Here is a 144,179-nt window from a genome sequence, read left to right on the forward strand (position 1 = left end):
CCAAGAATTACTATCCCATTTTCACGTTTCCAGAAACAAACAAGGCCCTCCATAACAACATCATAAAATCCAAATTTAAAGGAGAAACCTTACCTTACCCAAATGTGGCCAAAACTGCCAAATTGCAACTTAGAACTTCTCCAACCGTGCTGAAATTGAGCGGGCTGTTGGTGTTACTTCTCCGCTGCCCCAAAGTGAGATTTTATGTTATAAAACACCATTATATAGGCATGGTACACCTCAAGTAATTAATTCACGGAATGAAACTCGGAGGCTTACCTTAGCAGCCCCCAAACTCGTAGCTCCTCTTCTTGCCCTCCAACGTTTTTCTCCTCTTCTTTCTTACTTTTCTAGGCGTAAAGATGAAGGAATAACTCCATATATATCGTAAGATACATATATACATCTCCATGTGGTTTAGGAACACCATAGACAATTAATTCACAGAGGAAAATTGAAGAACTTACCTTTAATTTCTCAAAACCATGGCTGCCTTTCTTTTTTCTCTTTCACATTTTTCCTTTTCTTTGGCTGCTGAAGTTTTGGCTAAGAACTGAAGTTCTTAGTCACAATACATACATATGTAGGGTGTTTTAGGAGGTTACACGTGTCATCCTCTAAGGGTGACACATGTCCAACCCTTATTGGACCACCGTAACTATGCAACCACTTAGGGGCTACCACGTGGAAGTGGGGTCCACCCCCACCCCCACCCCCAAGTAGGTAGTTGGGTCACCTCCTTGCTTGAGATGATTCCACATGTCACTCTCTTATTGGCTGCCTCGTGTCATCTGGTTCCCTTTACCATGGGTTCGTAATCTCGTCATATTTTAAGAACCTATGTAATCCATGCTACGTAAGCTTAGTATGTCCTTAAGTAGCTCAATTTTATACAAATTCTAAATTAGTAGCTTACGTAGGTAAATCAAGTCCTACGACTCATTTCTTGGCCTCCAACCCATTCCAGATTCTCACGACTCTATTTCCAACCTTCCCTCTCATGGGGTATCACATTCTTCTTTCCTTAGAGTTGTTTGAGGTGTGTGGACAGTGGAGGTCTTACGGCCACTTTCATGAAGACTAAGAACACGTTTTAAGGTTCAAAAGTGTGGGGTGTAACAACAATAGTACCAAAAATCTTTTCCCAAATGACTTAACCAAAATGCTGCCAAAACTGGAACCGAAACCAAAGTCAACGATCACAAAATCTAATATTGCCGACACATCACGAAAGTTAAAATTATACCAATTTATGGATGAGGATATTTTTAAGAGCAAGGGTAACACCTAACTAAGTCCAAACTACCAGGCACTAGCCCGCTACACCATTCTACAAGGATCTAAGTCCATCGGAGCGACGTCGGGGCATCTAAAGTAAATTTACATCCCATACTAAGGCTAACATACTCCATAGTATCAACAACATGCTCATTCAAATCTCCTTATAATACTAACAAATAACGACAAGATACACATGCTTCGAAATATCCAAAAAAAATTGATAACAAGCCTAAAACATGATTTCTAACAGCTAAAATATACAATCAAACTACCAACCCAAATTCCAACTATTTCTACATGCTTTCACACATTCCGTCTCAATCTAAAGAAAGATAAAACCCTAGCCTACCTGTAGGCTAAACACGCGAGCTTTAAATCACTGTGTTGTAGCTTTTCCCTTTCGAACGACCTAGAAACGCTACCATGCTGTCAAAAATAGAACCACAACGTTGATACAGTTATTAAGATACTAATTTCATAATTTTTGGAGACAGACCAATTTTGGGGTCTAAAATGGGAATTGTGGGATCCACATACAGAATTGCGGATTTGACCCCCCAAAACAGGTTCCAAACGTCACCCTGAGCTCACAAAAAGAGTTATAACACAATTTGGGGTGGGAAATTAGACAGAAAGAGCATGCAACCAAAACTCATAAATTCCAACTAAAAGACCTAAAAATGGCAGCATCAAGATCATCTAATTCCGAAGAAAAAAGACCCTTCCAACCAAAAAAAATTAACTATGATGATCCTTGCGAAAAACTTTACAATCTAGCCTCAAGAATCACTCAAAACAGAGTTATATTGACCAAGATACACTCTTCCAAAATTCAACAAAAGTTTATTCCGAAAAAGACTAAATCAGTAACTAAACAAACATTTTTACCGCAAACAAAGCTTCCCTTTGCATATCTTAGCTCACCACGAGATTCCTCATGAAATTCTCTTGAATTTAGACCCTTGAATCACCAAAATCGGGTTTATATAGGTCAAGAAATAATTTCTCAAAGTTCTTCAAAAACTCAATCTAAAAATGGAAACTGCTGCAAATAAAATCACGATTGTACCTGAATCGAATGCTCCAAATCAGTTTTCAAGCTCTCCAATGCGTTTTCCACAAAAAATATCACAAGTTTGCCTTTTGAATCACCCAATTTGGAGCTATATAACTCAAGATAAAGGGTTTTAAATTTGGAGAAAAACCCCAAAATGGGCTGCAGTAGCTGCTGCCAGAATCAATCTCCGATGGGTTGCTCAGGATTCGTTCGGAATCCGATAAAAATAAAACATATATGCTACCCCACTAAATTCAATGTTCCAGACTCAATGGAGCATTCAGAATTCCCATACGAGATCATTTTAATAGAAAGTGAGTCCCACATCCAAGAGCCATTTTAAGGCACATTCCACAATGTGCCTCAATATTAGTTCGAAAGCCCTGAAAAACAAACGAAGGGTCGTTTTAGACCAAAATAGACATTCCAGAATTAACTGCGCTGTCATAATTTTCATTCGGGCGCGTTTTCCAAGAATGGTGACCAAAGTCAATAATAGGCTAACTTTCAAAGTCAAAAGCGCCAAATGGCCCCAAACTCGTATAGATTGTCTCGATAGTCATTCCAACAGTTCTACTAGCCTAATTTTGTCATTCTGGAGATGATAGAACTATCAGAATTTGAATTCGAGATCTCGTTGATCCAAAACTCAAAAAGTCACAATTAAACCAACTTAGGCCTTCAAAATACCAAAACGGACTCGGGATCTCTAAAATTTCAACCAACACTTGTGCTAGACAAAAACCATCTATCAAATCCAACGAAGTCGTCGAAATTTCATTCCGAGCATCAAAACTCCAAAAGTTGACAAAAGTCAAACCTTGCTTAAAATTCCTCAATTTCTCAACTCAAGGTGTCAAAACTTCGTTACAACTCCAAAACTGATTTTGTAAAGTCTCCTAAGTCAATTTCGACATTTCGGAGCTGCTGGAATTGACGGAATTCCTTTCCGGGACCTGTAGCTATAATTGACCCCAAATACCACTTTTTAATACTTAAAACTTGTGAAAACTCAAAATTTCCAAAGACTTAACTTTTCATAGGATTTTCTAAAAATCAACACCCGCTACCAATCAGAAATGACTCAGGGCATCTAAAGGGAGGGGTATAATGGTCATTTTACAAAAATTTCAAAAATGACCTTGAGGGTCATTACAATCAACAATGGGAATGTAGAGAGAATTTCGAACATAATGAACTTTGGGGTAAAAATCCTAGTTTGATCTTGCTAAATGAAATCATAAATGTAGGGCATGAGGAAAAACTTAATCCCTCACGATGATAGCCTTACATACCTAGGAGAACAATTGTTCTTGAAGAACTCTTGATTGAGAAACTTGAAACTCTAGGTTCATTCTTTTTGATTCTTGCTCTAAGCTTGGGAAGAAGTATATAAGAGTATTCTAAGGTAATACTACAATATAATCTCCAATTAGGTACTAAAATAATCAGGTTTAGAATTAGAAAGAATGAGAAAAGACTAAAATAACCCCAATAAAAATCTGTTAGAATATTCCACGAGGATAATCTATGGACCTTAGTTTGACTAATGACTCGTGGATTTTGTCCATAAAATTCAGGTAAAAAATTTGACACTCAAAAATTCATTCCACGAGTCCTAATTTATGGCCCGTGGTTTGATTTACGGACCGTAGTTGAATTCGTGAAAATCAGACAAGAAAATAAGTTTCAGGACTTTATACTACGGTCCTAATTCACGGTCTGTAGTTGGTTAGTTAATTAATGGAAATAATTTTGATGAAGAATTTGGAAAGAAATTATTTAATAAATTACCAGGAGCTTTACAAAAAGAAATAGAAGATCGATGGTACAAAAGAGACAGAGTAGTTGAGAAACCAATATCTCTATGGTCTATTGGACTAAAAATATAATATGTAATGAAAATATTACAAGAAACATGTACAAATATACAAATATAAAAACAATTAAATCAAAATAAAATAAATTTCTGTAAAATCATGATATATACAACACAAAGTTATGATAGAGAACAATGTAAACTAAAAAGATATAAAAGACGATCTACTTATAACCAGCGACCATATAATCATAAAAATTACTACTTACATAAATCTTCACCTAAAAAGCATATTTAAATAAAGATAGACATATTAAAAAATTTAGAAATGATAGAAATTATAAAAATAAATTAGAATGCTTTACTTGTGGAAGTATAGAACACTTAGCAAATATATTTCCAAAGAAAAATAATAGTAGAACTAGAAATTCTCAATTGATAGAAGATTTTCAAGAAATTTTATTAAATGTAGACGAATATATGTCTGATAATGAAAGTATATATTCTATTATGAGTATAGAGGTAGAAGACAGAAGTCAATCAGATTCATCTGATTCAGAAAAAAGATGATTTAATAAACGAAATAGGATTAAAAATAAATGAGTTAAACTTAGACAATTTACAAGTTAGTACTATGATGAATATTACCCAGGAATGTAATCATGACTTTGAAAGAGAAAAAGGAATGGATAATAATCAATTTAGTATATGTAAATGGTACCCCATCAAAACAAATAGAGTTAAATGTCAAAAGTGTTATATGGAGGCTTGTATTAGTTGCATAGAGGATAAACTAAAAATAAAAGTTAATAAAAAAACAAGAAAATACACAAATAGGTAATCAAACTACTAATATGAGATTACTAACATTAGAAACAAGGTTAAATGAATTAGAACAAAGATTAGCTTTATTAGAAAAAGGAAAAGACAAGATAGAAATAGACAATATATCTACACAAGGAACTATACATTTAGAACAATTAGAAACAAAACTTATGAATATCGAAGAAAATAACACTAGCTTGATATGTAAAGAAGATAAAAAGTTTGGAACAATTAAAGTACTAGATCGAATCAGAATAAAGGATATAGAAATAGAAACTTTGGCTTTGCTAGATACAGGATACACAAGCTACCTTATAAACAAGAGAATAGTACCATAGAATTTATTAAGAGTTTTAAACAAACTAATTTTGGCAATACAAATGGATGAAACTTATAATATTTATGACCATTAAATATAAAAAGCACAATTAAGTTTTATAAATACATGTAATGAGTTTTACAAACCAACATACAATATGTATAAAATACTAGCAAGAGACTTAGATATAAAGACTGATTTAGTAATAGGACTCCAATTTCTTCTACAAAATAATATAACTTGCTTATTTTCCAGAGATAGGATAATGTTATTTAAGTAAACCAATCATACTCCAGTACAAACTATACAATTTCAAAAGAAAGGAAGATATCAGAAAATGACATAGATACTCCAATATCAGTCCAAAGTTCGCAACCATGTTGTGACAACTGCGGCAATAATAGTAAATATTCTTTAAAAAACCCGTATGATGAAAAAGAAAGCCTAAGAGACTTACAAAAACATGTTTACTTAAAAGATTTAACATACCTAGAAGACATAGAAAAGGATTATACCTTAATAAATATTAAAACAGAATTTTATAATTTTCAAACAGGAATAAATAGAATAGGTATGATAAGAAGTCCAAAAGACTTAGAAAATGGTAATAAATTATAAAAGGTTAAATGATAATACTAGAACAGATGCATATAAGTTACCTGACAAAAATGAATTAATTAATATGATACAGGGAAAAAAGTTATTCAGTAAATTTGATTGTAAATCAGGATATTGGCAAGTAAAAATGCATCTAGAAAGTATAGAATGGCCAACATTAACATGTCCTGAAGGACATTTTGAATGGTTAGCTATTTTGTTTGGTTTAAAAACAACACCTCCTATATTTCAAAGAAAATAGATGATATGTTCGGAGACTATAAAAACTTTGTATTAGTTTACGTAGATGATATTTTAGTATTTAGTCAAGATATTCAAGAACATTTAGGACATTTACAAATAGTTTTTAGATTATTTGTTAAATATGGAATAATAATCAGTAAAAAATTGAGCTACGTAAAACACATATAAACTTCTTAGGAGTAACTTTAGGAGATGGAAAGATAAAATTTCAACCACACATAGAAAAAAAGATATTAGATATGCCAAATAAGTTAGATAATACAAAAGATTTACAAAAATTCTAAGGCCTTGTCAATTATGCAAGAAAATCGATTCAAGATCTACGAAAGATAGCAGGACCCTTGAATGTGAAAACAGGAAGTAAAGGGCAGAAGCATTTCAATATGGAAGATATTAAATTAGTCCAACAAATTAAAAAAAAGTAAAAAATATACCAGATCTAATATATGGACTAAATAGTTTTGAATTATAAATTTTAAATAAAAATTAAATATTAGTTAGAACAAACTGCAAAGCCATAGTTAAGTTTCACTAAAAATAAATGATAAAGCTAGTAGTAAGAGACGATGTCTTAATTTCATGGATATCATATCTATATATAATAATATTCTGTTTGAATAGGTAAAAGGAAAAGATAATGATATAGCAGATCAATTAAGTAGATTATCAAATTAAAACTAATTAATATAACATCTATTTCAGCATGAGACCAACTGGCCAACTGCCAACAGACAAAAGCAAGGGCATAGCCCCAGTTGGAGACTCATACACTTAGAAATTATAAGGTAATATAAATTTTAGACCACAGAGTTCAATAGAAATGATGGAATAAATTTATTTTGGTAAGTACAATTTAATCTCTTATCCTCAATGTAACTTGTCATTTAGAATATTACTAGAATGTAACTTAGATAAATCTCAAAAATGCTTAGTAGACAATTTAGGGATAACATATAATAAAAAAGACACGAAATATTTCATTGCTACAACAAATGCACTATGCCAATATTTTTCAGATAAAAGTAGAGAAAATAAGTTTAAATATTATGTGGTCATACATGGAAAAACTAATGGTGTTTTTCAGACATGAATTGAAGTAGTAGACTCTATAAATGGGGTAAAACCCCCACTTTTTAAAGGTTTTAATAATTTTAATGAAACTTTAGATTATGCTAGAGGAATTCTTGGGCCAAATTATTATATCTCACCAGCCCTCATACAAAGCCCAAACTAAATTCCCTAATATAATATCCAAAAGGACACAGATAAAATAATTTTTTGTGATCACTGTTCATCTATGACCGAGGCTTTCAAAAGACTTAATGCTAGAAATGAAATGAAGTTCTCCTTCAAGAGAATGCCAAACTAATAGAACAAGTAAAGACACTCAAGAACAAGTTTGCCTCTTAGACTGATGCTAGTACTCAGACTCCAGAATTGAGTTTTCCATCTCAGGACAAAATGGATGAGAAGGGTGTGCATTCCCTACTGAATGCTAAGAAATCCACTGTATCGGATGTAGATACAACTAGTCCAACTCAAACGGTAGCCGATAAAAACTTATCAAAGCCGTTAATTGCTATCACTTTGCCAAAAAGTGAAGGTGAAGGGTGTTCTTCATCAAGAAGAAGGTTACCCAAATCTTTATTTCAAAAAGACATTTCTAGGAAAAGTATAGTTTCAAAAAAGAAAAAAAATAAAAAATAGAATCCATAATAAAAATAAATTTAAAACAATTTTTTTAGAACCAAGGACAAGACAAGCATGTTGTTAGTAAAGACAGTGCAAATCCTAGAGCAGACAGATTGGTGCCAAACACAAACAAGGTTAATAGTCCAAATCCAAGTTCAGGAGAAGATGAGCCCTGTGGAGACCATTCCTATTATCAAGACACTCATGATCCATATGAAGATGATGATTTAGGAATGAGTTTTGATTCCATTATATTACATAACTTGGATACCTAAAACTGATGAAATAATGAATGATGGAGAACTAGAGAACAAGATAAGAAGATAAGAGAGAATACGTGGCAGAATTACTACCAAGTATTATGTAAATAATGGTGTGCCATGTGGGTATGCCCATATTTGTCGTGTAAGTGTCTTAATTTATCACTACCCTCTAAAAAGGAAAAACTATTTAAGCATGCATTTGTGAGTCAACAGAAAGATGTTAATATTGCATGTGATGATGGGGTTCATTGCGCACCTGACTAGCATTATTAAAGAATCTTATCTTAGTTTGTCTGCCATTTGTCTTTTGGCCACATTACTTGGTTAAGACCATTAGTTCCTTTCTCTTATGCCTATATAAGAGATAGTTGTGTGTAAAAGAAACTAACCTGTTGTTTTCAACCCTCAACATATTCCCTTTCCCTTAATGTTAAATACTCCTACTCAAAAACCAACTACCCTTGGTGTGTAATCAAGCTTATTTAATAACAAGTGTTTTTAAATAAATCTCAAGTTTTTGCAAGTTCTTCGGGGGTCCCCATAAGGGAAACCTCTATCTGTTAAATCATGTAAGTCTATATGCTATTTTATACCTAAATTCCCCCCCAAAAATATTTTATTACTTTCATATATGTAAACTATTATTTTCATATGTAAATTTCTGTTTTGTTTCTTAATGCTTTACCCTTAGTACATGGTTAACCTCTTAACTTCTTAATAACAACGATTGATTAACCTGTAAATTCCTACGAATCTTAGCCTTGACAGTCCGCCTAATTAACAAAGGATATCTATTTTGAATCGATTGCTCTTTCATATGTGCACTCTAACAGGTAGATAGATAGATAGATAGAGCACTTCTTTGAGCCTTAAGACTTTTTTCTTTAAACAACTACATATTTAGCCTATACCATTTCTAAGTGCTTGTACGCACTATCACTCTCTTGGACTGACCTTTTTGAGTACACTGAAGATGTGTGATTTATAAAAGAAGATTCAAAGTTTGAAGTTTTCAAAGACAAAAATTGAAAATTCCTTCACAGTTTAGGATGTAAGGATGACTTTAAAAGAAAAGAAAGTTGAAAATTTTCTACAAGTTCAAGCAAGCAAAATTGCAACAAAATAAGAACTATAATGACCCTCCAGGTCATTTTCCTCATACTACTTTCGTTTCATCATTTAGAGTATTCTTATAGAGACCCCAGGTCATTTATGACCTGCTGGCTCTGGTAGCATGGTCGCTTGATCGTTCGTTTGGGTTTTAGACCCATTTCCCTATTTTAGAGCTTTTATAACTTAAAAAGTTGACTTCGGTCATAACTTCAGGAAAACTAACTCAGAGCAGAATTCTGATGGTTCCATTAGCTTTAAAATGGCGAAATTAGGCTAGTAGCATGGTCGGTATGAGTACCGAGGCAATTTGTACGAGTTTGGAGCTATTTGACACTTTTGACTTTAAAAATTATCCTATGGTCGACTTTGGTCAACATTATTGGAAAACACACTCATTGGGAATTTTGACAGAGCAGTTAGCTTTGGAACATCGATTTTGACATTTTGTTTGGTTCTCAAGACTTCCGTGTTCATTTTGACCCCTCGGAGTTTGGGGTTATTTGACTCTTCTGACTTTGAAATTTAGCCTATGGTTGACTTTGGTCAATATTCTTGAAAAACACACTCGTATGGGAATTTTGATAGTGTGGTTAGCTTTGGAACATCCAGTTTAGTCTAGAAAGACCTTTTGTTCGATTCTCGAGACTTCCATGTTCATTATGATCCCCTCTATGGATTTCAATATTTGGAGGTGGGATCCATATTTGATTGTAATGATCTCTTATGGGAATTTTGACTACACCAGCGAGTCTAAAATATCATTTCCAATCAGATTTCATATACTATTTGTGTTTTTTTTGACTCTAGATGAGTCCGAAGCATCGGAACCAAGGATTTGGTAATTGATGAAATCTGGTGGTACGTTGGTGCACCGTATCTGGTGCACGCTCATCTCTATTAAAACAACCAATTTCAGCTTTTACTTGGAAATTAGTTTTACTTCATACCTTGATTTCTCCTTCATTTCAAGCTCAAATTTGTTGATCTAAAGGTCCAAATTCAAGAGATTTTCGTAGGGAATATAGTGGTGAGCTTGGAAATGCAAGGCGAAGCTTCGTGTGAGGTAAGAAATCAAATTTATCTATTCTGTAGTGATTTTTAGAGTTGTATTTTATTGAAATGGGGGAGGTTGTAAATTGATCAATTTAAACCTGATTTGAGTGATTTTTGAGTCTAGATTATGGGTATTTTTTTGCACAGATCATCATTGTGTAATTTGTTGGGGTTGAAAGGGTCTCATTGTTTTAGAATTAGATGATCAAGAAGCTGCCATTTATGACCTTTTATTTGAATTTTGTGAATTATGGTTGCATGCTCGTCTTGCGTAGTTTTCCACCCCGAATCATGTTATATTGTTAAATCCGAAATTCTTGACGCGGGTTCCACATTTCTCATTTTAGACCCCAAAATTGATCTATCTTTAAAAATCATGAAATTAGTGTCTAAATGATCATAATGGCATTATAATTCTATTTTTGGCAGCAGGGTAGTGTTCTAAGACCGTTCGAAAGGGAAAAGCTCCAGCATAGTGATTTGGAACTCGCGTGTTCGGCCTACAGGTAGTCTACGACGTTTCTTTCTTTAGATTGAGCCGCAATGAGTAAAATCATGTTGATATTAATGGAATTTGGGTTGGGTAGTTTATCTATATATCTTAGGTGTTAGAAATCATGTTTAGGCTTTTTATCAGGTTTTTAAGTATCTGGAAGCATGTGTATCTTGCCATTATTCATCGGTATGGTGAAGAAAGTTAAATGAGCATGTTGTTGATATTGTGGAGTATGTTGGCCTTAGTATAGGTTGGAAACCTGATTTAGTTGCCTCGGCATCGCTCCGACAGACCTAGATACTTGTAGAATGGTGTAGCGGGCAAGTTCCTGGAAGTTGGCCTAAGCTAGGAGATACCCTTGTTCTTAATAACACCCTCATCCTTAACTCGGTGTAATCATGACTTCGAGATGCATTGGCAATACTAGATTTCATGACCATTTGGTTTTGGCTCCGGTTCAAGTTTTGGGGGTATATCTATTGGCACATTGGGGAGGAGATTCCCAATACTATTGTTGTCTAGGTGGAAAAAAGAATATTCGGCACTATGGGATAAATTATCAAGGAACATTTGGGTACCTAGTCCCAGGCTCCATTCTTAATTATCAAGGAACATTTGTGTACCTAGTCCTAGTCTGTACTGGTTTGCTTGTATGACGAGCATTCAGGTACCCAGTCCTGGCCTCGATCATATTAATGTGTTAGGCAAGCATCCGGGTATCCAGTCTCGGCCTCGATTGCACTGATGTATCATGGAAAGCATTCAAGTACCCAGTTTTATTCTTGGCCACGTTGGATGTTTGGGCGAGCATCTGGGTCCCAGTCTTGGGCTCAACCCCTAAGGCACCCTCGTATTCATTGACTCTTGGAGATTCTGGGTTTGGAAATGATACAGTACTTTGGTTCCTAACATCGCAGATTTTTGGTTCCCAGCCTTGGTAGTTGTAGCTATTTTATGCACTCAGCGGGCTTATGGAGGTTCATTCGGGTTTTTATTTAACTTGTGCATAAGTGTCCCTGCTGGTATTATAGGCCCCAGGTGGGTATAGTTAGCTGTAGTTCTCGTAGATAGTACTCTTTTCACTTTAGATGCTTATCTAAATTCATATTTAGGCTTATACCTCTTTTTCATATTATTTTTACCATTTTTGCTCAGTCTTTCTATGATGCCTACTGTGTACCTATTATGTTGGTACTCATACTGCACTCTGTATCTACTTTTATGATGCAGGACCAGCACCAACTACAGTCGTGGATAGTTTGAGCCTGTTGTAGTTTGCTTCAGAGACCAGGGTGAGCACTTGGTATTTTGGATTGCTTCTGTCTCCTTTAGTATAAATGGCCCAACTTTTGCCTTTTTGAGACTAGCCATTATTGTAAATATTTCTAGTCCACTTTCGGGACTTATACTCATCTTTTAATTTATAGCAACTCTGTACTTGTGACTTTCAAGTTCTCGAAGGGACCTTTTGTTATTTATATTATGTTTTGGGTTACTTCCACTTATTCATTCTGTTTTTATAATTCACCACTCTTATTTAGTTTTTTCCCTCAAACCCATTACTTGGAGTTATGAGTTGTCTTACCTACTGGTGGGTTATAGTAGGTACAATTATGACCTGAGGAATCGAGTTGTGATAAGTTAGTATCAGAGCCCTAGGTTCGTTGGTCTCATTTGTAAAGAGCTAACATCTAGTAGAGTGTCACAGATGGGTGCGGAGATGTCCGTAACTTATCTTTAAGAGGCTACAAGATATCATTAGGAACTATCTTTATGTTGTTTCATTTTGTGCCTTCTTGGGTCTTATTGGGTTCCTAAAATCTCATATTTTTCGCTCTTTTATAGGGATGGTTCGTATGCAGGGTACTATTAGAGATGATGACTTACTAGCGCTGGCCAGGCCTAGAGGCCAGCCCCCTGGAGTAGGTAGAGGAGCAGGACCAGCTCCCAACCCGGAGATAAAGCCTGAGTTGGTAGAAGAGCATCAAGATCATACCATTCCTCCTCAGCTAAAGGGGACACCACTAGCAACACAGCCTCTAGCTGAACCAGTTACGACCCCAGCACTACAGATGGTAATTGTGCTGTTGTTTACAGCTATTAGGGTTGTACTATAGGCCCTGGCCCTAGTAGCGGGCATACTAACGCCGTGGGATCCACCCGTCCAACCCGTACTTGAGGTTCAACCAGCTCCACCAGTTGTTGCACCCCCGCCAACAGTTCCAGAGGGTGTTATATCATTACAAGAGTAGAATCTGTTAGGGGTATTTCAGAGGCTGTCACCCTTGATATTTTCTGGATCTATTAGCGAGGATGCCATGGAGTTCTTGACTACCTGTCAGGAGAAGCTCCATTCGTTGGGTCTTGTAGAGTCAAGAGGAGACGACTTCACCACTCACTAGTTTAGAGGGGCAGCCAGGCAGTGGTGGCGCTCTTATTTACAGTCCAGTCCAGCTGGATCACCATTATTGACATGGGTCTAGTTCTCAGAGGTATTCCTGGCTCAATACATCCCTAGGAGTGTTAGGGACCTACTCCGAGATCAGTTTACTCTATTGGAGTAGGGCCATATGACGATTGCCGAGTATGAGGCCAGATTTCATCAGTTATCCTGGCATGCCACTAAGATTCTACCCACTAAGGAGGAGTGGGCATGATGGTTTTTACATGGATTAAGACCTTACCTGAGGTTGGAGATTGAGTACTTGGTTTTTGCGGGCTGCTCTTCTCTAGATGTGGTGGATTATGCCCGTACGATCGAGATTATTCATTGCCAAGACCAAGGGGGCAGCGATAAAAGGCCTAACAATCAGGGCAGCCACAGTAGGTCCCAGTCTAGGGGCCATAATAGTGATGACATGCCCCGTTAGAGAGTCTAGCCGGATAGGTACCAGCAGAGTCACTCGAATCATCCATTTCAGGCCACCCTACTAGGAGTTAAGGGTAGTCAACCCTATTTGGGGTTCCACCGCAGGGCAGAGCTTGAGGGGATCTGGTCCGCTTCCTTCCTATCATAAATGAGTTATCACAGGACGCTCAACTTCAGGATGCTTTGATTGTGGCTCATTGGAGCACTGTCTTAGAGAGTGTCCCGACCGAGCTAGACCATTTGCAGTAGCGCCACTTCCACTAGGAGGTATAACTCAGAGTCAAGGCTACGGTGATGGTCAGTAGGGTATTTAGGGAGGTCCCTTGGAAGGAAGATGGTCATGGGGCAAGATGACATGGCCATTTCAATGCTGCTCCGGTGAAGGTAGAGGTTGAAGAATCAGATGGCGTTATCACAGGTACTATCCTTATTTATCAATAGATTGCTTCAGCTTTATTTGATCCAGGTAATTCCTATATGTCTATATATATTGCTCCCCATCTAGTTATTTCTAATGATTCAATTGAGGTATCATTGTACGTTTAGACCCCGATTAGGGATTTTTTAGTAGTAGATTAGATTTGTAAATCTTATGTGGTGACTACTATGGGTTATGAGACTCGAGCAGATCTTATTTTACTAGATATGTTGTACTTTGATGTTATTCTTAGAATGGATTGGCTATCCCCTCATCATGCAATTTTGGACTATTATGCCAAGACCGTTACATTATCCATGCCTAGCATTCCTCTAGTCTTATAGCAGGGTGTTTATAGTCACTCATTTACTGGGATCATATGTTTTATACTTTCTCGATTGCTAGTTGTATCCGGGTGCTTGGCGTACTTAGCATATGTCCGTGATATTTCCAGCGAGGCCCCTACTGTTGATTCAGTCCCTATGGTTAGGGAGTTTACTGATGTCTTCCCTACTTACCTATCTGACCTACCCCAGAGAAAGATATTGACTTTGCCATAGATTTGGAGTTGGGCACTAAGCCCATTTCTATACCACCTTACCATATGGCCCCCGCAGAGCTCAAGGAGCTCATTGTGTAGCTTGAGGATCTTCTAGGTAAGGGTTTTATTCACCCGAGTATGTCGTCATGGGGTACACCCATCCTGTTTATTAAGAAGAAGGATGGGACTGTGTGGATGTGTGTTGATTACAAGCAGCTGAACAAGGTGATGGTGAAAAACCGTTACCCCATGTCTTGTATTGATGATTTGTTCGACCAACTTTAGATTGAGGCCGTGTTTTCTAAGATTGATTAAGGTCCGGCTACCACCAGTTGTGGATTAGAGCAGCCAACATTCCTAAGACTACTTTTCGTACTTGCTATGGCCACTATGAGTTCCTTGTGATGTCTTTTAGGATTACTAATGCCTCTGAAGCTTTTATGGACCGTATGACTTGACTTTTCAGTCCTTATCTTAAATCCTTCATGATTGTATTCATCGATGATATACTAGTATACTCACAAAGTAGGGAGGAGCACGCACAACACTTGAGGGTTGTGCTCCAGACTTTGAGAGGTCAGCAACTTTATGCTAAATTCTCAAAGTGTGAGTTTTTCTTGTACTCTGTGGTATTTCTGGGACATGTGGTATCTAGAGAGGGTATCAAGAGCTGGCGGCATTAGTTTTCATGCTCAAGATGTAGAGGCACTATTTATGAAGTCCATTGCAAGATATATATAGATCACCATAGGTTATAGTACATTATGAGTTAGAGGGATCTTAATTATAGACAGCGGCACTGGATTGAGCTTCTGGCCGATTATGAAATCTCTATCCTCTACCACCCGGGCAAGGAAAATGCAGTAGCGGACGCCTTGAGCTGAAAGACGAGGAGTATAGGTAGCTTAGCCTACTTGTCTGCTGTGGAGCAACCACTAGCCTTCGACATTCAGTCTTTGGCTAATAGGATAATCAGATTGGACATCTCATATTCTAGATCAATTTTGGCTTTTATGGGAGCTCGGTTATTTTTGTTGAATCAGATTTGTGGCCGATAGTTTGAAGCTGGGGCATTAGTAGAGCTTCGAGAGTTAGTGTTATGAGATGAGGGTGGCTAAGCTTCTATAGATTTGGATGGGATACTATGATTTGATGGTTGCCTTTGCATCCCTAGAGTTGGAGACTTCATTCTGTTGATCCTTTATGAGGCCTACGATTCCAGGTACTATATGCATCCAAGCACTGTGAAGATGTATCGAGATTTTAGACAATATTACTAGTGGGGTGTCATGAGGAGAGATATAGCTGAGTATGTATCCCATTATTTGAGTTTCTAGCAGGTTAAAGCCGAGCATCAGCGGACTGGTGGAGTCTTTCATAGATTACCCATTCCCCGAGTGGAAATGGGAATGGATTACGATAGACTTCGTGATGGGATTTCCTTGAACACCTAGAGGTAATGATGGTATTTTGGTCATCGTTGATCGATTGACCAAGTCAACATATTTCTTGCGAGTACGGTCTATTTTTACTGTAGATCGTCTAGCTTATATCTATATTCAAAAGGTGGTCTGTCTGCATGGAGTATCAGTGTCCATTATATTAGATATGGGATCTCAGTTTACTTCTAGTTTCTAGAGGGCCTTTTTAAGAGAGTTGGGAACTTGGGTTGATCTTAGTATGGCATTTCATCCACAGACTGATGGTAAGTTAGAGCGTACTATTCAAGTTTTGGATAATATACTGTGAGCTTGTGTATTAGAGTTTGAGGGTCATTGGCAGAATACTTGCCATTGGCAGAGTTTGCATATAACAATAGTTTCCACTCTAGTATTCAGATGGCCCTGTTCGAGGCCTTATATGGTAAGCATTATCGCACTCCGGTTGGTTGGTTTGAGTCTTCAGAGCTTGGGCTGCACAAAACCAATTTACTTTAGGATTCCCTAGATAGAGTTCGGGTTATTCAAGATAGGCTAAGGACAACTCAGAGTAGGAACCAGAGTTATTCTAATTGCAAGCATCGGCCCTTGCGCTTCGAGGTTGGAGATCGTATGTTCTTTTAGGTGTCTCCCTTGAAGGGAGTGATCAGATTTGGTAGGTCGTATAAGCTTAGCCCCAGATATATCAAGCCCATTGAGATTCTGAGGAGAGTTAGAGAGGTTGCTTATGAGTTGGCTTTACCACCAGCATTTTCAGATATACACCCTGTTTTTCATATTTCTATGCTGCGCTGGTACATTCCAGATGAGGCTCACGTGCTTCAGTGTGATTCTGTTGAGTTTGATGATCGCTTGATTTTTGTTGAGGAGCCAGTTGCTATTCTAGCCAGAGATGTTCGCCAGCTTCATTCTAAGTCCATCCCTGTGGTTAAGGTCTAGTGGTGCCATTGTTCGATCGAGGAGGCTACCTGGGAGACTGAGAAAGAGATGCAGGTGCAGTTCCCCAGCTTATTTGTCCCTCCACGTATACCCTTGTCTTTACTTTCATGAAAAAAAGTTCTTTTAGTAGTGGATGTTGTAATGACCCTCCAGGTCATTTTCCTAATACTACCTCTATTTCGTCATTTAGAGAATTCTTATAGCGACCAAGGTCATTTATGACCTACTGGTGCCAGTAGCACGACCGTCTGGTCGTTCATTTGAGTTTTAGACTCATTTCCTAATATCAGAGCATTTATAACTTAAAAAGTTGACTTTAGTCATAACTTCAAGAAAACAACCTCAGAACAGAATTCTAACAGTTTTGTTAGCTCCGAAATGGCCAAATTAGGCTAGTAGCATGGTCAGTATGACTGCCGAGGTAATCAGTACAAGTTTGGGGCTATTTGGCTCTTTTGACTTTGAAAGTTAGCCTATGGTTGACTTTGGTTACCATTCTTGAAAAACGCACTCGCATGGGAGTTCTGACAGTGTGGTTAACTTTGGAAAATCGAGTTTAGTCTGGAACGACCTATTTTTAGGTTCTCAGGTGTAACACCTCCTAAAAACGTTGTATATGGTATTCCAATTCTCGACGAAAATGATACAACTTTTGTATTTTGGGCATAACGTTTCATAGTTTGGTCCAAATTAGGTGATTCAAATTTTTGAATAACCCAACATCATTACCTACAACTTTTGTGAAGACCATATCTTAAGATTCAGAGGCTAAGTAGGTTAAATAAATTTAATTTTTCCAAGATATGGTGCTGTGATGAAATTGAGTATTTGTAGAAGAAAATTCATATCTCACTGTATAATACCTTAAATCAGTTGATTCTTGAACGACATGAATGTAGACTTCTAGAGCAACAATTAACATGAGACACCAAATCCTAATAAAGAAGTTATCTTATTCAAACACAACTCCGAAAAAGGGAATTCCATTAAAAGAAGGTTCATCTCACCAACCATGAAAAGATCTAGATTCATTTGACATCACCCATGACATCAATAGTCCTCCATTTGACATCACCCATAACATCACAATCTTTCATTAAATTTTCAGATTTGTTTTATAATTATTTTAATTATTGTTAGGTCCCTCCTTCACACCTATAAATACCCATCTTATTTCATCATTTTCTTCATCAACCTTTCTCAAGCAACTCTTCTCTTTATACACTCCTTTACTCATTCTCAAAATTTATTCTTTAGTTCTTAGTAGTGTAGAAATACAATTCTGATGATTCATATACTCCGGGTAGTACACAAAACTCTCCGGCGAGGAGAAAATGCTAGGATTCAAAAGTTTTTATTAAGTCCTTCGATTCTGAGTAACGCTTTGGATTCCAGGTATGTAAGACTTCAATGGGAGTATTCTTTCCATTCTCATTCCTAAGGTATTTTAGTTATATGTTAATTTTTTTTAAAGTTATACTCTAAGGTATGTGTGTATTGATTCATGGATACTTTTATCCATGAAGCACAAATGAATTATCAAAGTCTCTATTTAATTCAAGTATGAAACTTTATGGATTTTCATATCATGATTCCAAATGTATAGATTATTAAGTATTTGATGTTTAATTACCTATCTTATATTAGCGTATGTAAGGCTTCAATGAGAGTATTCCTTCCACTCTCATGCCTAAATTATTTTCATTATATGTTAAATTATGTTTATTTACTCAATTCTCTTCAAGCTTACTCTAAGATATGTAAGGCTTCAATGAGGGTATTCCTTCCACTCTCATGCCTAAAGTATTTTGCTTATATAATAAGTTATATTTATTCTCTTCAAGATTTACTCTAAGGTATGTGGTTATTGATTCATGAATCCTTTCATCCATGAAGCCCAAATGAATTATCAAAGTCTTCTATTTAATTCAAATATGAAACTTTATGGGTTTTCATATCATGATTCCAAAATGCATAGATTATTAAGTATTTGAAGTTTAATTACCTATTTTGTATTAGCATATGTAAGGCTTCAGTGAGAGTATTCCTTCCACTCTCATGCGTAAATTATTTTCATTATATGTTAAATTATGTTTATTTACTCAATTCTCTTCAAGCTTACTCTACGATATGTAAGGCTTCAATGAGGGTATTCCTTCCACTCTCATGCCTAAAGTATTTTGCTTATATAATAAATTATATTTATTCTCTTCAAGATTTACTCTAAGGTATATGGATATCGATTTATGGATCCTTTCATCCATGAAGCCCAAATGAATTATCAAAGTCTTCTATTTAATTCAAACATGAAACTATATGGGTTTTCATATCATGATTTCAAAATGCATAGATTATTAAGTATTTGGAGTTTAATTACTTATCTTATATTAGCGTATGTAAGGCTTCAATTAGAGTATTCCTTCCACTCTCATGCGAAAGTATTTTGATTATATAATAAATTATATTTATTTTCTTTAAGCTTTACTCTAAGTTATGTGGGTATTTATCTGTGAGTTCTTCCACCCATGTAGTAAAAAAATCTTTCAACTAAATCTCTTGATTTCAAATAAGATTTTCTTATGAGTAATTCTTATTTCTACTTATTAGCATGAATCATGATTAAACTAATGATTATTGACCTATTTTGATGTAAAATAATTTTATTTGTATGAATTAAAGGTTTGCAAGTAATTTCTCTATTTATCTCTTTAAAGGTTCTTGAAATTCATGGTGGGTTGTTTAAAGAATGATTTTTAATTAGTGGATTTCAAAGTATTTATGCATAATTTCAGTTACATACATGTTTGAAAGTTGAAGTGATTTGACCCACCTAGTTTTACTATATTTTTCAATGAAGTTTGACTTGAAAACTTTGACTCCAAATGAATATTTATGAAAACAATGTCTATAATCAAAAGGGAGTCTTATGAAATAAAAAAAATGATGAAATGATATGAATGATGGATTCTTTATGTCATAAGGACAATTCTTGCATATTTAAATAACGAAATATTTTAATGAGCTATTGCACCGAATGTGATATTTTGAATTCTTAAGCTATATGCTATGAATTCTTTAAAGTATTACACTATTCTGTGGGATTGACTTAGCACCGAATGAGGCATTGAGGTGGAATTTGGTAAGAGAATCCTAGTAGCAATCCCTTGTCTCATTAACTATGTGCCAACATAGGATCCTTTGTAGACTTAGGCTAATGGATTCATGAAATCCCTTAAAGTTAAAGTTAAAGAAATTAATAAAGTTGACGGAATTCTACCTGACAAGTAGTCTCCCCGGCCAATGTAGGGGGTTATATTAGATTCCATATAATAGCTCACATGGTCTTAAATATCGATTTTGGTCATTTTCCCATAAAATGAATAGTGTAAAGGATATATATATATATATATACATATATGATTGATTATGCATGCATTGCATTATGTTTCATATTACATAAATGTTTTAATGTTTCCTCAATGTTCATGCATGCTTACATACTTAGTACATTCAAAGTACTAACGCATACTCTTTTGCCTACATGATATCACCATGTAGGGACCGGGAATAATACTTCTTTATCATTCTAGCTTATGATATGTTGAGATCTTTAGACACTTACTATGATATTTCTTTCTATTATGATTGAGGTGAGCTAGGGACTTGTCTTAGCCTTGTTAAATCTAAAAGTTAGAGGTATTGTTGGACATATGTAAGTTGAATATTTACTATTATGATTTCTGCTTGTTTATCTATTGTCATTACCTATGAAAGGCTAAAAGAATGCTAAGAGGCTTGTTTGAGGTACTTTCGGATTCCTCATTCGCCATTTCACATCTAGGTCCTAGGCTTGGGTCGTGAAATCAAGACTTTCGAGTTCATTTTGACCCCCTCAGAGGATTTTGGTATTCGGAGGTGGGATCCACATTTGATTATAACGATCTTAGATGGGAATTTTGACTGCACCATCGAGTTTGGAATATCATTTCCAATCAGATTTCATATAAAATATGTGTTTTTATGACTCCAAATGAGTCAGGAGTGTCAGAACTAAGGATTTGGTAATTGCTGAAATATAGTGGTGCGCTGGTACACCTCGCCTCTATTAAAGCAACCAATTTTAGCATTTACTTGGTAATTAGCTTTACCTCATACCTTAATTTATCCTTCATTTCAAGCTCAAATTTGATGATCTAAAGGTCCAAATTCAAGAGATTTTCATGGGGAATATAGTGGTGAGCTTGGAAACGTGAGGAGAAGCTTCATATGAGGTAAGAAATCAAATTTATCTACTGCTCTAGTGATTTAGAGCTCACATGTTCGATCTATAGGTAGGATACAACTTTCCTTTCTTTATATTGAGCATGAATGTGTGAAATCATATTGAGATTGATGGAATTTGGGTTGGTAGTTTATCTGTATATATTAGGTGTTAGAAATCATGTTTAGGCTCTTTATCGGGTTTTCACGTATCTGGAAACATGTGTATCTTGCCATTATTTATCGATATTATTAGCAGAGTTGAATGATCATGTTGTTGATATTATGGAGTATGTTGGCCTTAATATAGGTTATAAACGTGCTTTAGTTGTCCTAACGTCGCTCCGACAGACTTAGACCCTTGTATAATAGTGTAGCAGGCTAGTGTCTAGTAGTTAGCCTTAGCGATGCAATACCCTTGCTCTTAATAACACCCTCATCCCTAACTCAGTGTAATCATGACTTCGAGATGCGTTGGCAATACTAGATTTTGTAACCATTTGGCTTGGGCTACGGTTTAAGTTTTGGCGGTATATCAATTGGCACATTAGGGAGGAGATTCTCGTTACTGTTGTTGTCTAGGTGGAAAGAAGAATATTCGGCACCATGGGATAAATTAACTTCGCGCATCTGGGTAAGTAGTCTCGGCCTCCGTTCTGAATTATCGGGGTGCATTTAAGTACCCAACCCTGGCCTCTGCTGGTTTGCCTGTATGATGAGCATTCGGGTACCCAATCCTAGCCTCGATCCTATTGAAGTGTTACGATGAGCATCCGGGTGCCCAATTCTAGCCTCGACTGCACTAATATATTAAGGAAAGCATCCGAGTACCCAGTCTTGTCCTTGGCCACATCGGACATTCAGGAAAGCATCTGGGTCCCAGCCCTAGTCTCGACCCCTAAGACACCCCCTTGTTCATTGACTCTTGGAGATTCTGGGTTTGGAAATGATATAGTACTTTGGTTCCTGACATCGTAGATTCTTGGTTACCAGCCTTGGTAGTTATAGCTATTCTATGCACTCGGCGGGCTTATGGGGGTTTATTCGGGTTTTTATTTAACTTGTGTACGAATGTACCTACTGGGATTATGGAGCCCAGATAGGTATAGTTAGCTGTAGTTCTCATAGATAGTACTCTTTTCATTTTAGATGCTTATGTTGATTCCTATTTAGGCTTATTCCTCTTTTTCATATTGTTTTTACCTTTTCTGCTCAGTCGGCCTATGATGCCTACTGAGTACCTATTATCTTGGCACTCATACTGCACTCTGCATCTACTTTCGTGATAAATGACCAAGCACCATCTTTCGCCGTGGATAGATCGAGCATGTTGTAGTCAACTTTAGAGTCCAGGGTAAGCATTTGGCTTTTGGATCACTTTTGTCTCCTTCAGTATAAATGGCCCATCTTATGCCTTTTTGAGACTAGCCAGTTGTTGTAAAAATTTCCGGTTCACTTTCGGGACTTGTACTCGTCTTTTACTTTGTAGAAGCTCAGTACTTGTGACTTCAAGGTTCTCAGAGGGATCTTTTGTTATTTAGATCATGTTTTGGGTTACTTCCACTTATTTATTCTGCTTACTTTTATAATTTGCCACTCTTGTTTAGTTTCTTCTGTCAAACCCAATACCTGGAGTTACGAGTTTATGGGTTGGTTTACCTACTGGTGGGTTATAGTAGGTGCTATCATGACCTGAGGAATCAGGTTATGATAAGTTGGTATCAGAGCCTCAAGTTCCTTGGTCTCACTTGTACAAAACTAACATCTAGTAGAGTCTCGCGAATGGGTGCAAAGACGTCCATAACTTATCTTCGGGAGGCTACGGGATGTCATTAGGAACGATCTCTATGTTGTTTCATGTCGTGCATTCTTGTGTCTTATTGGGTTCTTTAAATCTCATTTTTTCCCTCTTTTGCATGGATGGTTCATACGCACAGTACTACCAAATATGATGACCTACCAGAGCCAGCCAAACCTAGAGGCTGGCCTCGTAGAGTAGGAAGTAAATTAGTACTAGCTCCCGACCAAGAGTTTGAGCTGGAGCTGGTATAGGAGCATCAGAACTCTCCCATTCCTTCTTAGCCAGTGGGGCCACTAGTAGTAGCACAGCCCCAGCCAAACCAGTTATGACCATAGCACTACAGATAACAATTGTGTAGGTCCTCACGGCTATTGGGTTGTACCACAGGCCCTAGCCCCAGTAGCAGGCATACCAATCCCGTGAGATTCCCCCGCCCAACCAGCATGTGAGGTGCATTTTCCTCCACTAGTTGTTGTACGCCCTCCAGTAGTTTCGGAGGATGTGATATCATTACAGGAGCAGAAGATGTTAGGAGTATTTGAGAAGCTTTCACCCTCGATATTTTCTTGAGCCATCGGCAAGGATGCCATAGAGTTCTTGGGTACTATTCAGGAGCAGCTCCATTCGTTGGGTCTTATGGAGTTCGGAGGAGCCGACTTCACCGCTCACTAGTTAAGAGGGACAACCAGGCAGTGGTGGCGCTCTTATTTACAGTCCAGGCTAGATGGGTCACCACCATTGACATGGGTCCAGTTCTTAGAGGCTTTCCTAACTCGATAATCCCTAAGATTGTTAGAGACCTTCTCCGAGATTAGTTTACTCTGTTGGAGCAGGACCATATGACAATTGAAGAGTATAAGGCCAGATTTCATTAGTTATCCCAGCAAGACAATATGATTCTACCCACTATGAACAGGTAGGTACGATGTTTTGTACATAGATTGAGACCTTACCTGAGGTTGGAGATCGAACACTTGGTTTCTACGGGATACTCTTTTCTAAATGTGCTGGATCATGTCTGCAGGATCAAGATTATTCATCGATAGGCCCAAGGGCGCAATAATAAGAGGCCCAGACATCAGGGCAACTACAGTGGGTCCCAGTCTAGAGGCCATGACAGTTATGACAGGCCCTGCCAGCGGTTCCAGCAGGATAGGTGCCAAGAGGGTCAGTCCAACCGTCTGGTTCAGGGTGCCCTACCAGTAGTTGAGGGTAATCAGTCCCATTTAGGGGGTGTACCACAGAGAAGATCTCGAAGGGATTAGGTCTGCTTCCTTCCTACTGTGGATGAGTTATCATGGGTCACTCATCTTCATGATGCTTTGATTGTGGCTTACTGGAGCACTGGGCTAAAGAGTGTCCCGGCCGAGCTAGCTGGGTGCTAGCTCTAAATCCAAAAATGGGATCTAATAGTAATTTACAAGCCTAACTGGGTGAAAATCGCTACACCAGGGCTCCAACATAAGTTTGTTACTATAGTGAGGAACACTAAGTCTCATAAACTCTCGCCAACAACGACTACAACAACTAATGATCAAACCACATCTCAGTCTAAGGCACAAATCTGCCAATCATCATAAACATCAATCAGGCCACCTAAAATGGGTTATTCAAGGAAAAACTAAGGTATCATCAACAATCTTACCAACTAGACTGGAAATCTCATAAAGGCATCCTAGCCTATGGCTCTTATCGGGACAAGGAAGCAAGACACTAGGAATTGAGCCTAACCCATCACATACAATCTAAACTACAAGATTTTTATACTAAAGAATACCTTATGAAGCTCTATCTAAAGAAAGGAGACCGTAGCCTACCTTGAAGCCCAACATCCGCATTCTAAGTCAACTTTTCGGTAGCTTTTCGCTCTAAAAATGACTTCAAATCCCTCGACGCTATCAAAATATTGATTACATTTCTTGGAAACAGACCCAAAATTAGGTAAAAAAAAAGAAATTGTGGGACCCACCATGGGAATGCCAAAAATGACTCTGTGAAAATGTTCTAAATGTATTATTGAGATTTTACCATGAAATGAGGAACAAATTGATGCTCGAAACATGAGAAAACAACCCAACAAATAATTCCACCATTAAACCCTAACTAAGCTTAGAAATCCCTTTTGGGGCAGAATTTACCTTAATTGTCGCCTTACACGCTCCCTCAAACATACCAACATGTACCCACGATCAATACGAACCTACTGAACTTTGAATCGACCAATTTAGAGCTTCCTAGCTCCTAAAATCATTAAAGAGGGAATGAGGGTTAGGGTTGTTCGCGTTTGGTCTTAAATTAAAAGACCAAAGGAAACAATGCATCACTTTTGCAGAAACTTGGATCGTGATTGCAACACCCAAGGTGAATGACCATCGCGATCATGGTGGTTAAGCCTCGCTATCACGATGACCACTTGTCCACCCCTACAAGAAACTGTTCGTCATCGTGGCTAGTGGCCTCGCAATTGCGAAGGTATTTTTGCCTTGCACCAGATGTTTGCTGCAACACAGATTTTGGCATAGTCCAAATTCTTCGATAGGGTTCTCAGGATCTGTTAAAAATATCGTGCGCGCATTTGGACTTTGCTACCCTAAAAAAATTGACATTCTGGACTTAATAGTGCAGTCAAAATTTCCATCCGAGGTCATCTCGACAAAATATGGGTCCCACACCCATGTATAATTTTGCCAAATCTATAAGAAGGCTCAAAATGATATCGGAAGCCTTGGGACACGAACAAAAGGTTGTTCTAGACCAAAATCGATATTCCAAAGCTAATCGCATTGAGGGAATTTCAATCCGAGCAAGTTAACCAAGAATGTTGACCAAGGTCAACATTATGGAAAGCTTAAAGGTTAAAACGCCTACCTAATGCCTCAAACACATACTATAAGGCTCGAGGCTCATGCCTACCCTACTACTAGCCCAATTTGGCCATTCTAGACCTGATGAAACTATCAAAATTCTATTCTAGGTCATTTTTCTGGATATTCGACCGAAGTCAACCATTCAAACTCCAAGGCTCCAAAATAGGGAAATGGGGATAAAACCTAAACTAACGATCGGGCGATCAAACTATCAGTGCTAACAAGTCATAAATGACTTAGGGTCACTATAGGAAAGCTCTGAATACTGAAAATATTAGAGAAAGAGAAAAATAACCTTGATGGTTATTATAACATCTACTACTTAAATAACTTTCGTCCTCGAAAGTCAAAGGATAGAAAAGATCCCAAAGGCACTAAAAGATTAGAAAGCTAGGCCCGTAAGCTCCGCCAACCCTATAGGTACTTTCTCAGGGTAGGGCAACGCCAACCCAGAACTCAAGCTAAGGGAAAACTCCCAGTTTCACTTTTCTTCTTCATAACTCAACCCAACTTCCAATTCATTTCTTTTGATACTAACTTCAACTCAAAAAGAACAAACTCAACCGAATGAAATAGACTCAATCAAGATAATGTCAAAACCATATAGATTCTTTAGCATGGATGGTTCGTACGCATGATATTACCAAAGATGATAACCTACCAGTGCCAGGCAAACCTAGAGGCTCGCCTCGTAGAGTAGGAAGGAAATTAGTACTAGCTCCCGACCAGGAGTTTGAGCTGGAGCTGGTATAGGAGCATCAAAACTCTCCCATTCCTTCTTAGCCAGTGGGCCCACCAGTAGTAGCACAGCCCCAGCCAAACCAGTTATGACCCCAACACTACAAATAATGATTGTGTAGCTCCTCATGGCTATTGGGTTGTACCACATGACCTAGCCCTTGTAGCGGGCATACCAGTACTGCGAGATCCTCCCGTCCAACCAGTATCTGAGGTTCATCTGCCTCCACTAGTTATTGTACCCCTTCGGTAGATGTTAGGAGTATTTGAGAAATTTTCACCCTCGATATTTTCTTGAGCCATCGGCGAGAATGCCATAGATTTCTTGGCTACCAGTCAGGAGCAGCTCCATTCGTTAGGTCTTGTGGAGTCCAGAGGAGCCGACTTCACCGCTCACTAGTTAATAGGGGCAGCTAGGTAGTGGTGGTGCTCTTATTTATAGTCCACACTAGATGGGTCACCACCATTGACATGGGTCCAGTTCTTAGAGTCTTTCCTAACTCGATACATCCCTAGGAGTGTTAGGGACCTACTCTGAGATTAGGTTACTCTGTTGGAGAAGGACCATATGACGATTATAGAGTACGAGGCAAGATTTCATCAGTTATCCCAGCAAGACACTATGGTTCTACCCACTTAGAAGGAGCAGGCACGATGTTTTGTACACGGATTGAGACCTTAACTGAGGTTGGGGACCGATCACTTGGTTTCTACGGGCTACTCTTTTCTAGATGTGGTAGATCATTTCCGTAGGATCGAGATTATTCATTGACAGGCCCCGCCAGCTGTTCCAACAGGATAGGTGCCAGGAGGGTCAGTCCAACCGTCTAGTTCAGGGTGCCCTACTAGTAGTTGAGGGTAATCAGTCCCATTTAGAGGGTCCATCACAGGGCAGATCTCGAAGGGATTAGCTCTGCTTCCTTCCTACTGTGGACGAGTTATCATGGGTCGCTCATCTTCATGATGATTTGATTGTGGTCACTGGAGCACTGGGCTAAAGAGTGTCCCGGCCGAGCTAGCTGGGTGCTAACTCTAAATCCAGAAATGAGATCTAATAGTAATTTACAAGCCTAACTGGGTGAAAATCGCTACACCAGGGATCCAACATAAGTGTGTTACTATAGTGAGGAACACTAAGTCTCATAAACTCTCGCCAACAACGGCTACAACAACTAATGATCAAACCACATCTCAGTCTAAGGCACAAATCTGCCAATCATCATAAACATCAATCAGGCCACCTAAAATGTGTTATTCAAGGAAAAACTAAGGTATCATCAACAATCTTACCAACTAGACTGGAAATCTCATAAAGGCATCCTAGCCTATGGCTCTTATCGGGACAAAGAAGCAAGACACTAGGAATTGAATCTAATCCATCACATACAATCTAAACTACAAGATTTTTATACTAAAGAATACCTTATGAAGCTCAATCTAAAGGAAGGAGACCGTAGCCTACCTTGAAGCCCAATATCCGCATTCCAAGTCAACTTTTCGGTAGCCTTTTGCTCCAAAAATGACTCCAAATGGCTCGCCGCTTTCAAAATATTGATTACATTTCTTGGAGACAGACCCAAAATTGGGTCAAAAAAAGAAATTGTGGGACCCGCCATGGGAATGCCCAAAAAGACTCCGTGAAAATGTTCTAAATGTATTATTGATATTGTACCATGAAATAGGGAACAAATAGATGCTTGAAACATCAGAAAACAACCCAACAAATAATTTCACCATTAAACCTTCACTAAGCTTAGGAAGCCCTTTTAGGGCAGAATTTACCTCAAATCGTTGCCTTACATGCTTCCTCGTACATACCAACATGTACCCACGATCAATACGAACCTACTAAACTTGGAATCGACCAATTTAGAGCTTCCAAGCTCCTAAAATTGTTAAAGAGGGAATGAGGGTTAGGGCTGTTCGCGTTTGGTCTTAAATTAAAAGACCAAAGGAAATAATGCATCGCTTTTGCGGAAGCTTGGATCGTGATTGCGACACCTAAGGTGAATGACCATCGCGATCATGGTGGTTAAGCCTCGCTATCAAGATGACCACTTGTCCACCCCTACAAGAAACTCTTCGTGATCGTGGCCAGGGGCCTAGCGATTGCGAAGGCATTTTTGCCTTGCACCAGATGTTTGCTTCAACACAGATTTTGGGATAGTCCACATTCTTCGACGGGGTGCTCAGGATCTGTTTAAAATATTATGCGCGCATTTGGAATTTGCTACCCTACAAAATTTGACGTTCTGGACTCAATGGTGCAGTCATAATTTCCATCCAAGGTCAACATTACGGAAATCTTAAAGGTTAAAACGCCTACCTAATACCTCAAACTCATACTATAAGGCTCGATGCTCGTGCCTACCCTACTACTAGCCCAATTTGGCCATTCTAGAGCTGATGAAACTATCAGAATTCTATTCTAGGTCATTTTTCTGTAGATTCGACCGAAGTCAACCATTCAAACTCCAAGGCTCCAAAATAGGGAAATGGGGATAAAACCCAAACTAATGACCGGACGATCAAACTATCAGTGCCAACAAGTCATAAATGACTTGGGGTCACTATAGGAAAGCTCTGAATGCTGAAAATATTAGAGAAAGACGAAAATAACCTTGATGGTTATTATAACATCTACTACTTAAATAACTTTCGTCCTCGAAAGTCATAGGATAGAAAAGATCCCAAAGGCACTAAAAGATTAGAAAGCTAGGCCCGTAAGCTCTGCCAACCCTATAGGTACTTTCTCGGGTAGGGCAACGCCAACCCAGAACTCAAACTAAGGGAAAACTCCCAGTTTCACTTTTCTTCTTCATAACTCAACCCAACTTCCAATTCATTTCTTTTGATACTAACTTCAACTCAAAAAGAACAAACTCAACCGAATGAAATAGACTCATTCAAGATAATGTCAAAACCATATAGATTCTTTTGCATGGATGGTTCGTACGCATGATATTACCAAAGATGATGACCTACCAGTCCCAGCCAAACCTAGAGGCTGGCCTCTTAGAGTAGGAAGGAAATTAGTACTAGCTCCCGACCAGGAGTTTGAGCTGGAGCTGGTATAAAAGCATCAAAACTCTCCTATTCCTTCTTAGCCAGTGGGGCCACCAGTAGTAACACAGCCCCAGCCAAACCAGTTATGACCCCAACACTACAAACAACGATTGTGTAGCTCCTCACGGCTATTGGGTTGTACCACAGGACCTAGCCCCACTAGCGGGCATACCAGTAACGCGAGATCCTCCAACCCAACCAGCATTTGAGGTTCATCTGCCTCCACTAATTGTTGTACCCCTCGAGTAGTTTCGGAGGGTGTGATGTCATTACAGCAGCAGAAGATGTTAGGAGTATTTGAGAAGCTTTCACCCTCAATATTTTCTTGAGCCATCGGCGAGAATGCCATAGAGTTCTTGGCTACCAGTCAGGAGCAGCTCCATTCGTTTGGTCTTGTGGATTCCAGAGGAGCTGACTTCACCGCTCACTAGTTAAGAGGGGAAGCCAGGCAGTGGTGGTGCTCTTATTTATTGTCCAAACTAGATGGGTCACCACCATTGACATGGGTCCAGTTCTTAGAGGCTTTCCTAACTCGATACATCCCTAGGAGTGTTAGGGACCTACTCCAAGATTAGTTTACTCTATTGGAGCAGGACCATATGACGATTATAGAGTACGAGGCTAGATTTCATCAGTTATCCCAGCAAGATACTATGATTCTACCCACTCAGAAGGAGGAGGCACGATGTTTTGTACACGGATTGAGACCTTAACTGAGGTTGGGGACCGAGCAATTGGTTTCTATGGGCTACTCTTTTCTAGATGTGGTGGATCATGTCCATAGGAACGAGATTATTCATCGCTAGGCCCAAGGGCGCAATAATAAGAGGCCTAGACATTAGGGAAACTACAATGGGTCCCAGTCTAGAGGCCATGACAGTTATGATAGGGCCCGCCAGCTATTCCAGCAGGATAGGTTCCAGGAAGGTTAGTCCAATCGTATGGTTCACGGTGCCCTACCAGTAGTTAAGGGTAATCAATCCCATTTAGGGGGTCCATCACAGGGAAGATCTCGAAGGGATTAGGTCTACTTCCTTCCTACTGTGGATGAGTTATCATGGGTCGCTCATCTTTATTGATGCTTTGATTGTGGCTCACTGGAGCACTAGGCTAAAGAGTGTCCCGACCAAGCTAGCTGGGTTCTAGCTCTAAATCCCAAAATGGGATCTAATAGTAATTTACAAGCCTAACTGGGTGAAAATCACTACACCAGGGCTCCAACATAAGTGTGTTACTATAGTGAGGAACACTAAGTCTCATAAACTCTCGCGAACAACGGCTACAACAACTAATAATCAAACCACATCTCATTCTAAGGCACAAATCTGCCAATCATCATAAACATCAATCAAGCCACCTAAAATGGGTTATTCAAGGAAAAACTAAGGTATTATCAACAATCTTACCAACTAGACTGGAAATCTCATAAACGCATCCTAGCCTATGACTCTTATCGGGACAAGGAAGCAAGATACTAGGAATTGAGCCTAACCCATCACATACAATCTAAACTACAAGATTTTTATACTAAAGAATAACTTATGAAGCTCAATCTAAAGAAAAGAGACCGTAGCCTACCTTGAAGCCCAACATCCTCATTCCAAGTCAACTTTTCGGTAGCCTTTCTCTCCAAAACTGACTCTAAATGCCTCAACACTATCAAAATATTGATTACATTTCTTGGAGACAGACCCAAAATTGGGTCAAAAAAAGAAATTGTGGGACCCGCCATGGGAATGCCCAAAAAGACTCCGTGAAAATGTTCTAAATGTATTATTGATATTGTACCATGAAATAGGGAACAAATAGATGCTTGAAACATCAGAAAACAACCCAACAAATAATTTCACCATTAAACCTTCACTAAGCTTAGGAAGCCCTTTTAGGGCAGAATTTACCTCAAATCGTTGCCTTACATGCTTCCTCGTACATACCAACATGTACCCACGATCAATACGAACCTACTAAACTTGGAATCGACCAATTTAGAGCTTCCAAGCTCCTAAAATTGTTAAAGAGGGAATGAGGGTTAGGGCTGTTCGCGTTTGGTCTTAAATTAAAAGACCAAAGGAAATAATGCATCGCTTTTGCGGAAGCTTGGATCGTGATTGCGACACCTAAGGTGAATGACCATCGCGATCATGGTGGTTAAGCCTCGCTATCAAGATGACCACTTGTCCACCCCTACAAGAAACTCTTCGTGATCATGGCCTATGGCCTCGCAATTGTGAAGGCATTTTTGCCTTGCACTAGATATTTGCTGCAACATAGATTTTGGCATAGTCCAAATTCTTCGATGGGGTGCTCAGGATTTTTTAAAAATATCATGCGCGCAAATGGACTTTGCTACCCTACAAAATTTGATGTTCTAGACTCAATAGTGTAGTCAAAATTTCCATCCGAGGTCATCTCGACAAAATATGGGTCCCACACCCATGTATAATTTTGCCAAATCTACAAAAAGGCTCAAAATGATATCGAAAGCCTTGGGACACGAACAAAATGTTGTTCTAGACCAAAATCGACATTCCAAAGCTAATCGCTTTGAGAGAATTTCAATCCGAGCAAGTTAACCAAGAATGTTGACCAAGGTCAACATTATGGAAAGCTTAAAGGTTAAAACGCCTACCTAATGGCTGAAACTCACACCATAAGGCTCGATGCTCGTGCCTACCCTACTACTAGCCCAATTTGTCCATTCTGGAGCTGATGAAATATCAGAATTCTATTCTAGGTCATTTTTCTGGAGATTCGACCAAAGTCAACCATTCAAACTCCAAGGCTCCAAAATAGGGAAATGGAGAGAAAACCCAAACTAACGATCGGACGATCAAACTATTAGTGCCAACAAGTCATAAATGACTTGGGGTCACTATAGGAAAGCTCTAAATGCTGAAAATATTAGAGAAAGATGAAAATAACCTTGATGGTTATTACAACATCTACTACTTAAATAACTTTCATCCTCGAAAGTCAAAGGATAGAAAAGATCCCAAAGGCACTAAAAGATTAGAAAGCTAGGCCCGTAAGCTCCGCCAACCCTATAGGTACTTTCTCGGGTAGGGTAACGCCAACCCAAAGGTCAAGCGAAGGGAAATTTTGACTTTCTGGACTCAATGGTGCAGTCATAATTTCCATCCAAGGTCAACATTACGGAAAGCTTAAAGGTTAAAACGCCTACCTAATGCCTCAAACTCATACTATAAGGCTCGATGCTCGTGCCTACCCTACTACTAGCCCAATTTGGCCATTCTAGAGCTGATGAAACTATCAGAATTCTATTCTAGGTCATTTTTCTGTAGATTCGAACGAAGTCAACCATTCAAACTCCAAGGCTCCAAAATAGGGAAATGGGGATAAAACCCAAACTAATGACCGGACGATCAAACTATCAGTGCCAACAAGTCATAAATGACTTGGGGTCACTATAGGAAAGCTCTGAATGCTGAAAATATTAGAGAAAGACGAAAATAACCTTGATGGTTATTATAACATCTACTACTTAAATAACTTTCGTCCTCAAAAGTCAAATTATAGAAAAGATCCCAAAGGCACTAAAAGATTAGAAAGCTAGGACCGTAAGCTCCGCCAACCCTATAGGTACTTTCTCGGGTAGGGCAACGCCAACCCAGAGCTCAAGCTAAGGGAAAACTCCCAGTTTCACTTTTCTTCTTCATAACTCAACCCAACTTCCAATTCATTTCTTTTGATACTAACTTCAACTCAAAAAGAACAAACTCAACCGAATGAAATAGACTCATTCAAGATAATGTGAAAACCATATAGATTCTTCAAAATTAGGCGACTAACATACAAGAGAAGATGCTAAATAACTCCCAAGTTGAGTTCTTTTCTTTATACTCTAAACTCAGGACTCTTTAATCATCATGGGTATCCTATCTATCCTAAACTACAGTAACAACTCCCAGCATCATCTGAACATTCCTGAAATAAGCACAAATAAAAGGCAAGAACCACCTGATCATCGAAGAGCGGCAAGAGTAAATAAGAATCATAGCCTAGGGCACAAACTTAAAGTTCTGACCTAATGGTCCTCAAAATCCATAACTTTAGTCTGAAACCTATCTTTTAAAGCTGGAAAGGCTACTCCAAGGGATAACCTAATTATCGAGTAGGAATATCGCACTGAGACCAACTCCAATGCCACTCTGCTACCAATAGAACTTCTAGAAAATGAACCAATAAGAGGGTCTAACCCAAAAGCAATCGTAAGTAATGGCATGAGTCCATGTATCACTCCACGAGTGCAGATATGAGCAAACCACCATAATCCAACAAAACTGAGCCAGTAGGTAGTGAGTAAATATCTAAACCTATCAAGAGCAACCCAAAAGAGCTTGAACCACCACAAGGTACACCACAAGGAACACTGCTAGCTAAACATATTAACACACACAAACCTCGAACCCTAAACAAGAACCCAAGAGATGATCCTACGAATTACTTTGACTCCATCATGAGGCTGAGCCTTCTAAAAGAATTTTTTTTTGCCCATGGAAGTCAAGGTCTGAATCAATCAAATTATGCCACAATAGAAGACCCAACTCAACAATCTGACTATTTAAACTATCGACACACCCATTGTAGTTTACCAGCAAAATCAAGGCAAAACAAAAAATCATCAAGATTGAAAGTAGTCCAAGTTGTAAGGTAAAATAAGCCTGGGACTAATATTTTCGAGACATAGTGATTAACCACCTAAAAGTCCATAAGTCGTAAGGGAACACCAAGATAATTTTGATAAACTATGGCTCATCAATATAAACTCTCTCTCTCCATATTCATCCCTTCCCTCTACTTATTGGTCGGTCACAAGCATAAGAAGACCACCATTTCCATGAATCCGATAGAACCCTTTTTACATGATGCTTCAAGCTAAAACATCACAATACTTAGAATGAACAGGAAAAATTCCATTTTCACCCTTCCCAACTCAACATTGCCTTCTGACACCATATCACACAACTAGCTGAACCGATAACTTAATCATCCAACTTACTATAAAGAGATAAACCAGCCAAATCTAAAGGGAAAACCTTGACTTTGCCACCTTAAGAACTAAGAATAGGAAATCAAAACAAGAAAGAATCAACAAACAAAATCCACAGTAGATCACAAGGTCCACAATTACCGACACACTTTTCTCTGAACAGCAACCTCACACCAACTATGTACACTAGAGGGGCAAGATAGGAAGGGGAAAGGACCAACTCAAGAAAACTCTAAGATGGCTAAATAGGAATCCCCTAGAGCAATCAACTAAGCTCAACATCTATAAGGTATAACTCTACAACTACTTCCATATACAGTAACACCAATATGATCCAATACTAAAAGAAATTACCTAGGGATGATAACTACATACACATAGTTTCAAATAAAGTTGTCATAGCAAGGAATAAGCAAGTAATTAGGCTAAGTAAGCACACCCACACAAGTCTATATAAAGTAACTACCAGATTCATAAGATATATTTAACAAGACAAGTAATCATTGGTGGGTACGAAGACCCTAACACCCAAGCACTACAAGCAAGGAAGGTCCTAGAAACAAAGTTTATGCAAATATTGATACCTGGAACATCATCCTTTATCTATCATGCAAAGCATGGGATAGAATGTGCTTGGCCTCGAACTGAACACCTGAAGCACTAACCTCTATACTGAAGGCACCACCTCTAACTGAATTTCCCTCAATCCTATGGACCCAATCCTATCGAGCCTGTCGCCTGCGATGTGTGACTGTAGGACACTCTCTAGCTAGATGTCTAAACTCACTGCATGTATAACACTATCCACCAAATACAGCCCATGAGATGAACCAGCTGGATTAGTATGAGCCCCAAAACCTGAATGTCCAGATAGCAAATGCTGAGAAGTCTATTGTGAAATCTATCCACCATGGGTATCATAACCTGTCACAAGACCCTTGGAACCTGAGGTTCTCCTGCCATGGGTTTCCTAGGTCTAGAGTGAAGCTGACCCTCATTAGGATGATACCTACCTATGAGAGGGGTGTTATCTCTACTGCGTTTATGGCGATATCTCCTACCTCTACCTCTATAAGTCTCCATACATGTTTGCTCTATAGACCTCACATAACTGACCAAATAGGGAAAAATAGACCCCATTGCTATCAAGTGTTGTGATGCTAAGAGGAGTGGAAAAATCAATCCATCAATAAACCCCTAAATCAACTCTTGTTCAGTAGGAAACAAGGGGGAGTCTATTCGGCCCACTCTAGAAACTCAATCATATACTCAGAAGTCGGCGAAGAACCTTGCTGAGGAACAACAGATCCAACTCTAAGATGAGAACAACTCGATGTACCCAAAACTACTCCTGCCTGTGGCATATGTTTATTGAGATGCTGAATCTCTAACACTGGATCCAAAAAGGCTAAGGTGACCATAGATACTGTCGAAGCCTAGGTAGTATGTGCTGATGCTCTAGCCATTCTCATCGAAAAACTAGTATTGTCCATCTAAGGAGGAATGAATCCCAAGAAAGTATTTAGAGGTTGATCAAAAAAAATTCACATGATAAGAAATCAAAAATGGAGTTTCCCTAAAATGCCCTATAGCCTCCCGAAGATAGGATACAAACATTTTCGCACCGATCTGTAGGACTCTAATAGGCACTTGCTCTTATAGCGACGATACCGACGAACGTAAACTCTGATACCACTCTGTAATGATCGAATTTCTCAAGTCATGATGGCACATACTACCAACCCACTAGTAAATAAACCTAACTCCATAGTCTGGAACCATAGGCAATGAACCATCACAAGCAGAAGGAAAGAAGAGAATAATAGTAATAATAATAAGAAGAAAGAAGAATAATCACATTACTACAAGGTAACCCCCAAGATATGGTATCAGTCGGTAGTCGAGCCACTTGACCAAATAAGGAAGTACATGTTTTATACATATAAAATAATAGTAATAATAATACAGACTATCTCCGAACACCAAATAAAGACTAGTCCAAGCAAAAATAGAAGGAGATAGACGACTCCAAATGCCAAGAGCTCACCCAATTCTCCAAAATCATAAAGCTGCTTTGCACGATATCCAAATAAGTAGTAAAACCCCATACTATGATCTGCAGGGTGCAGAAGTATATTATGAGTAACAACAAGTGGCACTTAGTAGAAATCGACCGACTAAGCAACAAAGATAAAACAAATATAAATAACATGTAAGGAATGAGTATATATAACAAGATACTAACAAGAATAATACAAAAACCTATAATAAGAAACATCAGATATAAGAAAGAGACAGAAAACAGGAAACAAGCAAGGACGCACCTAGTGGCAGCAGCCCAAGACCTAAATATTATGGCACACTACTAAAGGGGGGGGAACTAACTGACACCCTACTAATAGAAGTAAACACAGATATCACATAAAGGTTCAAAGGACTGTACTAACTAAATTCATGCACAAAATTTAGATAAATAAGAACAAGAGCAGTAACTACCTTCAAATAAGAAACTATTCGCCACAAGTTCGTAAATAGTAAGTCAATACATCCCGATCCTCTGTGTTCCCAAAAAGTTCACTCACAAATAGGTAAACCCGATCGATAGGTACAAATAACTATACTGGTGATAGGCAATGCATATATGAATGAGGGTAATGCAGCAAAACCAGTAGTACCATCTATGCCCAGTGCCTCATATAAAGATATATACACCTACTTCCAGTCACCACTAGGAAATAGGACCGATGCGCCTTTATGGGTTCACCATGGGGGCTCGCAAGTGCCTCTATATATGTCTGGTCCCGATTCAGGTCTTATATCAATATAGTAAAATATGCGCATGCTCGATGCCTTGAATCAATACTATAAAATAAGCGTATCCTCAATGCCTCCAGCCCACTAAAAATAGTAGTAATAAAGGTAGTACGATCCCCATTTGAAAATTAGTATAAAATAGTTTGGGTTACAATCTAGCTTTCTTAAATTAATGCCAAGAACCAATGCATGCACCAGGGTCGACTATATTTGTGAGAACACAATGATCCAATGCAATGCATGCCATCACTAGCACCCAAACAACATGAACAATCATATACAATAATGACATCACAAGTACCTTACACTCTAGAGCATAAAGACTGAGCTAACAAGGATGACTGACCTCTAATGAAGGCTTAAAGTTCACTCTACTCCTCTAATTCAATCACAAAGCCCAAAAGGGAACTCAAGTCTAACTGGGTAACAAGGAGGAGGAAATGAGGAAACAGTGCTCAACTAGTCAATCAAAACCTCCAGATCCAATTGGGAATGCAACCCCAAAAATACAACCACAGCTAGCCCCACGAAAAGGCAACAAGAAAAAACAGGGAATACTAGCTCTCAATCCAGAAATGGGATTTGACAATAATTTACAAACATAACTGGGTGAAAATCATTACACCAGGGCTCCAACATAAGTGTGTTACAATAATAAATAACACTAAGTCTCATAAATTCCCACCAACAATGGCTACAACAACTAAGGATCAAACCACATCTTAGTCTAAGGCACAAATCCGCCAATCATCATAAACATTAATCAAGCTACCTAAAATAGGTTATTCAAGGCCAAACTAAGGCATCATCAACAATCTTACATACTAGAATGGAAATCTCATAAAGGCATCCTAGCTTAAGGATCATATCGGGACAAGAAATCAATACACTGGGAATTAAGCCTAACTCATCAATACAATCAAAATTACAAGCTATTTATACTAAAAAATACCATATGAAGCTCAATCAAAAGAAAGGAGACCGTAGCCTACCTCGAGGCCAAACACATACGCTTAAAGTCCACTTTTCCATAGCTGTTTGTTCAAAAAATGACCCCAAATGCCTCCACGCTATCACAATGTGGATCACCTCGTTAATACAAATATTTTGACATAAAAATCCTATTTTTTGGAGACGGATGCAAAATTGGGTCAAAAATGGGATTGTGGGACTTGCCATGGGAATCCCAAAAATGACTTCGTGAAAATGTTATAAACATATTATTGAGATTGTAACCCAAAATGGGGAAAAAATTAATGCTTAAAACGTGAGAAAACAACCCAATAAATAATTTCACTATTAAACCCTAACTAAGCTTGGGTTGTCTTTTTAGGGCAGAATTTACCTCAAATCATCACCTTGCATACTTCCCCAAACGTATCAACATGTAACCATGAACAATACAAACCTAACAAACTTGGAATCGACCCATTTGGAGCATCCTAGCTCCCAAAATTTTTAAAGAGAAAATGGGGGTCAGGGCTATTTGCGTCTGGTCTTAAATTAAAAGACTAGATGAAACAATGCATCGCAATCGCGGAAGCTTAGATCACGATTATGACACTAAGGGTGAATGAACATTGCGGTCACGGTGGTCAAGCCTCGCGATCATGATGATCACTTGGTCCACCCCCACAACACACTCTTTGGGATCGCGGTCAGGGGCCTCGTGATCGTGAAGGCTTTTTTTCCTTGCACCATTTGTTTGCTGGAACATAGATTTTGGCAAAGTCCAAATTCTTTGATGGGGTTCTCGGGATTGATTTGGAATCCCTTGTGTGCAAATGGACTATGCTACCTAATCAAATTCGATGTTTTAGACTCAATAACGCAGTCAAAATTTCCATCCAAGGTCATCTCGAAAAAATGTGGTCCCACAATCAAGCATAATTATGCCATATCTACAAGGAGGCTCAAAATGAGTTTGGAACCCTTTGTACACGAACGAACAGTCGTTCTAGAACAAACTTGATATTTCGAAGATAACCATGCTAATGTAATTTTAATTCGAGTGCGTTAACCAAGATGGTTGACCAAATTCAACCTTAGGCTAAAGCTTAAAGGTTAAAACTCCTAATGACTCAAACTCGCATCGTAAGGCTCGATGCTCATGCTGACCATGCTACTAGCCTAATTTAGCCATTATGGAGCTGATGTAACAATCAAAATCCCATTCTGAGGTTGTTTTGCTAGAGTTTCTGCTGAAGTCAACCATTCAAACTCTAAGAGCTCTGAAATAGGGAAACAGACATAAAATCCAAATGAACAATCAGGCGACCGAACTGTCAGTGCCAGTAATTCATAAATGGCTTGGGGTCGCTATAGAAAAACTTTAAATGCTGAAAATATTAGATAAAGATGAAAATAAACTTGAGGATCAGTACATAAAAACACTTTAAATATGCCCAAATGAGACTTTCTTTATAGTGAGGGAAATTAAAGCATAATGTTAGGTTTAATTCAAAGCCATTATTTAAAGAAAAATGAACAAATCTTATTGTCACTTAGGTGAATTTGAGGTACCATTTGAATTACCTTGAAGTCAATCTCGGTTGAATGAGAAAGCATTGGTGAAAATTTTCTATGCAATTCTATTGTTGATGCTAACTATAGTTAAAATAAGTTTCCTTATTTGAAAAATAAAAATGGGTTGATACCCGCCTTTTAATACTTGTCAAAGGAATTTTCTTTGACCATTCACTGTTCATATTGTATTTTTTTGGTCGTCATACCCTTTAACATGAAATTTTTTTAAAGTTGATATGTTATTTCATGCAAAATGATACTTTTTAAAATTGGTTTGTCGTACTGTAACATCCCTCAAAATTGTCACAAGTACCTTAAAAATGCCTTAGAATTAGGCCGCTAATGTAAGGTATTATCCTTAATCTTTTTGGAAATTCTGAGTACAGAATATCGATTAGGGGGTCAAAACCTGTAGGAAAATAGTCTCAGTAGATTTCTAGGACCCATAGATCGAAAGATAGATTTCTCCAAGAACTATACAAACCAGTAAGGTGCGCGACAAGTCTGCATTGCAGACTTTCTCTCCTCCGCATCGCAGACCTGACAATGATTTTCTGACTGAATTTAGTTTTTTAGCAAGGGCACTTTAGACTTTTTCCTAATTATTAGATAATGAACCTAGACATTTTTAGGACCTCATTCAACTCTATAAATTAACCTAAACATCTAATTCTATTCATTCTTCTATAAATCACCTACTCAAATATTTCTCTCTCTACAAAAGACTCTCAAGGACTCCATTAAATATTTCAAGTAAATTCACTCAAGCTCTCCATCAAAACTCTCAAGCTCTTCCAAATTAATTGGTGTTCTCACTTAAGGTATATGGGTATTGATTCCTGGATTTTTTCATCAATGAAGCCCAATCAATTTCTCAAGGTTTTCTATCAAATTAAAGTATGGTATTTTATGGGTTTTATGATCTCTATTCCTATTGCATGAATTAGGATTCAAAGTATGATCATGAATTAGTCTATTTTGATATAAATTGATGGTTACTGCATTAAATTAAAGAATTTTTCCATAAATTCTCCTATTTTGATTTTTACGGTTCATGATGTAGAATATGAGTATTTTCAATTGTATTTCCTAATGATACTATCTATATGAATTATGTATGGACTGAAAGAAAGTTTATAATCATGTATATTTTCAAGTAAATTTCATGGTTTTCAAATGAATTGATCATGCATTCATGTCTTACCGTAATTTCAAGTATAAACTATGATCATGAATTTCCAAGTATGAATTATTTCTATGTATATATGATTTTTAATATGGAAGGACAATACCCGCATTGTACTTATGTTATGAAAATGAGCTACTCTATGATTTTCAACCCTTTGATCATGACTATGATATATGTAATTATGATTTCTATGCTATATATATATTCCGTGGGATTTGACTTAGCACTAAGGGGACTTGAGGTGGGGGCCCTACCAATATCCCTAGTAGCAATCTCATGCCTCTTGAACTACGTGTCACCGTAGGAACAATGGGATTAGAGGCGAATACCGAGGTAAGTACCCAAAATATCAAGGCTTGAAGGTGAGTACCCAAGTCTAAGAACTAGGGGTGAGTACTGGTTCCTATAACTGCTTAGTGGATCCACTTAGGCATATAGGAGTCTATCTTGGCAAATAGTCTCTTCCTTTCCTCCGATGTAGGGGTAACATTGGGATTCGGTATAGCTTGCATGGTCTTATTGTCGGTTATGGTTCCTATCCCACATATGTATGGTCCTTTTCATGGTCTAAATGACTAATCCTATCTTTTACTTTATATGATACTCTTATGGTATATTATGTATTGATCCTTCTTAAAGACTACTTATGAATTTTACTACTTCCCCTATCAGGCTATTTAAAATGGTCATTTGTATAAATATGGTTTTCTATGCATTGCATTGCCTACATACTTAGTACATTCTAACATACTAATGCATACGTTGTCTTATAATGTAGGGGTTGAGGTTGAAGATCATATTCGTCCACGTAGCTAGTAAGCTTTTCTATCCGATGGTGTTTGTGGTGAGTTCTTATTTATCGGAGACTAGTCATCAAGTTGGTTACTATTTTCAAAGACTTTTGTTATGTTTCATATTGAGGGTGAGATAGGGATATGTCTTATCCCCCTCCCATACTCATGTGTAGAGGCATCTAGTTGGACAATTATTTCAAGTCTATGTTGTCATGTGACATTCTTTATTTACTAATCATGGTTTAGACTCTCTTATGATTTTCCACTTTTGCTTTACCTTATGTATGATTATGATATGTACAAGAGGATTGGTTGGATCCCCTTTGGAGTTTCGATCGCCATGTTACGACTAGGCCCTAGGTTGGGTCATGACACGTACCATTCAAAATTATACTTTTTTTACTCGTTTGTCATGCCATCCTAGTTGACACTTTTTTTAATTGGTTTTTATGTTGTTCAAATTGACACTTTTTAATTTATTATTTCTTTTAAATTTACATTTTTTTTAAAATTCAAGATTTTATTTTGTTCAAAGTAAGACATTGGATTATTACCTTATTCACTGTTCCTATAAGGCCACATTTGCATAGTGTATGTGGCATTTATGTTGCCTTTGCTACTAATATTGTTATTGCAAATTTTGTGATACACCATTCACACCAAGCTTAAATTGGTTCGTCCATCTTTCAAGGGACACATTTGGTTGTCACATCCCTTTTCAAGTGAAATTTCATGTTCAAATTGAGTCATCCGCCTTTTAAGGGACACGTTGGGTTGTCATATCCCTTCAAGTGATATTTCAAGTTCAAATTGAATTGTACTCCTTCCAAGGTACACATTGGGTTGTCACATTCCTTCAAGTGACATTTCAAATAAAAAGAGGAACGTCCGCCTTTCAAGGGACATATTGCGGTGTCACATTCCTTCAAGTGACATTTTAAGTTCTGATTGGGTCGTCTGCCTTTCAAGGGATACATTGGGTTGTCACATCCCTTCAAGTGATATTTCAAGTTCAAATTGGGTCGTCCACCTTTCAAGGGATACGTTGGGTTTTCATATGACTTTAAGTTACATTTCAAGTTTAAATTGGGTTGCCACCTTTCAAAGGACACATTGGGTTGTCACATCCCTTTAAATGATATTTCAAGTTCAAATTGGATTGTCCGCCTTTCAAAAAGACACGTTGGGTTGTCACATCCTTTCAATTTACATTTCAAGTTCAGATTGGGTCATCCGCCTTTCAAGGGATATGTTGGGTTGTCACATCCCTTCAAGTGACATTTCAAGTCCAAATTAGGTTGTCCACCTTTCAAGGGATACATTGGGACTTTAGCTCTCTAAAAAGAGACACATTGGGTTATCACATCCCTTTAGGTGACATTTTAAGTTTAAATTGGATCATCCGCCTTTATAGGGACACGTTGGGTTGTCACATCCCTTCAAGTGACATTTAAAGTTCAAATTGGGCCTCTACCTTTCAATGGATACATTGGGTTATTACACCCCTTTCAAGTGACATTTCAAGTCTAAATTGGGTCATCCGCCTTTCAAAGAGACACTTTGGGTTGTCACATCCATTCAAGTCTTATTTTAAGATTGAAATTGGGTCATCTGCCTTTCAAAGGTAAAAAAGTTTCACTAGCGATTTTGAAAGTAGCATCAAAGGTATGTGAATGTTTTCAATCTTTGAGCAATTCTTTCCCTTTTTGTTCACATTTTCAGCCTCATTGACAGACGTAGAGTATTGTTCAAAATCTCTACTAACGTCTCATATCATTTTGTTCAAAGTTTATCAAACCAAAATTGGTCTCGTGAACTTTGTTTGTCCATGATTTCTTTCATCAATCCTAGACATACAAAGGGACAAGCTATTGACCACCAATTTTGGCTAACCATGCTCAAAATTAACTATTTCAGTCTATCGAATACAAGCCTCAATTATTCAATCACATTTCTTAGTTTTTCTTTGTGTTCCGCCCTTCCTTTGACTATTTCAAACTCCCTCTCTCTCCTCTCTATTTCTTTCCCACATTTTTTACCAGAGCCACCCATTTTTGAATTTGTTTTTCTCCACCTCCATGTCTCCATTTTCAAACTCCTTCTCTCTCCTCTCTTATTCTTCTCCAAGAAAAACCAAACCCACGAAAAAAACAATCCCCCTTCACATTTTCTCCATTCAAGCACCCATTTTTAACTCATCTTCTTCGCCTTTCCAATCTCTCCATCACCCTCACTATAAATCACCTTCTTCCCCAGCTACCCAAACAACACAAAAATCTCCAACCATCAGCTCTCTCCAGCAGCTCAGAAATAACCAAACAAATACTCCATCTCCAGCAAACTTTGGTGACCATTGCTATATCCGGTAAAAAAATTACTACAAATCTTTATTTTCACTGTTATGGTCTTCCACATTATTATTTTCATTATTAATAATTGTCATGGTTATGAGTATATTTGCTTTAGTTTTGTTGCTGTACAAAATTGCTTCATTTTTTATACTTTATCACTTTATTGGGGACATCAATCCACTATGGTTGTTTCTTTTATAGTTTTTGTATTATTTGGATTGTACTATAGCAATATTTTTCTTTATTTTATATTTAATTGATAACATATTATTTTTGGACTTTGTCTTACTGAGCCATCTGATTTTGGTTTTAGTGAACTACTTATTTTTGTCATTTTCTATATCATTTTCAGTATTTATTTTATTTATTTGAATATTTATTAAATATTGTTCATGGGTTGGGTAGCCTATTTTAACATTTTTTTACTAGACTCAGATAATTTTGTGCGGGTCAATTTCTTTTGGTGATTTTATTTTCTCTGTGTTGTTGATACTACCCGTGGGTATTCTTATGATAATTACTTTAATTGGGTTATTATTTATTTGAAGTTTTAACTTCTGTTGTTTGAAAATATTGCAGTGAGCTACTTTTGTAAATCATCTCTTTTTGACCATTCATATTATTGTTGCTTTTAATGTTATTATTTTCCATTATGATTTAATATGGTTGAAGGATATTTATTTTATTTGTTGTTTTTTGTTGTTGTCTTGACTTTATTAGTGGGTTGTTGGTTAATATTTTAGTTATCCAGTAGCTTGTTATGTTTATTACTATTATTTGATTGTAAACTTCGTGAATGATTTTTTTTGTTGATTTATTCATATTGTTGAGCAATCTTAAATATATTTAGTTTAAAATTTGGCCAATGAAAAAAATCTCCCCGTCAGTTTTTCAAGCCTCTCATTTTAAAAGAAGAAATTTTAGTTTAAGTTTATACACGTTTAATTTGTTGGCATATTTAACTTAGTGCTATTTTTTTTTCCAAAGCACCCCACTATTAACACCTATAAAGTTGCATTCATTTTTATAGATATATATTTCTTGATTTTGTTTGGTTACATTTATTGTAGTTTGATTTTATCATTTTGTTTTAAGTTTATTTTCGGTTATACGTTACCCCTTTTTTGATTCCTCATTAGGTTTTTGCAAATTTCTTTATTATTTGCTTACTGTTGCCTTCAACTTTTTCTTTCTATAAAAATAATTTTTGTTGCTGTTTTTTGTGCTGCTATTATAGTTATTGTTAAATATATTTAGTTTAAAAGTTGGCCGATGAAGAAATTATCATCGATTTCTAAGGCCTTCAATGTTCATAAGACGGGTTTTATTATTGAGTAATTTTTTTTGTTATTGTCACGACCCAACCTAGGACCTAGTTATAACACGGCGATCGAAGCCCCGAAGGGAAACAACCAAGCCTCTTGTACATATCATAAGCATACATAAGGTAAGATATAAAAGAGGAAAAATCATAAGAGAGTCTAAACATGAATAAAAATCTGAAAATGTCTTATGACAATATAGACTCGAAACATTTGTCCAACTAGATGCCTCTACTCATGAATATGGGCGGGGGCGAAGACATGTCCCTAGCTCACCCTCAATATACAACGTAAACAAAAGTCTTTTGAAAAGAAAACAGTAACCAACCTGAAAACTAGTTCCCGATCAATGAGGACTCACCGCAACACAGTCGGATAGAGAACGCCCATTAGTTAGATGAACGATTTGGATCTTCAACCTCAACCCCTACATTATGAGACAATGCAGAAAAAAAGTATGCATTAGTACGTTGGAATATACTAAGTATGAGGGCGTGACACGCAACGTAAATTATAGAATGCAAAGGTCAAGTAAAATACATGATAAGATGGAATAAGTAAAGTTACGAGAAAATCATATTGACCAAAGCCTTTAAAAGCATAAATTCTAAAATCATAACATACTTAAGAGATCATACATATGTGGGATAGGAACCATAACCGACAATAAGACCATGTGAGCTATAACATGGAATCCCAATGTTGCCCCTACATCGGAGGAAATAGGGATACTACTTACCAAGGTAGATTCCTATATGCCTAAGTGGATCCACTAAGAGGTCGTGGGAACCGGGTACTCACCCCTAGTTCTTAGACATGGGTACTCACCTCCAAGCCTTGATATTTTGGGTACTCACCTCTTAGATATTTTGGGTATTCGCCTCTAATCCCTTTGTTCCTATAGTGGCACGTAGTTCAAGAGACATGAGGTTGCTACTAGGGCTTTCTGTAGGTCCCCCACCTCAAGTCCCCTCAGTGCTAAGTCAAATCCCATGAAATACATACATAACATAAGATCATAATTTCATATATCATAATCATGATCATAGGCTTGAAACCATAGAGTAGCTCATTTTCATTACAATGAGAATTGTCCTTTCATTATTATAATCATATTTGCATTATTCATATCATTGGCTCTTAGGTCACCACATAGGGCCCTAAGTCACCTTACTTCATAACTTGCATGAAATTCATACCTTGAACTTAGAGTAAAACTCAATTTCATAATCAATTGACTTTGAAAATCATGTAATTCACTTGAAAGCATGCATGATCATCAACTTTATATCAGCCCATACATAATTCATATAGATAATTTCCTTTGGAAGTATAATTAAAAATACTCATAATTTACATAATGAACCCTAGAGGTCAAAATAGGAGAATTCATGGAAAAACTCTTCAATTCAATTCAATAACCATCAATTTATATCAAAATAGACTAATGATCATACTTTAAATCATAATTCATGCAATAGGAATAGAGATCATAAAACCCATAAAATACCATACTTTAATTTGATAGAAAACCTTGAGAAATTGATTGGGCTTCATGGATGAAAAATCAATGAATCAATAGCCACATACCTTAAGGGAGAACACCAATTAATTTGAAAGAACTTGAGAGTTTTCATATAGAAATTGAGGAGATTACTTGAATAATTCAATGGAAACCCTTTAGAGCCTTTTTTGTAGAGAGAGAAATATTTGATAGATGAATTGTAAGAGAATGAATAGAATTAGGGGCTTAGGTGAATTTATAGAGTTGGATTAGGCCCTAAAAAATGTCTAGGTTCATTGACTTAAATTTTGGGAAAGGTCTGAAATGCCCTTAAAAAAACTTCACTCGGCTAGAAAACTCGCCTAGGTTTGCGACGCAGACCTTTCGCGGATTCTACTTTTTTGTGAATTTCTTCGAAAATCTATCTTTCAATAAATGGGTCCTAAAAAATACACCGAGACCATTTTTCCGCAGGATTTGACCCCTGATCGATATTCCAAATTTGGATTTTCCAAAAAGATTAAGGATAATGCATTACTTAAGCGGACTATTCCCAAGGCATTCTTAAGGCATTTGTGAGCATTTTGAGGGGTGTTACAATATCTCCTCCTTGGGAATATTCGTCCTCGAATAAGATCCAACTAATATAAGAAGTTCATGGAAAAAGGACTAGCAACCCAACATGAACATAGGGACACTTTGAAGAATGCATAGAACATGTAAACATCATACTTAACATAAAACAGTCTTTGTGAAAATCATTTTCATTAATCATGCATGCATATGAATGACATATGGAAATGAAACGTAGGAGTTTAATCAATTTGATCATGAACAAGTTAGTACCTTTTGGATCGAGTGAAAGGAAAGAGATACGAATAACACTTCTTCATGTTTGATTCCACTTCCCACATAGCACTCTCTATTTGTTGATTTCTCCGTAACACTTTGAAGGATACGTCTTTATTTCTTAACCTCTTCACTTGCTGGTGTAAAATATCAATCGGGATCTCCTTATAAGTTAGACTATCTTCAATACTCACATTCTCTATTGGCACAATAGAATTTAGATCACCCACAAACTTCCTCAATATTCACACATATACCTTAAGCTACTACACCTCTGTAGGAAAATAGAGTACTATTCCTTACTACTCGTATTCATCAAACCTCGAAACCTAATAAAAAAATACACAGTGCATAGTACATTCACCCATATGACATCAACACTACATTCAGGCCTAGTTTTATAACAACTCTAATACACTCACTTGAGACCCTTAATAAGACGTCATCAATAGACTACTACAATCATTCACATATCTACAACCATGCATTCAAGCCTACCATTCTAACAACTTTATGGCTCCCTTAAAGTCAACATCACTTAATAATTTTTGTGTCTACCCTAGCATCTCTACATCCTCATTGGTATTCATTCCGACAAAAGGTCACACCAATATATTCTTACCTATCTAGTGCCCACAGCAGGGTCTCATCTAGATATTCCTCCATTTCTACAACCTTAAATGGGGCAAGCATGCCACAGTTTATCAAAACATGAAATGACTAGTCTGTCTCCATCTATCATGACCCCAAACTAGAGCCTTAAGACAAGAACTGAAGCTACCCTCAAATATTGAATCATGACCTTTCAATTATAGAATAGACTTATTTGGGAATTGAAACTTGACTCAATGAGTTCTACAATCTATAGAAGCATAAGATACCAATCTATACCAATCGTTACCATTTTAAAAAGGGAATTGACACTTATCAGATGAAGCACCACGCTAAGTTTAGGGACCCACATAGGGGTAGGGTTGAGATCATCGACGACTATCCTTATAATTCTTAGCAACCCTTGGACAATTCCTCAACTTGTGATCCTTCGCACCACAACCAAAACATACACTCGAACCAGATAGACAATCTCCCGGATGGTACCTTCCACACTTTTGGCTACGAGAAAAGCTTGACCACTATAATTGTCACCTTGATATCTAGGGTTAGGAAACCTAGCTTTGCGATACTTAGGCACTGAAATATTATCAAAAGATGATCCATTTTTAATCTGGGCCTTCTTAGTCACCCTAGGAACCTCTTTATGTTTTTCCTCTTCAATTTGCTCGGTATGAGTCATTAGTCTAGAGATATCCTTTTTTTCTTTATTAACATGGCCATCTTACATTCTTGAGAAACCAAATCTGAAACCACTGATATAAACTTACTCATTCGGGCTCGAGGGTTGAACACCAAGGTCAGAGCATACTTGGACAACTTCTTGAAGTTGAGGGCATATTTCAGTACACTCATACTCCCTTACTTTTAGTTGATAAATTCCATTACCTTCGCCTCCCTCAACTCTAAGGGAAAGAAATAGTCAAGAAATGCACCCTTAAAACTTTCCCAATATATAAGACCCTCATTCACTCTTTTGGCCTTCCATTGGTTGTACCACACTTGAGAGACACCCTTGAGTTTGTTGGCCGCCAACTCTACTTGTTTTTCCGAAGTTACTCCCATAATGCTCTCTATCTTATAGAACCTATCAATGAACTCTTGAGGATCCTCATCAATGTTTGATCCATAAAACTCTAAAGGATTTATTCATGCAAAGTCCCTTACTCTTGAGGCCAGAGTAGGAACATTAGGAGGAGCTGCAACCCCTTGGTGGTCACCACTTGGGTTAGCATAGTAATGGCGGTTCGTAACTCCGCATATTCACTTAGTCTGGTATAGGACCATTATCCTAAGGAGATGGGGGAGCTTGGGCTTTATTAGCATTATTTCCCCTTAGCAACAGTGGTCTTCTTGGAGCTAATTTTCTGAAAATTACAAAGAACAATCATCAGGAGGGAAGGTCTTAGAGTTCCACTCTATCGCACGACATGGATCATAAAAGAAGTGAGAATTTCCTAAGATGACTCATAGCCTCCTACTCATAAGTGTGGTGAACTTCACACTCATGAATAAGACTCTACTTGAAGTGGCATATTGGACACCATAGGACACTTGAAAAACCTTGTGCTCTGATACCAAGTTTGTTATGCTCCGACCTAGGCCTTAGTCGTAACACGACGATCGAAACCCCAAAGGACTCTAACCATTCCTCTTGTACATATTATAAGCATAAATAAGGTAAGATATAAAAGCGGAAACATCATAAGAGAGTCTAAACATGAATAAAAATCTGAAAATGTCTTATGATAATATAGACTCAAAACATTTGTCCAACTAGATACCTCTACTCATGAATATGGGTGGGCGATAATACATGTCCCTAGATCACCCTCAATATACAATTTAAACAAAATTCTTTTGAAAAGTAAACAATAACCAACTTACAAACTAGTCCTCAATCAATGAGGACTCATCATACCATAGTCAGTTAGAGAACGTCTACTAGTTACGTAGACGATTAGGATCTTCAACCTCAACCCCTACATTATGAGACAATGTAGGCAAAGAGTATGCCTTAGTATGTTGGAATGTACTAAGTATGAGGGTGTAACATGCAACGTAAATCATAGAATGTAAAGGTCAAGTAAAATACATGATACGATGGAATGAGTAAAGTTATGAGAAAATTATATTGACCAAAGCCTTTAAAAGCATAAATTCTAAACTCATAACATACTTAAGAGATCATACATATGTAGGATAGAAACCATAACCGATAATAAGACGATGCGAGCTGTAACATGGAATCCCAATATTGCCCTTACAACGGAGAAAGTGGGGAGACTACTTGCCAAGGTAGATTCTTATATGCCTAAATGGATCCACTAAGACATCGTGTGATCTGGGTACTCACCCCTAGTTCTTAGACTCGGGTACTCACCTCCAAGCCTTGATATTTCGGGTACTCACCTCTTAGAGATTTTGGGTATTCGCCTCTAATTCCTTTGTTCTTATGGTGGAACATAGTTTAAGAGACATCAGGTTTCTACTAGGGCTTTTGGTAGGTCCCCCACCTCAATTCCCCTCAGTGCCAAGACAAATCCCATGGAATACATACATAACATAAGATCATAATTTCATATATCATAATCATGATCATAGGCTTGAAACCATAGAGTAGCTCATTTTCATTACAATGAGAATTGTCCTTTTATTATTATAATCATATTTGCATTATTCATATCATTGGCTCTTAGGTCACCACATAGGGCCCTAAGTCACCTTACTTCATAACTTGCATGAAATTCATACCTTGAACTTAGAGTAAAACTCAATTTCATAATCAATTGACTTTGAAAATCATGTAATTCACTTGAAAGCATGCATGATCATCAACTTTATATCATCCCATACATAATTCATATAAATAATTTCCTTTGGAAGTATAATTAAAAATACTCATAATTTACATAATGAACCCTAGAGGTCAAAATAGGAGAATTCATGGAAAAACTCTTCAATTCAATTCAATAACCATCAATTTATATCAAAATAGACTAATGATCATACTTTAAATCATAATTCATGCAATAGGAATAGAGATCATAAAACCCATAAAATACCATACTTTAATTTGATAGAAAACTTTGAGAAATTGATTGGGCTTCATGGATGAAAAATCAATGAATCAATAGCCACATACCTTAAGTGAGAACACCAATTATTTTCAAGTTTCTCTTCGTGTTTTCAAGATATTTTTTCATGCATCACATGTTTATATTAATTATGTCTAATTATTCTTGTTCATGCATGTTTCTAACATACTTAGTACATTGCATGTACTAACGCATACTTTTGCTTACATTATATCATAGTGAAGAGTTCAATGATCATCGTTTGTATCCCTCTCATGGATAGATCTTGAGTAGATAATTCCTTGTTGGTGAGTCCTCGTGTTTCGAGTATGTAATATTTCATATTCCGAGTCTACAACCTAGGCGTGACCGACACTCAAACTATTGCTGGTTTCCAAGAGAACCGTTGACATGGCTAACTAACTAAGAGAAAGACTTAACTCATAAAAAGTAACTCAAATGGGAACGTGTATGAACATAAATGCAGCTTCTCAAATATAAATCTCAAAATAGTGTAAATATGATGTAACTCAATGTTGTCAAAATATGAATTTAACTAACCGAAACTGAATTACTCAAACTCTATCTGACTAGTCTATGCTCCTCTAAATTCTGACTTTGAATAGGTACTGGGACAGGACCACAACTATCTCAAACTAATAAATAAAGACTGAACAGTAAATGACTCAAGATCTCCTTTGAATGCAAAGAGTTCTCACTAAAACTGGATAGAAAACCTGATCTTCAATGATGTGCCTTTTGAGGAACTCTACCACCAGTGTCTACATCATAAAATGATGCAATGCCAAATAACGCCAGTACATGGAATGCATGTTATGTAAAATGGCTGAAAGAAACTTACTCAAGGTACTCAAGACTCAAGGAACTCAATTCTGAAATAGCTCAACTCAATAAAACATTCAATTTAAATGAAACAATGATTTTAAAGATATGAAATAGTAAATAAAAGTTAATATATAAAAATATAATACATTACTTCTTAGGAGTTTCTCTAACCGACAATCACCACCATGAGTCTCGTGATTATTCAATATTCTGCCCATGTTGCAAGAGCCATCCTGTTCCTTGCTACGGTATAGGGTAATAACTGAACTATGGATCCATCTGAAAAGTCCTTATTTGGGACTATGAGGAGTCGTCCAAATGAACAGTACGATTCTATCTACACTGATGGTGTAAGTTATGGGGTTGGAGTTAGTTAGACTAGTATCCAAATAGGTGCTCTATAATACTCCCAAAATAACTTTACTCTGCTCATATCTGAAGTGAGTGTACTTAATTTAATTTAGCCTTTTTAGTCTCTTTTGGACTTAGCTCAAACTTAACTTTTCTTAATTGATCTGTTCTCTTTAAGATAGGTAAAAATCCCATCATGAATTATGCATTTAAAAGTATACTTTAACTTCTCAATTCAATCTCAAAAATAGATGTTAAATGTAATAAACTCAAATTATTTATACATAAAATGCTCACGCTCAAAATATATATTAAGAGACTTCTTCAACTTATCTTAACTCATGTTCAAATTCCTTCTTGATTAAGTGATTTAAATAATCATTCATTACTCAAAATCATGCCTAAGATATTAAATGTTAAATTCAACTAAGGTTCATGCGAATTCAAACATGAATTCATTATCTCAAAAAATAAACTCATCATTGTATAATAAAATACACATTGTAGAATTCAATAAGGAATAATATAGACTCTTCAGAATTCAGTTTACTAGAATTAAAACTCAATCTCAAAGCTTAACTTGACTGTATGAAGATTTAAGGCATAAGAACGAACTTAGTCCAATGTTTTGATAGCCTTACACATCTGGAACAAAGATTGTCAAACCAAAATTCAAAGATCTTGCTTGAAACTCTTGAACCCTAGTTTCTCCTTCTCTTCAATTCTTTCTCTAAAAGAATCTAAGTGATAGTGAGAGAAAAACCCCATTGGAAACTGTAAGGGACTAATTCAGTCCCAAAATGGGTTGGTTTAAGTTTTGGAAAGGCGGAGAAAATAACTGTTTGCCCCTCATTAAAACTGGCGATGGCCAAAATTTTAACTCCCAGGTCTGCAATGCGGACTTGTTTCCTAGCTTCAAGTTTAAGAATATTGTTCTTCTCCGCGATGCGGATGTATTGCATACTCCACTATCTCACAATTTCATTTAGAGCAATATATAACTACCCAGGTCCGCGACACGGGCTCTCCTGACTTGCCCCAACTTTGCTCCATAAATTTTGATGAATAAATCCTAACTTGTAGAAGAATATTAAGATACCCTTTTTTGAAATTCTTGGATTCATTTTCTTGGAAAACGTATGGTAAAGATTTGTGATTTCTCTTAGAGATTCATGAATAGACAAATAAATTTTTGTTGGACAACTTGAAATCTATGGAGAAGAACTTACCTTAATGAAAAACTTTGAAGAGAACCCTAACTTGATGTGTTCTTGAAAATTCTTGAGCGTTCAAGTTTAGAAGTGAATGAGAGAGTTTTTCATTATGAAAAAACTAATTTTATACATGTTTAGGGAATTAGAATTACTCCACAAAGGTTATAGGACAAAAATACGCATAAAAAAATAAAACATACATCATTTAGCTTAGGCAGTGAAGTCCTACCCTCTCCGCATTTGTCATGATCCGACCTAGGGCCTAGTCGTAACACGGCAATCGAAACCCCAAAAGGGCTCCAACCAAGCCTCTTGTACATATCACAAGCATTCATAGGGTAAAATATAAAAGAGGAAACATCGTAAGAGAGTCTAAAACCATGAATAGAAATTTGAAAATGTCTTATGACAACATAAACTCAAACATATGTCCAACTAGATGCCTCTAAACATGTGTATGGGCGGGGGCTAATACATGTACCTAGATCACCCTCAATATACAACATAAACAAAAGTCTTTTGAAAAGAAAATAGTAACCAACTTGAAACTAGTCCCCAGTCAATAAGGACTCACCACAATACTGTCAGATAGAGAATACTTACTAGTTACGTGGACAATTAGGTTCTTCAACCTCAACCCCTATATTATGAGACAATGTAGACAAAAAGTATGTATTAGTACGTTGAAATGTACTAAGTATAAGGGCGTGACATGCAACGTAAATCATGGAATGCAAAGGTCAAGTAAATCACCTGATAAGGTAGAATAAGTAAAGTCATGAGAAAATTATACTGACCAATGCATTTAAAAACATAAATTCAAAATCATAACATACTTAAGAGATCATACATATATGGGATAGGAACCATAACCGAAAATAAGACCATGTGAGCTATAACATGAAATCTGATGATCCCTAAATCGAGAAAGAGGAGGCTACTTTGCCTAGGTAGACTCGTGACCATGAACATGTGCTATTTGTGGATCCACTAGCTAGGCCAAAAAGGCAATCCTATGGCGGCACGTACTTATGACACAAGTGATTTTATATAAGGACCCCTTATTTCGAGCCCCCACCTCAAGTCCACATTCGTTGCTAAGTCAAATCCCACGGAATACATACATAACATAAGATCATAATTTCATATATCTTAATCATGATCATAGGTTTGAAATCATAGAGTAGCTCATTTTCATAACATACTTGTAATGTGAGAATTGTCCTTTTATCTGGACAATACGTTTTGCATAATTCATATTGTTAGGGCTTAGGTCACCTTACTTCATAACTTGCATGAAAAATCATAATTTGAAACATACTTATAATTCATGATCGTAATAGAAATATATAGTCATAATTCATACTTTGAAAATTCATGACCAAAGCATGTACTTGAAATTAGGGTAAGACATGAATGTATGATCAATTGACTTGAGAATCATGAAATTAACTTGAAAATATGCATGATCATAAACTTTATATCAGCCCATACATAATACATATAGATAGTATCATTAAGAAGTATAATTGAAAATATTGATAATTTACCTCATAAACCCTAAAAATTCAAAATAGGAGAATTCATGGAAAAACTCTTCAATTTAATTCAATAACCATCAATTTATATCAAAATAGACTCATGATCATACTTTAAATTAAAATTTATGCAATGAAAGGATCCATGAATCAATACCCACATACCTTAAGTGAGAACATCAATTAATTTGGAAGAACTTGAGAGTTTTGATGAAGAGCTTCAGTGAATTTACTTGAAGTCTTCAATGGAGTCCCTTGAGAACCTTTTTGTAGAGAAAGAAATATTTGATAGATGATTGTAGAAGAATGAATAGAATTTGGAGTTTAAGTCAATTTATAGAGTTGCATTAGGTCCTAAAAACGTCTAGGTTGATGACTAATACTTTGAAAAGGGTCTAAAATGCCCTTTAAAAAAATTCAACTCGGCCAAAATACCCTTCTAGGTCTGCGATGCGGACTTGTCGGGAACTCTACTATTTTGTGAATTCTTTGAAAATCTATCTTCTGATATACGGGTCCTAAAAATCCACCGAGACCATTTTCCCCAGGTTTTGACCCCTTGATCGATATTCCAAATTCGAATTTTCCAAAAAGGTTAAGGATAATGCATTACATGAGCGGCCTATTTCCAAGGCATTCTTAAGGTATTTTATGAGCTTTTTTGAGGGATGTTACAGCATTGCAGAGCCATTGCGGACCTCTGTTAAGTTAGAGCGTTTCTAGTAAAATATCCATAACATTTTACTCCAAATTTTGATTGATGCAATCTTGGTAACGGAAATAATACTCTTACAATATTAATTTAATAGGTCATGGGACACCAAAATCCTTATATATTGAGAGATATAGTCATTTGAAGTTGACTCTTATAAGGACTCATGCAAAAACTTAGCCTATAGAAATACTTTGGACTTGGATTAGTGTCAGAGATACCTTATGGCCCTAAACCACATCTAATATACTTTAAATACTTAGAAATTTATCCTAACACATATATATAATTAGAAGTCATCAAGTTTGAGCCTATACCCATATGGAAAATAGTTCGGGTCTTAGCATATAAATTATCAAGGTCATACAATATTTCTCCTTTGGGATCATTCATCCTCGAATGATGACCAAGCTAGGAAAATACACATGGCATGAATGCAGAAACTAAAACATTCACGCATGAATAGATATTGAATCCGAAATATGGAAAGGTGTATTACCTCAAATGCTTTTGACAAAATTTCTCATAATTTTTAGGAAGAGAACTACAAGCTTGATGTAAGAATAATACCACCGTGTATTAAGCTATATGACTGATATCTTTCGAGCTTAGTAACTCTTCTCAACTATGCTATTCTTCTTGAATACTACACTTCATTAACTGAAACTTATAGCTCCCATAAAAGTTTAATTCAAACTACATATTCTTACCATGTTCATGTTTAAGTCGTAGTCATAAGGTACTACTCATAATATGATCATACTTCTACAAATCTAACCTGCGGGCTTCATATTCTATACCATTATATGGACTTTCATCCGAAGACTTCTACTCCTTACCATTACATTCAAGCCTATTATTCTAATCATTTAATGATTTATTTGAAGCCAACATCAGTTAAAAATTTTCATTTCTACTGTAGAATCTCTACACCTGTAATTTCATCAATTTCTACCAAGATGCACACCAAATATACTCTTATCTAACTGTTGCACATGACAAAACCTCATATCGCTCTTCCTTTACATTTATAACCTCACATGAAAATATCACACTATAAATATCACAATAAAGAACATCTACTCTCTCCCATATGTCATAACTCAACCACTATCATCAATATTTCTATCAGGACTGAAAAAGAAAGGATCACTAGAAAGGGCTTAGAACAAAAGATCATAAGCATGATTCATTCAAGATATATGATTTGAGAAAATTTATGACGTAACATTACTTTGTGATACATTGAGGGTAACCCACTAATCCTCGATACTGAATGTGCTATGAAACCTCAGTTCTTAAAAGAGTAGGTTCATACCTTAAGGCTGATATTCGAAAACTTATGAAGTATGTTTGAGATCAATGGGTTAGAGTCTTTGTCACTTATTCTGGGAATTGAGAACAAATATGAATCTGTCTGAGTGTATGAGCATAGGTCATGGATATATTGCTGATACGTAGGATATCAATAGGGTGTTATAGCAATAGAAATTTGAGGAATGCGCTAGAGTAGGAATAGAATGGTATTTCACTAAAACGTCTTTTCTGAATGTATCACTATCTGATTCTCATCACTTGATTTGGTTCCTCACTCATCATTTCCCTTTTATACCTCAACCTGACCCTCTATTTCTATTGGCCTATATTCCTTATTCTCTAAACTAGTCTATATTAGCTTTACTCTAATACTAAAAAAAATGTCTGTCATGCATCAAATCCCATTAAAATGGACAAACACCTGATGCCTTCAAGACCCGGGAGAACCAATTTAAAACCTGTACTTACAATGCTTATAACTATGACAAATATAAAGCTTTGACAAAGATATATAAGCTATAATGATGAAACCAATATAGATACCCCCTAAACATAATATATATGACTTGTCATTGAGGCCACAACTGTTAAGGAACCAAACATAACTCAACTTTATGTATAAGTCTATAAACCCTCTACAAGATAGACATACCTAATATAGGTTGGGACAGACCCCTCTAATCCTTAACTTCTCTACAATATAAAAAGGCATCTACTAAAGACCCGGTAAATCCCCAAATCAACTTGGATCTCACGAAAATTAGATGAGTATTGTATGCTCTTACTGATGAGGTCTACTAGCTGGTGAATTTGTACCTACGGCATGAAACACATCATCCTCCATAAGGCAAGTCAGTATGAAAGAATGTACTGAATATGTAAGGCATTAAATGACCATATGTAAACCAAGAGCTCAAAGGAAATCATATATCAATGCGTGAACGTATAGATAAAAATAAAAGACCATTTTTTTCTTACACTTGTAGGATAACGTACATTACATTCATTTCTTGGCTATTCTTTTATTTACTTCATAAACTTGTAAGACATATGATACAAATGACCGGCTGATTAGTAGTAAAAGAGGATGACCCATGCTACGCATTTTAACCCATGGGATATTGTCCTCGTATATATAAATTGGGATTGATCCAGGCTAGGGTTTTGCCCCGAGGCATCTACCCTTCTATACAAATTGGGATCGACCCATGCTAGGATTTTCCCCCCTAGGCAGCCACCCATAAATGTACATATTGCTCTATATTGTTTTTTATCCTTTAAGATTGTTATTTGGGTGTTCATGATCATTTTTATACTTTAAAATTATGGATCAATAATACAAGACATGAGAATAATCACTTACGATAGTAAAAATTATATAAGGAGAAAACGTAATGCCAAAATACTACTTAGAAATTTGAATGGCACACTGACTTCAATTGACTAAGGGGAGAATTCGTGAAGCTTGCTCTGGGAAGTCCCTCTTTTATACTAGTGCACAGAAGAGTAAAATTTCAGATCTAATAGTAAGGACATATAGATGTACCTTGACAAACATGAAAGTGGAGAAAAAGATCATTAACTACATTGGAGATTATATGTGGCCACTATGTATCTTTTACTTGGAAGGGCACTTAGGAAGCTCTCTTATTGGTAGTGACACATCTATTAGATTTTATGCCAAAGAGTATGGAATTGAATAACCTTACATACCTTGTTGTACACTCAGATAGTAAAACGAATTAACCTCCTTCCTTTTCGATTATTAATCTACAATGAAATAAGTAATAAAACTAGTATTAGTAGCTAATCAATAGATTTATGCTACTTGATCTCAGTAAACTAGTAAGCGGGCAATAAACCCATGCAATACTCAATTAAGTGGTATATCACCCTACTCTACGTTTTTTCCTTTAAGAAGTCCTCATAACTTCCTCACACCTCCATCTATATAACCTCATGACAACATACTGAAAAAAGTTGCTAAATACCATCATATGGTAGTAGAAATATGAAATCATGGCATTCAACCACAGTCTAATGAGTTCCAATTAACAATACATTTAAAATACTCAAATGAGCTCACAATTGAAGTTATAGGGGAGTATCCTCCATGGATGTTCCAACATGAACAAACTACCACAACATCCTCCTCAAGATTACACCATGTCAAAGGAACAATCCCAAGTTAACTAACACATACCAATTGTCCTAATTAACTTAAGCGCAAGAGAGGGAGAAATTTGCAGTAGCTTACCTTACTTGGCGGAGATTGTTATTCTCTTAACTCATAACCTCCAAGATCTTGAAATCTCCTTCAATACTAGCTTGAAAATAGGGAGAATATTTCAAGAACCCTAATGGTATTTAGGGCTGCTATATGAAGCTAAGAGAGAGTAAGAGAGAAGTCTAGAAAATCTGATTTTTTCCAAGTTTAAATGGCTGAAAAGAGCTGATCTTAATCCCTTTTAAAAGGACCTCTTTTAGCCGACTCTCTTATCTTATTTTGGTCCATAAACTTTAAAGTAGGTGACGCACCTACTTGGCCATTTAACTTGGGCCTTTTTAGACTTCAATTTATTGGGCCTTGGCTTCCAATTATCCTCTTTTTCTTTAGCTTGGTTTGGGCCAGAATTTGTAAGTAGATGTTGAGTGTACTTGGGTCCTATATGATGGTCAAATAAGTGTTAGTAGGTGATACTATGATAACCCTCAATTATACCTCTCAAAAGAGATATAGATGATCATTAACAGTATATTTTATCCAACTAAGAGTCGGGGTTGAACCCATAGGGAATAGGTTAAAATAAGTTTTATTAGCTATCACTATTCAATCGTAGTTGCTACTTCGCAAAAATAAACTTGCATAAAGTAAAGATAGGGGTTTGGTTGTGTTTCAGAAATAAAATAATAATGCTGTGACAAATAAACAAGATTGAAGTTGTAAACTATATGAAGACTAGACTAGTATTGTGTTCCCTATGACTTATAAGTTAATAGGCTAATCGTATTCATGACACCGTTCATTGTATTGCATGCAATATCTAGTGAGTTAGGTAACATCTAATTCACCTCCCGGTCCTTCTTAGACGCATCTCATTCATCTCCTCCTAGTCTCAAAATGTATATTTTACCAACCCTCATCCTGAATCCCAAAGTACTATCTCCTCCCAGTCTCAAGTAATTTAGATGAAGTTTATCCCTTCTTTCGAAGCCAAACTCTCCGAATTTCTATTGTGATGTCTTTTCCTAATCACTACCTCCCTCCTGGGAAAGTAATAAATACGGGCTAGTTCTTAATGCATGCACTCACTATGATAGATTTTTGAATGAAAAAATCACAATACATTCAAAAACAATTCACAAATATCAATCCTACGTTAGACTATTCTAGATAAGTCATCATGGTTCCCACAACCCTAGTTGTGGGTTTAGACTTCCATAATTTCGATGGATAAATCAATAAATAATGAATGAAACATGTACTAGAAGGCTTAAAAATAACAAAGAATCAAACTCAAAATTGAAGAATAAGATTTAGATTCCAATCACCAAAACTAGAAATCAAAGAATCTGAGTTGTGTGTTCTTCTCCCAAATCTGTCCAATTTCGTGTGGTTGATGAAAAATCCTTCAACAATAGAGTTTAGTTCGTGTAATGTATCCTCTAAAAGGTAGGAAAATGTGTAAAAATTATAGGAAAAGTGTACCCTAAAAATATAACACAAGAGGGTATTTAAAGAAACCTAAAACTAGTCCTAAACCAACCAGGAAAAGGAAAGTTGACGGACTTTGAATTACTCTGGACTGGAGCCACCACGACCAGTGGTGGAACCACGGCTCATGGTGTCCTTCCCTTGTGGCTTACTTTTCCTTTTGTGGCTGTCCATTCCACCACGGCACCTACTACGGCCAGTGGTGAGGACCACAACTCATGGTGAGGCCCTTTTGTGATTGCCTTAACCATGTTGCTCCTTGCTTTGGCTCTTGGTGATTGCATTGGAATTTTGATGGCTTTCTCTTAAATATGTAACCCACCATGGCCAGTGGTAAGCACCATGGCTGGTGGTGGATGGTTGTGGTGCATGCCTTAGCCCAAAAGATGGCTACCTTCTCTTGGCTGCATTCTTCATGGATGGGGGCTTCCTTTCACAGCCAATATTGCACAACACAGACCGTGGTGGTTGTATTGGTGTGCACACTTGGTAAAAACATGATTCTTCCACCTCCTCATGTCCATTACAATGTCCCTCAAGGCCCGGAGAAGTTCGTTCTTTGAGTTCTCCTTTCAAGTTGACATGAAACCTCGCCAAACTCAAGTCAACCTAGAACTTCTTGCATATTTTTCTTTCCGTTTGACCTCACCTCAACACCAAGATAACAACATCCTTCAAGATCAATCAAATTTCTATATGAACCATGCCAAATAACATCAACCCAAGTGTGCTTCAGTTTTCCTGAAAACTAACTAAAAATACATATCAAACTAACAAAATGCATTTAAGAACTTATAATAACTCCTTTTTTTGAGTGTCACAAATGTTGTATTTTGGCGAAACATCATACACCTACTTGGATCTTAAGGATGGTCAAAAGTCTAAGTAGGTGGTGTACCTACTAGGTTTGTTAAGTCAAGCAAGCATCTCACTTATTTTATTCCATTCTCTAAATTATCTCTTTTGCTTTAACTTAACACTTCAATTTAAATGTTAACTCGAGTTTAATACTTCCGTCCAGTTTAACTTGGAGTATACATGCTGAATTGTGCAAGGCACTACAAAACCTTCTAATCTATCTTACACCAACACTACTCATGTATGAAACATGGTCCCTCACCTATACGATAAGGCTATGTCTTGTGTCATATGAATAGGACTAGCATATGGAGAATACAAGATGTTGCAATGTCAATCTCATGCCTATTGAATTTATCTAAGTGAAGGTACTACGATTCTATCTATGGATTCTTTATAAGAAACATCTCTTAACTTACTCCTGCTTCTATGGAGGTCTTTTTATAATCATCACCCGTATCACCTTATAAAGCCACATTACTGAACTCTTAATAGTTTGACTTCTCCTCCGTAGCACTCTAATACCACTCTTCTAAGTTCATATATACTTTGCTGGAGGACACTTGAACTATATCTGAGAGGCTTACTGTAAGACCCTAGAAATGTTAAAGGTCCAAACCAAAGAACCAAGGATGGATTTTCAGAGAAGCTGCAGAAACATGCACCTAAAGCCGACCATGAAAGCCGTCATGGACCATGGTAAGGACCATGGGACATGATGAGCCACTGTGGAAGAGATTTTGAGACTCGGACTATAGGGACGAACCATGATGGAGGACCACAAACCGTGGTGAGCACTACGGACCGTGAAGCCCTCCGTGGTGAGCCTTACCCCAATACCCTCAGGAATTTTCTTAGGGAAGGGTCCGTGGATTCCCACCATGGGTCGTGCAACTTACCACGAAATATGGTAAGTCCTCATCATGGAGACACTGCAAGTCCACTTGTAGACCTGCACCATGGCCACATTTCATGGCCCGTAATGATCTTCATGGACCGTAAAGATATCTTATGGTGAAACTTCAAAAACTACCCCCGTAGGCCCTTTTTTGAGTTTTTTTAAGTTCCTCATCATGGGACCCCACCATGGACCGTGGATTCCTTTCTGGTCAAATTCTTAAAGGGGCATTTTCATTATTTCCTATGTTTTAATCCAAATTGGTGTCATTTTAGAGGGTAAATTCTTCTATCTAAAGACCCCAAACCCTTCCAAGACCTCATTCTTCACACTTAAGACTTAATACACTCAAATTCTCTTTTCCCAAAACTCTCTCAAGAACCTCAAGGCAAGACTAGGGCATTCAAGTCACCATTCTTCCTCAAGTTTTCTTTTGGGTTTTGTCTTCTACAAGGTATGTAATGATTCTATCCATGGGTTCTTCCACCCATTGAGTCCAATGAACTTCCATTTTGATATTCCAACTTCCTTATCATGAATTCTTATAGGATTTTATATAATGATTTTAAATGCATGGACTATGATATATTTAGATTTTATATACCTTTATTGATGTATTTTGACTTTTAATTTCTTGAGTTCAATGGTTTAATAATGTGCCTCTATGAGGGCTTGAAGGAGGTTTTGAGTTTACATGGAGGTTTTTTTGATATTCTAAATTGATGCATTTCATCATTCAATAATTCTTCAAAATGCATTTAAAAGTTTTATGAAGAGAACCCACCTAGTTTTTCTCATGATTTAAGTGAAGTTGAAGTGAAGTTTGACTCTAAATGAATGATATAAAGTAATTGCTTATGTAAAGGGAGTCTTTATGAAATTATTGATTGATGAAAAGGCTTCTTTGCCAAACTAAGGTTTCAATGTGAAAGGATAATTCTTGTATTAAATCAAATGAAAGGATTTAATGAGCACCGAATGATATTTTGTTTTTATGTCAAAGTTATATATTTTTCTATGATGATTTTAAATATATTTTGTATGATTTGACCTAGCACCGAATGTAGCATATAGATGGAAACTCGACCGTAGGGGTTCTTAAGTAATGTTTCATGTTATATTAACTATGTGACACCATAGGGGCCATTATCGGCTAGTGGATCCACGATTAGCCATTAAAGTTATAGTTGAAGAATGTTTAAAGTTGATAGAGTACTAACTCGGCAAGGTAGTCTCCCCTGTCTCGATGCAGGATAATAGTCCGCTCAAGGATTTTCCGTTCTCTATCAAATACCAAATCATCATCAGCTTGCCCCGATGCAGGAGTCATCGAATTTTATGTAATAGCTCGCATGGTCTTAAATGTCGGTTATTTTCAATTTCCCATAAATTGATGGTTTAAAGGTTTTATTATGATGTTTCTCATGCATGCATTAACTTATGTATATTGTTTAGATATATTATGTGATGTCCTTTATTTTATTTTATTCTCATACTTAGTACATTGAAGGTAGCATACTTTTGCCTATATGTTATCACTATGTAGGAACCGGCATTTCTCCATACTCTCCTACCCGTGGCTAGATTATTCATTGAAGGATACTACTAATGGTGAGTTTCCATGGTTCGGGGACTACACTCTTATTTCTTTCTATCTTATTATGATGTTTAGACATTTGAGTTAACTTCGGTATCTTTTGACTAAATCTTGAGGGTGAGCTAAGAACAAGTCTTAGCGCCCACCAAGTCTAAGGATTTAGAGGTATTGTTGGACAAGTTGATGATGTGTGATGTTCTGAATGACCTTTATTCTATGTTATCTCCTTTAGTTCCATTACTCTATTTATTTCCACTTTTATTTATCATTACCTATGAAATGCTCAATGGACACTATGAGGCTTAGGTGAGGTGCCTCTAGGTACTTCTTTCGCCATATCACGTCTAGATCCTAGGTTTAGGTCATGAAAAAGTTAGTATCAAAGCACAAGGTTTTGAAATTTGTCTCGCAGTCTAACATACCATGTCAAATAGGGTCTTGTTCATAGTTGTGAAGCATGCCACAACTATGAATAGGTGACTATGATACATTTAGAAAGTCTTTACTTCTTTAAATTCATGTCATGCCCTAGAGAGTCCTAAGTTTTCCTCTAACTAACGACTGGTTTTATGTTCTCTAGATAATGCCTCATGGAAGAGCACCTCCAAGAGCAAGGGTTGATGATATGGATCAAGCTCCTCTAGTTCCTGATGTCCCACATCATGAGGAAGGGGTAACCCATGCCGAGTTTCATAATGTCATTATGTTGTTGGGTCAAGACATATCAAAATAAGGGCATCAAGGTGTACCTCCTCCTTAAATATAAAATTCGGCTTCTAAGATTAGGAATTTTTAAAGGATGAATCCGCACGAGTTCGATGGTTCTAAATTAGATAAGGATCATATAGAGTTTATCGTTGCGATATACTAAATTGTAGCTATCATGTGTGTGCTACCAAATGAGAAGGTTGAGCTAGTGGCATATTAACTCAAAGATGTAGCCTGAGTATGGTATAAGCAATGGGTTATTAAGAGGGATGAAGGGATGACACTGATAGGATGGAAAGAGTTCAAAGGTGCTTTCCTAGACTTCTTCTTTCCATTGGAGTTAAGGGAGTCCAAAATTTAAGAGTTCATTAACCTCTGTCAAGGAAGTATGAGTGTGAGGGAGTATGCCCTCAAATTCATGAATAGTGAAAGTATTCTCCCTTCATAGTTTCTGACCCCCATGCTAGAATGAGCAAGTTTATTTTTGATATCTCAAGTTTAGTGTCCAAGGAGTGCAAGACAGCAATGTTAGTCAAGGAAATGGACATCTCCTGATTAATGACTTATGCCAAATAAATCGAAGAAGAGAATTTTAAGGAGAGGTCTAGGTGGTTTAATAAATCTAGAGTATATGGTGGAGGATTCAACCCTCAAAGGTTCGGTTATGGTAGCAATGGAAAAAGGAGGTGGCCAACGCACCAACCGTTTCTATGTTGAGGAAGCACCAAATATTGTTATCGGTATGTTAAAGGTCTTTTACTTTTAATGTATATGGATTGTTGGACTCGAATGCAAACTTGTCATTTGTTACCCCATTCTTAGCTAATAGGTTTGGTATATTTCCCAAAATGTTAGTAGAGCTTTATTTGGTGTCTACCCCCATGGGTGAGTCAGTTGTGGCTAGAAAAATCTATAAGGGTTGTCCCGTGTCCATTATGCATAAAGTTGTCCCTTGTGATCTAATAGAGCTTGACATGGTTGATTTTGATGTTATACTCGGGATAGATTGGTAACATACATCTTATGCTTCCATAGATTGTAGGACTCATTTAGTAAATTTCTAATTTCCAAATGAGTCCATTCTTGAATGGGACAACCATGATTCGGTGGTGAAGGGTAAGTTCATCTCTTGACTTAAGGCCTGATAATTGATTGCAAAGGGGTATATTTTACACATAGTGAGGGTTAGGGATGTCAACTCCAAAATTCCTCCTCTTGAGTCAGTCCCCATAATCAATGAGTTTCCTGATATCTTTCTTGATGACCTTCCCGGTGTCCCTCCTGATAGGAAAGTTTATTTTGGTATCGATCTCCTCCCCGATACCCAACCAATCTTTATTCCTCCTTACTGGATGGCCCCAACAAAATTGAAGGTTGAATTAAAGGATTTATTAGAAAAGGGGTTTATAAGGCCAAGTATTTAGCCATGGGGTTCTCCCATTCAATTTTTAAGAAAGAAGGATGGGTCGCTATGAATGTTCATAGACTACTGATAATTGAACAAGGTGATAATTAAGAAAAAATACCCGATCCCTAGAGTAGATGAATTGTTTGATTAGTTGCAAGGGGAAAGCTACTTCTCCAAGATAAATCTTCGATCCGACTATCACAAACTAAGGGTGAGGGAGTGTGACATTCCCAAGATGACTTTTCGAACAAGGTATGGTCACTTTGAATTTGTAGTGATTTATTTTAGGTTGACTAATGCGCCAGTGATATTCATGGGCCTAATGAATAGGGTGTTCAAACCCTACCTTGACGCTTTTGTTGTGGTCTTTATTGATGATGTTTGGATCTACTCTTGGAGTGAGGAAGAGCATAAAGATTATTTGAGGGTTATGCTCCAAACATTGAGGGATAAAAAATTATTTGCAAAATTTAGTAAGTGTGAGTTCTAGTGTCCGGTGATGGTTTCGAGGTTGATCTTAAAAAAATGGAGACGGTCAAAAATTTTCCTAGATCACTGTCTCCTTTGGACATTAGAAGCTTTTTGGGTCTAGACGGGTACTATAGAAGGTTTGTAGAAGGGATTTCTTCCATCTCATATCCTATGACGAAATTGACTCAAAAGAAAGCAAAATTCATATGGATAGATGAGTGTGGAAAGAGTTTCTAAACTTTAAAGTATCAGCTTACCTCTGCTCCTATTCTAACTCTAACAGAAGGATTAGAAGGCTTTTTGGTTTATTGTTATGCTTCAAAGATTGGTTTGGGTTGTGTCTTGATGCAAAATGGAAAGGTCATAGCCTATGCTTCTAGTGAATTGAAGGTGCACGATTGTAACTACCCTACGCATGATCTTGAATTGGCGGCCTTTGTTTTTTCTTTGAAGATTTGGTGACATTACCTCTATGGAGTACATGTGAATGTGTTTACCAATCATAAAAGTTTACAATATGTGTTCACGCAAAAGGACCTTAATCTAAGGCAAAAGAGGTGGTTAGAACTCCTCAAGGACTATCACATGAGTGTGCACTATCATCTGAGTAAAGCCAATGTGGCTGCCAATGCACTTAGTAGAGTGTCTATGGGGAGTGTGGCGCATGTTGATAAAGGGAAGAGAGAGTTGGTGAGAGATGTTCACCGGTTAGCTAGACTAGGGGTGAAGTTGTGTGGTACAAATGATGGTGGTATAATTTTCCAAAATGGGTCCAAATCCTCTTTGGTGGAGGATGTTAAATCAAATTAAGACCTTGACCCGACACTTGTTGAGTTAAGAAGTTAGTGAAGGAAAATAAGGTAGAAGTCTTTTCTCAAGGAGAAGATGGGGAGTTATACTACCAAGGTTGGTTATGTGTTTCGGATGTAGGTGGCCTAACAAATTTGATATTGATGGAGGCTCATAATTCTCTATACTTCATTAATCCTTGTTCGACAAAAATATACCGAGAATTAAAGAAGTTCTACTAGTGGGGTAGCATGAAGAAGGACATAGCAAGGTTCGTGTCCAAATGTCTGAATTGTCAACAAGTGAAGGAAGAACATCAAAGGCCGGGTGGCCTAGTGCAAGATATCGAAATACCTACTTGAAAGTGGGAAGCGGTGAATATGGATTTTGTAGTGGGTTTGCCTCATAGCTAGAAACATCATGATTCAATATGGGTAATTGTAAATAGAATTACTAAGTCGGCCACTTCCTACCGGTCAAGACTTCGTATCGTGCCAAAGATTATGCTAAGTTATATATTTGAGAGTTGGTAAGTTGCATGGTGTACCATTGTCCATTATTTTGGATCATGGATGTTATGCCCCGTACTTTTGTATCGAAAAGCTTTCTTAAATTTCTTAAAGGGTTCCACATGACCAAGATTATCTATAATGTTATTAAAATAACTCTAAGAAAGGGGGGATGTGAAGCGCCATAAGTGGGAAGATTGGAGATAGGGTTATAAGGATTTGAAACAAGTTGGGGGACAAAATAATAAGTCGTGGGACTCGACTTACTTGCGTAATCTACCAACTTGGATGTCTTATGTACTTAAGCTACTGGAGTACATGTTGAGCTGACATAGCAAGGATTACATAGGTTTTTAAAGTGAGACAAGATTACGAACCCATGGAATAGGCGGAAGAAGGCGTAGGACCTACTTGGACTAAATAGGTGATGCACCTACTTGAACCAAGTAGGTGACTCACCTACTTGGGTGGAACCCACGCTGCCACATGGCAGCCAAGGATTAGAGGTATGGAGTGAGGTGGCACCCTAGGGGCTGCCACATGTCTCCCCTAGGGGGATGCCACGTGTCACCTCCTACGGATATGTATATATGTAAATTATGCTGAAATATAATTCATTTTCAGCATGTTTATCCTTGGAAAAAGAAGAGAAAAACATTGAGGAATAAGAGAGGGCAGCCACGGATTTGGCCAATTTGAGTAAGCCTCCGACTTTCATTACGTGAATTAATTATCTAGGGTATAACATGATGAAATGAAGGTGTTATTAATGTAAATTTATTGTTTGGAGAAGAACCAAAAGGATACAAACAGTCCGCTAAAGTTTCAGCACATTAAGGAACTTCCGAAGCCAATTTTCAGCATGTTTGGAAAGCCGTTTGTTAAGGTATGGCTTGGTTCTATTCTCCCACATTTTGGTAAAGGTTTAAGCATGTTATGGGTGTGTAAACATGAGTTGTATACGTGAAAATATGGATGTTACGGCAGAAGTAAGTTTCAGGTCGTGTAGGGACTGTTTTGACGTATTCTTCTGGCTTAAAATATAACTAGTTTCGTTGTTATTGTAGTGTCGTATTGGGAATTGTTTTGTAGTGTTGCAGGGATTGAAACATGTCTAAATATGGGTATAATTTTTGCTTGTTTCAGTCACATGATACCCCGTTTTATGTGGTTAAGATTTTATGAAATAATGATTGAAAACCGTATTTTGGAGTCGTAGTTTTGAGCGGGCTGTTTGGGACTTGTTTGGTGTGATGTTGAGGTGGTATAATTGTGTATTTGCTTCTGGTTGTTGTTGTTGGTTGGATGTACTAATTGAAAATTTAATGGTAAGTTCGGATAGGGCATGTTATAGAGGAGATGATGCCCGAATTCCGTTAACTTCTAACCAACTAATAGACTAGTCTAGACTAGTCAAGAAAGGCGAATAACGAATTTATTTCTATGGGTGCTTTGTTGTGGATTTAGAAGCTGGAAAGTTAAAGATTATTAATGTTAGTGCTACCTTTGTGTTAAATAGGTTCAGAAGGCGGTGAGGCAAGAGTGGTTACGATTACTCTATAAAAGGTATGTAAAGGTTATCTCTTCCTTTCTTTTGGCATGTCTTCAAGTTAAGTAATGAATGATATGATCTTGAGGGTAAATCTACTCATAAATTCCAAGCATAATTCACGGTCCTTACTTACTTCTTGATGAAAGCACTTTTACGGTAATTGTACTAGAGCTTCTCAAGCCATCCATACGTTAGAAAGTGATGAGTATGTGAAGCTATCCTTCTTTGCTCTTGGCATGTCTTAGCCATAAGTGGTTTATATATGAAATATGGGGATAATGACATTCATAAAACTCCAGGAATGACTCATAATGCTTACCCCCTTAGTGGTATTAGAACTCCTATAATAGCTGAGTTATTGTCTTTTAATGCTTCTCTATGATGAAGGGTAGTATACGTAAAGCCTATCTCTCCTTTCTTTTGGAATGTCTTAAATGTAAATAAATTGATATATGATATGAGTTTGGAGGGAGTTCCATTCATAAGTTTCGGACATAACTCATGATTCGTGTTCACTCCTGAATGCTAAAAGTCCTAAAGTAGTTGAACTACTACCCTCAAACCTTCTATATGTTGAGTAGTGACTGAGTACGTAAGCTCCTATTTTTAAAGACTCTGTGATGATAAATGTCTTTGATTGCATTAGATGTGTAGCATTATCTTAATAAAAGTCTATGATTTGTGAGACTCCATTGATATGGCCCCTAATGGCATTTAGAGGATACCTCAAATAATAGTTCATGACGATTGTTATACTAAGTCTCCAATGATGAGCTAATTGCATATGGTGACTCACTACACTACTCTTACATGCTGTTAATACATCCTCCACCGAGTTCCATGAAGGTCCAGTTATGACCGAGTCCCATAAAAGGCCAGGTATGATATATGATGATATGATTATTCACCGAGTCCCCTGAGGGGCCGGGTATGACCGAGTCCCATAAAGGGACGGGTACGATACATGATGACATGGGCATTCATCGAGTCCCATAAAGGGTCGAGTATAATATTTAATTATTTGAGCATTCACCGAATCCCATAAAGGGTTGGATAAGAACGAGTCCCATAAAGGGCCAGGTACGATATACGATGGTATGATTATTATGATAGTATGATTGTTTACCAAGTCAATCACTAGATTGCCGGGTATGACACATATATGAATAAGATGACCTATTGAAACATTTGTGAGACCAGGTCCCATGATGGTCCGGATACTGTATATTTGTACGCTATATGTATACTACTCTCTTCACCGAGTCCCTCACTAAAGGACCAGATACAGTATATAAGAATGCATATAAAAACATGATGATGTATTTGTAACATATGAGATGATGCCGTATACGATTATATGATACCGTATACAATGATATGATGCTGTATATGATGATATGATAACACCGAGTCCTATAGTGGGACGAATGTGGTATGGGAGGATGACATACATGCCCTCATTTTATAAGATGCAGGTGTAGTGATTTACTAAATGTTATACTTATTTCCTGCATCCCTAATTCTGTTGTAATCTCATTTATACTGTGTTATGCTTTATATACTCAGTACATGTATCATACTGACCTCCTTTCTTTGGGGGGCTATGGTTTAATGCCTGTAGGTACATATATTCATTTCAGAGATCCGCCAGCTTAGGATTTCCGATCAGCTATGTTGAAAGTGCTCCACTATTCCAGAGCCTATCCTTTGGGTACTGGTCCTCCTATATATATATTTGTTTACTCAGGAGTACAGCGCGGGCCTTGTCCTGCCTTATGTTACCTTTACTATTCTTAGAGGTTTGTAGACATATATATGTGGGTTATTTATAAGTTTGTTTCAGTTATGCCTATACGATGCGTTATAAATATTTGTATGTATGACAAACTTTTCGGCTTACGTGCCCTTTTATGATATAATACGAATGCAAGAGGCGACATGTACATGAAAAGGATTTTAACCATTGCGGTTTTTGTGTATAGAATCACATTATTCAGAGTTCAACTTGACTATAGATGATAGGTATGTAAATGGGGTTTCAGGTCAGACCCCAGTCGTAGCCTATGGGGTTGGGTCGTGATAGAACTGGTGTTAGAGTAATTCTTCCTTGGAGTGTCTACAGACTGTGTCTAGTAGAGTCTTGTTTATCGGTGTGTTGTGCACCACATCTATAAACAGGAGGCTACCACATCTAAAGAGAATGAAATTCTTTATACTAACCTTTGACTTCAGCAAGTGACTGACGATAATTGAAGTTGCCAAGCACACAGGTAAGCAAAGGCACGAAGTATATACGTCAGGTAAAGTATTGAAGTACGTTTGAAATATAAAGTTGAAATTGAAAGGAAAGGTAGACAAGAAAGTGTAACAGGTGCAGTTGAGTTGGACATACGAGGTAAGTCCATCATGTTATACTATTATTGATATTGGGCGTCCTGTGTGGCTGTGATATGACATGATATGAATATATATGTTGGCCTTGTGAGGCATTGTTTGCATTTTCTACGTGCAGGTGTTGAGATAGGGAGAAATACAAAGGAAACTCTGCCCAAATTTTCCTAAAAATAAAAGGAAAATGAGATACAAGGTTGTAGTATGCCTTGTCCATAATAAGAATGAGATTTGACTAAACTATGAGTATGGCTGACCTCAAGAAATAAGTTAATTACTGAAGTGATAGTAATGGTAACTAGGAGGTTAATATTGGTATAAGAACACTTAAGAGTAAGTAAAGGAAGCGAAACAAGTATGACAAAAAGACTGCAATAGTGTGTCAGTACAATGAAATGTGTGGAGAAGAGTAAGACAAAAGCAGGAAAGGCTATGACTAAAATGGAACGCACTTGGTACAAATTGTACAAGAATAGTTATGCAACTTACGAATTTTAGTATGTTAAGGGTTAGATCAAGTGGTTACTTGATAAAAACAATAAGAATTCAATAACAATAGGGTTATTGCAATGTTTAGGATACACCAAAAGGAAGTATAAGATGGCTTAAGGCAAAACTATTGAGACATGACTAATATTGAGGGCAAAAGCCATAATGAGACCTGACATCAACTGAAGGAGGTAAGAGATAATATAGATCCTGCATGAAGAATAATAAGGCAATACTAAGGCATTTGCTAGGCTGATCTAAGTACCTACTCAGGTTCGTGTAAAGATTGCAATATGATGTGGAGCAAGAGAACTAGAAAGAAGAGCTGAGTAAAGGCACAATAGAATATGCCTGGAGTGTTGCAAGTTGGGGTAAGAGAAATTGTATGACAAGGTAAACAAAATTGGGCATCAGAAGCCTAGTAGCCTATTACAGGAAATGGAAATCCCGACATGGAAACAAAAAGCAGTTAATATGGATTATAGTACAGGCTGACATCGCAATCTACAGAAGCATGAGTTCAGATGGGTTATAGTAGATAGGCTGAAAAAATCTACCCATTTTCTTCCTGTTAGGAAGAAATATTCAGCTAAGGGTTATGCGAGATGATATGTTAAGGAAACTATAAGATTTCACAAAGTTCCCACATCTATTATCTCAGATAGGGAAGATCAATTTACAGCTAACCGCTAGAGATCATTCCCAAAGGGATTGGAAACACAAGTTCCCTATGTCTACAGGAAGTCTAAACTCCTAGATTAGTTGAGTTAATGAGTAAAATGACTACGGATGATAACTATGATGAAGAATTCCTAAAGTCCTCGCAAGGCCTTATGAGACTAGTTAACATTCGAGGACGAATGTTCTGAAGGGGGGAAGGATGTTATGCCCCATACTTTTGTACTTTGAAAAGCTTTCTTAAACTTCTTAAAGGTTACTACGTGACCAAGATTATCTATAATGTTATCAAATAACTCTAAGGAAGGGAGGATGTGATGCGCCATAAGTGGGAAGGTTGGAGATAGGGTTATAAGGATTTGAAACAAGTTGGAGGCCAAAATAAAAAGTCGTGGGACTCGACTTACTTGCGTAAGATACCAACTTGGATGTATTATGTTCTTAAGCTACTGGAGTACATGTTGAGCTTACGTAGCAAGGATTACATAGGTTCTTAAACTGAGATGAGATTACGAACCCACGGAAAAGGAAGAAAGAGGCGTAGCACCTACTTGGACTAAGTAGGTGATGCACATACTTGGACCAAGTAGCTGAATCACCTACTTAGGTGGACCCCACACTTCCATGTGGCAGCCAAGGATTGGAGGCATGGCGTGAGGTGGCACCCTAGGGGCTGCCATGGGTCACCCCTAGGGGGATGCCACATTTCACCTCCTAAGGAGGTGTATATATGTACATTATGCTGAAATATAATTCATTTTCAGCATGTTTATACTTGGAAAAAGAAGAGAAAAACATTGAGGAACAAGAGAGGGCAGCCACGAATTTGGCAAATTTGAGGTAAGCCTCCGACTTTCATTCCGTAAATTAATTTTCTAGGGTATACCATGATGAAATGAAGGTGTTATTAATGTAAATTAATGGTTTGGAGCAGCACCAAAAGGATACAAATAGTCCGCTAAAGTTTCAGCACGTTAAGGAACTTCAGAAGCTAATTTTAAGCAAGTTTGGGAAGCCGTTTTTAAGGTATGGCTTGATTTTCTTCTCCAAAGTTTTAGTAAAGGTTTAATGATGTTATTGGTGTGTAAAAATGAGTTGTAGACATAAAAATATGGACGTTATGGCTGAACGAAGTTGCAGGTCGTGTAGGGACTGTTTTGACGTATTCTAGTGGCTTAAAATGTAACTAGTGTCGTTCTTACTGTAGTGTCATATTGGGAATTGTTTTGCAATATTGCAGGGATGGAAACATGTCTAAATATTGGTATAAGGTATGCTGGTTGCAGCCACATGACACCCCGTTTTGTGTGGTTAAGATTTTACAAAATAAAGATTGAAAACTGTATTTTGGAGTCATAGTTTTGAGCGGGCTGTTTGGGACTTGTTTGGTGTGAGGTTGAGGTGGTATAACTGTGAATTGGATGGTTGTTGTAGGTTGGCTGTACTAATTGAAAATGTAATTAGAAGTTCGGATAGGACAATTTATAGAGGAGATGCTGCCCGAATTCTGTTAACTTCTTAAAAAACTAATAGACTAGTCGACACTAGTCAGGAAAGGCTAATAAGGAATTGATTCCTATGGGTTATTAGTTGTGGATTTAGAATCTGGAAAGTTAAAGATTATTAATGCTAGTACTACCTTCATGTTAAATAGGTTCATAAGGCGACGAGGCAAGAGTGGTTACGATTACTCTATAAAGGGTATGTAAAGCTTATCTCTTCCTTTCTTTTGGCATGTCTTCAAGTTAAGTAATGAATGATATGAATTTGAGGGTAAATCTACTCATAAATTCCAAGAATAATTCACTGTCCTTACTTACTTCTTGATGAAAGCACTTTTATGGTAATTGAACTAGGGCTTCTCAAGCCTTCCATACATTAGGAAGTGATGAGTATGTAAAGCTATCCTTCTTTGTTCTTGCCATGTCTTAGCCATAAGTGGTTTGTATATGAAATGTGGGGATAATACCATTCATAAAACTCCAGGAATAACTCGTAATTCTTACCCACTTAGTGGTATTAGAACTCCTATAATAGCTGAGTTATTGTATTTTAAGGCTTCTATATGATGAAGGGTAGTATACGTAAAGCCTATCTCTCCTTTCTTTTGGAATGTCTTAAATGTAAGTGAATTGATATATGATATGAGTTTGGAGGTAGTTCCATTCATAAGTTTCGGACATAACTCATGATTCGTGTTCACTCCTGAATGCTAGAAGTCCTAAAGTAGTCGAACTACTACCCTCGAGCCTTCTATATGTTGAGTAGTGACTAAGTACGTAAGCTCCTATTTCTAAAGACTCTGTGATGAGAAATATCTCTGATTGCATAAGTTGTGTAGCATTATCTTAATAAAAGTCTATGATTCCTGAGACTCAATTGATATGGCCCCTAATGGCATTTAGAGGATACCTGAAATGATAGTTCATAACGATTGTTATACCGAGTCTCAGATGATGAGCTAATTACATATGGTGACACACTATTCTACTCGTGCATGCTGTTAAAACATCCTCCACTGAGTCCCATGAAGGGTCGGGTATGACCGAGTCCCATAAAAGGCCGAGTACGATATATGATGACATGATTATTTACCGAGTCCCCTGAGGGGCCGGGTATGACCGAGTCCCATAAAAGGATGGGTACGATATATGATTACATGGGCATTCACCGAGTCCCATAAAGGGTCGGGTATGATATTTAATGATATGTGCATTCACAGAGTCCCATAAAGGGCCAGGTAAGACCGAGTCCTATAAAGGGCTAGGTACGATATATGATGGATGATTATTATGATAGTATAATTGTTTACTGAGTCCCTCACTAGATGGCCAGGTACGAAACATATATGAATATGATAACCTAATGAAAAATTTGTGATACCAAGTCCCATGATGGGCCAGATATAATATATCTATATGCTATATGTACACTACTTTCACCGAGTCCCTCACTAAAAGGTCAAATACAGTATATAGGCATGCATATGAAAACATGATGATGTATTTGTAACATATGAGATGATGCCGTATACGATCCTATGATTTAGTATATGATGATGTGATAACATCGAGTCCCATAGCGGGCTGAGTACGGTATGAGAGGATGACATACATGCCCTCATTTTATAAGATGTAGGTGCAGTGATTTACTAAATCTTATACTTGTTTCTTGTACCCTTAATTCTGTTGTAGTCTCACTTATACTGTGTTATGCTTTATATACTCAGTATATGTATCATACTGAGCTCTTTTCTTCGGAGGGCTGCATTTCATGCCCGAAGGTATAGATGTTCATTTTGGAGATCCGCTAGCTTAGGATTTTTGCTCAACTATGTTGGAAGTATTGGTCTTCCTATGTATATATTTGCTTACTCAGGGGTATGGCGGGGGCCTTGTCTCACCTTATGTTACCGTTACTATTCTTAGAGGTCTGTAGACATATGTATGTGGGTTGTTTATAAATTTGTTTCAGTTATGCCTATACAACACATTGTGAATGTCTGTATGTATGACAACCTTGTCGGCTTATGTGCCTTTTCATGATATAATGCGAATGCAAGGGGCTACATTTACATGAAAAGATTTTGAACCATTGGGGTTTTTCTGTGTAGCATCACATTATTCAGAGTTCAAGTTGACTATAACTGATAGGTATGTATAAGGGGGTTCAGGTCGGACCCCAGTTGCAGCCTACGGGGTTGGGTCCTGACAGGTACCCAATTCACCTCTCACTTTTGAAGATTATTTCAGAAGGGCTTCATTACTAAGGTGAATTTAAGCACCACAATCTACCCTTAAATTGATGGGCAAGCCGAAAGGATGATTCAAACACTAGAGGATATGTTAAGGCTTGTGTGTTGGAGTTCAATGGATATTGGGATGATCACCAATTGCTCATTGAGTTTTCCTATAATAATAGATACCAATCAAGTATTGAGGTGGCGCCATTTGAGGCTTTATATGGGAGACGATGTAGATCTCTTATTGGCTTGTTCAAAGTTTTTGAGATGACCTTGTTAGGTCCCAATTTTATATTTAATGCTTTAGAGAAAGTGAAACTCATTAGAAATAGGTTGAAGATGGCCCAAAGTCGTTAGAAGTCCTGTTCCAACGTTAAAAGAAGGGATCTTGAGATTAAAATGGATAATTGGGTATATTTGAAGGTTTCACCCATGAAGGGTATGGTTAGGTTTTGCCAGATAGGTAAATTGAGTCTTAGGTATGTGGGCCTTAAATAATTTTAAAGAGGGTTGGTAAAGTAGCTTATGATTTTGAATTACCTTCGGAAATTACCATGGTTCATGCGGTATCCTCTGTGTCTATGTTGAGGAAATATTTGGGAGATCCTAGCTCCATAGTGCCTTTGGAGATATTGAATGTTGAAGAGAATTTGACCTATAAAGAGATTCCGATTGCAATTTTGGACCAACAAGTCAAGAGATTTAGGGACAAAGAAGTTGCATCCTTTGAAGTTCTTTGGAGGAATCAACAAGTTGAAGGTTCCACATGGGAAGCGAAAGCAGACATAATGAAATGTTACCTCATCTTTTTCATTCTGCTCAAGCCTAAGGTAATAAGTCCTCCAAGCTCAAATATTTAAAACTTATGTTTTAGTTTTCTAAGTCTTCATATGCATGCATATTCATGAAGTTGAATTTTAAAGTAATGTTTTATGCAAAATCTTAAAGGTTTCATATTTGATACATTTCGAAGGTCATTGATATATATGTTGGGTTTCTAGTCCTCGTGCCATGTCCTCTTCTATATAAATGGTTCTCATTTGAGGGAGACTGTTCCCAAGGGGGAGATATTGTAAGACCCCAAAAATGTGAAAGGTCATAAACCAAGGAACCATGGATGAATTTTCAGAGAAGCTACAGAAACTAGTACCTGAAGCCAATCACGAAAGCCATCACGAACTTTGATAAAGACCATGGGCCATGGTGAGCTATATTGGTGGATATTCAGAGACTCAAACTACAGGGATGAACCATGATAGAGGACCATGGACCATGGTGAGCACCACGGGCCGTGAAGCCCTCCGTGGTGAGCCTTTCTCCAGGACCCTCAAGAATTTTCTTAGGGCAAGGTCCACATATTCCCACCACGGGTTGTGGAACTCTCCACGGAATGTGATGAGTCGTCATAGTGGACACTCTGCAGGTCCATTTCTAGACCTGCACCACGGCCACATTTCACGGCCCATAGTGATCTTTACGAATCGTAGAGATGTCCCATGGTGAAACTTCAGAGACTACTCCAGGAAGTCTTTTTCCTAGTTTGTCTAATTATATCATTGCAGGACCCCACCACATACCGTGGTGAGCACCATGGATCGTAAAGAGTCCCCATGAAATTCTTTCCGACTTTTTAGTCATTTCCTATATTTTAATCCAAAATGGTGTTATTTCTGAGGATAAATTCTTCCATCTAAAGACCCTAAACCCTTTTAAGACCTCATTCTTCACACTTAAAACTCTCAAATTCTCTTTTCCCAAAACTCTCTCAAGAATCTCAAGGCAAGACTAGGGCAATTCAAGGAATTTAAGTCACCATTCTTCCTCAAGTTTTCTTTTGGGTTTTGTCTCATACAAGGTATGTGAGCTTTTCATCCATGGGTCCTTCCACCCTTGGAGTCTAAGTGAATTTCCGATTTGATATTCCAACTTCCTTATGATGAATTCTTATAGGATTTCATATAATGATTTTAAATGCACGGACGATGATATATTTGGAGTTTATATACCTATATTGATTTATTTTGACTCTTAAATAATGTGCCTCTTTAAAGTCTTGAAGGAGGTTTTGAGTATGAATGGTGGGTTGTTTGAGATATTCTAAATTGATGCATTTCATCACTCTCATACATGCAATAATTCTTCAAAATGCATTTAAAGGTTTTATGAAGAGAACCCACCTAGTTTTTCTCATGCAATAATTCCATAGGATTTGACCTAGCAGCGAATGTAGAATGTAGATGGGGACTCGACCGAAGGGGTTCTTAATAACTATGTGCCACCTTAGGGGACCTTGTCATATAATTTTAGGCTAGTTGATCCAATATTAGTCGTTAAAGTTAAAGTTCAAGAATGTTTAAAGTTGATGGAGTACTACCCCGGTGAGGTAGTCTCCCTTGTCTCAATATAGGAGTCATCGGCCTGCACCGATGCGGGATTCATTGCCCTGCCCTGATGCAGGAGTCATCAGATTCCATGTAATAGCTCGTATGGTCTTAAATGTCGGTTATGGTAACTTTCCCACATATTGATGGTTTAAAGGTTTTATTATGATGTTTCTCATGCACACATTAACTTATGCATATTGTTTATATATGACATGATTTCCTTTATTTTAGCATACTCTCATACTTAGTACATTCAATGTACTAACACATACTTTTGCCTACATGATATCACCATGTAGGAACCGGCATTGCTCTACACTCTCCTCCCCGTGGCTAGATTATTCGTTGAAGGCTACTACTAGTGGTGAGTTACCATTTTCCGGAAACAACACTTTTATTTCTTTCTAGCTTATTATGATGTTTATACATTTGAGTTATCTTCGGTATCTTTTGAATAAATCTTGAGGGTACGGTAGGGACATGTCTTAGCCCCCACCAAGTCTAAGGATGTAGAGGTATTGTTGGACAAGCTGATGATGTCTGATATTGTGAATGACCTTTATTCTATGTTATCTCCCTTAGTCCCATTACATCATTTATTTTTGCTTTTGTTTATCATTACCGATAAAATGCTCAACGAATGCTAATAGGCCTTGGTGAGGTGCCTTCAGGTATTTCATTCACCGTGTCACATCTAAGACCTAGTTTTGGGTCGTGACACTCGCCATAGTCTATACATAACTTCTTCAACCCAACTCTTAAGAGTATTTAAGAATTTTTACATCAGCATACTCCACATTGATAACTCAAATATACTATCTAGGCACACATAAAAAATCATAGGCTTAATTTGATCTTCATCTAACTATGTGTGATCTTAGGTACAACTCTTAATACTATTGCTTATTTTATGACTCAGCCACACTTTACTACTTTCGTCTAGGAGTCATTATACCATATTTGTAACACTCACATTACTGCAAGTTAACCTCTTAATTCCTCTCCTACTCTATGTCAAACCTACTAGATCAAGTCTGAAAACTAGCACTATCACACTTATAATGCTATCCCTTTTTTCTTCACTACACTCATATCAAATTAAAGCATAGGGTCTAGTACTAACACATACATCACGCACTTCTCGTGTACTATACCAATTTACAACAGCTAGGTTAAATTAAGAAACACCTACCCACTAAACCTTATGACAAGTAGTAAATCTTCATCTCACCGCCTGCCTAGTTATAATCTATTATCATATATTCATTTATAACTTAAGTTCCATTTACCCATTCATTATAACTCCTTGCCTAGTTAGGTTCATATCCCTCTGATTATCATGGGGCTCTCTCTTCAAAACAAATCACAAGGCAAAACCTAAATCTGTTAACTCCCGTCTACTCTGCTCTTCTATTCAACACATATACTTTGTCTTTACTAACATAGTGATATTTCAAAATAAACTCCCATCTGGTTCAAGTGTACTCTAACTCATCCTAATAACAATTCTTTCGCTACCTTTTATCATAAAATCTAGATGATACATACTACTCTTTGGTCAACACTGAAAGAACTTGACTTATATCCCCATTACTTATCATATAGGTACATAACTCTAGTTGCATGTCTCAATCATCCACTATTCTCACTATTTGATTTCTACTCCTCTAACTTCATCATTCTAGCTGTACGATCATTCAACTAATTATAGCTTACCATGCCTCACATCATGTTTTCTTGGGTGGTAACACTAAGCATTTAAAGAAATAACCTTTCTCTCAAAGATAATATTTGAAACATGATTTAGAGAAGAGACTACAGGAATACATCTTGCTCTGGTTAAACATATGATTTATATCAATATCACGACCCGACCTAGGGCCTAGCTGTAACATGATGATTAAAATCTCGAAGGACCCCAACCAAGACTCTTAGCATAAAAGTTAAATAAGCAATAAAGCTATATCAAGATATGGAAGCAAAATTTCAAATAGAACATAAGTATCGAACGAGAAAGTCACGACATAAACTCTATACTATCTAACATGCCACTACTAATTCGATAGAGGCGTAAGACAGGCTCCTGGCCTACCCAAATAAATAACATAAGAGAATGAAGTAACAACTAACAAATATGAAATATATGTCATATCCTCGAACTGTGAGGACTCACCAATAGTAAGCTAATAACACGCACTAGCCATGAGCGGGAAGAGGATGATCGTAATTGTCGCACCCTACATTATGATACAATATAGGCAAAAGTATTTTTTAGTATATGGAATGCACTAAGTATGTGAGAAGATTCATGAATAATAAACATAGGGTATAATCAATAAAACTCATAGGATGCAAGACCAATATCTTAAAACATGAGTAAAACCATGAAAACATTAAACATTAAACTCATTGGTTAATGCATCAAAACCTCATTATCATAAGAACTCATAACTTGATTGAAACTTGTGTGGGATAGGACCTTTAACCAATATATAAGAGTATGCAAGCTAATACATGGAATTTGATGACTCCTACATATAGGTGGGGGGGCTACCTTCCTAGGGCATACTCTATTAGTAACTCATCTAACATTGCTATGTGGATCCTCTAGCTTCGACATATTGACATTTTGAACCTACGCGGGTAATATAGTTTGAGACTAAATATTGCTACTAGGATTTCTTTGGGTAGCTTCAATAGAATACTGGATCAAATTTCACCTAAAATTCCTCTCGATGCTTAGTCATTATCCCAACAAAGCTTTTACAAAACATGATCACAAACATCAAAGATAATAATAGATATCAACCCATTTTTATAAAGGTAATACAAGATTAGCTTATCTATCATCATTATAGTGAAATCATAAGCATAGCTCATCTATAATGTAATTCATGTAATATGGGTGTAGGCCTTCCATCATTACATATCTTTATTCATAAAACACCTTTAAGGGTCTTAACTCACCCTATCATTAACTTGCTTGAAACATCATAGAATCATTATTCAAAACCTTTAATAAATCATTCATAAACCTTGAAGATCATTCAATATAGATTTCATTGAATATAACTTGAAAATCATGATCATATTTCATAAATTATACTTGAAACTAGCACATAGCATGGGTCATTGAAATTCAACTTGAAATCATGCAATATGATATAAATTATGTGTAACTAAGCTAATAGCATTGAAGTATATCATAATTGAGAAGAACAATGAAAATCAGGAAATTAGGGATTTTAACTGAAGAAATCATAAGAGAATTTGAGAAGAAATCTTTGGGACCCCATGGATGAAAGGTACCCATGGATGAAGTTCCACATACATTTACCTTTTTGAGAACCTAAATTGAAGAGAATTAAAGATTGGCCTTGAAGAAATCCTTTGAATTTCTTAAAGAAGAAGAAGACTCTTGAGAGAGAAGATTTCAGATTTTGGGGAGTTATGTGAAAATGATATGGTTAAAGGTACTTTGGTTAGTTAATAGGTGAGAATGTAGTCCCAAAAACCATTCACATTCATTAACGAGATATCAAGAATGACCAAAATAACCCTTATTAAAACTGAAAACTGGGCACAGAACGGACCATCAGCATAGACCGTGGTAAGCAATACGATCCATGGTGTGGAACTTGACTTTTGAAAAAATGAATCATGAAAAGGAATGCCCACCATGAGACACACCATGGTATGTTTTGGGCATCACGACCCGTGGTGGTCGTCCATGGTGGTAGACTTAGATTTCTCAATTTGGGATTGTGGAGGGGGGAGGGGTTTAATACCTCCTCCATAGAGGACTTCACAGTCCATGGAGGGCACTACGCTCCATGGAGGGAGCCATGGTGAATAACCTTATAAGGGCCTTCATGAGGTGTCCACTATGGAGGCCATAACGGTCTGTGTTCTGCACCACAGTTTATGGTGGCCCCTCATTGAAAACACCTTTGAAACCCAAATTACAGGGCATGGACCATGGTTTCACTTCACGGCCCATGGTCATCGTGAAGAGTACCTGGTGCTAAAAACTATATTTTTCTTAGAAGTCTTTGAACCTCATTTAGGACTTTTGAACTTTCAATGTCCTACATTATTTCCTTCTTGGGAATATTCGTCCTCGAATGAGACTCAAACTATCATGAATGGAATAGGAAATGAACATAATATCCCAACATGAATGTAAAATATCTCACAAATGCATAAAACATAAAATCTTTGATCTCAAGCTAAAACATGACTTTAAAACTCATTCCAAGAACATGAATGCATATGAAACCATGAGAACAACTAAAACACATATTTGGGCTGAATTGATCATGAAGGAACTAAATACCTCAACTAGGCATGGATGGAAAGAGAGGAGGATATCGGGACATCATATCGGCTTCGACTTCCCATGTAGAACCCTCAACCTCTTGATTCCTCTATAACACTTTAACTGAAGCTATTTCCTTATGACTCAACCTTTTAACTTGCCGATCTAAGATCTCAATAAAAACTTCTACATATGAAAGACTTTGTTTAACCTTAATTTTTTCTAAGGGAATAATGGACCTAGGATCACTAATAAACTTCCTCAATAAAGACACATAGAACACCGGATGAACCAATGCCAACTCGGAAGGAAAATCCAACTCATAAGCCACCTTGCCAATTCATCTCAAGATCTGATATAGGCCAACATAGTATGAACGTATGTCCCTTCTTACCAAAGCACATTACATATTTCATGGGTAAAATTTTCAAATAAACTAATCATTAACGTCAAATTCAAGTTTCCCTCTCCTCACATCTGAATAGGACTTTTTTTGGCTTTGGGTTGTCTTCAATCTATCTATAATCAACCTCACTTTCTCCATAACCTCTATTATAAACTGATCTAGGGTATAGTCACAATTTAGAGATTGGGATACGAGGGACCCTAACCATAAGCAATCTTATCATACATCGAATACATAAGGTAAAAAATAATATAAATGTTATGCCCTGTACTTTTGTACTTCGAAACTCTTTCTTAAGCTTCTTAAAAGTTGTCACATGACCTAAACTATCTACCACGCTATCAAATAACTCTAAGGAAAGGAGAATGAGATACCCCATAATAAGGAAGATTAGAAATAGGGCTATAAGAATCCAGAAGGAGTTAGAGGCCAAGTAATAGGTCGTAGGACTCGATCTATTTGCATAAGCTATCAACTTAGATGTGCTATGTAATTAAGCTACTTGGGTACATGTCGAGCTTAAATAGCAAGGAATACATAGGATCTTAAAGTAAGATGAGCTTATGAACCCACAAAAATGAATCAAGCAGGTGACAAGTAGGTGACTCACCTCTTGGGGTGGACCCCATGCTGCCACATGGCAGCTTTGGATTGGCCTCATGGTTGAGGTGGTTCCCTGGGAGCTGCCATGTATCACCCCTAGGGGGATGCCATGTGTCACACCCAAAGAAAGGATATATGCTTAGTCTTATGACTAAGCTTTCATTTTCAGCATTTTGGACTTGAAAAAGTTGAGAGAAAACTTGAGGGAGAGAAGAGAGAGTCACGGCAGCCACAAGAACAAGGTAAGACCTCCGATTTCATTCTATAATTTAATTATTTAAGGTATCCTATGGTTACATAACGGTTTTTAATCGCATAAATTGAATTTTTGGGGCAGAAAGATAGGGCGATGAACAACCCATCAGTTTTCAGCGCATTAAGGAACTTTCAAGGGAAATTTTCAGCAAGGTAAGGTTTGAATCTCTTCTCCCACATTTTGGTAAAGGCTTAAGACTGTTATGGGTGTGTAAACATGATTTGGAGACATGAAAATATGGACGTTACGGCTAAAGGAAGTTGTAGGTTGTGTAGGGACTTTTTTGACGTATTCTAGTGGCTTAAAATATACCTAGTGTCATTGTTATTGTAGTGTCATATTGGGAATTGTTTTGTCGTGTTACAGGGATTGAAATATATCTAAATATAGGTGTAATTTCTGCTTGTTTCATCCACATGACACCCCATTTTGTGTGGTTAAGATTTTACAAAATAATGATTGAAAACCGTATTTTGGAGTCGTAGTTTTGAGCGGGTTATTTGGGACTTGTTTGGTGTGATGTTGAGGTGGTATAATTGTGTATTTGCTGCTGTTTGTTGTTGTTGGTTGGATTTACTAATTGAAAATTTAATGGTAAGTTCGGATAGGGCATGTTATAGAGGAGATGCTGCCCGAATTCTGTTAACTTCTAACCAACTAATAGACTAGTCTAGACTAGTCAAGAAAGGCAAATAAGGAATTGATTTCCATGGGTGCTTTGTTATGGATTTAGAATCTGGAAAGTTAAAGATTATTAATGTTAGTGCTACCTTCGTGTTAAATAGGTTCAGAAGGAGATCAGGCAAGAGTGGTTACGATTACTCTATAAAAGGTATGTAAAGGTTATCTCTTCCTTTTTTTTGGCATGTCTTCAAGTTAAGTAATGAATTATATGAGCTTGGGTAAATCTACTCATAAATTCCAAGCATAATTCATGGTCCTCATTTACTTCTTGATGAAATCACTCTTATAGTAATTGAACTAGGGCTTCTCAAGCCTTGCATATGTTAGGAAGTGATGAGTATGTAAAGCTATCCTTCCTTTCTCTTGGCGTGTCTTAGTCTTGAGTATGATCTGTATATGAAATGTGGGGACGAATCTAATCACGAAGTTCTGAATATGATACACAACCCTTACCTACTTCTGGAAGTGAGAGCACCCATGCTAATTGAGTTGGGGCCTCACACTGTCCCCTAGCTGATGAGAAGTAGAAGTTGTTTCCTTCTGCTTGGCCTTTCCTTGATACAAGTGTAGTGTATATATCTGTGTATTCAAGTGGGGATAATACCATGCATAAAGCCTCGAGCATTCCTCCTGATTCTTATCCACTTCTGAAGACTAGAACTCCTATAATAGTTGAGATATTGTCTCTCAAACTCATATGGGATGGGAACTGATAAACAGGTAAAGCCTATACCTTCTTTCATTTGACATGTCTTAAAGATAGATGATAAATGATATAAGCTCTAGAGCAATTCCATCCATAAGCTCTGAATATGCTATATGTCTCCTATTCACTCGTTGGCGGGAAAACTCTCATCATAGTTGAGCTACCTTTCCTGAACCGTCTATATGTCAATTAATAATGGGATGTAAAGCTCCTATTTCTAAGGACTCTGTGATGATAGATGTCTCTGATTTTCTTAAGTTGATTGGCATTACCCTAAAATATGTCTATAATTCCTGAGACTTCACTTAATGTAGCACTAGTGGCACTTAAAGGGCAACAGAGATGATTATTATCCTGATCCACGAATTATAGTTTTGTATGACTACCTTAAAAAGTTTTAGGTAATGATCTACCTGTGTGTGGTTGCCTATGACACCGAGTCCCCTAATGGGATGGGTACGGTATTTGATTATATAATGATGACACCGAGTCCCCTAATGGGATGGGTATGGTATATGATGATTTGATGATGACACCGAGTTCCCTAATGGGTTGAGTACGGTATATGATGATATAATGATGACACTGAGTCCCCTAATGGGCTGGGTACGGTATATGATGATATGATTATAACACCGAGTCCCATAATGGGCCGGGTAAGGTATGATATATATATGATGATAAGATATGATAGTATGAGATGGTAATGGTACAATATGAATATACACTACTCTCTTCACCGAATCCCTCAATAAAAAGACGGATACAGTATATAAGCGTGCATATGAACACATAATGATGTATTTGTAATATTTGAGATGATGTTGTATATGATGGTATGATGCCGTATACGATTATATGAAAACACCGAGTCCAATAGCGGGCCTGGTACGGTATGGGAGGATAATATGCATGCTATCATTTTATAAGATGCAGGTACAGTGATTTATTAAATGTTATATTTGTTTCCTCCACCCTAATTCTACTGTAATCTCACTTATACTGTGTTATGTTTTATATACTCAGTACATATATCGTACTAACACCCTTTTTTTGAGAGGCTACATTTCATGCCCGCAGGTACAGATGTTCATTTTGGAGATCCGCCAGCTTAGGATTTCCACTCAGCTATGTTGGAAGTGCTCCACTGTTCCAGAGCCTAACGTTTGATGCTTCTGAATTGATGTATATATGTGTTTATTCAAGGGTATAGTGGGGGCCTTGTCCCGCCATATAATGGAGTTAATTCTTTTAGAGGTCTGTAGACATGTGTATGTGGGTTGTTTATAAGTTTCTTTCAGCTATGTCTGTAGGTCATGTTGTAAAGGTTATTTTGTTATGGCAGCCCTGTCGGCTTGCATGCCCTTTAATGTTATGATACAAGTGAAAGAGGCTACAAATATATGAAAAGGTTTTGACCCATTGGGGTTTTTAGATGTAGTATCATATTACGCATAGTTCAATTTGGCTATACTTGACAGTTACGTATATGGGGGCCCAGGTCAAACCCCAGTCACAGCCTACGGGGATGGGTCATAATAGAGTGGTATTAGAGCAGTTCGTCCTTGGAGTGTCTACAAACCGTGTCTAGTAGAGTCTTATTTATCGGTATGTTATTCACTACATCTATAAACATAAGGCTACAGGATATTTAGGATGTTACACCCCACACTTTTAAACTCGGAATGGATTATAAGTTCCTTAGACATTATCATGTGAGCCAGATATGCTACGACACTATCAAACGACTCTAAGAAAGGGAGAATGTGATACCCCATAGTATAGAAGGTTGGAAATAGAGTCATAAGAATTCGAAAGGAATTGGAGGCCAAGTAATGAGTTGTAGGACTCGACTTCCCTACGTAAACTACTAACTTATAATGCTGAGTCCCCTAATTGGCCGGGTATGGTATGATTTATTTATTATGATAAGATATGATGGTATGAGACGGTAATGGTATGATATGAATATACACTACTCCCTTCACCGACTCCGTCACTAAAGGGTCGGATACACTATATAGGCGTGCATATGAACACATAATGATGTATTTGTAACATATGAGATGATATCATATACGATGGTATGATACCGTATATGATGATATGATAACACTGAGTCCCACAGTGGGGAAGGATGATATATATGCCCTCATTTTGTAAGATGCAGGTGCAGTGATTTATTAAATGTTATACTTGTTTCCTGGACCCCAATTCTGCTGTAATCTCACTTATACTGTGTTATGATTTATATACTCAGTACATGTATCGTACTGACCCCTTTTCTTCGAGGGGATGCATTTTATGCCCACAGGTACAGATGTTCATTTTAGAGATCCACCAGCTTAGGATTTCTACTCAGCTATATTGGAAGTGCTCCACTGTTCCAGAACCTAACGTTTGATGCTGGTCATTTGATGTATATATATATTTATTCAGGGGTACGGCATGGGCCCTTTCCCGCCATATGATGTACTTAATTATCTTAGAGGTCTGTAGACATGTGTATATGGGTTGTTTATAAGTTTCTTTCATCTATGCATGTAGGTCATGTTGTAAAGGTTATTTTGTTATTGCATCCCTGTCGGCTTGCATGCCCTTTCATGTTATAATACAAGTGAAAGAGGCTACAGGTATATGAAAAGGGTTTGACCCATTAGGGTTTTTGGATGTAGTATCACATTACGCATCGTTCAATTTGACTATATTTGATAATTATGTATATGGGGGCCCAGGTCGGACCCCAGTCGCGGCCTAAGGGATGGGTCATGACAATAAAGATGAGAGAAAGTAATCATTAAGTGGTGAATGAGACTAAGAGAATCAACTCAATAAATGACCAATCTGGACTACACGAATAAGTATCGTAAAAGCATGCCTCTAGTCTATTAATTGATGGGGGATTAGGACAAGCTCCTAGCTCACCCTAACAATAGTAAAAAGTGAAAAACAATAGTAATATGAATAAAATTCTTGTCCTCGATAGAATGAGGTCTCACCAACATCTTTGAAATCAAAAGAAATCTCTAGCCACGAGTAGGATGATCATAAGTGTCATCTGTCCCTACATAATGAGACAATGTAGACAAAATATGCATTAGTATATTTGAATATACTAAGTATGTTAGGAATGCATGAACAAGTAAAAGAACATAATTAATATGCCATAACATCTATGACCTATCATAATGAATATGAGGAAAGCATAAAATCAATTTAAAACATAAGAAACTCATGGTCAATGCATGTCATAAGAACTTCATCATATACTCATAACTTGACATCTGATAGGTAACTCCAACTTATGTGGGATAGGACGTTTAGCTGACAACTAAGATCATGCGAGATATTATATGGAATCCAATGACTCCTACATAAAGACAGGCCGATGACTCCTGCATCGAAGTAGGGGAGGCTACCTTGCCAGGGTATACTTCATAAGTAACTATCCAACTGGGCTATGAGCATTCACTAGGTAGGCCATGATGGAAACCTATGTAGGCAACATAGTTTGGGACTTTAGGTTGATTCTAGGATTCCCTTGGGTAACTAACTGTATTACCAGACCGAACCCCACCTAGAAGACGTCTCGGTGCATAGTTAATATCCTAATGAAATCTCCTAAATATGATCATAACATAGTATGAAAAGATAGTAACTGTTTATCAACCCATCCTTAAAATATATTAGGAATAGCTCATCTACTCGGTGATTCATAAGAATCTATAACTTCGGTGAGAATTGTCGTTATCACCATATTTAAGACATCTTTTGATCTTAACTCTAATCATCATCATAACTTTAAATTTAGAATCATAAATCTCAACTTTAACTCATATAAAACTTTCATTGAAAATCATTTAACTTATGATCAGCTCAGAAACTCATCTTAACTTCATAATCATAACTTGAAAATATAGATTTATGCAAGGTCATCATTAATTCAACTTGAAATCATGCAATTCATATAAGAACATACAGATAAAGATCATTGATAACATTTAAAAATGAAATTAAACCACCCTAATGCAATTCACCAAAACTAGAGTTCATAATCAATTGAAAATTGAATGAAAACTTGAGGAATCTTTGGGGATTCATAGATGAAAAGAGCCCATGAATCAATCCTAACATACCTTGCTAGAATTCACTAAGAATTGAAGAACAAACCTATAAGAAATATGGAAACCCTAGGTTTAGCTTGAAGAGGAAACCTTGAGAGACTTTGTTTTTAACTTAGAAATATTTTGGAGAATAAATTGAATAGGAGGAGAATTTGAATAATTGAATATTTATTGACTTTAAACTTGGCCATAAAAATATCTATGTTCATTGAATGAACTTGGAAAAAGACATAATTGCCCTTCATTAAAATATGAAACTTGACCCTATGGATCCCTTTCTATAGGCCGTCTTAGTAACGATGAGTCATTTAAATGACTCATCCTGTAGGTCTGAGAAAAGGTCTAAAATTTGAGTCTCTGATGTTTGGTAATGGGTAAGATTTATGGCCCGTCATCTTGTCTACAGTTCGTCTTGTTGGCTTATCCTGCACGTCCAAAAAATTTGCAAATTTCTTTATGTCAGGAATTTGGTTACGAGTCATTTCTACGATAATAGTTCTTATAGGTCATCCTGTCAAGTTGTAGACTTGACCTCGAGGGATCCTTGAAACTTCGCTCTGAAGTCTTCTTAGGAGATATGTTTATGGGTCGTTTGGGTGAGAATGGGTCATAACACTGAGTAGTAGGACCTCCCTTTAGGGATGGTCATGACTAACAATAATGACTCCCTCCATGAATTATTTCTATGGGTCATGTAAACTTCTACTTCTCGTAGAGACAGTCGTAAATTTGGGTTCAGTTCAACATTTGCGAAATTTCTCCTTGGTTTCCACTTTCTAACTTGCTGGGTCTTACAATATATGCCCCTTGGAAACATTCATACTCGAATGAGATTAATTTCTCATAGAAAGGACATGGAAAGGGGACTAGCAACCCAACATAAACATGATGACATCTTATAATGCATAGTACATGAAAAATTCAACTTAACATAAAATCGTGACTTAAAAATAAACTTTTTCATGAACTTGCATGCATATGAATGGCATAGGAGGAACTGGATACGTGAGACTTTAGTTAGCTTGAATAGGAATAATTTACTACTTTAGGCTTGAGTAGAGGGAAAGACGTATGGGTATCGTTTCATCATATCCACCTCCACCTCCCAAGTAGCATTTTCTACTTGTTGATTCCTCCATAATACTTTGACGTACATAACTTGTTTGTTTCTTAACTTCTTAACTTGCCAGTCCAACATTTCTACCTGAATTTCCTCATAAGTTAAATTCTCCTCAACACTTACATCTTTCAAGGGTACAATAGTTTGGATTACTCACGAACTTCCTCAACATAGACACATGAAACATCGGGTGAACCATAGCTAAATAAAATGGCAAATATAACTTATAAGACACTTTGCCAACATGTCTCAATATCTTGTAAGGTCCAACGTATCTAGGACTCAATTTCTCTTTCTTTCCAAAATGCATTACACCCTTCATGGGTGAAATCTTCAAATTGACCCAATCATCCACTTCAAATTCAAGCTCTCTTTTCCTAACATTAGAATAGGACTTTTGGTGACTTTGAGCCATCTTAAACCTTTCTCTTATGAATCTTACCTTCTCCATAACATCGATAACCAAATCTGGACCAACCAAGGCCATCTCACCAACTTCAAACCATCCCACTGATCTATATCCCCTCCCATACAATGCTTCGAAAGGAGCAATTTGGATGCTAGAGTGATAACTATTATTATAGTCAAAGTCAATCAATGAAAAATTTGCATCCCAACTTCCCTTTAAAATCGATAACACACTCCCTTAACATATCCTCTAAAGTTTGGATCATTTTCTTGTCTTGACCTTCAATTTAAGGATGAAAAATGGTACTTAAGTTCCCCTTTGTACTGAGACTCATTTGAAATGAATTCCAAAAATAGGAAGTGAATTGTGTACCTCAATCCGATATAATGGACAAGGCACACCATAAAGTTATACTAACTCACGAACATACAACCTAGCATAATCTTCGGCACCATAGGACGTCTTAACTAATAGAAAATGAGCCTACTTGGTCATCCAATCTAGAAAAACTCAAATGAAATGGTGTTGCTTCTTTGTATAAGGTAAACCCGTTACGATATCCATATTCACATCTTCCCACTTCCAAGTATGAATCTCAATATCTTGCGCTAGCCTCCCGATCTTTGATGCTCAACTTTAACTTGTTGGCAATTTGGACACGTAGCTTCAAACTCCTCTATGTCCTTCTTCATGTATTTCCACATACACTTCTATCAATTAACGAAAGATCTTGGTGGAACCCAGATAAATTAAGTATTGGGAACTATGGGCCTCATTTAATATCAACTCTCTCAATCTATCAATGTTAAGTACACATAAACGACCTTGATAACAAGCACACCATCTCTCCCTTAGGAAAAAACGTTAATAGATTTTTTGACAATCGACTTCTTTAACTCAATATTGGATTTTGGTCTTACTTGGCATTGACATCCGCTATAAGAGACTATTCCAAACCATTATGAATAAGAACACCTCCATCATTGGAATCAACCAAACACACCCATAAACGTGCCAACCTATGAACATGTTTAATCAATTCTTTCTTATCTTCTTCAACACGTACCATACTACTCATGGACAATCTACGTAGTTCATCGACAACCACATTTGCCTTGCTCGGATGATGCAACACACTCATATCATAATCTTTCAACAACTCAAGTCATCTCTTTTACCGAAGGTTTAAGTCTTTTTGCTTAAAAATATATTGTAAACTCTTATGATCGAGAAACACATCAACATGGACACCATAAAGGTAGTGTCTCCAAATCTTCAAGGCAAACACAACTGCCGCTAGTTCAAGATCATGGGTTGGATAGTTTCGTTCATGCACCTTAAGTTGCCTAGAAGCATAGGCTATTACCTTACCATGTTACATCAATACACAACCAAGACAAACCCTTAACGCATCATAATATACCACGAAACTAGCGAACCCTTTCAGCAAGGTCAAGATAGGAGCGGTAGTGAGAAGTTCCTTGAATTCTTAAAAATACTTTGCACATCCTTCTGACCATTAAAACTTCACCTTTTTTGAGTTAACTTGGTCAAAGGTGATGAGATCGATGAAAACCCTTCCACAAATCTTTTGTAGTATCTGGATAGGACCAAGAAATTCCTAATATCCGAAAGAGATAATGGTCTAGGCTACTTCTTAACTGCTTCGGTTTTCCTAGGATCAACCATAATCCCTTCACCAAACATAATATGACCAAGGAAGGCCACCTCCCTTAACCAAAACTCACATTTGTTGAACTTTGCAAATAGTTGTTTGTATTTTAGAGTTTGCAACACAATCCTCAAGTAACTTGCATGCTCTTCCTCATTCTGAGAGTAAACCAAAATCTTATCGATGAATACCATCACAAATATATCTAGGTATTTCTTGAAAACCCTATTCATTAAGTCCATAAAAGCCACCGGAACATTGGTCAAACCAAACTACATGGTTAGAAACTCATAATGGCCATACCTCATTCGAAATGCCCTTTTGGGAATGTCACACTCCCTCACCCTCAATTGGTGATAACCGGAATAAAGGTCTATTTTGGAGAAGTAAATTGTCCTTTGAAATTGATCAAAAAAGTTATCCATTCTTGGAATTGGATACTTAATCTTGATGGTTACCTTATTTAATTGCGAATAATCAATGTACATATGTAGTGAACCATCCTTGTTTCTAACAAATAATATGGGAGCACCACATGGAGAAATACTTGGCCTAATGAACCTCTTATCTAACAAGTGCTTCAATTGATCCTTCAATTCCTTTAATTTTGCCGAAGCAATCCATTTAGGACGAATAGAAATGGATTGAGTATTCAAAAGAAGGTCTATACAAAAATCAATCTGCCTTTTGGGAGGGACACCAGGAAATACATCCAAAAACTCATTTATAATGGGGACCGACTCTAGGGTTGAGGATTTGAAATTCCCATCTATAACCCTTACCTGATGATACATACAACCCTTGGAAATCATCTTTCGATCTTTAAGGCATGAAATGAATTGACTTTTAAACATGAAGTTACTACCTTTCCATTCTAGGATCAGCTCATTCAGGAATTGAAACTTAACCACTCGGGTTCTACAATCAATAGAAGCATAACATGTATATATCCAATCCATACCAAGCATAACATCAAAATTGATCATCTCAAGCTTAACTTGGTCACATAGGGTAACTTTATAGAAAACCATAATTGGATAACTTTTATAGACTTTTTTAGCCACAAATGGCTCACCTACGGGAGTATAAATGGAGAAAGGCTCTAACAATGTCTTAGAACTATCATTAAACCTCATGGACATTATAAGGGGAAACAAAATATAAATTTTCACCTGGATCAAGAAAAGCATAAACATCATAATGAATGACCTATAACATACCGGCAACAACATCGGGAGTCTCCTCCACCTCTTGCCTACCATGGAGGGCATAAAACCTATTATTGTGTTGACCACCCTTTGGTTACCCATGGATACCTCAAGAAACTTAGACTTGAGGATTACCATCTTTGACCTTGCATTCCTTATCATGATGATCCATCTTACCACACTGGTAGAATACATTCAACCCATCTAGACATTCACCCTTATGGTTTCTACCATACTTCTTGCATGCGGGAGTAACTTGGCCCATAGGAGAATCTCCTTGGGGTTTAGGGTTGGGAATCCTATCTTTGTAAAAACTTAGAGTAGTAACATTAGAAGACCCTTGGTTGGAGTACTTTTGGCAAAAACGAGGATGTCCACCACTTCAGAAATTTAACATGAGAGAATTCACTATCATCGGTCCTTGGTCTCTTAGACTCCATATTCTTCACCTTTAGCTTCTTACTTTCTACTTGCTACTCATAGGTCATAAATCTAGATATATCTATCTCTCGAATCAACATCTCCATTTTTGATTTCATTATAACCATATCCGAGACAACCGATATGAACTTGCTAATACGAGCTCTTGAGTCGGCCACTATGAATGAAGTATATTTTTAACATTGAGCAAACTTGAGGGCATAATTCTTCACACTCATTCCACCTTGATTAAGGTTGATAAACTCTTGCACCTTGGCTGCCTCAACTCTAGAGGGAAAAAGCAATCAACATACACCCCTTTGAACTCCTCCCAAGTCATGGTCTCCACCTTCGAGGCCTCTTCCCTTTCCATTGATCAAACTAAATTTGAGCAACACCCCTCAATTGGTATGTAGCAAACTCCACCCTTTCAACCGAGCTAATCCCCATGATCTCAACAATCTTATAGATGCTATCGACAAACTCTTGGGAATCCTCATCTACTTTAGAAACCAAAAACTCCAAAAGAATCCTCCTCATAAAATCGCGAACTCTTGTTGCCTCTGTATTAGTATTCAAATTCACGGGAGAAACCACCTCATGATTTACTTGGGCCATAACGGCTTGAGAAAGTTCTTGAAAAGCCACTTGAAGCTCGATATTGGAAACTTTATCGTTCAAAACATAATGTTGCTCCTCTTTAACAACATTCCTTCTTGTGGGGTATGTTCGTGTAGGCATATCCTAAAAATTGAAAAGAATAAACGTTAGAGGGAAAATGCTTAACCACTCTACCGCACGACATAAATCATGAAAGAATTGAAACTTTTCCTATAATATTTTGTAGGCTTCTATTTATGGATGTGAAACGCTTCACACCAATGAATAAGACTATACTTAACGCGACATGTTAGACTTCTTAAGAATTTTCTAAACCTTGTGCTCTGATACCAAGTTTGTCACAACCTTACCTAAGTCCTAGCCATAAAATGGTGATCGGGATATGAGGGACCCCAACCATAAGCCATCGTAGTATACATCACATACATAAGATAAAGAACAATATAAAGATGAGTGAAAGTAATCATTAAGTGGGGAATGAGACTAAGGGAAATCAACTCTATAAATGTCCAATCCAAACTACTCCAATGAGTATCATATAAACATACCTCTAGTCTATTCTTTGACGTAGGCTTAGGAGAAGATCCTAGCTCACCCTAACAATAGAAGAAAGTGAAAAACAATAGTAACATGAATAAAAGTCCTGTCCTCGATAGAATGAGGACTCAGCAAAATCTTTGAAATCTAAAGAAATATCAAGCCATGAATGGGATGATCGTGAGTGTCTTACATCCCTATATTATGAGACAATGTAGGCAAAATATGCGTTAAGATGTTTGAATAAACTAAGTATGTGAGCTAAACATGAAGAAGTAAAAGAACATAATCAATATGCCATAAGATGCATCACCAATCATAATGAATATGAGTAAAGATTAAAAGCAATTTAAAACATAAGAAACTCATGGTCAATGCATATAATAAAAACTTCATCATAAACTCATAACTTGACATCTCATACTTAACTCCAACTTTTGTGGGATAGGACCTTTAACCGACAATTAAGACTACATGAGCTGTTAAATGGAATCTGATGACTCCTGCATCAAGACAGGCCGGTGACTCCTGCATCGAAGTAGGGGAGGCTACCTTGCCAGGGCAAACTCCAAAAGTAACTATTCAACTGGGCTATGTGGAACCACTAAGTAGGCCATGAAGGCAACCTACGTGGGCAAGATAGTTTGAGAATTTAGGTTGCTATTAGGATTCCCTTGGGTAACTAACTGCGTTACTAGACTGAACCCCACCTAGAAGACCTCTTGGTGCTTAGTCAATGTCCCAATATAAATTCGTAAACATGATCATAACATAGTAGAAAAAGATAGTAACTGCCTATCAATGTATTCTTAAAATATATTAGGAATTGCTCATCTACTTGGTGATTCATAAGAATCTATCACTTTGGTGAGAATTTTCCTTATCACTATCTTTAAACATCTTTTTATCACTAACTCTGATCATCATCATAACTTTAACTTTAGAATCATAAATCTCAATTTCAACTCATATAAAACTTTCATTGAAAATTATTTAACTCATGATCACCTCATAAACTTATCTTAATTTCATAATTGTAGCTTGAAAATATAGCTTTATGCATGGGAATCAATAAATCAACTCGAAATCATGCAATTTATATGAGAACATGCATATAAAGATCATTGATAATATTTAAAAATGAAATCAAACCAGCCCAATGTAATTCACCCAAACTAGGGTTCATAATCAATTAAAAATTGAATAAAAACTTGAGGAATCTTTGGAGATTCATGGGTGAAAAGAGCCCATGAATAAATCCCCACATACCTTGATAGAATTCACTAAGAATTAAAGAAGAAACCTATAAAAAATCTGAATATCCTAGCTTTAGTTTGAAGAGAAAACCTTGAGAGACTGTTCTTTCCATAGAAATATTTAAGAGAATAAATTGAATAGGAGGGGAATTTGAAGAATTAAATATTTATTGACTTTTAAATTGGCCAGAAAAGTGTCTAGGTTCATTGAACCGAACTTGGGAAAAGACACAATTGCCCTTCATTAAAATCTGAAGTTGTCCTTATGGATACCTTTCTACAGGTCGTCTGAGTAACGACGAGTCATTTAAATAACTCATCCTGCAGGTCAGAGAAAAGGTCTAAAATTTGAGACTCTGAAGTTTTGGAACAGGTAAGGTTTATGGCACTTCATCTTGTCTACGGTTCTTCCTATTAGCTCATGTTGTAGATCCCAAAAACCTGCAAATTTGAGAGTCTCAGGACATTAGTTAAAGGTCATTTCTATGACTCACAATAGTTCTTACAGGACATCTTGTCAAGTCATAGACTTGACCTCAAGGGTTCCTTGAAACTTAGCTCTGATGTCTTCATACGAGCTGTGTCTAAGGTCGTCTGGGTGAGAATGGGTCATAACACTGAGTTATAGGACCTCTCTTTAGGGTTGACAATGACTAATAATAATGACTCCCTTCATGGCTCATTTTTATAGGTCGTGTACACTTCTATGGCCACTACAGACATTCATAAATTTAGGTTCAGTTCAAGATTTGATAATTTTCTCCTTGGTTCTGATTTTCTAATTTGTGGGTTCTTATAACCTCAAATACCAACTTGGGTCCTGCTAAATCAATCTCACCAGCTTCAAACCAACCAATAGGATACCTGCACCTCCTACAATATAAGGCCTCAAATGATGCCATCTAAATGCTAGAATTGTAACTGTTTTTGTAGGCGAACTCTATCAATGGCTAATGGTCATCCCAATTACCTCTAAAATTAATGATACAGATTCTGAACATATCCTCTAGATTTTGAATGGTACGCACGGCCCTTCCATTTGTCTGAGGGTGAAAAGCTATACTAAGCTTAACTCGAGTGCCAATACACTCTTTGAAAGACCTCCAAAACTGAGATGTAAACTGAGTACCTCGATCTCAGATGATAGACAATGGAACACCATGAACTTAACATACTCTCAGATATATATTATAGCATAATCCATGGTTGTATATGATGTTTTAGTAGGAAGAAAATGAGCCGACTGAGTTATTCAACGAATAATCACCCAAATAGAGTCACATTGCCTATGAGTACAAGGTAAACCCGTAATGAAGTCCATATTCAAGGCTTCCCATTTCCAAGTAGGAATCTCAATGTCTTGAGCTAGACCTCCTAGTTTTTGATGCTCAACCTTCACTTATTGACAACTAGGAAACTTAACCACGAATTTTGTTTCACGACCCAAGCTAGGACCTAGGTGTGACATGACTATTAAGATTCCCGATGAAATCCCAACCAATCCTCTTAGCATATCATAATTATAAATAAGTTAAGTAAATTAATAATATAAAGAAAAGTGATAGTTATGTCTCAAAATAAAGTCTAAAGATAAAGGTGAAGCTTAGGCCTGATTAAACAGACTTTCACATTTTCTTTGTCTAGACATAACACTATATACTAACATAGCTGGGGGCATAGAACAAGACTCTAGCTCACCCAAATAAGAAAATAAATGTTCTTAAAATAACAATATAGTCTAGAGGTAGCAAGAAAATATAAGCTCAATAGTAGTCCCCGAAGCATGAGGACTTACCAATCAAGTAAACAAGCCTTCTATCTAGCATGAGAGTATATAGGGTGATCGCCAAGACCTATATTATAAGACAATATAGGGAAACAAAAGAAGTATGCGATAGTACTTTGAATGTACTAAGTATATGAGCAATGCAATACATGACATTAAAGCAATGATGTAATGATCAAGGTTAGAACACATAATAAGTAAACCATTTATATGTGATAGTGAATCAAGAGTAAGGCTAATGTCATTTAAACCCATAATGCAATATCATAAAGAGAACTTGTACAATGCATGGATAGTCATAAGTCATAATAGAAATTTTCATTAGTAGTAAGAATCTTAAGTCACAAAACCATAAGCAAGAAAATATACTTTAGTTTGTGAGAGTGACCATTTACCGACATAAACTATGTGAGCTTTAACATGGAGTCCCGATATTTACCCATACATTGGAGAAAGGGGGAGGCTACTTTCCAAGATAGAATCCTATATGTCTACATAGATCCACTAAGCCTCATGAAGGATCGAGCCTCTATTGAGGGTGACCCTTAAATGAATTTAGCCTCTACTAAGGGTGATCCTTTATCCTATGGTGGTACATAGTTATGGAACAATGAGATCTTACTATGGGTTAGTTTCTTCAACTATGGGAGAGAGTGCCTATCCCAAGATCCACTCAGTACTAGGTAAGCTCTCAACATAATAGAAAAATTATAAGTCATAAAGTCAATATTATGTGGGAGGGGCCATATCTACTACCTGTCCACTATGTATAAATACATAATCATAGAATAGCTTCTTAATCTTGTCTTATGTAATGTGAGTGCAGACCTTTCATCATTACACATTCATACTTAGGTGAGAAGAACCACCATCATTCATTCTTGACTTAAATTTCATCATAAAGATTATTCCAAACCTTTCATGTAACTTGCTTGAATGCCATATCAAATCATACTCATAATATATATATATCTTATCATTAGAAAATATAGTCTCATGCTTGAATCTATAGGGAACTATCTTAAAATCATGTAATTTAATTAATACCGTACATAATCATGTAAACTCATATCAACTTAATCATAATTGAAGAGACCATACTGGCATTTATAAATCTATAGTTTGAATTAACATAATACATGGGTTTAGGTAACACTATATTGAAATCATGCAATTCCAATTTAAATCATGCATAATTAAATATAATTGAATCAATTTATAATCATAATTAAGGAACCCATACTCAACGTCATAAACCCTAAATAACATATAGGAGTAATTGAATGAAAATTAATGAAATCATGTGATTAAACTTGAATCATGACTAATTGAATAGATAAACTTTAATTGAAACTAAATTCATGCAATTGAAGAAGAATTGACCAAAATCTCATGAAATTCATATTGAACTCACTTGAAAAGTTGAAGATCTTTTGGGATCCATGGGTTGAAGATTCCCATGAATCAATGACCATATACCTTGGGTGGATTTCTTGATTGAAGCTTGAAAATTGATGAAAGAATTGGAAACCCTAGTTGATCCTTCAATGGAGTCTTATAGGAGAAGAAGAGAGTCTTAAGAGGATTTTCTAGAGAGAGGATTTCTAGATACTTGATGTTTAGATTGATGATTATGAGGGCAAAACTAGTTAGTGGGATGATATATTACATCAAAACACCCCAAAATGACTTAGAATAGGGTTAAAAGGCTTTGGAAAGACCAAAATAACCCTGGGACACATGTAGGAAGTTGTTGAAAAAAGGCTGTAATGATCCATCATGGAAAGCAATACGGCCCGTACTGACCTTCATGATCTTCACTAAAATAGGCATAACCAGTTTCTCCAAACTCCAAATGAGGCAAATTCAGTAGCGTTGGAAAGAGGACTCAAAGAACTTTAATGTGCTAGGTTATAGGCCACCTAATTCTGTAAATTCTAGGATATATGATTATTTAAAGTTGACCCATGTCAAATCTTAGATTGAAACTCAATCGGTAAGGAAACTTTCAACTTAACTGTTAAACCCTGTACTTTTGTACCTTGGAACACGTTATTAAGTATCATGAAAGAATCTTAAGTTTCTTGAAAGGATCGTAAGCCTCTTAAGTTTCTTATGTTTTCTGAAAGTTTCTTAAAGCTTCTTAAAGCTTCTTACGAACTATTAAACTTCTTAAGAATTACCATGTGAGCTGAATAATCTATAACTCTATCAAACAACTCTAATAAAACGAGAATGCGATACCCCATAGTAGAGAAGATTGAAAATAGAGTTAGAAGAATCCAAAAGAAGTTGGAGACCAAACAATGAGTTGTAGGACTTGACTTATTTCCGTAAGCTTCCAAATTGGAAATTCTACATACTTAACCTACTGAATTACATACCAAGCTTACGTAGCAAGGATTACATAGGTTTGTAAAAGAATACGAGATTATGAACCCACGAGGGGGTAAGAAAGTACCATGTGGCAGCATGGGAGAGTTCCATATGGCAGCAGCTAGGAGTGCCACATGGCTGCATCTGCAGAAAAGGGGGTGGGACCCCCATGCCACATGGAAACCCATGATTGGAGATAGGGATGTGTTGGCCCAATGAGGGCTTGACACATGTCACCACTTAGGGCTTGACATGTGTTACCACTTAGGGGTTTACATGTGTCACCACTTAGGGGTTGACATGTGTCAACCCCCTGAGGTGGCCTATATATATATATATATATATATATATATATATATATGTTTGATGACTTTAATTAATCCTTATCCTTTAAGCTTCATCTTTATCAAAAGAAGAGAAGAGAAAACTTAAAGCTAGAGAGAGAGAGCTACGGTTTTGGGGAAAAAAGGTAAGTTCTTCGATTTTTCTCCATGAATTAATTATATATGGTGTAACATGATGTTATGAAGGTTTTATTAATAAAAATTTATGGTTTGTATCAGCCCAAAATGTTAGCAAACAGCCATGAAATTTTAAGCGCGCTAAAGGAACTTCCGCGGCAAGTTTCAACAAGTTTAATGAGTTTTGGGCAAGGTAAGGGCTTCCCTTTCAAATTGGAGTTTATAATATTTATATGAGGTATATTACATGTCTTAAATAAGTTTGGAATTTGAAAAAATTCATAAGGATGCTTGACGTTAGAAACAAACTAAATTGAAGTGGTTATAGCTAAATCGAAGTCGAGTAGTGGGTTGTCGTTGTGGTGCTGCGGGTGCAGATGGTTGGGTTACATGTTGCAGGGATTTAAAGTTTTTTAAAATAGGTGTGGTTTATTATTTTTTCAGCCACACGACTCTCAGTTTGGTATGGTTAAAGATTTTGTGAAATAAAGATTAAAAAACTCTATATTCGTATCGTAGTTTGGAGCTAGTATTGTGTAAGGTTGAAGTGATTTACTTGTAAATATGCTTCTGGTTGTTGTTTGCGGTATGGTTGTTGATATTGTGGACAAGTTGAAATCTCGGCGATAATGAAGTTATAAAGGAGATGCTGCCCCATTTTTGGTAGATTCAAAACTAGTAACAAACTATTCGAGGGTAGTAGATAAGGAAATAATGCCTATACGTACTTGGGTGTAGAGTTGGAAATTGGAAAGTGAAAGGTCATTAACCTTAGTATTACTTTCATGTTGAATAGGTTCAATAGACGATGAGGCGAATGTGTAAGAGTAATTCATAAGAGGTATGTAAAGCTTACCCTTTCTTTTCTTTTGGCATGTCTTAGCCTTAAGTGATTGATATACGAAATATGGGGATAATTCCATTCATAGAACCCCAAGTATGACTCATAAGTCTTATTCACTTCTCGATGGTAGAACTCCTATACTAGTTGAGTTATTGCCTTTCAAGGCTTCTATATGATGGAGAGTAGTAAGTATGTGAAGTTACCTCCTTTCTCTTAGCATGTTTTGGGATAAGTATGCAGAGCTACCGTTCTTTCCTCTTGATATGTCTTTGACATAAGTGTAGTGCTATGATGGTAAGGTAATGCAATAATAAGGTTATGATACCGAGCCCATGATGGGCCGGATATGATATATGTAAATGATGACTCCTTGAGGAAAAGTAGAGACTAGGTAAAGCTTATTCTTTCTCTTCCATTGGCATGTCCTAATTGTAAGTAAAATTTGATACGAGCTCTGGGATAACTCCACTTTTAAGTCCTAAATTTAATCTGTATCTCTTATTCACTTCTGAATGTCAAACTCTTGTAGTAAGTTGAACTACTTTCCTTGAACTCCATAGGTTGAAAAGTACTCGATACATAAGTTCCTAGTCCTAAGGACTATGTGACGATAGGTATCCCTAATTTTATGACCTATTTGTATTACTTTAGTACATGTCTAGGGTCCCCAAGATCCTAAGTGATATAGGCCTCAATGGCATTTAGAAGGCACTCGAGATGGCTACACTACTATTCTGGTCCTTGGACGATAGCTTAATCTTCTTACATTGTCGAGTCTCTCATAATGATTTAGATTGTATATGGTTACTAACTACTTGATTCGTGTATACGTAGTACATCAGACACTGAGTCCCATAAAGGGTCGAGTATGATATATTATGATTATGACACTGAGTCCCATTAAGGGCTGAGTACGGTATATGATGATTAAGACACCGAGTCCCATAAAGGGCCGGGTATAGTATATGATGATATGATGACACCGAGTCTCATAAAGGGCTGGGTACGGTATATGATTATATGATGATACCGAGTCCCATAAAGGGTCGGGTATGGTATATGATATATGGATCGTACTGAATGTTCTTCGGCATTAGTATATGATACGTAGATCGGGCCAAACTATCCTCAATATTATTATACAATGTGCGGATCGGGCCGTACGTTCCTCGGCATGTACTTACTATATACATGGATCGGGATGTATGTTCCACAATGCTAATAATATATATGTGGTTATGATAACAGAATGATGTAGATGGTACACCGAGTCCCCTAACGGGCTGGGCACAGTACGTGATGGTAATATATATGACTTTCTTTTATACGATGTGAGTACGATAAATGGTTAAATGTTATACTTGCCCCCTGCATCTCTACGCCAACTATATTCTCCTTATAATATCTATGATTTGCATACTCAGTACATATATCTTACTGACCCCCCTTTCTTCGAGGGGCTGCATTCATGCCTGCATATACAAATACACACTTTGGGGATCTGTCAGCGTAGGAGTTCCATTCAGCAGTTCAGAAGAGCTCCATTATGCTGGAGCCTAGTTTTTGTATTAGCCTTCGATGTATATATTTATTTGTTCATGGGTACGACATCGATAGAAGAAAGTGACGGATGATATTGGAAGCTACACAGTATACAGGTAAGTAATGGTGCGAAAGAGGCATGTTGGGTAAGGTAAGAAGATTGAAATATGATTGAAATGTAAAGTTGAAAATTGAAAGGAAAAGTAGATAGGAAAGTGTAACGGGTGCATTTCGAGTTGGACATACAAGGTAAGTCCATCATTTTATACAGTTGTTGATATTGGGCGCCCTGTGAGGATGTGATATGAATATATATGTATTGGCCTTGTGAGGGATTGTTGGTATTTCCTGAGTGCATGTTTGGGATAGTAAGGAATATAGAGGAAACTCTGCCGAAATATTTTTGGAAATAGAAAGAGAATGAGATATAAGGCTGTAATATATCTTGAGAGATTGTATCCATGGTAACGATAAAATCAGATGAAACTAGGAGTACAAATAACTTTGGGAAATAAGTTAATTATGATATGGGTGGCAAGGAGAGGTCAATACTGATATGGTAAGAAAAATGGTCATGGATATGAATGTCTTAAGACAGCCTGTGAGGTATTAAGGATGAGAATAACGAGGAAGGATAAGGGGTTAAGTACGCTTGCTCCACCAAGTGGAATTAGCCTTAAGTAAGGATCATGAATAAAAGTTAAGAAATATTACCCTCCGGGATTGACCTTGAGCAGAATATAGTGTGAATATAATGAGGATCATCATGACGGAGGGATTGTACCATTCAAACCATTTTTTTCTTGACTCAAAATCGAAATACGAGCAGAGCAGGTTTGAAAAAGGATCTTAGAGACTGAGGTGCTAGAGAGTTCCTTGAAAAAAGGGTTGGCAACTCAAGTACGATTGATGGGCTTAAGTCCAATCTGTCTGGCCTCACTTATGCGCTTACACTGGGATTTTTCTTTCTTAAAATTGGAAGAAAAAGATTGAAATGATTGTGAAAAATTGAACCGCCAAAGATGGATGAGGATCAATTAGTTAGCTAACGAAGTTGATGTTGAAGTAGAAAGAAGGCTAATAAATAGGAATGTATCCTTATACATGAAGATAATCAATTTGTACGTTGTGGTCGAACTCTATTATGGATTTATGACCACATTCTCCATAGGGCCCTCTTATCTCTTCCTTCTCCGAGCTCTGGTACGTAAACCCTAGTAAAAAAGTAACTAAAGAATATGATTATGAATAAGATTAGGAGTTAGCATTGGGGACACGATAAGGATAAAAGCTCATAAAACAGAAAGGGGTATTGTGTATATGTACCTCCACTTTGGAAATAGTGGGATTCCTCGAGGATAGGGAATGGAAAATTGCAAAATAACTAAGGCATTGTGAAATTATTAAAGGAGACACGATTATAAGTACTAGTAACGTACTGATTGGGATGAATGAAATGTGGCTTCGGCTAAACTACTATACTAATTATATGACTTGAGTACCAGTACTTGGACTAGATTGGGTACTAGTTATTAAGAATTTTGAGCACCCCATGGTTATATTAAGGTTTCTTACAGCGGCAACCTAAAGTATAGATGAGTTAACAAAAGGTGTAGACATGGTTCAGTATGTCAAATCCGTTGGAACAGAATCATATGCGTATGAACAATTGAAAATAAAAAGAGGATGACATGAGTACACCCTAAAGGGGGGAAGTGGACAAGAGTAATACAAGCGTGAGAGGAAATCAATTAACACTATCACATGTTGACGGGACCACTTAAATTTCAAGTGAGATCCCATATTGGCACGAGTTAGGAAGAGCTCAAGGCCAACAATTAATAGATAAAAGTCACGGTATCTGAGACCGTGTGAAGAATCATGGGTGCCTACAAAAAGGGGAGAATATGATAAGGGAGTAGGACTGAACAAACTAAGGGTTGCGAAAAGGGTAGTAGGGCCGTGTTTGAGTAAAGATTAAGATATGTCAACATCATCATTGGTCATTGATATGGGACATATAAGTAGCAAGGAGAATAGAAAATCTCTTATGGTAGGAAATTAGGAGACCAAGGAATACGTAAAGGAAGAAAAGAAAGAAGTAGGACAAAATAGCATTAGCATGAGCAAGTCCTAGTGTGAAATTGATATGCAAAGAAAGACGGGCCAAGAGACGAAAAGACTGCATTTACCTCATACTAGTCGTATAAGAGTAGTTGTGCAACCTACGAATAGTTATATACAACATAAGACCAAGCAGAGGAGTACTTGATGAAAAGGAGTTATGATATTTTGGAGACATTATAGAGGAATACGAAGAGAAGTTAAATCAAATAGAAAAAAAGGACACAGTCATGGTTGAATTAAAGTTCTACCCCGACACCGTTTGTAAGACAGAAGAAGAGAGGGCAACGCAAAACGTAAAGATTAGCGAGAAAATGCTAAGGTAAATCGTGGGCTAAGATGAGTGCCTGCCTTCACACATTATTGCAAGGATGTCAATGAAATGTTACAAGAGGACTTACTAGAGGCGTCACCCATTCTAGTACTACTCTCACCCAAGCACATTTAACTTCAGAATTCTGGTGGGACCCGGTGCGTTAGTGCTGTTATAATCACATAAGATAGGAGAATCTGTACTAGCAGCGAAGCAACGACACGAGATTATATACCTGGAGTGTTATAAGTTATAATAAGGGAATTGTAAAAGAGAGATCACTAATAGATGGTGCACTTGTATGCCACAGTTCTTCAACATAATACCAGTGAATGATAAGGAAAACCACAAAATGGCTATAGAAGTCATTATGTGAGGAAACTTCAGCACAACTTTGTAGCTAACTCTGATGGGCAAAAAGTAAAACCCAAAAGGCGAGGGTACCAGTTGATATCATCTAAAGAAGGCAAGAAGTAATATACGAGTTTGAAGATTACACAATACGACCTTGGCTATAAGACTCACTTTGCACTCCTTAGAAAGATAATTCTATATGGAATGTTATCCGCAGATTAACAATATCAGCCCATGTTCCTTCAATCAAGGACTACCTGTGTTATGCCCCATGCTTTGGTACTTTGGAGCGATTTCTTAAATTTCTTAAAAGTTGCTACGTATCCCAGATTAGCTATAATGTTATTAAATAACTATAAAGAAGGAAATATGTGAGGTGCCATAAGAGTGAAGGTTGGAAATAGGGTTATACGGATTAAAAGGAAGTTGGGGGGCCAAATAACAAGTTATGGGACTCGACTTACCTGCGTAAGCTACAAACATAGGTGTCTTACATAAGCTATTAGAGTGTAGTTGACAAAGCAAGGATTACATAGGTTCTTAAAGTGAGATGAGATTACGAACTCACGGAAGAGGTGGAAGGAGGCGTAGCACCTACTCGGAAATAAGCAGGTGATGCACCTTCTTAAACTAAGTAGGTGATGCACCTACTTGGACCAAGTAGGTGACACACCTACTTAAAGTGGGTCTCGCACTGCCACATGGCAGAAAGTGAGTGGATGCATGATTGAGGTGGTGCCTTAGGGGGCTGCCACATGTGACCCCTAGGGGCTACCACGTGTAACCTCCTAGGATGTATATATATAGGTGTTACATGTTGTATACACTTAAAACTTCAGCAATTTAAACAAAAAACAAAAGAGAATCCCTAGGAAGTCTAGAGAGAGGGGCGACAACCAAGAAGGAAAAAGGTAAGGTTCCCGATTTATTTCCATGAATTAAATATTTAAGGTATCCCACGGTGATATAACGGTGTTTAATAATGTAAAATTTAATTTTTGCGCAGCAAGAAAGTGATATAAATAGTCCGCTAAGTTTCAGCACGTTAAGAGAACTTCTGAGGCACATTTCGACAGGTTTTGGATAAGGCAAAGTCTTCCCTTTAGAAATGGAGTTAATAAGGTTTTTATGGAGTGTATTAAATATATTAAACGAAGCAGGAAGTAAGAAAATTGCATAAGTATGCTTGGCGTTAGAAATAAACTAAATTGATGTCGTTTTAGTTAAATCAAAGTTGAGTAGTGTGCTGTGACTGTGGTGCTGCGGATTGGAGGTGTTTAGTAGTGTGTTGCAGGGATGTAACATGGTATAAATAGGGATTGGGTGCTTCTGGTGGAATCCACATGACCCTCTGTTTCATGTGGTTAAAGGTTTTACAAAATAGAGATTAAAAACCCTATTTTGGTATCGTAGTTTTAAGCGAGTTGGTTGGGACTTGTTTTTGTAATGTTGAAATGGTGTAATTGCTTATTGTCTGGTAGTTGTTGCTTTTAATATGGATGATAAGGTTTGGATGTTAAAACGGAAGTGTGGATAGGGCAAGTTTTCGGAGAGGTGCTGACCAATTTTCGTTAACTTCTTAACTAACTTATAAACTAGTCGAGAAAGGCAAACAAGAAAATGGTTTCTATGGATACTTGAATACAAATGTAGGAATTGGAGAGTCGAAGGTTATTAATATGAGTATTATTTTCATGTTAAATAGGTTCATAGGACGACGACGCGAACATGGATACAAGTAACCCATAAGAGGTATGTAAAGCCTATCTTTGTTTTCTTTTGGCATGTCTTCAAGTTAACTAATGAATGATATGAGCACGAGGGTAAATCTACTCATGAATGCCAAGAGTTATTCCCGGTTCTTATTTACTTCTTGATGATGGAACTCTTACAGTAATTGAACTGCGGCTTCTCTAGCCTTCCATACGTTAGGAAGGGATGAGTATGTAAAGCTTATCTCTTTCATTCTTTTGGCATGTCCTAGTCTTAAGTGGATTGTATATGTAATGTTGGAATAATTTAATTCCTACAACCCCGAGTGTTGTTCATAAATCTTATTCCCTTCTCGATATTTGAACTCCTACGATAGTTTAGTTATAGCCTTGCACGTCGTCAACACGATGAAAAGTAGTACACCTGAAGCCTATCTCTTCCCTCTCTTAAAATGGTTTAATTTAAGTGAAGGGATATATGATATGATGGGTGGGGTCCACCCTAAGCTGCTGCATAACCTACTTGACCCTAAGTAGGTGCATCACCTTCTTTTCCAAGTAGGTGCATCACCTACTTTCTTCGAGTAGGCGCATCGTTTTCTTATTTCTCTTTCGTGAGCTCGTAATATCGTCTAACTTTAAGAGACAATGTATTCCTTGCTACTTAATCTCGATGTGTACTCAAGTAGCTTAGTATGTAAAATGTCCCAAGTTGGTAGCTTACGCAAGTAAGTTGAGTCCTATGACCCATTACTTGGCCTCTAACTCCTTTTGGATTCTTATAACGCTATTTCCAATCTTCCCTATTATTGGGGTATCTCATTCTCCCTTTCTTGGAGTTCTTTGAAAGAGTTATCGATTATCCGACTCACATGAAGACTTCTAAGAAACTTAAGATCCTTCCAAGAAACTTAAGAAGCTTAAGAAGTGTTCCAAGGTACCAAAGTACGGGGTGTAACAGTGACGATGGTATATGTGACTTTATCTTATAAAATGTGGGTACAGTACTCTATTAAATGTTATACTTATTTCCTACATCCCTAATTCTATTGTAATCTCACTTATATTTTGTTATGCTTTATATACTCAGTACATATATCTTACTAAGCCCCTTTCTTCGGAGAGGCTGCATTTCATGCCCGCAAGTATAGGTACGCGTTTTGGGGATCCGTCAGCTTAGAATTTCCAGTCAGCGATTTTTGGAAGAGCTCCATTGTGTCGGAGCCTAGCTTTTGGTACTTGTCTTCAAATGTATATAATTGTTTGTTCAAGGGTACGGCGGGGGCCCTTTCCCACCATATGATATAGTTAATACTCTTAGAGATCTATAGACATCTGTGTGTGGGTTGTGTGTATGTTTTATTCAATGGCATCTATGCGATGTATGATGCATCTTAATATAAAATGGTAGCCTTGTCATCTTGCACATAATTTCACGATACGATTAGTGGTAACTCCTCTAGAGACACAACAAAAAGAAGGGGCTATATGTATATAGAAATATCATGGCCCATTGGGGGTTCTTAGGTATGTACACGGGGGTCCATCTTGGACCCCAGTCACGTCCTACGGGGTTGGATTGTGATAGAAATGGTAGCAGAGCAATTCATCCTTGGATTGTCTACAGTCCGAGTCTAGTAGAGTGTTGTTTATCGTTTTTTTGTGCACCATCTATAAATAGGAGGCTACAAGGTATTTAGAATATTACCTTTCTTTCATATCTAAGATCGTGCGATAGAGCTGAGTCATAGGGAATGAAATTCCTTATACTAACCTATGATTTCAGCTGAAGGACAACATCGATAGAAGAAGGTGACTGACGATATAGGAAGTTACAAAGCACGCAGGTAAGAAAAGGCATGAAAGATATATGTCAGGTGAAGTATTGAAGTACGATTGACATGTACAGCTAAAAATAGAAAGGAAAGGTAGATAGGGCAGTGTAACAGGTGCAGTTGGAGTTGGACATACGAGGTAAGTCAATTATTTCATACTGTTATTAATATTGGGTGCCCCGTGTGGCTGCGATATGACATGATATGAATATATATGTTGGCCCTGTAAGGCATTGTTGGCATTTTCTACGTGTAGGTGTTGAGGTAGTAAGAAATACAGAGGAAACTCTGCTCAAATTTTCCCAGAAATAGAAAAACAAGGGAAGCCTATGTGAGCAGTAAAGTTTAGAATTCATTTGAATGGATCAGAAATATCCCAACCACATATTGCCTTAGAAAGAGCTCATATTGAAGGAAAACCTAAATTTGTGAGCTATTATGGCTAAGATTGATCAGAAGGAGTGAAGGGTTGAGCACTCCTACTCCACAGAGGGTAAATTAAACATAGTAAAAGTTGTGAAGAAGGTTAAGAAGTGTTATACTACAGGACTGAATACGAACATAGTATGATGTGAATATAAAGGTAAGTGTGAAATGGAAGAGCGAGCTATGGAACAAATAAGGAAGAAAGCAAAATGATAGGGTAGAAATAAAATATGACATGCGTAGCCAAAGATACGATGCTAAATGTGATGGAACTACGAAAGACCAAGATATAGCAAGATGAGCAACGAGGTAAAATGGGTACTAGGAAATGACAAGGGAATGTTTAACAGAAGCACCCAAGATAGATGTAATTAATTAAATACGAGTATGGAACAAAGGGAGAATGTATAGTTATGAACTTAAAGGTGTAGTACGACGATGTGGTGACAAGGTAAAACCATTATTGAGGCAAACTTGGCATATTGTTGAGCAAGTTAGGAGCCTGTGTTGGATACATAATAAGGGTAGAAAGTCATGAAGCATAAAAGGATACTACGTGCACATAATATCACCTCGCAAACAAGGAAATCCATAAGGGACAAAGATAGTAGACTTGAGAAACAAATGGTGCAACATGCATTCCTCAAGAGAAAAAGATGATATAGGTTGGGACAAAAGTATTACTTCAAGAGAATTTTGGGACACTGATCGTCGGAATATAAGTATTGCCCAAGTAGGATTGAAGCGACTACAAGTATTAACTAGATATTGACCAGAATACATAGAATATGGCTTTGGATAAATTGCTACATCAATTACATTACTCGAGTACCAACCATCACATAAGATTTTATACGATATATCGAGAATTTAAAGCACCTCATGATTGTATTAAGGTTTGGTACATGGGTAACCTAAAGTATAAGTGGTATAAAGGAAGTTATGGATATGGTGCAGTATACCAAATGTGTGGGAAAAGACTCGTATCCATCTAGAAAGTTGAAAGTAAACAGACAATGTTATGGATACATGCTAAAAGGGGGAAATAGATATGAGAAATACAAGCATGAGATTAATTCAATGGACATTACACCATGTTAATGTGAATACTTAACCTTCAAGTGAGACCCCATACTGGCATGAGCTAATAAGATCTAAATGCCAACAATAAACAGATAGAAGCCAAGGTGATATATGAGACCGTGCTGGGAAATTATTGGTAAAGACCTCGAATAGTATAACATCATAGAATGGGTGCATACAAAAGAGATGAATACGACAACAAAATAACACTGAGTAACTTAAAAGTATTTGAAAAGATAGAAAGGCTATACATGACTAAAGGTCAAGATATTGGCAACAGAGTTATTGGCTACTGATATTGCGACAAAAAAGTAGCATAAGAGAAAGGATAAGAAGTCTCTCTCAAGGTAGAATATAAGAGAACATAAGAGTAAGTAAAAGAAGCAAAACAAATGTAACAAAATAGAATGCAACTGCATGTCAGTAAAATGAAATATGTGGAGTAGAATAAGTCAAGAAAAGAAATATTTGTACCTATTCCCTACGTCTACAGGTAAACTCAACCCTGAAACTATTACACTGATTGCGTAGTAAAATCATATATGATTGCAATAAGTAAAATTTCCCTGTAATCTGTATAAGACCTTGAAGATGGTTTTATTTAACATTCGAGGATGAATGTACTAAAGGGGGGAAGGATGTTATGCCCCATGCTTTGGTACTTCGGAGCACTTTATTAAACTTCATAAAAGGTTTTACATGGCCCAGATTAGCTATAATGTTATTAAATAACTCTAAGGAAGGAAGGATGTGAGGCACCATAAGAGTGAAGGTTGGAAATTGGGTTATAAGGATTTTAAAGAAGTTGGGGGGACAAATAACAATTTGTGGGACTTGACTTACCTACATAAGATACAAACTTGGGTTTCTTACATACTTAAGCTATTGGAGTACGTGTCGAGCTGATGTAGCAAGGATTACAGAGGTTCTTAAAGTAAGACAAGATTATGAAGCCACGGATGAGGCAGAAAGAGGCGTAGCACCTACTCGGAAGCAAGTAGGTGATGCACCTACTTGGACTAAATAGGTGATGCACCTACGTGGACCAAGTAGGTGACACACCTACTTAAGGTAGGTCTCGCACTGCCACATGGCAGCAAGTGAGTGGGTGCATGATTGAGGTGGTGCCCTAGGGGGCTGCCACGTGTCACCCCTAGGGGCTACCATGTGTAACCTACTAGGATGTATATATATAGGTGTTACATGCTGTATACACTTAAAACTTCAGCAATTTAAACCAAAACCAAAAGAGAAACCCTAGAAAGTCTAGAGAGGGACGACGACCAAGAGAGAAAAAGGTAAGGTTCCCAATTTCTTTCCATGAATTAATTATTTAAGGTATCCCAAGGTGATATAACTGTGTTTAATAATGTAAAATTTCATTTTGGGGAAGCAAGGAAGTGATACAAATAGTCCTCTAAGTATTAGCAGCTTAAGAGAACTTCCGAGGCCCATTTTGATAAGTTTTGTACAAAGTAATGTCTTACCTTTCGAAGTGGAGTTAATAAGGTTGTTATGAAGTGTATTAAATGTCTTAAATGAAGCTGGAAGTAAGAAAATTTCATTAGTATGCTTGGCGTTAGAAACAAACAAAATTGACGTCATTTTAGTTAAATCGAAGTTGAGTAGTGTGCTGTGACTGTGGTCCTGCAGATTGAAGGTGTTTAGTAGTGTGTTGCAGGGATGGAACATGGTCTAAATATGGCGTGGGTTCTTCTGGTTGTATCCACATAACCCTCCGTTTCGTGTGGTTAAAGGTTTTATGAAATAGAGATTAAAAACCCTATTTTGATATCGTAGTTTTAAGTGAGTTGGTTGGGACTTATTTTGTGTAATGTTGAAATGGTGTAATTGTTTATTGGCTGGTGGTTTTTGTTGTTAATTTTTCTGCTAAGGTTAGGATGTTAAAACGGAATTGTGGATAGGGCAAGTTATAGGGGAGGTGCTGATCAATATCCATTAATTTCTTAACTAACTTATAAATAAGTCGGGAAAGGTGAACAAGGAAATGGTTCCTATGGATACTTGAATACCAATGTAGGAACTGGAGAGTCGAAGGTTATTAATATGAGTATTATTTTCATGTTAAATAGGTTCAGAGGACAACGACACGAATATAGTTATGAGTAACCCATAAGAGGTATGTAAAGCCTATCTTTGTTTTCTTTTGGCATGTCTTCAAGTTAACTAATGAATGATATGAGCTCGAGGGTAAATCTACTCATGAATGCCAAGAGTAATTCCCGATTCTTATTTACTTCTTGATGATTGAACTCTTACACTAATTGAACTGGGGCTTCTCAAGCTGACACGACCCAAGCTTAGGGCCTAGACGTGACATGGTGAATGAGGAACCCAAAAGTACCTCAAACAAGCCTCTTTGTATTCTTTTAGCCTTTCATAGGTAATGATGATAAATAAACAAGCGGAAATCATAATAGTAAATCTTCAACTTACATATGTCCAACAATACCTCTAACTATTAGATTTAATGGGGCTAAGACAAGTCCCTAGCTCACCCTCAATCATAATAGAAGAAATGCAATAGTAAAATATCTTAACATATCATAAGCTAGAAATATAAAGGATGATTGTTCCCGGAACATGGGAACTCACCAAAAGTAGTCTTCAATGAAATATCAACTAGCCACGTGGAGGAGAACGAGTAGGAGCACTGGTCCCTCCATGGTGATATCATGTAGGCAAAAGAGTATGCGTTAGTACTTTGAATGTACTAAGTATGTAAGGATGCATGATCATTGAGGAAACATTATAACATTTATGTAATATGCAACATAATGTAATGCATGCATAATAAATCATATAGATATCCTTTAAGACATTCATTTTGTGGGAAAATAACCATAACCGACATTTAAGACCATGCGAGCTATTACATGGAATCCAACATAACCCCACTACGTTCGCCGGGGAGACTACTTGCCAGGTAGAACTCCGTCAACTTCATTCATTTCTTTAACATTAACTTTAAGGGCTATTTATGGATCCATTAGCCTAAGCCTACAAGGGCTCCTATGTTGACACATAGTTAATGAGACAAGGGGTTGCTACTAGGATTTCCTTATCGAATCCCACATCAATGCCTAATTCGGTGCTAAGTCAATCCCATGGAATAATTTAATACTTTAAAATATTCATAGCATATAACTTGAGTATTCAAATATCATATTCGGTAGAATAGCTCATTAAAACATTTGAAAATTAAAATATGCAAGAATTGTCCTTATTGCATAAAGAATCCATGATTCATATCATTTCATCATTTTTTATTCTCATAAGGCTCCCTTTTGATCATAGATATTGCTTTCACAAATATTCATTTGGAGTCAAGGCTTTCAAGTCAAACTTTATTAAAAACATAGTAAAACTAGGTGGGTTCAAATGACTTCAGCTTTAAAATATGTATGTCAATAAATATACATAAATACTTTGAAATCTATTAATTAAAAATCATGCTTTAAACAACCCACCATGAATTTCAAGAACCTTTAAATAGATAAATAGAGGAATTACTTGCAAACCATCAATTCATACATATAAAATTATGTCGCATCAAAATAGACCAATAATCATTAGTTTAATCATGATTCATACTATTAACTAAAAATAAGAATTACTATAAGAAAATATTACTTGAAATCAAGAGACTTAATTGAAAGAGTTTTTGGACTACATGGGTGAAAGAACCCAAGGATAAACACCCACATAACTTAGAGTAGAGCTTAAAGAAAATAAATATAATTTATCATATAATCAAAATAATTTAGACATGAGAGTGGAAGGAATACTCTAATTGAAGCCTTACATACCCGGAATCCAAAGCTTTACTCAGAACCGAAAGACTTAATGAACACTCTTGAGTCCTAGCTTTTCTCCTCGCCGGAACGTTTTGTGTACTATCCAAAGTATATGAATCTCTGGAATAGTAGTTATTCACTACTAAGAACTAAAACTATATTTGAGAATGTGTAAAGAAGTGTATAGAGAGAAGACTTGTTTGAGAAAGCTTGATGAATAAAATGAGGTAATAAGGTTGTATTTATAGGTGGGAAAGAGGAACCTAACTATAAATAAAATAATTATAAAGAAAAATCTGAAAATTTAATAGAAAATTATGATGTCATGGATGATGTTAATTGGACGACAATTTATGTCATGAGTGATGTCAAATATATCTAGATCTTTCCATGGTAGGTGAAATGAGTTATCTTTGACAGAATACTCCTTTTCAGAGTTGCGTTTGAACAAGATAAATTCCTTATTAAGATTTGGTGTCTTCATAAGAATTATAGATATAGAAGTCTAGTTTCATATGGTTCAAGAATCAACCAATTTAGACAATATTATAAAAGGTTATGCCCAAAATATAGAGGCTGTATTATTTTTAAGCGAGAATTGGAACATCGTATACAACGTTTTTAGTGGATGTTACACAAGCCTTCCATAAGTTAGGAAGGGATGAGTATGTAAAGCTTATCTCTTTCTTTCTTTTGGCATGTCTTAGTCTTGAGTGGATTGTCTATGTAATGTGGGAATAATTCCATTCCTAGAACCCCGAGTGTGGTTCGTAAATATTATTTACTTCTCGATATTCGAACTCTTGCGATAGTTGAGTTATGTCCTTGCAAGCCATAGACATGATGAAAAGTAGTACATGTGAAGCCTATCCCTTCCCTCTCTTGAAATGGTTTAATATAAGTGAAGCGATATATGATATGAGTTAGAGGTAATTCCCTTTGTAGGTTCCGGGCATAACTCTTTACTTGTACTCACCTTTGAATGGTAAGCATCTTAAAGTAGTTGAACTACGACCCTCGAGCCTTCTACATACTAAATAATAATTGGATGTGTAAGCTCCTAGACCTAGAGGCTCTTGGACATACTGTATTATAATATGTTGAGGGATGTTTGATATATTACCAAGTTTTACATGCACATATATACATTATTATATTATATAGGGATCGGGCCAAACATTCCTCAGCACTAACGTATTATATGTATAGGGATTGGTCTAGACGTTCCTCTTCACTAACATTTTATATGTATAGGGATCGGGCCGGATGTTCCTCAGTACTAACGTGTTCTACGTATAGGGATCGGGCCAGAGGTTCCTCAGCACTAACGTGTTATATGTATAGGGATTGATACATTCCTAGTCCTAAGGACTATATGATGATGGGTATCCCTAATTCTATGAAGTGTTAGTATTACTTTAGAACATATCTAGGGTCTCCTAGATCCTAAGTGATATAGGCATCAATGGTATTTAGAAGGCACTCGAGATGGCTACACTACTATTCTGTTCCTCGGACGATAGCTTAATCTTCTTACATTGTCGAGTCTCTAATAATGATTTAGATTGTATATGGTTACTCACTACTTGATTTTTGTATACTCCTATAAAGGGCTGGGTATGGTATATGATGATTATGACAATGAATCTCATAAAAGGCTGGGTATGGTAGATGATGATTATGACATCGAGTCCCATAAAGGATCGGGTACAGTATATAATGATTATGACACCGAGAATAATAAAGGGCCGGATATGGTATAGAATGATATGATGAGACTGAGTCCCATAAAGATCCAGGTACGGTATATGATGATATGATGAAAACCAGTCCCATAAAGGGCCAAGTATGGTATATAATAACTGGATCAGACCAAACACTCCTCGGTATTACTATATGATATGTGGATTGGGCCGAACATTCCTCGCCATTACTATATGATATGTGAATCAGACCGAATGTTCCTCGGCATTATTCTATGATGTGCATATCGGGACGTACGTTCCTTAGCATGTACTTACTATATACATGAATTGGGCTGTACGTTCCATAGTGCTAATAATATGTATGTGCTTATGATGATAGAATGACTTAGATGGTACACTCAGTCCCGTAACAGGTCGGGCATAGTACGTGATGGTAATATGTATGACTTTCTTTTATACAATGCGAGTACGGTAAATGGTTAAATATTATACTTGCCCCCTGCATCCCTACACCAACTATAACCTCTTTATGATGTCTATGCTTTACATACTCAGTGCATATGTCGTACTGACCGCCCTTTCATCGGGGGGCTGCGTTCATGCCCACAGGTACAAATACACACTTTAGCGATCTGTCAGCGTAGGAGTTCCACTTAGCAGTTCAGAAGTGCTCCATTATGCCGGAGCCTAGTTTTGGTATTAACCTTCGATGTATATATTTATTTATTCACAGGTATGGAGGGGCCCTATCCTACCTTATGTTACTGTTCTTACTCTTAGAGGTCTGTGGACATGTATGTGGGTTGTATATGGGTTGTATATGTATGCATGTACAGTGGTGCCTATGATAAGGCTCGCCAGCTTATATGTTAACCTGTCTGTTGATGTGCCATAACTTAAACAGGGGATAAATTTACTTACTGATAGCAGGGATTTACGCCAGTGCCTAGTTCGGACAACCGTCACGGCCTACGGGGCCGGGTCGTGACATTAACTTTGTGCTAAAGGATTTCTGTGACCTTAAAAAATCTCCAAATCTGTTTCCACATTAAAGAGTTGATCTTATCACCCTTAAGATAAAAATGAATGGACCCCTGGATCGACCATCTTCACAGTTCATGAAAATCTCCACGGGCCTTGGATTGGTCCATGAAGATTGACTTATTCAAGGTTTGAGAAGGAATCTTTACGAAAAGGATACCATGGGTTATGCTGGACTTGACAAAATGTAGTGTCACTCGTGAAGCTGACCTACTTCATTATTTAAAGAGTTGTCTTCCATGGACCACTTGATGGTCCGTGATCATGACTACGGGTCGTAAACTCAATTATGGTCCTCTCCTAATCTAACTTTAATTCCCTGATATTACCACAACTCCTTTCCATGGACCGTGGTGATGAATAACACCCGTGATGGTCTTCGTGATCTTGAACTGGTGAAAGTTTTTCTAACATTTCATCCTTACATTTCGTTTTTAACTTTCAAACTTTTGGGGTCTTACATTCCGTAATATCCCTTTTCATGCCATTATACCAATACACTTCCCTCAAATCTTGATACATGTGGAATTGGGACATATGAATACTGTAGACTCTAAACTTCGGATGATATATATCTTTCAAAACATTATCATTCAGAACACACAATCGACCATGATATCTCAAAACACCATCTTCCTCTTGGGGGAAAGCCTCAATGACTTTTTCGGTAACCATTGTCTTCAATTCAACCAAAGAGAGATCACAATCTTGTTTTGCCTTAACATTCTTTAGAAGAGATGATTCAAAACGATTTTGCACAATAACACCACGGTCTTCAAAATTAATAATCGGATACCTAACAGGCTAATATATGCAATCTCAAACTAACTACTTCTTCTCATCCTCTATATGGGAAACACCGTTCATGGACAACCTATTATGAGCGTCGGGAACCATATTTTCCCTTCTTGAATGTTATAGTACACTTATATCATAGTCTTTCAACAACTCTAGACATCTCCTTTGTCGAAGGTTCAAGTCCTTTTGAGTGAACACATATTGAAAACTCTTATGGTCGGTGAGAACATCCATATGGACACTATTGAGATAGTGTCTCCACAAATTCAAAGCAAAAACTATTGCTACAAACTCCAAGTCGTGAGTTGGGTTATCACGATCCAACCCTGTAGGCCGCGACTGGGTCCGACCTGGACCCCCTTATGCGTATCTATCAGCTACACTTAAGTTTAATTGTGTGTGATGTGATACTATATACAAAAACCTCAATAGTGTAAAACTTTTTCATGTATATGTAGCTTCTTTCATCCGTATCAGATCATGAAAGGGCACGCGAGCCAACGAGGCTACTATAACATACAAACAGTTACAACATGCCGTATAGGCACAGTCGAAACAACTTATAAACAACCCATATATACATATATATATAGACCTCTAAGAAAAGTAACAGTGACATATAGAGGGACAGGGCCCCCGTCATACCCCTAGACATTTAAATACATATATATTACATGACTAGTATCAAAAGTTAGGCTCCAGAATAGTGGAGCGCTCCCAACATCGCTGAGTGGAAACCCTAAGCTAGCGGATCCCCAAAATGAACATTTATACCTACAGGCATGAAACATAGCCCCTCGAAGAACGGGGGGCCAGTACGATATATGTACTGAATATATAAAGCACAACAACACATAACTGAGCTTACAACTGAAGTAGGGATGCAGGAAACAAATATAATAGTTAACGAATTTCTCTACCTGCATCTTATGACATGAGGTCATGTATACCTTCCTTACATAACATACTTGGCCCGCTATGAGACTTGTTACTACAAGTGTGTCACTATATTTCCACATGCATGCCTACAGACTATATTCGGCCCTTTAGTGAGGGACTCAGTGAAGCTGTCATTTCATCGTGTATCATGCCTGACCCTTTTGGGATGCGGTGAATAATTATTTCATCATATATCATACCCGGCCCTTCATGGGATACGGTGAATAATCATTTTATCATTTATCATACCCGGCCTCTCATGGGATGTGGTGATTCAGCATTTTATCATTTATCATGCCCGGCCCTTCATGGGACACAGTGAATTTATCATGCCTGGCCCTTTATGGGATGTAGTGAGTTTATCCTACCTGGCCCTTCATGGGATGCGGTGAGTGATGTATTAATAGCCCGCACGAGTAGAGTAACAAGGAACCATATGGAATTAGCTCATCATCTGAGACTTGGTATAACAATCGTCATGGACTATCATTTGAGGATCAAACTGATTATCATCTCAAGTATCTTCTAAATGCCATTAGGGGCCATATCAATGGAGTCTCAAGAGTCCTAGACTTTTATTAAGGTAATACCAAACGACTTATGCAATCAGAGATACTTTTCATTATAGAGTTCTTAGGCTCGGGAGCTCATACATTCAATTAGTATTCATCATATAGGGACTCGAGGGTAGCAGTTCAACTACTTCAAGAACTTTGATATTAAGAAATGAATAGTAGTTATAGTTCATGCTTCCTATTCATTAGTTACTATTTCATGCACAGAAGGCTCGTGGTGATAGCTCAGCTACCTTAAGCGACTTAGCATTTAGAAGTGAACATGAGTCAATAGGCTCTACATATATTACCTTTTATCCTATAGAAGCCTTAAAAATGCAATAGCTCAACTATTACAGGAGTTCTACCATTACGAAGTGGATAAGAATTATGAACTGTACTCAGAGCTTTACGAATGGAATTATCCCCAAGTTCCATATACAAACCATTCATAACTTATATCTAATATATGCCAAAATAATGAATAATATCTTTACATACTTATGCCAAAGACATGCCAAGAGAAGGAATAAGCTTTACATACCTCTTTCGGACTTTCCTTAATCACGTCCACATCCTCGTCCTCCAAACCTATTTAATATGGAATAAATAAAATTATCACCAAACTTAGGCTTTTCATCACCTTAGGTTACACATGAGTATTTATAGAACTCATCCCCTCGCTCGCCTTCTCGACTAGTTCCTTAACTAGTTAAGGCGTTAACGGAAATCGGACAGCACCTCCCCTATAATTTGCCCTATCTGAATTCCCAATAACATACCTAATACCTACATAAAACCAACAACATAATAATCAGCTCATATATATATATAAAACATGGAAACATTATATATTACAACCTCCAAACGACTCGCTTGAAATTACGATATCCATAATAGGGTTTCTAGTTTCTATTTTGCGAAACCTTTAACCGTACGAAGCAGGGGGGATCATGTGGATACAAACAGAAGCTCCCCCACCTATTTTAGGAAACATTTAGTCCCTGAAACACATACCACACAACCATAAGCACCCTCCACACACACAACGCCTCATTTCGACTACAATTTAACTACGACGACTTCAATTTCGATTGTTTCTATCGTCGAGCATTCCCACGACTTTATTTATACTTACAGCAGTATAAAAGGTATATAATACACTGCATAACAATCCACTAAACTTCAAATTAGAAGGGAAGACCTTACCTTTCCGAAATTGGCCAAAACTCACCAAAATTGCTCCTCGGAACTTCTTTAGTCTCGCTGAACTGCGCGGACTGCTTGCTATCCGTTTTAGCTGCACCAAGCCATGATTTTATACTTTTAATACCTCCATACCATCTTGTTTTATGCTAGATAATTAATTTATGGAACAAAATCGGGAGTTACCTTATTTTTCTTCCTAGGCCGTCACCCTTTTCTCTCTTAGCTTAGGGTTTTCTTTTCTTTGTGTTGCGGAAGTTTTGGGTGTTTTGCTGCAGGTTTTGGATAATTTAACTGAAGCTAATAGTTATTTTAACATGTTTATGTGGGTTTCCTTGGAGGTGTCACATGTCAACCCCTTAGGGTGACACGTGTCAAGGCATGATTGGCCACCGTAACATGCTGTCAACTAGGGGCTGCCACATGGCAGTGGGATCCACCCCCCCAAGCAGGTGGGTCACCTACTTGACCTCAAGTAGGTGGGTCACCTGCTGCCACATGTCATCTTCCTATGCTGCCACATGTCATTCTTCCCTTTACCTCTTGGGTTTGTAATCTCATCTTATTTTACGTACCTATGTAATCCGTGCTACGTAATCTTGGTAAGTACTCACGTAACTTAAGTATGTAAGGATTCCAAATTACTAGCTTACGTAGGTAAATTGAGTCCTACGACTCTGAACATGGCCTCCAACTCCTTCTGACTTCTCATGACCTCATTTCCAACCTTCCCTTCTTTGGGGTATCGTATCATATTCTCCCTTCCTTAGATTCATTTGATAGTGTCGTATCTTATCCGGCTCACATGATAATGTTTAAGTAACTTAAGAAGACAATCTGAGCTCGAGAGTGTGGGGTGTAACATGGGTAATTCTTCTCATGTGCCTTGAGTTGCTTTAAAGCATAAGCTATTACTTTATCATTTTTCATTAGGAAACAACCAATACCTACTCGGGAAGAATCACAATACACAATGAACCCATAGGAGCCTTTTGGTAAATTTATTTTTAACCCGATGTGGGATCTTTCTACATAGCTTCATATCTAGTCAATTGATATATTAATGTAGGAAAATTCTTCTAAAGAAGACATATTGAGCTTTCTTTTCTTTGCTAACCCCCATAGTTAATTAATAATGTCTGGTCTAAACTTCAGGGGAAGGACAAAGGAAAGATTCAGCGAAGGCTAAGGTGGAATGAGATCCTCCAGTTTTGCTCCTTTAGTTAAGGCGCCCAACAATTGAGTTCTATAACTGAGGTGAGTATGTACGAGAGCTATTGTGGTGAATCCATCTAGAATAACCCTCAAAAAGATCCAAAACAAGAATGATTACATTCAATTAGAGATCTCAGCAGCGATAGAGGCAGGGAAGACCTATACTATAGATTTCCCAATATCAAGACTTTACGATGGAGCAGAGGTAAGCCTATGCTTCAACTCTTGGAAGCTTTTCTTACCTGCCTTGGACCATAGGAACTTCACCTTATTTTGAGTCAAAGTAGTCAAGGGCAATATAATGGAAGAGAAACCATCTACAAATTGTCTATAATAACTAGCTAAGCCCAAAAAACTCTGAATATCGGAAGGGGTCAATGGTCTAGGGAAAGTCTTTACCTCCTTAGTCTTCTTTGGATCAACCATAATTCTATCACCAGAGATGATATGGCCAAGGAAAGCAACTGACCTTAACAAAATTTCACACTTACTAAAATTTGCATACAACTGACGGTCATTGAGAATTTACAACACAATTCTCAAATGATTGGCATGCTTTTCCTCACTCTGATAGTAGATCAAAATATCATCAATAAACACAATAACGAACATATCCAAGTATTATTTGAACACCCTAGTTATCAAATCCATAAAAGTTGTAGGGGGATTCGTTAGTCTAAAAGACATAACCAAAAATTCAAAGTGACCATATAGAATCTAAAATCCCTATTTGGAATGTCACATTCCCTTACTCGAAATTGATGATAACCTAATCAAAGATCAAACTTTGAAAAGTAGCTCACATCTTGAAGTTGATCGAACTAGTTATCAATTTTTAGAATAGGATGCTTATTTTTAATTATGACCTTGTTCAATTGCCAATAATCAATACACATATGAAGGGAGCCATCCTTCTTTCTAACAAAAATAATAAGAGCACCTCATGGAGAGATAATCGGTTTAATAAAACCCTTCTCTAGTAAATCCTTTGTTTGATCCTTTACCTCTGTTAATTTTGTCGGGGCCATTCGATAAGGAGGAATATAGATAGGTTGAGTATTGGGGAGGAAATCAATACGGAAATCTATTTCCCTTTCGGGAGGAATGCCTAGGAGATCATTGGGGAAGACTTTTGGAAATTCATTAACAACTGAAACTAACTCAAGAGTAGAAGTTTCAGAATTAGTATCTTTATCCCGAACTAGATGATAGATGCAACCTTTGTAAATCATTTTTCAATATTTAAGGCAGGAAATGAATTGACCCTTAAACAGTGGATTACTACCTTTTCATTATAGGACTGGCATATTAAGAAAATAAAACTTAGAAACACAGGTTCTACAACATATAAAGGCATAACATATATGAAGCCAATCCATACTAAGGATAACATCAAAATTGTTCATATCCACCTCTAGAAGATCAACTAAGGTGACTTTATTCAAAATTCTAACTATACACTTTCGATAAACTCTTTTAGCCACAACCAAATCGCCAACTGAAGTATAGATTGTAAAAGTCTCTAACAAGATCTCGGGACCAAAAATGAATCTCATAGTAAGATAAGGAGTAGCAAATGATAGAATAGCACCCAGATCTAATAATACATAAATATCAAAGTTAAATACCTTCAACAAACCAGTTCGACATCGGGGGAATCCTCTAACTCCTTAAGAGTCTGAAGGGCATAGAATTTGTTTTGGGCACTGACCGCCACATGAAGTAGTAGCATACTAATCCAGATGACTGGTAGCCTGAGTCTGAACCTGGGGTCTAACCCCACTCATACACTCATTTTCATGATGACCTATCTTTCCGCACTTTTAGCAAGCATCTAACCTCGCTAAGAATTCTCCCCTATGGTGTTTCCTAGACTTCTTACATAGAGGGATGACTTCCTCTTGGAGCTCCTCCTTGTGCCTTAGAATTTGGCACCTTTTCCTTCTCAAATCTTTGAGCCAGAGTGTTTGAATAACCTTAGCCTTAAAACATTTAACCCTGTCAGAAATGATCATTACCACCACTAGATTTATTGTGAGAAATCCGACCTTCATATCGAGCCCTCTTGGACTCTCTTAAAATTCTCTCCTTAAGCTTCTTGTAAGACCCCGTAAGATTAAAAGTCAAATGAAAGGAAAATCTCAAAAAAGTCAACTGACCCCAAATCTATGAATTGGTCTACCACTCGTAGGGGATTTTATGGGTTGTAAAATAGAGTTGTGGACATGAGTTTAGGGATGGATAATTTACAAAGGAAAAATAAGTCTACAAGTCATTTGATGACTCGTGAAAGAGTCTACGACTCATATAGAGGAGCCGTAATGCAGGATTGAAATCCTAAAACTATGCAATTCTTAAGACCTCTTCTACGAATTGAAAGTACGAGACGTCAAGAGGACTATGACTCATAAAGGTGAGTCATATGCAAACTTAAGAGACTTGTTTTTTGGGAATTTTTGAGTACTTGTAGGGCAAATAAAGTCTACGACTTGTGGACTTGAGAATGAGTTGTAGACACGACTCATATAGGAAGTTCAAAGACTCAATTTTTAGTTCCTTTACAGGGTCTGTAGGACGAGTCGTAGCTCGTCACTGCTTCTATGACTCGTAGGAATTAAATTGTAGGGTCAAAAAATTGGATTTTATGAGAGGTAATTCCATCTTATCCCAATTTTGATTCAATGAACCTAGACACTTTGATGGCCAAATCCTAAGTCTATATTTACCTAATTCTTCAAATTCCCCTCAAATTCAATTCACTCTTCAAATATTTCCTAAGGGAAGAACTCAAATTCTCTCAAATTTGCCTTCTAGGTTTCAAGCTAGTGTTTGAATTACATTAAGTTTCTCGTTAATTTTGAGAAGATTTCCTCAAGGTATGTATGGATTGGGTTATGAGTCTCTTCCACTCATGGAATCCAAGATTCATTTCAAAGATCTCATGAAATCTCATTACTTTTAAGCTTCAATTTTGGTGAATTTTATTGGATTGTTTTAATTATATTTTTAATTATTACTAATGATCATTATAAGTATGTTTCTACTTAAATTACATGATTTCAAGTGGAATTATGACTTCCCATACATAAAGCTATTTTGTATGATGAATTACATGAAGTATGAGTATGACGTTCACTGATTTCAAAGTATTCCATGGTTCTCAACCAAATTGACTATGTATATGAGTGTTACTCTATATTCATCTATGAGTTGTGATCATTAATTAAAAGTATGTTCAAGATATGATTTTCATGCAATTATGAAGATGGGCGACTTAGCGCCCTATGTGGTGACCTAGGAACCTCATGATAAGAATTATGCAAATATGATTTGTGATTGTGAAAGGAAAGATTTATGATGATGAAAGGTCAATTTTCACATTGCAATTATGTTATTAGATCAACTACTCTATGATTTTCAAACCAATGATCACGTCTATGATATATGCTCATTATGATTTTTATGTTATGTATGTATTCTGTTGGATTTTACTTAGAACTGAGCAGACTTGAGTTGGGGGCCCTACCAAAAGCCTTAGTAGAAGTCTCTTGTCCTATAAAATACGTGCCATCATAGGTTGCCTCATGTCCTAGATAGTGGATACACATATAACATATGTACATGACCCACCTAGAGGGGTAGAGTCTACCTTGGAAAATAGATTCCCCCTTTTGTTCATTATATGGGGAGACAACGGGATTCCATGTTATAGCTCACATGGTTTTATTATTGGTTATGGTTCCTATCCCACATATGTATATGCTACTCATGTTATTTTATTATTTTCAACTAAGTCCTTTTAATGTTTTGATCATCATGTTGTCCTCATGACTTTATCGATCTTCTTTATTATGTACGTCCTCGACCATTGCATATTATGATTTATCTTGCATGTCATGCCCGCATACTTAGTGCATTCAAATTTACTAATGGATATTGTTGTCTACTTTGTCTCATAATGTAGCGATTGAGGTTGAGGATATTACGCGTACATGTGGCTAGTGAGCTTCCATTCTAACAAACTTTTGGTGAGTTCTCATTTATCGAGGACTAGATATTGAGTCAATTATTTCTTTCAAAGACTTCATTATGTTTAGATTTGAGGGTTATCTAGGGACATCTCTTATCCCCCATCTATGTTCATGAGTAGAGGGATTTGTTGGATAATTTCTTTCGAGTCTATGATGTCAAGTTACATTTTTCTTTGGTTCATGGTTTAGACTCTTCGTATGTTATTTTATGCATTTACTTTTACCTTATGTATGATTTATGGTATTTCAAAAGGTTTGGTTGGAGCCCTTAGGGGTTTTGATTGCCATGTTATGACTAGGCCCTAGGTCAGATCGTGGCAAACTTGATATCAGAGCTAAGTTTAAGATTTCCTAGGGTGTCCAATATGCTGCATCACGTAGAGTCTTATTCATGGATATGAAGTACACCACATCTATGAATATAAGGCTATAAGATGATTTAGTAATGTTCAATTCTTTCATGATTTATGTCATGCGATAGAGTGTGTTCTAAGAATCCCTTTCCCATTTTTTTTTTCCTGTAAGATTTTCAGAAAAATGCCTCCAAGAACACCACCTTTGCAAAGGGGGAGCAATGCTAATGAACACCAAGATCCTCCAGCTTCTTAAGGCAATAGTGTTTTGCCTAAGAAAGTGACACATGTGGAGTTTCGTATTGCTTTTACCATGCTACCCTAAGTAATGGCCAACCAAGGGGTCGTGGATCCTCCTAATGTCCCTACTCCAACCTCAAAAGTAAGGGATTTTGCATGAATAAATTCTCCCGAGTTCCATGGTTTGAAAGTTGATGAGGACCCCAAAGAGTTCATTAATGAGGTCTATACAATATTGATATCATGGGGGTGACTTCGAAGGAGAAAGCGGAGGTGGCAGCTTATTAACTCATGGGTGTCTCTCAAGTTTGGTACACTCAATTTAAGTTGGAGAGTGTATATGAAGGTCCTATTGAATGGGAAGCTTTCAAACTCACTTTCCTTGATCGTTTTTTCTCTCTTGATCTAAAAGAAGCTAAAGTTTTGAAGTTCATTAATCTTCGATAACTATGGAAATGAGGGACTATGTCCTCAAGTTCACTAAGATATCAAAGTGTTCTCATTCATTGGTTATCGATCTACATGCTCGAATGAGGCCATAGTAGCTGCAAGCCTTCTAGGTCTATTCATATCGGGGCTATCCGACTTGGTTTCTAAGAAATGTCGTACTGCTATGCTTGTTAAAGAGATGGACATATTTCAGCTCATAACTTTCGCCAAATAAAATAAAGGAGAAAAGTTTAAGGAGATAAGGATGAAGGATTCTAAGAGGGCAGGTATGAAGGTGGGTTGTCCAATGCTAGGACCGATGGTAGTGGTAGTGGTTATTTTCAAAAAGGCCAAGATTCAGGGAAGAAGTTTGCTAAAGATAGGGTGCCATACCCTAAATTTCAAGGAGGAGGAGGTGTGAATTCTTGTAGCCCTTGTTTCCCTAAGTGTTAAAAGAATCATGGAGGTAAATGCTTAATGGAAATGGGTGCTTGCTATAGGTGTAGTATAATGGGCCATAAGCAACCTGATTACCTTCATGTTGCCAACAAAAGTGTAGAAGGTCATCCACAAGTAGGCCAAGTATAATAAGGAACTCAAGATCAACTTAAGGGTGGTCAACGCAACAACTGGTTCTACGTTCTTTATGTTAGGCAAGATGTGGATGAGACTCCTGATGTGATCACGGGTATGTTATGGGTCTTTAACTTTGATGTTTATGCATTGCTTGATCCGGGTGCCAATTTGTATTTTCCTATAACCTTACTATGAGATTTGATGTGTGCCCCAAAGTGTTATTAGAACCTTTTTCAGTCTATACTCCCATTGGTGATTCGATATTAGCCAAGAGAGTTTATAGAAATTGTCTCGTGATGATATTGCAAAAAGTTATTCCTTGTGATCTTATTGAACTCAAAGAGTTGAAAGTGAAATTGAAGGATTTGTTGGATAAAGGCTTTATAAGGACATGTATTTCACCATGGGGTGCTTCCGTGTTATTTGATAGGAAGAGAGATGGGTAACCCCGAATGTGTATAGATTATTGGCAATTTAATTAGGTCACTGTAAAGAACAAGTATCCAATTTTGAGGATATATGATTTGTTTGATCGCTTACAAGGGGCAAGTTAATTCTCAAATATTAATATTTGTTCCGATTATAATCAACCAAGGGTATTGGAGTGTGATATTCCTAAGATATAATTTCAAACTAGGTATGGTCATTTTGAATTAATAGATATGTTGTTTGGGTTGACTAATGCTCCCGCTATTTTAATGGATTTGATAAATCATATTTTCAATTCATACTTGGATATGTTTGTTGTAGTGGTTATTGATGACATTTTGATTTACTCTCGGAATGAGAAGGATTATTTGGGTCAATTGAAAATTGTGTTGCAAATGTTGAGGGATAAACAATTATTTGCCATGTTTTAGTAAGTTTGAATTTTGGCTAAGGAAGTTTCGTTTCTCGGCCATGTGGTGTCCAGAGATGGGATTAAGGTTGATCCAAAGAAAATAGAGGCGTTAAAGAATTGACCTAGAGCATTATATTCTTTGGACATTAGAAGTTTTTTGGGCTTAGTCGGATACTATAAAAGGTTTGTTGAAGGGTGTTTTTCTATTGCTTTAACTTTAACTAAGTTGACTCAAAGGAAGGTGAAATTTAAATGGTCGGAAGAATGTGAGAAGAATTTCCAAATATTGAATGATGGTCTTACGTCGGCTCCTATTTTGACATTTCTCCATGGTGTACATTGGTTTGTTGTTTATTGTGAAACCTCACGTGTTGGTTTGGGTTGTGTTTTGATGTAACATGGTAAGGTTATAGCCAATGCTTCTAGGCAACTTAAAGAGCATGAACGAAATTATTCAACTCATGATCTTGAACTTGCGGCGGTTGTGTTTGCCTTGAAACTTTGGCATCATTATCTTTATGGGGTGCATGTTGATGTGTTTACCAACCACAAAAGCTTGCAATATGTATTTATACAAAGGGGCTTGAACCTTAGTCAAAAGAGGTGGCTTGAACTCCTAAAGGACTATGACATATGGTTTGTACCATCCGGGTAAGGCAAATATTGTAGCCTATGTTCTTAGTCAGTTGTACATGCATAGTGTTGCATATGTTGATGAAGGTAAGAGGGAGTTCGTTAAAGATGTCCATAGATTGACACGTTTAGGAGTGCGTTTGGTTGACTCCAATTATGGAGGTATTCTTGTACATAATGGATCAAAATCCTCTCTTGTAATGGAGGTTAAGGCCAAACAAGACCATGATTCGATTTTGGTTGAATTGAAGAAGTAGGTTATTGGAAAAGGAATTGAGGCTTTCTCCCAAGGGGGAGATGGGGAGCTATGTTACCAAGGTTATTTGTGTGTTCTGAATGTTGATGGGTTGATAAAGTTAATATTGAATGAGGCCCATAGTTTTCGGTATTCAATTCATCCGAGATCCACCAAGATGTATCAAGATTTGAGAGAATTATATTGGTGGAACGGTTTAAAGAAGCACATAGCGGAGTTTGTGGCTAAGTGTTCTAATTTCCAACAAGTGAAAGTTGAGCATTAAAAATCGAGAGGTTTAGGTCAAGAAATTGAAATTGCTACTTGGAAGTGGGAAGATGCGACTATGGATTTTGTAACGGGTTTGCCTTATAATAGAAGGCAATATGATTTTATTTTGGTTGTTGTGGACCGAATGACTAAATCGGCTCATTTATACCTGTTAAGACTTCTTATAGTGCCGAAGATTATGCTAAGTTGTACATAAATGAACTTGTAAAGCTTCATGGTGTTACCTTATGGATTAAATCGGATAGACATACCCAATTCACTAAATATTTTTAGAATTCATTTCAAAACGGTCTTGATACAAAGGTTATGCTAAGTACCTCTTTTCATCCACAAACCGATGGATAAGCCAAGACAACAATTCAAACTTTGGAGGATATGTTGAGGGCGTGTGTCATTGATTTGAAAGGTAGTTGGATGAGCATTTTCCATTCATTGAGTTTACCTACAATAATACTTATCACTCTAGAATCTAAATGGCTCCTTTTGAAGACATATACGGAAGAAGATATAGATCCTCGGTGGGATAGTTTGAAGTGGGTGAGATGTCTTTTATTGGTCCTGATTTGGTAGTTGATGTAATGGAGAAAGTAAGGCTCATAAGAGAAGGATTAAAGGTGTCTCAAAGTCGTCAAAAGTATTATTCAGACATTAGAAGAAGAGAACTTGATTTTGATGCGGATGATTGGGTATATTTGAAATTTTTACCTATGAAGTGTGTAACACATTTTGGTAAAATGGGGAAGTTGAGTCTTAGATAGTAGGACCTTATAGAATAGTGAAACGTATTGGTAAAGTATCATATGTGTCAGATTTACCATTTGAGTTGGCTATGGTTCATCCGGTATTTCATATGCCTATGTTGAGGAAATTCGTAGGTGATCCAAACTCTATTATGCCTTTAGAAATAGTGAACGTTGATGCGAATTTGAATTATGAGCAGGTCCCGATGTGTAAGACCCCAGAAAAATGTGGAAGTTCCTAAACGAAAGATCAAAGAATAAATTCATAGAAGTGCAGAAAATTAGCAGCAGGAGCTAACCACGGAGGCCATCACGGGTCGTGGTAAGCATCACGAATCATGGTAGAGATTCAGATACTCTGACCTACAGGGAAGGAACCAAAAAGAGGACCACAGACCATGGTGATAATCACGGACCATGAAGCCCTTCGTGGTGACCCCTCCTCTATAGTGGATCGTAGAACACTCCATAGATCGTGGTGCTTCCCCATGTTGGTCACTTTGCAGGCCTCCTACAGGACCTGCACTATGGCCACCTTTAACGGCCCGTCTTGACCTTCACCGTCCTTGAAGGTGTTCCATGATAAAACTTTAGAGACTACCCTACAGGCCTTTTCCAAATAATTTTCCAAGTCCCTTACCATTGGACCCCACCACAGACCATGAACTGTCCCCATGAAGCCAGTTCAGGTCAGATTTTAAATGGGACAATTTGGTTTTTTTCTGCGTTTTAATTCAAAATGATGTCATTTTGAGGGTAGAATTCACTCATGTAAAGCTCTAAACCCTTCCACGACCTCATTCTACACACTTAGGCTCAAGACTTACAAATCCTCTCTTCTCAAACTCTCCCAAGAATTCCAAGATAAGATTAGGGTTTCATCTCAAGGCCTTTCCAAGTCTCCATTCCTCCTCAAGTGTTCATTAGGAAGATGTTTTCCCAAAGGTATGTGGGTTTCATCCATGGGTTATTTCACCCATAGAGCCCAAATGATTTCCTACTTGATATTTCAATTTTGAAATGCTAAATTCTCTTGAGCTTTTACATAATGACTCAAAATGCATAGATTATGATATGTTTTAAGTTTATTTATCTATATTGATATATATTGACTCTCAATTTCATAAAGTGAATGATTTGCTCAAGTTCCTATAAGAAGGCTTGGAATGGGTTTTAAAGTGTATATGGTGAGTTGTTTTAAGATGTTTAATTTGAAGTATTTCCATCAGTCTCATGCATGCAATAAATCTTTAAATGCTTTTTGAAGGTTTTTATGAAATGAACCCACCTAGTTTTCCTTATGATAATGTAAAGTTGAAATGAAAGATCTTGACCTTTAAAGTTATGAAGTAAATGCTTATGATAAGGGAGTTTTATGATGAAATAATTAAATGATGAAAGTGCTTCTTAGCCAAACCAATGTTTTAATAGGAAAGAAAAATTCTTGCATTGAATTAAATGAAATGTTTTAATGAGCTATTCCACAGAATAATAGTTTGATGTCTAAGTTCTATAAATGCATATGCTATTATGATATCTAAATGTTTTTGGTGGTATTCACCTAGCACCAAATATAGCATGTAGATGGGGACTCGACCTAAGAGGTTTTTAAGTAAAGTCTCATGTTGCATTAACTATGCGCCAATATAGGGGCCTTTGTCAGCTATTTAGGTTAGTGGATCCACGATTAGCCATTAAAGTTAAAGTTAAAAAAATGATTAAAGTTTATGGATTTCTACCCAACAAGTAGTCTTCCCGTGTCAAAGTAAGAGGTTATGTTGGATTCCATGTAATAGCTCGCATGGTCTTAAATATCAGTTACGGTCATCTTTCTAGAAAATGAATGTTTTAAGGTTTCATATGATGATTTCTTATGCATGCATTCACCTATGCATATTTCTTATAAATGTCTCTCATGTTCTTCATTGTAAAGCATACTCATATACTTAGTACATTCAAAGTACTAATTCATACTTTTATCTATATGATATCACCATGTAGGAACCGACATCACTCCTCACTCTCCTCCCCATAGGTAGGTTTGATCATTGAAGGCTACTATTATTGGTGAGTTCCCATGATCCGGAAACAACATTCCTATCTTTCTAGCTCATGTTATGTATAGAGTCTTGACTTACATTTTTGACTAAAATCTTGAGGGTGAGCTAGGGGCATGTCCTAGCCCCCGCCAAGTCTTAAAGTATAAGGTATGGTTGGACAAATATAGGACGTTAACTTAACTTTGACTCTCTTTGTATGATAAGTCACTTAGACCCATTATCCCTTATATTTTCACTTGTTTTGATTTTTTTTACCAATGAAATACTCAATGAATATTAAGAGGCTTGGGTGAGGTACCTTCAGGTGCTTCATTTACCGTGTCATCTCTAGATCCTAGGCTTAGGTCATGAAAAACTAGGTATCAGAGCTTGAGGTTTTAAAATGGTCCTTAGAGTTTAACATACCGCATTAAATAGGGTCTTGTTCATGGTTGTGAAGTAAACCACAACTATGAATAGGGGACTATGAGATGTTTAGGAAAGTTTTCACTTCCTTCAAATTCAAGTCATACCCTAGAGTGTCCTAAGCCTTCCTCTAACTAATGACCCATTTTGTGTTCTCTAGATAATGCCTCGAGGAAGAGCACCTCCAATAGCAAGAGTTGACAATGAAGACCAAGCCCCTCTGGTTCCCGATTCCCGACATCATGAGAAAGGGGTAACCCATACAGAGTTTCGCAATTTCATCACGTTGTTGGCTCAAGCCATAGCCAACCAAGGAAATCAAGGAGTTCCTCCTCCTCAAATGCAAAATGACTTCTAGAATTTGAGATTTTAAAAGGATGAATCTACTCGAGTTTGATGAATCTAAATAGATGAGGACCCTATGGAGTTCATCGATGAGGTATACCAGATTGTGTCTATCATGGGTCTTCCTCCAAATGAGAAGGTCGATCTTGTGGCCTATCAACTTAAGGGTGTGGAACGAGTTTAGTATGAACAATGGTTTGTTGAGATGGATGAAGAAATGAGGCTGATAGGATGGAAAGAGTTCATAGGTTCCCTTGATAATGACATGGATAACATAGATCAAATGAAAACTTTAGAGGAGCATGACGGACACTAAATAAAGACATACAATGTGTGGAAAATCCATCAAAGTTAAGAGAATGAAGAAAGAATCCATGTGTGCAAATGGTCATCTCATATACTCAAGAATTCACAAAGAATGAAATCAAACAAGGGCCTTATCTCATTAAGGATAAAATTATAAAAGAATGTGTCTTTTTTATTTCTTAGTAAAAATAGTTGTGTTTTTAATTTGGAAGGAGATTTTTGATGTTGAATGAAAAAAACTCTAAAAAGAGTGTAGTTCGAGGGTGGAATACCTTTAGGTTAATATGTAGCTAAATGTAGTTTAGTAATGGGTGGATTGTCAATGTTGATTTCAAACTTCCTATCCTTGATTTCACTTGAGATTTCTCATTTGTGGTTCCAATTGAGTTGTTTCTTTTTGAATTTAAGTTTCTCTTCTCCCTTGGTTAATTGAAGAATTCAATTAGCCCTTATTTCTTCCTTTCTCATCCGTTATTTCTCATATATCTTATTTTTGTGTTGTTTAAGTTTTGCATTTGATTTTGATTGAATTCATTCCCAATCAGAGTCCTATCATTTGGTATCAGAGCGTAGGTTTAGGTTTTTTCTCACAAATCTAAGTCTTGGAATTCTGATCCTTTGAAAAATCCAAAAACAAAATCTTCCAAATAAATAAAAAATATCTAAAACCTTTTTTTGTTTGATTTTTTATTTTTGACACTAGATCCTTGTTCCCTAGTGTCTTGTGAGTCTAGATTCTTCTCAAAAGATTCATAAGATCTATGGGAGAAAGTATTGTACCTCACATAGCCATCATAACCATGGTGTGAAGTTTTAGAACCTCCATCTTCACAATGATATACATAATAAGGTCCGTCTACCCCTTCAACATCATCACTACAACCATAAGCTCCATTCATCTCATAATTGTCTCCAGAGTAGTAGTTCTCACCACCATGTTGTTCATTATCCCATGGACCTTCATAGCCATCATAGGAATCACCATCATACTCATGAGCCCCATTACCATGCTCATTAGGACCATCATATCCCTCATAAGATTCATTTTCACCATGCTTGTATCTTCCAATTCTACAAGCGTATTCACTAATGTTATCTTCACAATATTCGGAAGTTACAAATGACATTACTACTTGTTATCAACTTGTACCGATCTATAAAACTTAGCAAAAAATGTTAGTTGCAAAAGTCCTCACGCCTCTCATATTTAAACTCACATTCACCTTCCTAAAGTGTCTTCCCAAAGTTGATAGAGAACTACTTTTTCCCAATCAATTTACAAGATTACTAATTCTTTGTCATGGAGTGGATTTTTGTGACTCTTGAAAGAAATACGACTCAAAGGAAGATTAAGAACATCAATTAAGAGAAGAAAAGTAGAAGAAAAGAGGCACGAAAAAATTGAACTAAAAAAAACTAAGTATCAAAAGTTGAAGAAATTGCTTATTGTTACTTAATTTGAAGAATCAAAGAGATGATTTTATGTTTAAAAACTAGTTAACAAGTAATTAAAGATGTTAATTAATTGCTAAATAGTTGTAAGAAAAATAAGTGTAGAAGAAGAAAAGAGTGAATTTAGACAGCTAGAAAAATTTTGAAGCCTTAAAGAAGTTCATCACTTGAAAGAGTTTGCTTTGATGATTAAAACTATTTAACAAGTAATTAAAGATGTTAATTAATTATCAAATAATTGAGAAATTGAAGGAAAAAGTGTGTCGAACAAAAATCACAAAATTTGGACACTAAGAAAAAATTTTAGGTCCAAAAAACATCCCATACTTCGAATATTTTTGCCTTCTTAAGGCCAAACTCTCCACACATAGTCTCTGAAATTAGGCTCCACCGTTGACATGGTGCGTCTGGACAAGTGGCATCTGCTTCTGATGTTGTGCTGATGCATGGTTGCTGCAGTGGCAGTCAATAGTTGACTTTGACTGTTGTCTGTTGATGTGGAATGTCCATGTGGATATTTTTTTTCAAATTTCAATTAGTGGGCGAACAAAAAACTTGACCAACTTTGACTTGGGAAAATTGGATCAAATGTTCTTTCTTTCTTCTTCTTCTTCAAGAAAAACTTGAATATCACCAAGAACACCTAGAATACCAAGAACACCCACCAATTCCCAACAACTTCAAATTAACTTGAGAGTGACAAATCATTTTGGATTAGCTTTACCTTGACATAGGAAACAAACCCCATTAATTATTAACATCCAATTCCTCCTTAATCAAAAGATCCACTTTCAAAGTTTGAAAATTTTTTAAACCTCAAAACCCTTCAATGGAAACCCAACTTCTACAACTCCAAATTGTGAATGAAATTTGAAAACTAGACTCAAAAAATACTAGGAAACAAGAATCTAGTGTCAAAAATAATAATTCAAAACAAAATAATCTTTGGATTTTTTTTGGACGATTTTTCTTTTTGATTTTTGAATAGATCAAATTTCAAGACTTAGATTTAGAAAAATAAATCTAAACCTAAGCTCTGATACAAAATGTTAACATTCCAATTGGGGATGAAACCAATCAAAATCAAATGCGAAATTCAAACAACACAAAAGTAAGATAGGTGAGAAATAAGGGATGAGAAAGGAAGAAAGAAGGATTAATTGAATTCACAATAAACCAAGGGGGAAAAGAAACTTGAATTCAAAAAATGAAACAACTCAATTGAAACCACAAATGAGTAATCTCAAGTGAAATCGAGGTTAAGAAGTTCTAAATCAACAATGAAAATCAACCCATCACTAATCTAGATTTAGCTACACTAAACTAGACAAACCTAAGGGAATCTACCCTTAAACTACACTTTTTTAAGAGTTTCTTTATTCAACATCAAAAATCTTCTTCCCTAAAATGAAAAGACTACTATCTATATTAAGGAAATAAAGAAGACACATTCTTTTACAATTTTACCCTTAATGAGATAAGAGCCTTGTTTGATTACCTTCTTTTGTGATTTCTTGAAATTAAGAGATGTCCACTTGCACACATAGCCTCTTTTCCCCATCCTTTTTCTTTGATTGACCTTCAATGCATTCTATGCCTTCCTTTGGCATATTTCAAGCTCCTCTATAGCTTTCTTTCTGATTAATATCACTTGTAGGTCTTGGAGATATTTTTCTTGACCATCCACGTCGTTATCAGGTTGTGTCTTGATGAAAAGAAATAAAGTTATAGCCTATGCTTATATATAATTGAAGGTGCATGAGCATAAATACCATACCCATGATCTTGAATTGGCAGCCATCATTTTTGCTTTAAAGATTTAGTGGCATTATCTCTATGGTGTGCATGCGGATATGTAAAACGATCATAAAAGTCTCCAATATCTGTTCACCCAAAAAGACCTCAATTTAAGGTAAAAGAGGTGGCTAGAACTCCTTAAAAAATATGACATGAGTGTGCATTATCATCCGGATAAATCCAATGTGGTTGCCGATGGACTTAGTAGAATGTATTTTGGGAGTATGACCTATGTTGATAAAGGGAAGAAAGAATTGGTGAAAGATGTTCACCAGTTGGCTAGACTAGGGGTGAAGTTAAGTGGCACTGATGGTGGTGGTATGGTGTTCATAATGGGTCCGAATCCTCTTTGTTGGTGGATGTCAAATAAAAACATGACCTTGACCCAACAATTTTTGAATTAAAGAGGTTGGCGAAGGAAAATAAGGTAGAGGTCTTTTCACAAAGGGGAGATGGGTACTATATTATGAAGGTTAGTTATAAGTTTCAGATTTGGATGGCTTAAGGAGTTTGATCTTGATGGAGGTTCATAATTCTTCATACTCTATTCATCCTGGTTTGATTAAAATATATCGAGACATAAAGGAGTTTTATTATTGGGTGGCATGAAAAATGACATGAAAAGGTTCGTGTCTGAATGTTCAAATTGCCAACAAATGAAGGCCAAACATCAAAGACCAATTGGCCTAGCACAAGATATTGAAATCCCTACTTGGAAATGGGAAGATGTGAATATGAATTTCATAGTGGGTTTTCCTCCTACACGAAAGTGACATGACTAAATTTGGGTAATTATTGATAAAATAACTTAGTCGGCTCACTTTCTACCAGTCAAGACCTTTTATAGTGCCGAAGATTGTGTTAAGTTTCATATTTGGGAGTTGGTGAGGTTGCATAGTATGTTATTGTTAATTATTTCAGATCGTGGTATCCAATTCACTAATCACTTTTTGAGGTCATTTGAAAGGGTCCTTAGTACTAAGGTAGATTAAGCACCACATTCCTCCCTCAAATCGATGGGTAGGCAGAAAGAACAATTTAAACACTAGAGGATATCTTAAGGGATTGTATGTTAGAGTTCAAAATGAATTGGGATAATCATTTATAGCTCATCGAATTTTCCTATAATAATAGTTATGACTCAAGTATCGGGATGGCACCATTTGAGACTTTATATGGGAGATGATGTAGATCTCTGATTGGTTAGTTTGAAGTAGGTGATATGACCTTATTAGGCCTGGATTTAGTGCTTGACTCTTTAGAGAAAGTGCAAATTACTAGAGAAAGGTTGAAGATGACTCAAAGTTGTCATAAGTTCTATTCCAAAACTAGGAGAAGGGACCTTGAGTTTAATGTAGAAGATTGGGTGTATTTGAAGTTTTGTACGATACATGTACTGAGTACATAATCATACGTAACTGAGATAACAACTGAAACAGGGATACAGGAAACCAAGTATAGCATTTAATAGGGTATTGTACCTACATGTCATAAAATGAAGTCATGTATACCATTATCACATACTGTATCCGGCCTACTCGGGGACTCGGTGTTACAAACTCATCATCTATCATGATAGGCATATGCATATTATTAGCACTATGGGACGTACAACCCGATCCATATATACAGCAACCACATGCCAAGGAACGATGGCCCAATCCATATATCACATGATAATGCCGAGGTACGATGGCCCGATCCATATATTACATGATGATGCCGAGGTACGACAACCCGATCCATATAATGGATAATAATGCCGAGGTACAACGACCCGATCCGTATAATACATAACCTGTCATGGAACGTACGACCCGATCCTTACATAGCAAAATGTGTCGAGGTATGTTCGGCCCGATCCATATATATCATAATGTATATACGTGCACGCAAAACTCTATAACATATCAAACTTCCCTTATATATCATCATAAAGCATATACAAGAGCCCCTAGGTATAGGAGCTTACACATCCCAACCCTATTCAACCTATAAGCGGCTCAAGGGTCGTTTTTCAAATCCATGTCCTATAGCACCTTTAGTCTAGTCTTTCTAGAAGTAGGGAAAGACAAGCTTTACATGCACCACTTCCTATCACATGGAAGATTTGAAAAGTAAAGACTCAACTTGTTATAGGAGTTCTAATCAGTAGGAAGTGAACAAGAGTCTTAACTCACCCTCAGAGTTTTAAAAGTAGAATAACTTCAAACTTCATATACATAATACTTACATCTAAGTCATGACAAAAGAGAGGAAGAATAACTTTATATACACTACTTCTCAGCATATAGAAGACTTGAGGAATGGAAGCTTAACTACTTTAAGAGTCTTAACATTCAACAGTGAACACGAATAATGAATTATGAACCATGAATCATGTTCATAGCTCATGAATAGAGTTACCCCAAGCTTCATACACATATCACTTGTCACATAGATCTAGGACATGCCCAAAACAAAGAACAGATAGACTTTACATACTTATACCAAAACATGTTAAAAGAAGGAATAGCTTTACATACCTTTACGGACTTCTTTTAATCACGTTCTCATCGTCGTCCTCCAAACCTATTTAACATGGAATCAATACGAATATCAACCACCTTAGATTTTTCTAGCATCTTATATTACCTACGAGTATTCACAACTTTCATTTCCTCGCTTGCCTTCTCGACTAGTTCCTTACCAAGTTAAGGCGTTAACGGAAATCGGGCAGCACTTTCCCTATAACATGCCCTATCCGAATTTCCAATTACATCCCTAAGCAATACAGCAAACCAAAAACAATAACCTGCAGCATATACACAAGAAATTCACTTCAACATTACATAATACAAACTCCAAGCGACTCGCTCAAAGCTACGGTACCAAAATAGGGTTTGTTAGTTTCTAGTTCGTAAACCCTTTAACCGTACGAAGCGGAGGGTCGTGTGGCTTCAACCAGCAGCTTCCCCACCTATTTTAGAACACTTTTAGGCCCTGAAATATATCACCACACACCTGCATCCACACACCACAAGCACAACACCTTGCTTCGACTACAATTTAACTATAGCAACTCCAATTTTGTTTATTTCGAACGTCAAGCGTATTTATGGAATTTACCTATTTCCAGCCACTTACACAGTGTATAATACACTTCATAACCACACCATAAAGTTCAAATTGGAAGGAAAACCCTTACCTTAACCTTAACTCATCAAAATCGCCAAACTCGCCAAAATTATCAAAACGTGAATTCTGGACAGCCTACTGTCTTGTATTGTTGGTTAGTTTCGAAGGGGTAATTGAGGTAAACAGGATTTGTGTCCTCAATGAAAGTTATAGACATGTGTCTTAGGGTCGTATAAAATTTTGAATTACCCCTACAGCAATTTTGTACAAAATGATATGCCCAAAATACCAACAGCAGTCCTTGTAGAATTTCTAAGACGAAATCTGGGCAGCAGCTCCCCCATGCTTCACCACCCTTTTTCGAGAAGAGAAAATCCAAAATGGATTTTATAGGCTAAATTAAAGTTATATCCCTATAAAATATATTTCCAAAACATCTTAAATCACATGAAATGAAGCCTTACACAAGGAGTTATACTTGTATTACTAATAGTAGTTTAATTCAAAAATGGGTATGTTCCCTAGCGTTTTCTCTCTTTCTTTCTCTCACGTTTTCTCTCTTTTTCTTGGCTGAAATTTGGATGAGAATCAGATTATGAGCCATATAACACACATATATACACCTCCATTTTGTTGAGGAACGCTGTAAATAATTAATTCACGGATAGAAAATTGGAAACTTACCTTAGTTTCTCTTAACCCGTGGCTTCTCTCTTTTCTCTCTATGTTTGCTGAAATTTTGGATGAAGAATGAGTTAATAGTCATCATAAGACATATATATGTACTTCTTTAGAAGGAAGCACGTGTCAGCCCCCTAGGGGTGACATGTGGCAGCCTCCTAGGGTGCCACCTCAACCCATACGGCCAATCACATGCTACCATGTGGCAGTGGTATCCACCCCAAGCTGCTTCATCACTTACTTAAGCCTAAGTAGGTGCATCACCTACTTGTCTAAGTAGGTGCATCACCTACTTGCTTCGAGTAGGCACGTCGTTTCCTTATTTCCCTTCCGTAGGTCCATAATCTCGTCTTACATCAAGAGCCTACGCATTCCTTGTTACTTAAGCTCGACGTATACTCAAGTAGCTTAATTACGTAGGACATCCAAGTTGGTAGATTACGCAAGTAGATCGAGTATTACAACTCATTACTTGGCCTCCAACTCCTTCTGAATTCTTATAACCCTATTTCCAATCTTCCCTATTATGGCGTATCTCATTCTCCTTCCCTTAGAGTTATTTGATAGCGTGGTAGACAATCTAAGTCACGTGGTAACTTTTAAGAAGCTTAAGAAAGCGTTCTGAAGTACGAAAGTACGGGGCATAACAAGAAAAATGAGGAAGGTCCTAAACTAAGTATCAAAAAAGCATCATAGACCGTGGTGAGCAACTGTGATAAAGATTTAGAGACTCAAACCTGTAAGGAAGGGACCATGATGAGGACCATGAACCGTGGTGATAATCATAGACCGTGAATCCCTCCGTATTGAACCCTCTTCAAGAACCTCAAGAAACTTCCCAAGTCAAGGTCGATGGATGACCTTCACGGACCGTGGTCCCTCCCCATGGTGGTCACAATGTAGGCCTCCTACAAGACATGCAACATGGCCACCTTTCACGGCTCATCATGGCCTTCACAAACCTTGAAGGTGTTTAATGATAAAACTTTAGAGACTACCCTGCAGGCCCTTTCTAAATATTTTTCCAAGTCTCTTATAATGAAACCCCACCACGGACTATGGTGAGCACCATGGACCATGAAGGGTCCGTATTAAGCCAGTTTTAGTTAGATTTTAAAAGGGACAGTTTGTTCTTTTCCTGCATTTTAATTCAAAGTGGTGTCATTTTGAGGGTATTCACCCATCTAAATCGCCTAAATCCTTCCAAGACCTCATTCTTCACACTTAGGCTCAAGACTTAC

Source organism: Solanum dulcamara, chromosome 7 (assembly GCF_947179165.1).
Source record: "Solanum dulcamara chromosome 7, daSolDulc1.2, whole genome shotgun sequence".
In the NCBI taxonomy this organism is placed as follows: domain Eukaryota; kingdom Viridiplantae; phylum Streptophyta; class Magnoliopsida; order Solanales; family Solanaceae; genus Solanum; species Solanum dulcamara.